General features: G+C 40.5%; 3 protein-coding genes and 1 long non-coding RNA gene across 8 annotated transcripts in view; 2 read left to right on the plus strand and 2 right to left on the minus strand.

Moving 5' to 3' along the window:
- ephb2b (eph receptor B2b) overlaps positions 1-15,129 on the minus strand; it is a 168,672-nt gene extending 153,543 nt beyond the window's left edge. For all 4 annotated transcript variants that reach the window (XM_054732884.2, XM_054732876.2, XM_054732879.2 and 1 more), the window contains exon 1: positions 14,790-15,129. In XM_054732884.2, the coding sequence (XP_054588859.1) occupies positions 14,790-14,841 (52 nt within the window). In that variant the 5' untranslated portion in view covers positions 14,842-15,129. The remainder of the gene's footprint in view (positions 1-14,789) is intronic.
- Positions 15,130-15,244: 115 nt separating this feature from the next.
- Positions 15,245-23,468, plus strand: LOC107374369 (uncharacterized). The gene is made up of 2 exons (XR_001571506.3): positions 15,245-15,416; positions 20,806-23,468. It is a non-coding gene; the product is annotated as an uncharacterized lncRNA (long non-coding RNA).
- A 37,532-nt stretch (positions 23,469-61,000) lies between these two features.
- Positions 61,001-100,366, plus strand: lactbl1b (lactamase, beta-like 1b). Of its 2 annotated transcripts, XM_015958402.3 has the most exons (9): positions 61,001-61,112; positions 67,735-67,782; positions 68,701-68,776; positions 72,298-72,475; positions 75,577-75,683; positions 76,093-76,250; positions 86,614-86,861; positions 92,171-92,276; positions 97,230-100,366. In XM_015958402.3, exons 3-9 carry the CDS (start codon positions 68,717-68,719, stop codon positions 98,206-98,208), a joined length of 1,836 nt encoding a protein of 611 aa, XP_015813888.3. In that variant the 5' UTR covers positions 61,001-61,112; positions 67,735-67,782; positions 68,701-68,716; the 3' UTR covers positions 98,209-100,366. The 2 variants fall into 2 exon arrangements, with proteins under 2 accessions (XP_015813888.3, XP_054588873.2); XM_054732898.2 differs by lacking the exons at positions 61,001-61,112; positions 67,735-67,782; positions 68,701-68,776 and adding an exon at positions 69,328-72,109 and having other exon boundaries at positions 97,230-100,365.
- Positions 100,367-104,619: 4,253 nt separating this feature from the next.
- Positions 104,620-121,692, minus strand: nmur3 (neuromedin U receptor 3). The gene is made up of 3 exons (XM_015958401.3): positions 121,606-121,692; positions 116,702-117,602; positions 104,620-109,088 (listed from the first exon to the last, which is right to left on the minus strand). The coding sequence occupies exons 2-3, from the start codon at positions 117,537-117,539 to the stop codon at positions 108,658-108,660; spliced, it is 1,269 nt and encodes a 422-aa protein (XP_015813887.3). The 5' UTR covers positions 117,540-117,602; positions 121,606-121,692; the 3' UTR covers positions 104,620-108,657.
- Between the last annotated feature and the right edge of the window lie 963 nt (positions 121,693-122,655).

The raw sequence follows: 122,655 nt of genomic DNA on the forward strand, positions 1-122,655 counted from the left end.
GGTTGTTCCGGAAAAGTATACTTCTAGTGAGTGTGCCATTACACAACAACGCACATGTAAGACTAGAAAGGTAATAGAGATAAATAAAAAGATTCCACCTCTTCTTAAGATGCCATTGTGTGGATTCCAATGCAGATTGCTCCATGGTACACGAGATAAGTACAAATATGTTGAAAAATATGCAGAATATAACATCCTAGAGGAATGTGCTGAATTTGCGATCCAAACAGACCAAAATGGTCCTCCAACGGACTACAAAATTGATTATAGTGCTGATTGTGAATGTTTTGCAAGCGGAGGTTTCGCTGACGATGGAGGAGTGGACGTAGGTAATACATCTGTCAACTGTAACGTCACTTGGGTATTATCCTGGTTCCCGCATGCAAATATGACGCCACTTCTCATTGATACCCCTGTTTGGTATGAAAACCCTGTAACTCTTAGTCAGGACTGTGATAACATATCGATGACGATCCCCACTCTGGATCTCATAGGTGAGCAAGACATTCCAGTGGCCGACAGCTACTGGATGTGTGGTGGTGATGTTCTAATGAATGTTTTGCCAAGTTTTTGGGTTGGGTTGTGTACGCTAGTACGTATGAAAGTTCCAGTGACTATCTTGCATGAAGGTGTGAGTGAATTACTTCAGTTGGAGATTACCAATAGACGTAGGACAAAGAGGTATGATGTGTTTGATCATAAAGTGCATTTAAACGCCATAGGACTGCCAACAGGAATTCCCATAGAATTTCAAGCAAGAGATGAGGTAGTAGCAGGTTTAGAGTCAATTCTTCCTTGGATAACAATAAATAAGAATGTGAAATGGATCAACTATGTTTATTTTAATCAGCAAAGAATCTTAAATTACACAGTAAATAACCTTGGCCTCTTGGGTGAACAACTTCATGCCACAGTCAAAATGACTTTGCAGCATGACCAGGCTTTGGACTGGTTGCTGGCCGAGAAAGGTGGGCTCTGTAAGTTTCTGAACTCCAGTGGGCAAGAATGTTGCACCTACATTCCAAGTAATACGGCCCCTGATGGTGCATTTACTGAAGGCATGAGGAAATTGAAAGATTTAAAGATAGAGCTGAAGGAGAATGCAGGCAGGGAAAGCTGGTCCTTAGACTCCTTAGCCCTCAAATTGGGTCAGTGGGGAGCTATTTTGGTAAAAGCAGGAATTAGTGCAATAGTAGTACTAATTCTGATTTCTCTATTGGCATGTTGCATCCTACCTGTTGTGAGGAGACTGTGGGAGCGAACTCTGGCTGCCCAAATGAACCTTGCTGCGTCGTCTCAATATGTGCAAATGGAAATGGCCGCAATGGACTCAGCACGACACCCAATGTGCCTGAAGAATGGGACGGCTGATGGGACAACGGCGGAGTAATCTTTGCGTCTCATCATAGATGTTGCTGTTGTGGTTACATGCACTCGACTAAGGAATCGGCCTCAAAGTCCTCTTCCAGCGGCAAGACCCCTGCAGCAGTCATCAATAAAACTGAACTTGACTCTTATGTTTTCTTCACTCCATTTCTTTTTCAGTTCTGCAGCTGGGACTCTGACTCTGTTCTCTATTTCAGTTGAGCAGTTGTGTTGTTACGTTGAGTATATTCATTACACCTCCTGTTGTGTTTAACTTTTATAGGTTTAGTCACAGCGACATCATCTAGTCGTTCATTAGTATCCACGTCAATCATTTATTTCACATGAGTTTGTATTTTTGATTGCATATTCACGTACAGTTACTGGTTGCAATATTGCTAAGGGTAATTAATGCTCGATCATGCTTATGATTTTGTTCTCTGTTGGAAGGTTTCATCAGTTTGTTTTCTCTTACGTGCGTTCTTTTGTTAATTCACTGTTACCTAATGTCTGCCATATACTTAGGCTAGGCTTGCATGCTCACTCTGTGCTTTATGTGACCGTCCTGTTTTGGGGCCAGGAGGTCAAGGGGGAATTTTTCCTGTTAAGAACAGCGGACAGGTTTTCGCCCCCTTACAGTTTGCGCATGCATTTTGATGTGACTGAGCTGGTTAAAGACGTCACATTCCATATTGTGTTTTGAAGCTGATACTTACTTTGTGTACTCATCCAAGTGTTGGTTTGCAGTTACTTCGTCGTTACATATATGCCTATATAGTTTGGTTGAAGTTTGTAGTGTATTTGTCATTTTGCCATTCGACACCCATTTACTGGTTTATGTTAACGTTCACTTATGTGTTAAGTTATATGTTATGTAGCCAGCTTATTAATGGGGGTGGACACCCCCATGGGGGGGATCTGTAGGAGCTAAAAGCAGTGTTTTGTGTACTGCATGTTGACATGTTGCTTATCAATGCCAGCCGGTTATCAGGCAGCCCAGCTGCTGAGTACATGCTCCAAAAACATGTTGATCTGCCCAGCTTATGTAAGTTTCAACTACTTTTGACCATATTAGGATGTGGAAGTAGCACCCCATCATTTCTCAGAATCAAAAGGGAGGTGGGGGTTGAATAGTATAACTGATGCTGCGTGGTGTAGGGGAGTGGGCTTTTGCAGAAGGATCTCCAGCCGAGGTGTTTAGATCGAAGCTGGACGCTGTCCCCTGTGAAGTGTTGGTGATGTATGGATGAGTTGTGTAAATAAATGCCCCCCGCTGAGTTTGGACAAAACCTGTCTCTTTCTTGTTTTTGATAAGGAAAAGGAACCACATGGACAACCCTGAGCATTCTCTTCATAAGACTGTCTGACAACGGAAGAGTGTCTTCAGTAGGGTTGGGCATAGTTTGATTTTGAACGATTCCTATTCCAATTCCTCGTTTCGATTCCGCTTCCTATCGATTCCCGATTCAGATTCTTTCAAGACATGACATGTTTTACATGGGCCAGCTAACCACAGGGCCTACTTGATGAAATTATCTTAACTTCAACATGAATTTTAATTCCATGAACATTAACATCACCTTAATTTAGACAAAAACATGTTTTGGAGGAAAAAAAGACTTGCAGCACAACCAGTGTCTCGGTGCTGCTCACAGACGGCTGGTGTGATCAACCCTGAAAAGCTTGATCACAATTTGCAGATCACGTTTATTTTTCAAGGGGATCGGCCGCGGATTCCTTTTCCGTCGGCATTCTAGGAATCGAAAAACAAAAATTAACTTTGACCGATTCCGGGAAAAACTAACAGTTGGCACTGGTTCCAATCCATGCTCGATGCCCAACCCTAGTCTTCAGTCAGAGGCTTCTTCAGTTTCGCTGCAACACTGACCGCTACTGGAGATCCTTCCTGCCAACAGCCATTGTGATATACAGTAACTCTCTGAAGACTTGATTATTATTCTGAGCTACTACAGCAATCAGTTTCCCTCTCGGGTTAATAAAGTATTTTTGAATTGAATTGAATCAACTGGTTTTGCAAATTTCCTCAAATAATTGAGATATGATCTGAACAAAACCTAGTCAAAAACTTCCAAAATGCTCATGAACGTGTGTTAGTTGTCAACGAACAACATTACCGCCGTATTTGTAATTTAACAAATGTGAATGAAAACCACAGCAGTTGTTTATCCTCACCTCTTGTAACCCAGAACTCGTCTTTTCCTTCATTGCAACTATTTAATTAAAAAATGAAAAACTCTAACAGTAAATGTCCGTAATGCAATAATAATGTTGAATTACTTATTTGACTAAATTAAATCAACTTCCAGGGTCTTGCATTTTAGGGCTTACAAGGATTGCAAATATGATAGCAATTGCCTAATTCATTTAGGAAACTACAGAAAATGAGCTCCAACGCTCCGAAACCAGACGACTCACAGCCAAAGGCCAAACCAGTTAATTGCTTTTGTGTTAATTTTCCATTCTCTGAGCTAATGCAATTACATGTGAATAGAATACCATCACATGCAATGGCAGAGAAAGTTGATCTCCTTTTTGAAGGCCCTCGTCTATTTCTTAAACGTTAGATTGTTTATTGTCATTGATTTATTCATTTGCTGAGGAAATACATGCAGGAAAACATGTTAAAACAAACGTGTAAGTTCAGGAAGGTAGGAAGATGATCCAAAAGATGGATCTTTATAAGCCTCTGTTGTCGGCTAGGTCAGACACGACAGCCAACAGTTATAGACGAGCCCAGCCTGTCTGCCAGGTATACTAATCAGATAAAAACATCTCGCCGTTGGCAGCACCGCTGCTGGGGTGTTTCCTTTATCTGAGTGAGGCTGATAGACCTGTTAGGGTCAGACAGAGCTTTTGTCTTAAGCATGCTGGCAGACCTGAGATCCAGCTAGCGAGCCAGACCCCGAGGGGAACGAGGAGAGAAGAGGAAAAATGTTTTATGGGCTTTTTTGTAGCGAGACGAGATGAGGCACACCGTGTTAAATACATAACCACTAGCCGAAACAGAAAGCAGCAGCAGCAGACTAAAACGCTAGCTTCCAGGGGTGGGGGAGGGTGGCTGTGCTGGTGGACAGACGATGTGGGCCAGAGAGGAGGGATGGAAGAGGGGGGCGACAGAGATGGACAAAAAACAAAAGGCAGATGTCACGTGGTCCAGAGTCGCCGATGGATGTAATGCATGGTTCTGCACACAGGCAGTGGCTCAGGTAGAGAGAAGGCTTCCCTTTGTGATGCAGATGACAACGTAATCAGCCTCGCTTTGTCTCTGACGATGGGCTCTGCCCCCGGGGACATTGAGCGACAGACACTAATCCAGCGGGCTTGTGTTCACCAGGCACACTCATAAAGGCAGCGTCACAGTACCTGGGGTGGATGAGGATCTCTGAAACGAGGTCTGACCTCTCTCAGGGTACAATCTCCCTCCTCCTCCTCCCGTCTCCCCTCACATCCTAGCTCTGAGTGGTTGCCTTTGGTCTGTTGACTATTTGAAGTACCACACTGTTAACATGCATGACTCACATTCACACAGAGGTTGTAAGGTAAGTAAGGGTTACACTGCTCAGGCAGGTTCTGGTTTTATAAGACGTGGTGATCGTTTTTTTTATTTATTGAAATATAAGAAACAATTTTTGATTTCTCTCAAATGAAGCAACTCGTGGTAAATTATAAATACATTTTCAGTTTTGCTACTGAATTCTCACACACGTGTTAAGACGATGTCTGAAAATACATTTCACTCTTCCCTAATAACTCTGAATCCCTGTGGGTCGGGACAAATCGGGCTCTCCCTGATAAATATGACTTACCCAGAGACTGCAGTGCCAATTAGTATGTGCTAATTAAGATAACAGGATATAGGAACACCCTTGATCTAGATTCCTATGTGAGGAATTGGAAAGGTTACAGAGAGGTAAAACCCAAAGTTTCCATCTGAACTATGCAAACTTGTCTCTAGTAGTGAGATTGAAATCAGTTTAAAAACTCAGTAGCTTATTCCATCAGTAAACCTTTGTGGTTCTTAAAGATAAATGTTAGTATCAGTTATATTAGAATGGTGCAAAAAACCTTCTTGATGCCTTCGTTTTTATAAAATTTGTAAAAAATAGTTTAACTTGGAGGTCGCCATTGTTTTTAGCATCGCAATGCACTCTGGGTAGTGACGTCACATGGTTTTACCTTGGTTGCACCGGCCGGCTTTGGCACCCTGTAGGGACTGTTCAGCGACATCAACATGTCATCTGTTCATCCTTTTCAATTAGAATCAGAGTGAAACATTAATGAGGACATCACTGACCCATGTTTGACAAAACAAGCATCAACATGAAGAGCAAGAAGGGCGGGATGAAGCGAGAGCTGAACGTGACAGGAGCTGCAGGAGCGGGTTGTCGGCTCAGAAGAGCGTCCAGCGTCTCTTGTCTCTCCGAGGGCGTTTAGGTTCCTTGTGTGGGAAAATGGTCGGTAAAGCATTTAGTTTCCCCCTTCTCTTATACCCAGCCGTGCTGGTGGGCTCTTTAAGTCGTTGTGGTCGACTATAAGCCTCAAACGAATCAGGAGAAAAATGTTGGGAACACAGCCGTGGATATTTGGGAAGTTGTGTCCGTCCACAGGCATCTTCCCACTGCTTTCTCCACTTCTTGCCAGTGGGAAAGCTGTAAACTCACATCGCTCCCCTTGTTGCCTCCAAAAAGCAGCACAATGTGGCATTTTACTTCATTATTAATACGGTGAGCACGTAAACAAACACTAGCGTCAATAGCTATTCTTCCAAGAGCAACCAATATATGTCATCGCCCCAGAGTGTGGAAAACATGGCATTCTACGTATGTCAAAATATGTACTAAATATTATAGATTTATAAATAAATGGCAATATTTTGGGTGTTTCTAACAACATAGTTTGGTACAACAGAAAAAGTGTGGCTTATTAGGGCATACACGTCCTCATAGCCGGAGTTCCTTTTAAGCCCTTTTACAAGTCACACCAAGCTGGCAAACCTGCGAAATGTTACCACAACGGTGTGTCTGCATGGCGTTGCACGAATTTGGCGGCATTTGTTTTCACCTTGCTTTGTAGTAAAATTGTGGTAATTGTCTGTCTTAAGTGGTGATTACGCCTTGGTGCAACAGATGGTGGTATGATGACGTAGGGAGTTAATGCCGAGCTCCGACCGGCAACTTGATCGAAGATGGAAATAAATATGGGCCATAAGTTTGACTTTTGGAACAAAATCAGCTGAGACGGCAAATTGGAGCTTCTCTCCGTTGGAGCAGGAGCTCAGATCACCACAGATTGCATGGGGACTGTGGAAGACATCTTAGGAGTGGCTTGTTAGAAAACGTAATGATCACAGCTTCAATTGCAATAAAAAGCAAGTTATGTCCAAGATAAACGGAAGTCCGTGGCAGCGCGGGAATCGCCCCCATACCCCCTTCATGCCGCCATCGCCTAATCTTTTATAAAAAGTACACGATTGCACCATTACCGCCATGGTCTGCCCATTTATAAATGACCTAAGGTTCCTTGATGCTGCTATGGCGTTGAGGCAAGTTGACAGCATTGTTTTGTAAATACGGCTTTTGAGATGTCATTTAGAGAATTATAGAGTGCTAATATGTTAACAGCGTCACACTCTTAATAATCCCTTTCTCTGCCTGCTCAACTGCTTGGTAGAGCACATTTTTGTCTTTGTTTTAATCAAAGACGCACTAAACCTAAGTGGAGGGAAAAGCTATTATACAAAAAAGAAATCACAAACATTTACATGTGTAGTTTTGCTTGTTGTTGATTTGGATGTTGAGTTAATATAAGAAGTGAGGATTTCTGTGTGTCATTTAGATGCATTTAAAATAAAATAAATGCTGTAAAGCATTAAAGTGACGAGCCTATTGGTGGTTCCCTGATCTAAAATGAAGTTGCGGGGATGAAAGCACTTTTTCAGTCGTGGCTCCAAGACTGTAGAACGGGTTTCCATTTGTCATCGTCAACAATTACCGTAACTCCGGACTATAGAGAGCACCTCAATAAAAGCCGCACCTACTAAGTTTTTAAAAAAACATGGAACTGTACTTATATGAGCCGCACCGGGCTAAAAGCCGCAGATATCTACCGGATATCTACTGAATTGAAAACGTAGTTTAACTGAACATAACTGAACTGATCAGTATCAAACAAAACAGAAAAGTTATTGATTAGTTCATTCATCCTCCTCCTGCGCACTGAAACCACTGAAGTCATCTTCTTCTTCAGTGTCGGAGCTGAACAGCCTCAGAAGAGCTTCGTCACATACCTTTTCTGTGGCGACGTCAGTGTCGCTGTCCGTGTTGCTGTCATCATCATGGGGTGAAGCTGGCTTGAATGAGTTCTTCCCGCTGCCGTCTCCAGCGCAGAACCATGGATTCATTCATGCCAAGCTTATGTGCGGCAGCACTGTTTCCCTCCATTACTGCCAGATCGATGGCCTTCAACTTAAATGCGGCATCATATGAACTCATACGTGTAGTTTCCATGATGAGGGGGTATGGATTTGGTCGTGCCGGCTGCTTGCATGTGCTACATTAAAATGAGCACTTTCTTCCATTTCCACTTTTGACTTCCACCTGTTTCACTTTCTGCTAAAGCGCCCTGGCAGGTGAAGGAAAATCTTCAGTAAAGCCGCACCTCATTATAAGCTGCATGGTTCAAAGCATGGGGAAAAGTAGCGGCTTATAGTCCGGAAAATACAGTAGACAGCACACTTTCATTTTTAGCTTTAATGCAAAATGTACAATGAAAGCAGTTTTTATTTAATCCAGTCTTTTTTCTGTATTATCAACTGCACCTTGTTTTTGCATTTATCTGGCAGCTTAATTGCTTGTTTTATTATATTTTGAAGTCTTACTTCACTGCTGTACGCTGCAGAAGCATACAGCTTCTGCAGCGTACAGCACGTTGGTCACGTTAGTGACTTAGTTAACGCTGATGTAACAAAGAACAAATCGTAAAAGCTGCTGTTTGGGTGTCTATAATCTCTCAAAGGCCAAGTTAACCAAAATCCCATTTTTAATCATTATTTCTGATTATAATCACTCTGGCGTCATTCTGAGTGTTTCATGCAGGCTGCACATGAAAATAGTCTCCTACACCTATCTCCTGCTTTAGCTTCAGATAGAAAACTGACGGTGAAACTCTAGGATTAGAAAAGCCTGACAAATCTACGTCGCACTGTCACTAACATTCATGTCATCAGCAGAGGCTATCTCGGCTAGCAGAAGCTAACATTAGCATTAGCAACTCCACCACACAGCAGAACTCCAGTCTTGTGTTATTTGTGGGGATTAAACATTGTTGCAGAGCAGAGTCAGTGGTAGTCATGTTGCTTTTAGGCCAGATGTCCAAATATCAGGAAATTAGACTCCAAATCTGTTTTCTGCCACTTTCTCCTCTAGCTACCTTTTACGTGCTCAAACGGGATCATCTGGGATGTTTCTCCAGAAAATTACATTCATTCCAACTAGAGACCACTGCAGTGTATTAAACGTTTGAGTGAAGTTGAACTTTAAAGTTATTTTAACAAGTAAACCAAGAAGCTTTTCTTTGAGTTTTCCGTTAACTGAAGCACTAATCTCAAACTGATCTGATTATCGCCCAGTTGGTTGGTATTTGGTTTCAGTTTTGTTATTTAGACTTGTGTAATGAAATGAGAAGGACACTGCCATGTTAGTGATAACTTCTCTTTTACTTCCTGCAGGGAACACGATGCCCCAGTTCAGATTTCCCATCAAAGTGTCTTTGTTGCAAGTTTTTCTACTTCTCAGACACCTTCAGCTACTTGAGTGTTTTTAATAATGCCTAATTAGAAATTTAAGATTTGAGTGCTTTTCACGCTATCAAGGTCGTCCCACCTTACTGAAAGAAAAGCTCTTTTTGTGTCTTTTATTTTCAGTAATTGCCAAAGAGAAATACTTGTGAGCAAGCTATTAGCTATTAGCTTGCATGTGTGTAGTTTGTAACCCAAACAGAAGCTGTGTGAGGCAAAATAAGAAAAGTCTCCAAACTAATTATTCTACATGTAAATAATGTGTGCTTAGATCAAAGAAATGTGATTTTAATTGAAAAAGTGACTCACTTGACCTGTGGTTTTTAGATCTAAGCTGAAGCATCTCCTGGTTCAGAGTCACGCACTTATATTCATAATAAACATATTATGCTAAGGATTAGCTTCTACTAGCCAAGGCATGCTCTGCTCTTTCCTGGATGCAAGCATCAACACACCATTCCCCAGTCACGAGCCAAGATAGGCGAGTCCATGAACGCTAATTCACAGTGTGACGTAGATCTGTGTGTTTTTTTTCTGAGCCAAGCTTTTCTATCAGCTACAATGCAGGAAATAGGGGTAGACGACCATTTTCACATTCTGCATGCATGTTAAACTCAGAGTTACTGATCATTTTCAAAAATAATTCAATTGGTTTCCCAGTGGGGGAAATTTATTTATTTATTTATTTATTCATTCATTCATTCATTCATTCATTCATTCATTTAACACATTCATTGAGCAGTTACATTTGTTGTATTCTTTCAAAATTCACAACATTACAACAACAATGCTCAAATGGAGTAGGCTGAAGCAAAGAAGCTTATGTGCACCTACTCCACATTACAATATTATACTTTTTGACAATAAATGTTTTGTTAATGAACCTTTCATGCATATTTTGTTATTCATTTTCTATTTTGTACAGTTCTTTTATATAACAACACAGAATAAAACCAAGAAGCTTTTCCATCACATATTCTCAACATATTTCTCAATAACAGTCATCTTATATTGTCTTTTAAATAGTAGTAGACTAGCAGCACTCTGTAAGTTGTCATCTAAACCATTCCAAAGCTTAACACCTCTTCTGGATATGCAGTGAGTTTTGAGGGTTGTGCGGGTACATACCACCTTGCAATTATGTGATCCCCACAAATCGTATCCACCCTCTATCGAAAAACAGCTGTGGAATATTGATTGGTAATTACATCACATTTAAATTTCCTTCAAGGTGTTCTAATTCAAAATTTTCAAATCACCTGTTGTTTCAAACCTGTGTGGTTATCTAAAAACCATTCCCAAGATTATCTTAATGTGTTTCCAAGGTTGTTAAATAGAATGAAGAGCAAAGCCTTCTGGGGATGCCCATATTACATTCTTATTGGTTTTAAAGGACTTTCCAGGGCCTTGTCACAACACGAAGCCCTTTCAACGCCAATCAAAAAAGTAGAATGCCATTTTAGCTTCACATCTCAAGGGTAAAAGGTCTGAAACCTTAACAGTAGTAGCAAATGGGATTTTGGGTCATGAAAGTTAACCAAAGCAGTTGGAGTCGAACAGCTGAAAGCATGGAAACGGTGTCGAGTCGTCCATCGCACGCTGGAGCCAAAGTTTAGTCAAATAGCTTAAAAAAGCTGATTCCAAGATCAACGTGAATAACTGTTCAGCTTGAAATGCCAGCAAGAGCAAAACCATCAGGAACTCTAACAGGAAAAGTTTCTACAGAGATAACAAACAAAACTCCCTCCTTTATGTGATCACAGTTGAATATATCCTCCAGTATTTTCATTTCTGCTGATGACAAGGTGTAATTCAGTAGCTAGAATAAAGCAGAACTGCTCATTCCTGTGGAGAAACACACTTTCTTAAGCAAATTGGTGATGCTTATGCCTTAATCTCACCCTAAAGGTAGCAATAGATGTCTCAGAAATGTGACACCCCCTTCAAGTGAAACAACTGGTACCAGCACTAATTGAAATTTTGCATGCAAAGTGACAATGCCTGGGCCCTCGGCAGCTTGGATTAGGGCTTGAATAGAGACAGATTCTTTGTGAAAGCCTACTGTGGTGGTTGGCGTGCAGGCCAGCCCCGTGCATCTGCTCACTGGGTGGACTGGGAAAACACTGGATTGTATATGGCCGCTCGTTTTACCTTTTAACTGACCCTGTTCCAGAAATCCCCCCCCATGTGGATGTTCTTCGGTTTTTCTAACAAACATAACTTATGCCAATCGACACTCGCACAACCACTCATAACAAAAAACTGTAGTCACAAGCAGCTAGGACATTTACATATGAAAACATCGTCACTGAACTTGGCAGTGTTTAAAAAAGGTTAGAATCATACAGAGATAGTGAGAAAGTGGTACTGAGAGTCGTTCATCAATTCGTTCAAAGATAAAAATGCAAGTTTCTTCCAATACAGAACAACGACTCGGCTGGTGTTTGCGAACGTTTGTCTGACTCGTCCGTTTCTGAATAGAGCGCTGAAGGAATCTCATTCTACCCCACTTCTCCATTTTACTGTGGTTTCACTCCCATCATGTTTCCTTCAGAGAAAGGAACTAAATTCTTTCTTAAAGTGATTTATCATTGTAGTCCAACAAGCAACAATCACTTGGATAAAAGTCTCTATGAGGTTGTTGTTGCATCCCAGCTACACAAACTGTCCCAGAAAAACATTTGAGCATTACAAACATCTCCCCGGAAGGCAGGAGGGGTGGGCCGGACCGAAGAAGCCAAACAACCACGTAGTAAAACTTATCTCCACAAAACAATCCAGACCTCAGCTATTTTATTGCCCGGGAATGAATCTGAAATTTTCCACTCAACAGAATTAGATGAGCGCCGCTGTTGTTGGTAGGACCGCCAGCTCATCACTGATGACAATGAATGGGTGAGCTAATGAAGGGATAAATCCTCTGTGTGTTTTCATTGCCATGTTTGATAGAGCTGGGCTAATTTTCCTGGCAGTACTACATCCATTAATTTTCCAAAAGAGCTTGCCTGTTACTGTTGCCTAAACCAATAAGACATGGCATCAGCTTATATTAACGCTAATCAACAATCTAAAGTTGGTTGGAATTCCTCAGCGGACAAGCCTTTTAAAAACAAGTAAACGGAATTGATGAATGAAGTTAGTTTGCAGGCTGGAGTGGGAGCACAAAAGGAGACACTGAGGAAAATGGATTTCACCCCGAGCATCAGCGCTTTGGTGCTATCTTACTTTTTTTGTTTCTGCATGTCGGTAAAGTTGACAAACCACATGTAAAAAAAATGGACACTTGGGGACACGGCTGGGGTTTTAAGTTCAGACACATTTTTTATCCCGTATTCCGCTCCAGCACGACCCTGCCTAAATCGTTAATTATTTGTATAACAAGTTGGCCTTTTAAATTTCCTCCACAGTAATTCGGCTTATTATAGATCCCAGTAATATGATTTCTAATGTGCTTCTTTTATTTTGCGTCGTGCTTTTTTATACCAAAGTTTTCCAAGAGTATTGAAAGCATGCTGTTTTATCAATGAATCTCTATTTATTGTTATTTACATAATGTTTGGGTAACCAGTAATAAAGTACACAAATGCATTTTTCACTGTTAAAATAACAACAAAAAAAAACATCTCTTTACAAAATGTGTCAAGGAAATCCACCGGAGGCCTCCTTTCTGTTGCATGCTGGGATAGTTTTTTTTTCTTCGTTCGTTTTTTGTGTGGATTAGAGCTGCGGTGACCTCTTTTTCAACTCTTTTTTTGTTTTTTATTTTTCTACGTAACGCGTCCCGGCAATTTCATTGGACAGTCGAGTAGGGTGAGATACTGCGTAGAACGAGGCTGAACCGTATTCAGTGGGCGACCAGATTGGCCAGTTTTCCAGTCATCATTTGAGGTAGCGGCACTCAAAAAAATGCGTGCAATGTTTCTGCTGAGCATCAACATTATAGCAGGAAAAATTACTACAATCTCTTTTTGGGACACGTTTAAAAATGGATGATCAAAGTAAAAAATAATAGAAAAAAGTAGCAGAGCAGCAATAAAAAGTGGTCAATTCGAGCTTTTTTAACAGACGGAGTGGAAGTGGAAGTGGAATGGTGCTTAGTGTGAAATTGCTGTTATTCTTGGCAGATATCATATCCTGGGCTTTCCTTAAACTGGGACAGAATGCAAGGAAAATACTGAGCAGAAAAAAACAATTATTCCAACAGCAATGAAGCTGTAGTGTGGTGAGAACGTGAGTGAAAATAAACAATTATGATCAGATTAAAGATGGAGCTGCATAATAATCTCAATTTTCTTTGTGTGTGTGTGTGTGTGTGTGTGTGTGTGTGTGTGTGTGTGTGTGTGTGTGTGTGTGTGTGTGTGTGTGTGTGTGTGTGTGTGTGTGTGTGTCCCTGTATTTATAGAAATTATTAGGCTAGACCTGTTTGCTGGTGAAGCCTTAAGAAAATTTCTAAATTGCACTTTGTAAATATAAAAGCTGGCCTTCCCTGCTGCTTTAGATGTTATCTGAAGCTGCAGAGATGTAACTGAAACATAAACTGGAGCAGTCCGTTGTAGGCTACATAAATACGGATGATGCTGATGCTTGTCAAAGTCTGTGCCAGTTCTAAAGTATACAAATCCTGCCAGGTCCATAACTTCCTAAACAGATCTGGAATGCCATACGCACCAAAGATGTGACTGTAAACTTTTCTGTACTTTATTTGAAACTAAACCAGCGGGATGAAGGATAGCGCCGTTGCTCCACCTGTAATTAGGAGGTTTGGTGACTGACCAGAGGAAGAGGACACATTTGTTTCCTGTTTGAATCCCCAAAATAGGCTGAATAAATTACTAGGGTGATCCTTCCACACTGCTGTGTGGTGTCTCCTGACCTGTCAGTGAGTGCAGCTTCAGAATTACCTGCAAATCACACCTTAAACACAAGACTGAAATAAGTGAAAATAAAATGTGCACCTTCTTAGTTTTTGTTGGGGATAACAGAAATGAAACTTAGAATAAATGTAGACTGTGCGTTAGGTGACATGTCCTATAGTATTGTGTTGGGACGCTTTATCACAGTTACTTTAAATGTAATTTTAATAGAGTCCAATGAGGCTGTTACGTTGTGCGTTAGGCCACGCTGATTGGTGACCTTTGAATTTAAATCTCTGCACATGAATAAAACTCGCTCTGGAGGATATAGCTCAGGTTATATATTCAGAAATAAAATTGACCATTTCAGTAAAAATATACATATTTCTCACTGTGTGACTACGGCGCGCGACACACCTCCCTGCCCACCGGTGCTCTTGTCGTTTTTCTCACATCTTTTTATTCCAACAAAGCTAAAAACAGCCCGTTTTATTTACAGCCGGCCGTTTAATTCCGTCCTGAATCCCGTTTTTTAGAGACCGCCAGGACCCAGGAGAGCGTCATGTTGTTGTGACCCACATCCATCCCAGGCTGAGCGGACGCGGTGATGAACGTCAGAACCGTCACCGGGTCAGCTAAACCCAGAGAATAAAACACCCGAATAGATTATTGTACCGGTTTTACAATGAAATCCACGCGCTTTGTCTCGCGCCGGTGTGAGGATGCGTCTGACCGGGATGGAGACACAAGCTTACCTTCCACAGCTATTACGGCCGGTATGGTCCATAATATCCATAGAATATCCATTATTGGTGCTTCAGAGTCCCAGACACTCAGATAAAACAGGTCCCGAGAGCCATTGGCAGCAGCAGCAAAGAGGGGACTGGCGGTCCTTCTCCTCCTATGCAGCGCTCCCGGATAGCACAGCTAACGAACTCAAATCTGAACCAAGTTTGGACGAAACCAAGAGGGCTCAGACGGGGGGGAGGACCGGGGAGACCGGCAGGACAGCTCCGTTATTCACCGCAGTTACATCCGCCTGTCTCACTTAAAACAGACACAACACAACTGTATGTAGGTTACAGATAAACAAAGGCTCTTAAATGTTTACACCGGCAGCGGAGCGGTGCGTTTAGAGCCACGTCCATCCCCTCAAATCCGCTTTAATTGACCCCGCTGTCAATCATCGACGGACGCACGCGCCGCAGCGCCTCTCCTAGTCTCGATTAAGCGTTGAGGGAGCGCGTATAAAAGATGGAGCGTCTTATTCTCAGTCCCACTCTGCTCTAAATGGATTTACGGCCCTTTTTATCTATTTGTTACAACTTCACACGTTTAATCTGTTTACTGAGAAGCTGCAGCGGGTCGTCGCTGGTTAACAGGTGAGCAGATCCAGAGAAGCTAAAGTAAGTTTGATGGTTTCCTTTCGGTGTTTGGACTCCAACATTTACCATCTATTAGTTCACATTCACAGATTAACTCTAAATTAACCCCTCTTTCTGCTTTTCAAGAGAATATTCTAGTTTAGTTATGTATTTATTTTTAATTTATTTATTGGCTCAAGACCTAGCTGGGTACTCATTTATAGAAGGTCGTTTATAATATGCTTACTGTTTAGCTGCCTGAGCAGATAGATAGATAGATAGATAGATAGATAGATAGATAGATAGATAGATAGATGATAGATAGATTGATAGATTGATAGATTGATAGATAGATAGATAGATAGATAGATAGATAGATAGATAGATAGATAACTACTGTCCATATGTGATGATTATATTATTGATTTTGTCATTATTAATTATCATAATTACAGAAAACGTTTTACAAACATTACCTTATATTTTACAAGCATGTAGTCTAGAGATTTTTCAAGAGATCAAAGGATAAATTAGAAATTTGTGAATATTTAATATTATTGTATTATTGCACGTCATTTACTGGACTTCATTAGCATCCTTCCTGGGGTGCTAAGTGTCACTTTTAAAGTTTGATTAAATCATTTACACCTGAAACTTAAACTGTATGTTTCATGAACAAACTAGAAGGAATCGTGTAATTTAACATGACTCATAATCAGTGAGTGGAGCTTAACAGAAGTTTGTTTTTTATTTCAGCCACAAAGAGTCCCAGAAAGTAAATTGGAGCTAAAAGCTAAACCCCTCTAACGAAAGTATCATCATATAAAGTTTTATGTTTTGGTTTAATCTTTTAGTCATAAATTTACAGAAATAGATTTTAGTCTATTTGGCTTTTTGTTGAACTCTAATAAAATGCATTTAGCTTTTATGCATTTTTTACCTTTTCAATAATTCATTTTAATCATCTTTGGCTTTATCTGAGCATCCTTTAAGTTGAAGAAGTCATTTCTTATTTTCACATTATAAAATAATTCACAGTGTCATTTACAGCGTAATTGTTTACACATCGTGAAACCCAAAGAGAATCTCTGATTTGAAACAGAAATTCACTCTGCTGAACAAAGTCAGGTTGTGAAGAAGAAAGAAGACCTGAAAACAAAAGCTGGCTCAAATACAGCAACCCAATGTGTGCAAGAAGAGAGATGCCTGCTGGACATGAAGTATAGAGTTACCGAGGCTGACTAAAAATTTGCCATCAAACATGCCTTTGGTTTTACAGGCCGAAGCGCTGCACAGCAGACCTCTCATTGGTTAAATGAACCAGGCTGATTTATTTGCCTCCACTGGACTGGACTGTATTGATTCCAGGTCACTTGACTGGCTGGCTTCAGATCATGTTCAGGTGACTTCTGAACAGATGGAACAAAATGGCAAGGCACTGAGAAAGCTGCTTCACTCACTTTAATGAGTCCCATACAAGCTCAGTATTGACTTGAGTCAGAAGTAAAATGAAAGATGTTGGAAAAATATTATATTAATACTTCTTAAGTTTTGCCGGCAGAGAGATTTCTGCCACGCTGTGCTGCCATGTCTTCTCAGACTGCAATGCAATGGTTCAAATGCAAAGCAGGAGCTTCTAAATATGCCAGAAATCCTCTCATGTTCCCCTGCAAGCCTGTAATCCAGTAAAAGCAAGGCATGCACGCCGCTAATGTCCCGTAACTCAGCAGCTTTAAAGGCCAACAGACTACCGCCATAAACAAAAACACACGGCAGAATCGACGCTACAGATTACCAGCAAATTATGTTCCAGTCATGTAAAAGGTGCACAAAGTAGATTTTCTCCGAACGGTCAGCTGAGTAGAATAACCGGTGTGTAAAGCCGTGAGAGCAGACTTTATCAACAAAGAAACAAGGACAAAAAAATTAAGAAAAAGAAAATGAAATAAATAAAGAAATTAGAAAAAAAATATTAAAGCAAAAATGCCTAAAAATGTTCATATAAATATTTTAAAAGTTTCTTTTTACATTAAGAAATGGTAAAATTATAACTTTGATAATTTACCATACTAAAAATTCAGATGAATTGTATTTAGGAATAAATGCATTTTAAATTATGAGGGAAAATAACCATAAGTATGATTTAAAAAAACACGCTGCACATTTTTTACGCAAAATAAACATTGTTCAAAAATTCTTAAAATTAAGCATCTATACTTGTGTTTAAAGGTGCATTTCTACATTCTTCAGTACAATTTAAGCGATTTTGGAATATTTGTATTTGTGTTATTATATCAGTTAATTAAACTCCATTAGGTGTGTGTGTGTGTGTGTGTGTGTGTGTGTGTGTGTGTGTGTGTGTGTGTGTGTGTGTGTGTGTATTAGGCAAATTACAATGAAAGTGTGTGCATTTCTGAGAGGAGATCTCACAATTAGGAACTAAAGTCTGCTAAAAGATCAAATTAAAATAGAATAGTAAATAATCTAAAATGCAATGCTTTTAAAATATATATATAAACAAATAATAAAACTCGTGTTGTTGGGGGGGGGGGGAGTCCTAGACTGTTTTAAAGTTGTAATTAAACAACAAAATTTACTCAGTCTGTTAAAACTGAACAATAAACATATAACAAAACAAAATGAAACATATAAACAACAATTTGAAGAATAAACACATGAACTTGGGATTATTGTGTTTTCTATGAAACTGTGATTGCATCGACACTGCCCTCCAGAGGCTGGACAGCGTGAAAAGGATGGAGAGTTTATATACTTTCCTATTTTTTCTTTCTGTCTCTAGAAAATGATGTGATTCTGTTGTGAATGAGTTTCCTACTTTTTTAACGTGTTAAATTCAAATAAAAGTTAGATGAAAAGAGATTACCAAGGATCGTTTTCTTTAGGGGGGAAAAAAAGGAAATAAATGTGTTTATTAGTTACCTGGGTGTGTCTTTTAATACGCTGGGTTTTCATGGATTAAGTAGTCGTTAAAAAGGAATTGTGTCCGTGTCGGATATTTAGCCCAAAGTTACGCATTAAGTTCATTTGGGAGAATAAACGCTGAGTATCAGTTATTAAACAAGCTTTTCATTCCTGGTGCATTCCTGAGGAGATTCCCAATGACCTGTGGAGGTTTAGACTCTAAAGAGATTCTGATGATTCATCATCACTGAAGACAGAAAATAAAAGGATCTTCTACAGATGGTCCTACCGCCGGTGCTGCAGAAAAGTCTTTTTTTGTGGATGAACCTTCGCTCAAACCACATCCTCAGAATAAAGTTCAGATCTCGGTAAAAGTCCTGATCGATAATTTTCTTCAGGATCTGGATTTTTTTAATCTGCTCATTTCAACATCAAGGCAGATTTTTGTGCCTAAAACTGGTTATTCCTGCTTCCCAACGGGAGATGGAGTACGTCTGAAACCAAAGAGGGATGGGCCCACCGCTCATGAAAACCTTTCCTCACCACACTGCGCTCCACCCGGCCACCCCACCTTCCCAGCACACTGGTTTGCCCTTGCCAAAACTTTAATTTAATCCCACTAAATTGCTTGAGCTTTAATTAAAAAGACCATAGATCTTGGCAGGATTTAATTTCCTTTCTTGTTAAGAGAAGTTCTCAGAGATCGTAGATTCTTTACTAGTAAACTGTTGGGAGTCCTACAGGAGCTCTAACTCTTGACTTGTTTGGTTTTCTTCAACCAAACTAAACAAGTAGACCGTGCTTTCTTCAGCTTATGAGCCACTGGAGCACAGTAATGTTTTAAATGCCCGTCACAGGGCAGACAACGCTTTTTACCATCTTAATAAATCTAAGCACTGCTGCTATTAAAGACATTTCCAGTAAAATATCCTTCAGCTGACAGTCATGATGGAATAAATGCCTTGATTAAATGGCGGACATTAATCATGGCTTTTGGTTGTGAACGCTGTCGCGTCTCGTCTGAATTATATGAACCGATCACATAAATCTGCTGCTGTTTTGATGACACAGCATGTTGTTGATGTTGTGGTTTGCATCTCCAGACCAGAGGAATCTTTTTTCAGGAACACAAATCAAGCCGTAGCCAACGAGTGCTGCAGTCTTCATCTGATGATGATGATTGTGATGATGGTGGTGATGATGATAGTGTTGTCGTTTGAGCAGACTGAAAAACTGACATTAAAAGTTAGAAATGATGCCGTTAAAAAAGAAATTTCATAAAAGCAACAAACTATCACCGGTCCTGTGATGTTTTTGCTCTAAAGACCTTTTTTTTTCTCCTCTTGGCCCTCATTTACCAAACGTTCATATTGTCCGTCCTACATTCTGTTCTACGAAGGAAAACTACGATGGTCACATGAACGGCCAAAATCTGGATTTATAAACCACGCAGTGGCCACGACTGTACGACTGTTGATAAATCCCACGTGTGCATACCCAGGTGCTTGTGGCCATTCAGTAACTCGCATACAGAAACACTCTCAAGTAACCATATTTGAAAACGCCACATCCCAAAGGCAGGAATGAAGTTCCTGCATTCCTTCAAAATAAGAAAACTAACAGCGAGATATTTAGGAACATTTCTACGGACACGTACAAAATACGTCAAATAATTCCTATGCACCAAATAGATCTGTGCATAAGAATGGTTGATAAATAAGGGTCCTGGTGGCAAATCTTTTTTTTTATATTGTTTTTACCCCAAGATTCATCAGTTAAATTTGATTAATTGCACATAAAACAAGCAATGTTTAAGCACTTCTTTACATATGGAACAACCTAATCAATCGTTATATCAGTTTCATAGAGGCCTGTATGGTGAAGCTCAATTGGAATATGGTGCAAAAGTTATTCTATTTATTCCAGTAATTCAACCCAAAAGGAGAAACTGATATACCAGATAAGATCCATTACATGCAAAGGGTTCATGAACATTTAAATGGTCTTTCAGTTGAAGTTAAATTACTGGAATAAACAGGGTTTTGCAACATATTCTGATTTTCACCCGTACAGAATTCAGCTTCATTCTTCTGCAAAACATGTTTGTGTCTCTGGTTGTGAGTGAATTACGGAGATGGAGACGAGAAACAAGCGAGGGCCGTTCATAGGGAGTCATAAAAAGAGCTGAATGAGGCGTTGTTCGCCGTAACAAAACACAGCAAATGTTCTGTTTGCAATGAAAATGAAAATCATTATTTGCTTTTGGCTCATTATGACCATATGAATTAGACTGAGTAGTTTGTGGTGAAACTGAGTAGATATTATGAAATAAATAATTGTAATTTAACCATCTTTTAAAGTGCAAAACACATAATATGAGCACCAGCATCAGATGCATAAAAACACTGAGCGTAGGTCTTTTTTTAGAAGGAAGTACCAAACATGATGCTCCCTCCTTATCTCCTCCTCTCCTCTCTTCACTTAGATTGTCGGCCATCACAAAGCAACAGATGGAGGTGCACAACAGGATATTACCACTAAGAGGATTCCCGTTTCTTTGCATGTCACAATGGACTTTTTGCAGGGACAGAGTCTTTCATCACGACCCAGCTCCACAGGCTTACTGGAACTGATGCAGAGTTGTCGGTTAAGCTCTGGGAAACCTACCGTGCTGCTCGCTGACCTCCTTGGCATACAGACAACCCCGGTGGAGTTTGTTGGGAATAACATTAAATGGATTCACTAGGTGGGATTAGAAAGTCCCACTAGTACCTTTTAGGTCTTTAACCCTGGACTTTCACTCGGCGCTCTGAGGTACGGGCCAGGCTGAGTCGAGCGTGTGCTCGCCACAGCAGCAGGCTGTTAAAACGATGATGCGGTGATTAAATTATAATAAAGCGTTAAAATGCAAAAACATTTTACTGTGACCTAAATCACCACAATTAAATTTTACTTTAAAAATCTAACAAAGATCTAATTAGGCTTTGTTCACTGTTAGGGAAAAATACCAGTTTCTTGTTTTTCATTCAGTATTACCCAGCGCTCACTGAGAGCCGTTTCTAGCCTCACTACAGAAACAGCAGCCTTGTAAACCACCTAGAAACTACTTTATTATTAGCTAAGTCATAAATCTCAAAAGTGTGGTTAAAAATCCACGTGGAAACAGGAGGAACTGGTGTTTTTGTTGGGAAAAGAATCCGTGTTGGGGAGAAACACAAATCAGCATCCCTTTAAAGCGGCAGTGTGTAGTTTCCTGGCACTGGGGGGCAGTACTCACACTTCAGGGTAGTTGTACACCATATCGCCGGGACCATGGTACCTGTGGAGCAGAAAGCATGCAACCCCGTCTTGACTCCTCAGACTTTGATGGTCCTTCAGTTAATCCAATGAGAGAATGCAATGCTGGTTGTAGTTTCCGTGGTTTTCTACCAGGCGCGTTGCAAGCTTTTCAAAAGTGTGAGTGCTGAAACCCCCATGGGTGCAACGCCCATGTTTTCTACCCTTTCTCAGTTTTACTTTATTGTATATTTTAAATTTCCAGTTTATAAGTAAAAATGTAAGGGTGTTTTTACCCAAAGATGAGCCTTCACTAGTGGACTTAAAGGTTTTTCACAATTCAGTAAAAGCCAAGTAGTACGTTCTATTTGATGATTTCATGGTGTGCAGAAGCTGTTAGGGAAAATGAGGGCTTTGTTTTTTCTCTGAGGAGACTTCACCTCCTTTGTGGTATTATTTAAACTCAACCTTGAGAGGAAGCAGGTCAGAAACTGTGAATCTCCAAAGGGAACCTGTATATTCTCCTGTGTGCAACATGGGCTGTCTCAGCCCTTAAGAGTTGTTCTTTTCTCTGTAAGTTTAAGAAATTGGTTTATTTTTCACAGAGACCACTCAGCGGACCTCTTCTTTTCATAACACTTAAACATTTCACACATTTAACCCGCTGATTAATGGAGCACAGAAGTACTTTTCCTGTGTGTGAGTTAGCAGCTCTGATGGAAGAAAATCTGATGGTTTTACAAGCTGTTATACGCTTCATGCTTTACTCATATGGTCACCCTGTGCTGAGGTTTGCCTGGTGCAACTTCAAAAGTGAAGTCAGCATTCACCCTGCAGATAATCGTGTTGAACTCAGCCATGAAGCTGTATTCAGTCAGACATGAGGTTTTACCATGAAGACACGGTAACTTTCCAAACCAAATAGCTTGTGGCAACGATTCTTCTTGAACACATTTATCAGCACAAACCAGATTTGGTCTGTCGACTTAAGAAATCCTCCAACATTTAGCCGGGTTGACTCACCGGGCATAAAAAGTTAGGTATTAAAAATGTTGTGCAAAGATGAAACAAGTCTGGCGACTTGAAGTGAATGTCTTTGTTGACGTGTGGTTAGCGAAATTACGTTTTGTGTTTGCGTCCGTGTAAGCGTTAACGTGCATGTAAACGCCAATGCAAATGAACGTCTGCGTGGCGAGAGGAAGCAGGCGGAACCACAACCGTAGAACAGAGCAGGGAAATAGAGCAGAAGAGCACACGCCCGCATAAAAGAAACGTTGAATAATTCTGCCTTGAGACGTGTGAGGGCTGTAAAGAGCAGGGGAAAGCATCCAGAGGTCGTTCCCATGGCAACCTGGGCCCAGGGAGATCACTGACCCTCCCGCCACGCGGTACAAGCAGGGCACAGATTGTAGGTCACATATGGCACCAGCGATCCAATCAAACCTAATCTGGCTTGACTTGTGGGTTATAAATTATACTGGAAAGCTGGTTTACACTCTGGCTTAGCTCATCAGCAGGCTCATGTGTGAAGATGTCTGTGTTAATGGCAAACTGATGCACTGACCCAATAAATGTGTGTCAACCAATGTAAGTTTAGTCGTCTGGTTGGTTGGGAAAACAAGCAAACATTGTGGTGAATTGGCCGTCACGTAGGTATGAATGGGCAAACGCGTGTGGTCGATTATAACCTATCCGTCACATCGGTCCTCCTGGTAACAAGGTATTATTAGTTAGTTAAAACGCTGTTTTCATGCTTTCCTGTTGGGGTTTTGTTTTTGTATTCTTGTGTAACTGTTAAAGTTTTGGATGTTGAATATTCAGTTTCAGTGGAACTATTTCATTTAAGTAATAAAGTTATCCTGAAATCCAGAATGTGGCGTGATCATTACCAGTTTACTGTGAAGTTCGCTAATCTCACACCAACTTAAGTTTCCATTCCTTAAACATTTCAGTAAATCTTTGTTTAGATTTTGTAAGCAAAGTCACATACTCAATAAATCCCACTTTATCATCATAATGGTAATATATCTGAGAAGTAAAAGAGAAAAGTGGATGCTATCGAGGTGATTCTTCATACACAGAGCATAACAAGCTTGTTTTTACCTTTGCTAACATGTTTTTACTTCTGCTGCTGCCTTCATCAGAGCAATTGTTTATGTGAACAGTGAATGTAATCATCTCAGAACCATAAATGTATGTGTGGTGTGTGTACATAGCTGTTTTTGAATTAAAATTGTATCATCATTTAGTCAAACTACACTTTTTATCCCAAATTTATCTGCGTTGTGTATTAGATGTCTCTCTACCATTCAGTTGCATCGTGTGTCATGTTTTTATGTAAATGTACATTTGTTCACACAATATTTTCTATTTGATTAGCCAACTAATTTGTTTTTTTTTATTTTGTTTTGTTTTTGTTTATCTATTATATTTGCATCTTTGTTTCCAGGAGGACCCATTTGTAAATGAGATGCTTCATCTCAAGTGTTTTTTTTTATCCTCCTTAAATTTAAGTCAATAAATAAATAAATAACGTAAATTCAACTTTACTAATTTAATTCCTTACAAAATCTGCTGATTGTAGAAGCATTAATGTCAGTATATCGGCATCGGCAAATATCGGTTTATCAGCTATAACAGTGATCTTAATATCGGATATCGGTATTGGCCCCAAAATTTCATATCGGTGCATCGCTAATCAATAGCTTTATAGATATAGATAGAGAGTTTACTTCCTTCTCAGTGGCCTAGTGGCAGTGTCTGCCCTGGGACTGGGAGATTAGGGTTCAAATCCCAGTTGGGCACACCAAAGACTTTATAAAACTGGGATCCCTGTTTGACACTCAGCTATGAGAGGTTGAATTGGGGGTGTTAAACCACCAAATAGTTCCTGAGCTGCCGCTGACCGCCCCCCAGGGGATGGGTCAGATGTGTAGATGACTTTCACCGGTGTGTGACGACTAACGGGGCTTTCACTAAAATATCTATAGATATATGGAGATAGATAAAGAGTGGGTTTCCAGTTCTCAGTGGATTTTTCACAATATTATATATATATATATATATATATATATATATATATATATATATATATATATATATATATATATATATATACATATATATATATATTTTTTTTTAATATTTTAATATTTTAAACCAGTTCTTTGTTCACTCCAGTCAGACGGATTTGTCCATTAATTCCTGTATTTGTCCCTGTGGTGTGTAAAGAGGGTTAGGATAAAAGGCAAATTTAGATTTTTGAAAGTCAAAATACACTTTTTACCATATTTTTGTAATTATTTTGAGTTAAATTACATTTTAAAAAATTGTAACCAAAGTATGAAATTGTTTCAAATAAAATGATTTTTCTTCTTGTGTGTTTGCTTAAGTGGTTATTTGTTTGTCCTTTCGCACAACAATAAATTAAACATTCAAGTTAAACCTTATTTTAACTGATCAAACACATGAAAAAGGTCATTGATTGAATTTATAGCAAGATTATTAACCCCCCACCACCACCACCCCCCCCACCCCCTCCAGAAAAAAAAATGGTGTGGCACTTTTAAATATATTTTTAAAATGATGATATTATAACATCATGATGGCTTTGGTTGATAAATATTTATTCTAAATTATTATGATAATTATAGTGTATTTATCGCCATTTCTTTTTTAATAAAATTGGAAAACTTCAAGCAAATGTTTTGGTATTTAGTTTAAAAAAATGTGGTACAGGTTAAAAATCTTCCAACATGGATGATATGCATATTTCCAAACTCATGCAAAGTTACTGGTGCAAAAAATTCTATGGAGGCGCCCTAAGGAGGTGTGAGACTTGGAGAGCTGCCGGCGCTGCAGAAACACCGATATGAAGGATTTATGCAGCTGGAGGATCGGGACACCAGAGCAGATCTGAAATAAGTTGGTTAGAAACAAGAGACTCAGCCTAGAGATGTACCGGAACACCAGGACAAATAATCCGACCCTTCTCCAGATGAGGATGAAAATCCATTGACATCCTCAACATTCACTCATGCAGTCATAAAAGTGACATTTGTTTTCAGAATATTTTTCATGGTGCTGAAAAATACTTGTGATGCACTGCCAGTGTCTGAAATGATCATAATTCAGGTGTTTTGCAGCTGAAGTTGCATAATAAAAACTCTGATCTGTGTTTAATAAATGCTGATGGAAAAATGGAAGTGTCTCAGAAAAGCTTTTGTATTGAGTAATAAATATTTCAAATGTGTGAATTATGTTAGTTTTGGACGTCGGTTGGAAAACTGATGCAGTTCGTGTTTTTTCTCTTCAGACGTGTATTTATAATAAAAAAAAACAAGGATGTGCATTTAGCAGGTTTTTTAGGGTGAGATGCATCGCTGTGAGCGAAGGGCACCCTGAGCCTGATGGAAAATGGCTCCTGATCGCCGCCTCTCCCCGCTCCATCACCACCCCGTGGTTCCTGATTTCATGAGTGAGCTGGTAATAATCATGGGTGACTGGATTTTCACCTTTTTGATGAGATCTATAAGTGAGGGCACATATGGGAATGCTTGAAGTTTGCAGCCGAGGAAGTCTTTGCATCTGCTTCTCATTCCTTGTACCTGCATGTGATATTCTTCCAAGCTGAGGGACTTATAGTAGGCAGTGATGTTGTAACCATTTTTCTAATTTTAAATTATGGGATAGGAAAAGCTGGTTCGCCCTTAAAAGTAAAAATAGATTTTTCACATAATGTTTAAGGAAAGTAAACGCAGCATTAATAACACTGAAGAAAACTTGGTTTTCACTTAAAGATCTTGAGGACCGTAAACTAACATCATATTAAATGTGAGTGATCAAATGTAGTTTGGTGTCTCGGAGTGATTTGAAAAAGTCTTTGAGGCAAAGTGGTGACGCTGGCTGGGCCTTCTGTTCTGATCGTGTTTCCGAGCTGAAGCAGCGATCGCCAGTCTGGACGTCTGCCTACGCCGCTGTGAGTCACGCCTCATCCAGTCTGGGTCAGCACAGAAAAAAGAAAACATCAATTTCTTTTCGCTCAAAGTCTTCCTCCATGGTTTCAGTTTGCTCCATGAGAATATGTTGCTGTTGACTCACAATAAACGTTTAGCTCAATGAGTTAACGGTAAATAAGGACTAGCAAGCAACTTAAATGGGCTCATTTTGATTTTTTAGACATTCAATATTTATTTAAATTTATTTAGAAATGTAGTTTTTTGGCTAACTTGTACTTATACCACTATTCCCTGAAAGCTGCATCTTCAACCCATTTGCTCATTTAATATGCCAATAACAAAATGTATCTAATTAAGAATTATACACTTAAATAAATAAATTATAAATGTACTTGGGATTTCTTGTCTTTCTTTCATACTTTACCTATAGTGTGGCACACTGAAAAACTGCTTTTTAATGAGCATTTAATGCAGGCTGAACATGAAATAGTCTCCTACACCTATCTCCGGCATTAGCTTCTGATAGAGACGGTGAAACTCTAGGATTAGAAAATCCTAACAGATCTACGTCACACTGTCACTAACATTCATGGACTCATCCATCTGGACTCACGACGGGGAAGGCTGTTGTTGGTTTAGCATCCAGGAAACAGCAGAGAACGTCTCAGCTAGTAGAAGCTAACTGTTAGCATTAGCAACATTTAGCAAGGCTTGTGTTATTTGTGTAGGTAAAACATCAGTGTTGTAGAGCAAATGGAATCTGTGATAGAGTCGCGTTGCTATTAGCCAGTCAGAGGCCAGATGTCCAAATATCAGGAAATAAGTGTCCAAATCCTGTCGTCTGAAGCTACGTTCTCCTCCAGCTGACTTCTCTGTGCTGATACAGGTGCCTCTGGGCTCCTCCCCCTCGAGTATGACCTACAAGGCATTCCTTCCTACTAGAGACCACTGGCGGATTAAACGAGTGTTCCACACCTTTAAAAAAAACTTTAAAAAACACAAATCATAAACAATTAAAATACATTTAATAACAGACATTTTGGAAATGTTCTGATAAATAAAAAAATCTATTAAAATAGTAATTAGAAACAATTACAGGCTAATTAAGACAATCAGAAAACATAAAAATCCCACTGAGGATCCACTCTGATCGGTGGTTTGATCTGGAGTCAGGAAATGAATTCCCACATAAATGAATGAATGTTAAAGATTTGACAGTCACACAATATTGTACACGTTGTTCAGATTCACCCTACTTTTTTGCATGCAAGCTATCAACACGCTTCTTGCCAGGTTGCAGATCAATAGCTGATTTTAATCTGTGCTATAACAGATTAAAAAAGAGAGCTTTGTGGCATTAACCTTAAGAACCGTCGCTGTCAGGTTCTGTCACATAAAATCAACCCAGGCGGCTTCTCGTTCTGATGCCGGCCCTCTGAACTCTGCAGCTGTATCTTTAAAATGTCCTCAAGGTTCAGCGAGCCTGATGGAACGTTGTGGTACAGTCAAGTGCATCCAGCGTGAGTGATGGAGGCTTTTCTTGTTCCTGAGTCATGCAGGGTTCTACCTTTCAGATGGCTTGTTTTAGGAAAGCCGTCTACAAGCCTGGATGCATGTATGATAGGGATGATGGGGAAGAGGAAGTAAAGGTGGCAAGAGCAGAGCTCTGACACTAATGCCATTTGAAAATGTCTGTAACGCCTTGTTTCTAGATTGGAAAAATTGACCTTCCTCATGAAGGTGATACAAGCCTTCACTTCGAGATGTTTCACAAGCTAAGTGGAGGAGGTTTGGGAGCAGGCTGCGGCTCAGCCCGAAGGCCGAGCAAATATTTCATGAGTAATTTAATATCTGGAACATGAAAGCGTGCTCCGCGCGAGTTCCTGGCCCGAATATAGACAGTGGTCTGGTAGCAAGGAGGGGGAGAAAAGAGTCAAAAGGGCAGATAAAGGAGTAGTTAATGCTGAGCATCAACTTTCTTCCAAGGCTGCTAAAAAGTGCAGAAGTTAGAAATAATCGCTATTGCTTCAGTCTCCACAACACATCTCTTTAAGCTACCTTCATAAATTAGCTCACTATTTTTAGAGTTGGAGAATTTTTTAGCATGTCGTGCAAAATTCACCTTTTGCCTCTTTAAACACTCCAGACATGAAAACACACAGCTCAAAGCTGAATTATTTTATTTCTCTATCTATGTATTCTCTCTCTCTCTCTCTCTCTCTCTCTCTCTCTCTCTCTCTCTCTCTCTCTCTCTCTCTCTCTCTCTCTCTCTCTCTCTCTCTCTCTCTCTCTCTCTCTCTCTCTCTCTCTCTCTCTCTCTCTCTCTCTCTCTCTCTCTCTCTCTCTCTCTCTCTCTCTCTCTCTCTCTCTCTCTCTCTCTCTCTCTCATACACATACACATACACATACACATACACACACACACACACACTTCTCTGGTTGTCTATTTTGGGTGAGTAAGTGAATGGAAAGATTCCTGATAAAGCCCTAGAAAGAAGTTCAGGTCCTCTGCTGGAGGTCTGGAACTTGAAGGTTCCTCTCAGCATCTTAGCTGTTCCTAGACCTGCTCTGTTCTAGACGGAGAACCCAGGGGTTGTTCCTGGGATTTGTTGGAGAGACTCTGTTTCAGGGTCTCATCCCGAGTGCTCGAGTGACCACTGGCTTCAGAGGCCTTGATTTTCTAAAACCTCTTGGTTAGAACTTCCAGAGCTCCTCATGTCCCTCCCTCTCTATGCATCCCCACTTTGTTATCATCACCTGTTTGTCGGTCTGGATGTGGAGGTCACTCTTTCTTTCTTTCTTTCTTTCTTTCTTTCTTTCTTTCTTTCTTTCTTTCTTTCTTTCTTTCTTTCTTTCTTTCTTTCTTTCTTTCTTTCTTTCTTTCTTTCGGTCTTTATTTTGGTTTATAGCATTAATATAAAATTTTTCTTTTCAAACAAAACAACAATATTAACAACTTGAATTTAAACCAAAAAAGGAATAGGCAGAAGCAATGCTTATTTTAGCCTACCCTATTTTCCACCTAAGATACATAACCAATATACATTTCTTTTATTTTCCCCAATAAAAAATAACCACAATGAAAATTCATTAATGTCTATACATACTTTTCATACCCTGTAAATATGTGACACTTTACACCTGCTTCAAACTTTAGTAAAGAAGTAAATTTCTTCAAATCATCATCTAACTCACTCCATAATTTCACACCAACAACGGAGACACATCTCGATTTCACATTAGTTCTGGCTTTTACACATTCAAACATAAATACACCTCTGAGATTATAATGATCATCTCTTGGTTTGAAATAAACTTTTATGCAATTTGGGATATTATTATTAACTACTTTATGAAGAATCTCTACGATTTTTACTTTAATAATATCTCCTAATTTTAGCGTTTTAGTTTGACTAAATAGATTATGGGTTGGTTCGAGGTATCCCAATTTATTAACTGTTCTAATCGCCTTTTTTTGTAATTTAAATACAGTCTCAACACACGTTTTACCTGCATTTCCCCAAACCTCTGCACAGTAAGACAAATAAGGCATAACTAAAGAGCAATAAATCAAAAACAAGGCTTTTTTATTTAGTACATCACTAGTTTTATGAAGTATAGCAATAGATTTAGACACTTGCCATTTGATATATTCAATATGAGGTTTCCAAATGAGTTTACTACCAATGACCACACCTAGGAATTTAGTTTCATGTACTTGTTCAATTGGGTCTCCATTTAAATACAGCTTAGCACCGTCATTGTCCCTGTTCCCTGAAAATATCATAAATTTGGTTTTATTTTCATTTAGTGATAGCTTGTTGTAATCAAACCATTTTTAATTGAACCCAATTCGTTTTCAACCTCTTGTAATAATTTACTCATATCTTTTCCCATACAAATGAAATTAGTATCATCTGCAAACATAATACATTTTAACCGAGATGATACAGAAAAGATGTCGTTCAGGTGTAGGTTGAATAATTTTGGTCCTAGCACAGAGCCTTGCGGTACACCACATATTACTCTTTCAAGCTGTGAATCTATATCATTAATATTTACATATTGAAATCTACTGCTTAAATAACTTTCAAGCCATTGATTGGTTTTACCACGAAGACTATAGTATTCACATTTCTTGAGCAGGTATGTGTGATCAATTGTATCAAATGCCTTTCTCAAGTCAATTAAGACAGCCACTACATGAAGTTTTTGATCCACTGCTGTTGCAATCTGCTCTACCAATTCCATAACTGCTAATGAGGTTGAACGATTCTTCCTAAACCCATACTGATGGTCGTTCAAAAGATCAAACTTGTTGATAAATGCTTCAAATCTAATTACAAAAAGTTTCTCAAGTATCTTTGAAAACTGTGGCAGTAAAGAGATAGGTCTATAGTTACAAGCTAATAATTTCTCACCACTTTTATAAATAGGAATAACTCTGGCTATTTTCATTTGTTCAGGGACTGTGCCACTTGAAAAGGATTTACTACAAATATAAGTAAAATGTTCAATAATGCAATGGATAACCTCCTTGATGAGAGACATATCTATCCCATGGCTAAGGACTTTTTACTTTTGAAATTATGTGCCGCTTGGATCACATTGTATTATTGTTATTATTTATTTCATGGTTAATGTCAACTTCTGGCAGCTTTTTTGCTAGATTAGGGCCAACATTCACAAAATATTTATTAAACTCATTTGCAATGATCTTTCCATTTTTATTGTGAATATCTATACCTGCTTCTTTTGTATTTCTTATTAATTTATTTAACATATTCCATGTACCCTTGATATTATTTTTGTGTTTTAGGAAAAGCTTATCATAATATTCCTTTTTTTTTTGCTTCCTTATTATTGTAGTTAATTTGTTTTTATATTCCTTATACCTTTTTTCTTTTTCCTTTGTTGGATTTTTTATTAAATCCAGATACAGTGATTTCTTTTTCTGGCAAGCCCTTTCCAATCCCCTAACAATCCAGGGTGGGGACCTTTTTTTAAAGTTTTGCTTATGATATTTTAGAGGACAATGTTTATCATAAGCTCCCAAAAATATTTCTAGAAATGCATTATAAGAATTATTAACATCATCAACATAAACATCAGTCCAATCAGAACAAAACTGTTCATATTTCAGAGCTTCAATTGCAACAGGAGTTGTTTTTTCTAGTTGTGGTGTAATTTACATTTTCCAGAGATGTTTCATCACTTCTCATCATTTCCACCACAGTAAACACCGGTAAATGATCAGTAATGTCAGTTTAAAAAAAGGCCATTCTTTGTCTTGATGTCAGATTGATTTATGAATATATTGTCAATCAGTGTAATACTGTTATCCTGCTTGGTCTCACTATCAACGGAAAGAAACATAAACTAAACAATAAATTGATAAATTCAGCTATTTTAGTATTATCATCTGATTTAAACATATCAATATTAAAATCACCACAAATTAAAGTCATTTTGTTCCTACATTGCCCAAATAATGTTTCAATACGTTCATTAAACTGATCTATAGAAGAACCAGGACTACGATACATACAACTTATAATGATGTTTCTGGATTTTTTACACTTAATTTCAATTGTCAAACACTCCATAAAATTCTCAACAATGAAGGTCATATTCGTTAGTATCGAACAATCAAAACCAGTCCTAACAAAAAGTGCTACCCCACCCCCTCTTTTGTTTTGTCTGCTCTGAGTAAACCTTTCATAGCCATCCAGTTTAGTCAATAACTCGTTTCCATCTTTGATCCAGGTTTCTGAAATTGCAACTACTGTAAATTTCTCCTTCAACTCATTTAGGTAATCTGAGATCTCAGATGAATTGTTGTAAAGACTTCTGCTGTTAAAGGGTATTAATGAAAATCCACACATACTCACTTTGAAGTCCTCTACAATATAATAGTCACAGTCCAGGTGGGTGTTGCTGCAACCATTAATTTCTGAGTCAACTCCATTATCTATCAGATTTGATTTATGATCTACATCACTGACAAACCTAAAAAATCTATTATTTCCTGATTTCTTGTAGTCTGCTTTGTCCATGAACTACGTAAATACCATCTTCTTCTCATCATTTAAGTTTTTCCAGTCCAGAGAGGCTCCTGATGCTCACCACCTTAGCCTGTTCTGGTGGTCCATTAAGCCTGATCATTACTTTACAGTTCCTTATCCAGGTATCCTGTATTTTCCTCTCCTTCTTCAGAATTCTTGCTTGCCAGGCAATCTCTGCATTCTTCTTTGTCAGGTGCTCATTTACATACACTCCTGTGCCCTTAAGCTTCTTTACGACCTTTAACACGTCAACTTTATGTTTCCTGCTCACGAACTGAATTATTGTTTTTTTTGCTTTTTTTCCTGTTTTTTAGGAATTGTGTAGCATTCAGCTATAGTGGTGCTGTCAATAGAAATGCCCTTACTTCCAAAGAACTGAATAACTTGTTTCTCCAGTGACGACAGTTCTTCTGCTGGCGCATCCTCTCCAGCATTTCCTCCAGAAGCTGCCCGTGCATATACGATGTGTAGTCTCCAGGCCTGAAATCACCACCTCCTCCATTCTTACATGTTGCTCCAGCTGCTCTACTCTGTTTTCAAGCTCTTCAAACTTCTTATCTTTCTCTTTAATCATTTCCCTCAGATTTTGTACTTCAACTATAAGTTTCATCAAATCACTTTGTTGTGTCACCACTTTAGTTCGTTCCCCTGACATAAAGTTTAGTGACTTCTTGACTTCATCCAAATCTTTTTCCATTTTCTCAGCCATTGACAGATTAGCAGGAATGGATTTCCTTACCATCCAGTAGGCCTCAGAAGGCAAAAGGTGCTCCACAGTACAAGTATAACAAAAATAGTCCTAAAGTCTTAAACATCACTTCAAGATGTATCCAATAAAATTCAACAAGTGGTTTGATGTCCAAAATATTTGGTTATATTTGTTTGGATTGTCAGAAGCTGGTCGGCTGGTCATCACAACCACCTCTATTTGAACCAGCTGCTTCTATTTTACACTCTGATTTGAAATCATCTTTAATTTGTTTTATGATCATTTAATGACTTAGTTTTTCTAATTTTCATTCATTTCTCTTTAGCTTGAGATCATTGTGTTTTTCTGATTTGTGTTGATTAATATGAAGCATTTTGTGATTCTCTTTCTGTGATGATGGTGATGATGCGATGTGATGATAAATCACATTTTCTTACTTACTTCAACTCCTTTAATTTGTTCTTCTTTTGTCAACTTTGTGCTGGAGCTTCTCCCTTTGACTGTGAGACCTTCAGCCACAGTGTTCCACGTACGTTCTCCTTGCCTTCATTGCTCATCCTGCCGTTCAGAGCTGGAATGTTTCCTTTGAACCTAAAACTCGTTCCAAATGTTGCTCATCTTTGTGAGATTTAAAAAAATGTCACTCAATAAATGCTTTTAGAGTGATGTCTCAGGGCCGCAGATGGGCACTCTGCTCTCAAGCTCCTTTACTGCAGAGCTGTGTGCAAAATGTGGCTTTGCAATACTTACAGGGTTCAGGTACTTACTCAGGGTTCATTTCATATCCTGGTTCTGGTCTATAGGGTCTTACATGGACAAGCACCATCTTACATTAGTGATCTTCTTAGTTCCTACACCCCCAGCAGGTCCCTGAGGTCCAGTGATCAAAGCCTACTGGTTGTGCAGCACCAGGCTAAAGACCAAAGGTGACAGATCATTTGCTGCTGTGGCCCCAGACTCTGGAACTCTCTCCCCCTGAGCCTGAGATCAGTGGACTCAGTGGACTTCTTTAAAAAGCAGCTGAAGACTCACTTGTTCAAGCTGGTTTTTGTATGACCTTCTTCACCACTCTCTCTTTATTCTGCTCTCCCCACCTATTCCACCTTTCTCAGGGATTTCCCTCTTTCCTATTCACTCTCTCTCTTTCTTAACATTTTTTCTTTTAAATCCCAATTGCCTATTTTTGCTCATTTTAAATATATTTTTAAACATTTTCTAAATGCTTTTTTATATTTTAACATTTTTTTGTTTTTGTGAAGCGCCTCGTGATTTTTATCTTGAGAGGCGCTATAGAAATGATATTTTCTTCTTCTTCTTACATTAAATTAACAAGTTCCTTCTCAGAGAAAGACACTATCTTTCATGTCAGCATCTTCTGCTCCAAATCTGTGATCTACTGTTGAGCACTGGAGTTGCCTTCACAGATGTGCAGCTTATTTATACCATATGTATTAATTCTTGGCCGTACGTGCTCTGATAACAAGACAGATGGTCTTTCTTCTCTTTAGCCTGGAGAATGAAACGGACAAGATCTCTAGAAAGAATTTCAGATGATTTGTGAGACCACGAGTGCGCTTCTCTATTCATCTCGAGCCGGCATAAAAGTGTTCAGACCCAGAAAGGCAAAGATAATGCTTTTATTGTCCTGTGTTCAGGATTTCAGTTGAAACGTGCACGCATGGATGTAGAGAAGAAGTCTTCGGTAACAACACAAACACTTCTTTTAGAGGTAATCCAGCCCAGGGAAGCTCCGACATTTCTCCAGATTATCTTATGTTTTTGCTTAATAGCTTTTTTTGCCTGTATTCATATCAAGGGGCAAACTCCACCTCTCAACAGTGAAGCCAACACAAAAGTGACAAAGATTGCAGTTTCCTCCACCAGGGTTGGATCCAGAAAGCAGCTCTACATAAACCTCTAGGGTTATGGTGCAGAGCGTTCGTCCACCTTCTAATATATTCCGTTCCTCCGGTTGAAGTATTTCTAATTTTTTTACAAGTTTTTTCTATAATCTAAGAAATTAGCTTTGATAGAAATTATTGCTGCACACATTTTATAATCAAGAATAACAGAAATTTGTTAAAGAATTTGTATTTGACATTTTTTGGAGAATTGGAAATGCTCAGCTCTGATTATTTACACGTTCTACATCCATAGGTTGAAGAGTCATTCTCTACTGAAAAGCCTCCCAGAAGGTGACATTAAACGATTTTGCTAAAACTAATTAAAATGTCCGACAAGGGAGAGCTCCACGACACCACGGGGATCCTGAGATAAGCGCTCCTCTCTCTTCTCTCAAGTGGCTCTTGGTGTGAAACTGCTGACATCAGAATCAATCTCTGTCAACGCGTTGTCATTTCTCGTACCACAAAGGACACTAACAGCAGTGGCTGCTGGGCGGAGCTAAGAAGATGAACACATCCCTGGTGAAGGAGAGACGAGTGGACGGGAATTTGCAGGTCGTCCTTCGCTCAAAGGTACCTGGCACTTTTTGAGTCACAGGTGTGTCCTGATGTGACTTCGCAGTTGGTTGCATCAGTTACAGACCTTTTATGTATTTTTTCAAATGTTTTTTATGAGAACATAAAACAGTCTCTTACAGTTTCAGTACCTTCCAGAATGAGCCGTTTCAGACTCTGGCACTTTAAAAAAACGAGCCGTAGCCGGCCATGCCCACCCATCCCCCATTCAAGCTGCGATGAGCTGAGAAGCTCTGATCTCTGGGGGGATCTTGGAGTAGAGCCGTTGCTTCTCCAGAAGCATCTTGCTATTTCAGGAGCCGTGTCAACAGATCCCCGTTTGTGACATCACACAAACGCTGGCTTATTTTAGGTACATAAGTCATAAAACCAATCACTGACAGAAAAGAGATAGACTGGGTTTTTGTCCTCGTTTGGAGCGTTTATAGAGGCAGTAGAGACCCTCATGGAAGAATAAAAAAAATGCAAAAGGTGAGTTGTGCATTTGTCCTCTTTAAAAATGATGAAAGAAAAAAAATGCTTGAATAAACATAACTAAACCTAACCTAGTTTGATGTTTTATTATGAACTTTTATGATGAAAAATACATTTTTACTTTTCACTGTGCAGATGTCTCTTGTCACAAATGTTGAACTTCTCCAACCGTAATTAAGTTTGATTTCTTTTTGCTCTAAGTTATGAGACAAGCTTGAGTTCATGCTTTGTGTCTTGTGGTTAAGAGAAGCGTTGACAGCCAACGCAGGATAGCAGAGAACCTGCGTTTCCGCCACTCCGAGCCTTACCATAAGCCATGGCTGGCTGGATCTGGAGTGTCACCCAGGGGTCATAAAGAGTTTGGCCCCTCTGAACCCTCCGATGTCAGCTGAAGCATGAAGGCTTCAATGCTTGCACCCCTCGAGGCACCACTCGCTGCAGAATCAGTGTCAGACAACAGGAACCCATTGCATCTCCTATGCCGTGCTAAATTGTGAGAGACATCAGTTGTTTGCCTCTGATGGCTGATGCTGATCAATGGGCCACCCACGGTCATTAAGCTGGGTAAATGACAATTGACGGTCTGGATTTGTGAGTATGAAACCGCGGGGCTGAACTGGGACGGGATAAACACAAAACATGGGAGTGACCTCTTTTTGTCGTTGGATCAAATATTTAAACTTCAGTTGACCCCATGTTGTTTACTATTAAGCTAATTTAAGAGCCTTCAATGCCAAGAAATGACAATCTTAGCAATTTGGTTTATAACGGGGTGCCCAATCCTGGTCCCGAAGAGCCGCTATCCAGCATGTTTTACCGTTAACCCTGCTTCAACACCTGATTTCAATCAGCATGTGTATAACAGGTTTCTGCAGAGCCTAATGAGCTGCTGCACAGGTGTTTCAACCACTGAATCAAGTGTGTTGGAGCAGAAAAATGACAAAACCTGCAGGATACCGGCCCTCCAGGACCAGGATTGGGCACCCCTGGTTTATTTTTTCACAATAGTCATCAGTTTATATGTTGGATATTTAAAAAATTACCTTTCTGTGTCTGTTTTAACCAAATGTGATGTTCTGTTTAGAATGTATTTAGAATTTTCAAAACATTTTTTATTCTAGTTTTTTTCAATTTATTTGTAAGAGTTGAGAAGCTGTCGTTTTGCTTGTGAATTTCACACGTCTGAACTGAAAACTTTTAATCTTTTAAATAAAAAAGCATAACAGACAGAACATGCATAAATGGTTTAAATATAATTTCATCTAAACACAGATTGTCCCTGTATCATTAGACATTTTGGACGTAAGCTCACATGAAGTGCCACGCAGCAAACAGCAGTGGCCTAGATTCTCTTCATAGGCTGATGACACTTTGATGGCGCCCTACTATTTGCTGCTCCTACAAACCACCAAAAAAATCTAAGAAGTCAAAGCTTGCTGCGTATTAAAAACAGGCACAGGGTGAGAGTGTCACAAAGTTCAAATCCGGATTGTAAATATTTTTTTTCATCTCACCCTAATATGGAAAAAAGTACTACTCAGGATGATAAATACATATTCCTCTGATTTAGAAAGCTCAAACCAGAACATTTATTTATTTATCTATCCCCAGTGTCCTGTCTCGCTGTGAAACAAACAAAATTGATGTCTGAATGCTGGTGACAAACCTTGCAATTTACTCTCAGGTGGAGCATCAAAGCTTCTGCTTTAATGTCACGCCTGATACTTAAAACTTTATTATTATTGTTTTTTGATGCTTTATAATTCTGACCAGACACGGAGACAGAGGTGAAAGAGAAAGGAAGAGACAAGAGTCTGCTTCTAGACTTGCAGAAAGAGAAAAACAACACAGAACAATAATTCAATTCAAGTTTATTTATAAACACACACACACACACACACACACACACACACACACACACACAAAGCATAAATACCAAGTAGTGTTTCTATGGTTGCACTGTGATTTCTTAGTAAATATTCTATTTGGTGAGAGATAAAATTCATTGTATTTATCCTAGTGATGTCATGTGAGGGTGGAGATGGCGGACCAAGTGTGGTGGAGGTTCAGGAGGCAGGAAAGCAGGCACGGATGAAAAAATAAAAAATGGTTTAATGGTGGAACGGGAGAGATGGGACAAAACACGCATGAACAAACAATGATCCGACGAAGACAGCAACAAGGAGGGAGGTATAAATACACAGGGAAATCAGGAACACATGGGCAGAGTAATGAGGGACAGGTGAGAACAATAAGGTTAATCAAGGCAGGAGAGACACAGTCAGGGAGGCCGGGGCGGATCATGACAAGTGAATCTATAATTTATTTACTTACTTTATTTAAAGAGAGGACAATGCATATTTATGAAATTTATGAACAGCAATACAACTGTAAATATGCCAGATTGTAGCCTTAGGCTAATTTCCATCTGCAGTCCTCTGGCAGGTTAGTGTTAAAAGAGATAAGACAGACAACAATTTACATTTAGGAAAAAAAACAGGAACATATTTTACAAAAAAAGACAAGAGTAAAAACAAATAAAAGTGTCATCTATGATTGCATCTTTGAATTTTATGTACCCACAGTTTCAATTGTCTTTTGAAAGTAACAAAACTTGAGCTTTCTAAACGGGTAAACTCAGTGGCGGTTCTACATCGAATTACTCCCCGGGCGAGGCCCCCTTTGAGCGCCCCCCCCCCCCCCCCCCCAACCGCCCACCACCCCACCACCACCACCACACCACACCACCCCACCTGCATGAACACACGCATGTTTTCTACAAACAGGCATGTTTTATTAGAATGACTATTGAACATTCATTTTTCTAAGTTGCACATATTTACATTAATTACTATGAAGTTGTCAGAATGTAAAGCACTATACATTATATACTGTATCAAAATATATAGAATCAAATATACAAAAACAAACAATAACTAAATATTAAGAATATATGAACATAATAGATAATAAATATTCTAAATAGCAAAAATATTTCACACATAACAAACTAAAGATAATCACTACAGCATTGCACTTAGAACAGAAAACACAAACTAAAATTAAAACATAACCTTGATGCAACGTCATCAATAATGTCGTCATATGAAATCTGCTCCCCTACTGAGTGATTGATACTAATCAGAGCCAGGTTAGTGAGCCGCCCCTGAAACAAAGTTGACCTCAGGTATGACTTGATCAAGTTTTGAAAAGCTCCTCTCAGCTTGAGCCACAGTGACTGGCAGAGCAGTCCAAAAGTTGGGGTAGATCTCCAATAGATCTCATGATCCATAATATTTTAGAATTGCCTCTGAAATTGTAATTTAAACTGACATAAAAAACTGTAGACTACCAAAAATGCCAACTTTTACAGAACAAATCATGTAAAAAATAATCAGTGCAGCCATCTGCAATAAATAAACAGGATAGTGGGGTGTTTTCTTCTGCTTGTAGAGTTGTTTTATTTATTAGTATGTGAACATGATCAACATGTGTTTGTTGTTGTTCAGGCAGGCCACAGGCTGCAGTGAGCATTTAACAAATCCTAGTTTGAATCAGTAAAAAACGATTCAAGGACTTTTTTCGAACCATTTGAATATTCGTTTCAATATTTCAGCCCTATTAGGTCTGTTAGCAATTAGTTGACCGAATTTAACCATTAAAATCCCAGTTAACTGGTTCAAAAAATTGAAAACATGCATCATGAGAGCTACATACCTTTATCTTTCTGCTCTTTTTTTCTTTTTTTCCCCCTGAATGGGGCACCTGGTGGTTTTAGCCTTTTTATGTTCATCTCTTCTGTTTGGCTCCTGACTCAGTAAGTTTCCTTTAGTCAGGACTAAACTATTTGACCTTGATGGGGGGGTGACCACAAAATCGTTTTGTTTTTCCTTTTTTTATTCAGCCATTTCACACAATTCAGAGAAACCTGAAAGAATGATAGGCCTGTGTTTATGATATTATGAATGAAATATGGAAGAACGTTAAGATGTGATTGACTTTAGCCATGTTAATACAGTTGATTCAGCCCCTGCACGCTCATTTCATTTGGGAAAGACGCAGAGGTGAATTCCCCCACCGCACCCCTCCCCTTCCTGTTCTTCATAGACACACGGAGCACGTGAACGTTCTCAGTCAGCAGGAGCGCCTGCAGCTGCAGGGGGCGCCAACTTGCTGTTTCCAATCCAGACACTGTCATATGACAGATAATAGTAAACCTTGGTGCAGCGCAGATTTCCTTTTTTTTTTTTTTTACTCCGCGCTTGTGCGCCCCTTTTGTGTCATGAAAAAATGCCGCCCCGGGCAACTGCCCTGTCTGCCCGTGCCTAAAACCGCTACTGGGTAAACTAGTTGTTGCACATTCATTGTCAAAGAGAGTAAAATGTTATTATCAGGAGAGGGAGAATGCTTAAGTGGTTAGCAACAGTGTGCTAGCCGATGGCCCCCTCCATGAGGCCACCACACCTCAGCAGAACATGAACATCATTGTAGCTTCTTCTGGGGAGAAAAACACTTAGAGAAAAAATAAAGTTAACAGCGTAAATAGCTGGAAATAATGCCGTTAAAGAGCAAATTGTAGAAGAAAGTAGTAGAGTGTGGAAAGTGGTCAGTATGTCCTCCAGCAGTCTAAGCCTATAGCAGCATAACTACAGAGATAACTCTGGATAACCTAGCCTTTTAGATGGAGGCATGTTGGAGGCAGGGCAAGGGAGAGCCATCTTTACCGACTGTACACGCCACCTCCCTCTACTCCCCCACTTGTCCAGATCTAAGCTAACATCAGATTTTAGCCATAGGCCCTATCAAATAAAAATGTTTTAAGCCTAGTCTTTAAAGTAGACAAGGTGTCTGCCTCACGGACTAAAGATGGGAGCTGGTTTCACAAGAGAGGAGCCTGATAGCTAAAAGATCTGCCTCCCATCCTATTTTTTAGGATGGGAGGCAGATCTCCGCTCCGCAGCAGCGAAACGCATCAGGCACAAATAAAAGACAAAAGCATAAAAGATTATGAGCCAACATAAACAATCGCGTGTTAAATTTGTTTTTGAGGTGACGACACTTTGAGAATGTTATTGTGACCGTGCTCAGGATGCATCTTTCTGGAGCGCATCATCGATCAGAGCTCTGTGCCTCTCAAGTCTAAATAATCCCTGGAGAGTCCACATAGATAAAGTAATATAAATAGAACCTGGATCGTTCTTGGGCTCCCCCTGGATGTAAGCAGAGAGCTTCCAGGGGAGCCTGTCATCCTTTGGATAGAGGTGTAGTTCTCAGTCATCCTGGACATGATCATCCTGAGAGTTTTAGCTGAAAACAGCTGGATGTTTCTGGATATGTTGGAGACATTTAGCCTCTCATCCCAGAGGCTTCTTCCACACTTTGGTTGTGGTCAGAAACAAACACACTGGTTGTGCTGCAAGTCTTTCTTTTTTTTCTCTAAGATATGTTTTGTCTAAATGAAGGCGATGTTGTTGTTCATAGAATTAAAATTCATGTTGAACTTAAGATTATTTCATCAAGTAGGACCTGTGGTTAGCTGGCTCATGTAAAACATGTCATGTCTTGAAAGAATTGGAATCGGGAATCGATAGGAAACGGAATTGAAACAAGGAATTGGAATCGGAATCGTTCAAAATCAAACGATAGCCAACCCTATAAGTGAATATTGTTTTTAAAATATATTTTATGTGCAGTTTTTTAGGGCTTTTATGTTTTCTGTAAAGATTGGTGTGCTGAAAATCATTTAATGTTTTGCATAAAGCATGAGGTTTTGGTTAGTAATTGATTGGGAGAATAACAAATGACTGACTTGGATAGTGTTGATCAGGCAGAGCTTTGGTGCCAGCGTTCCATTGCACAATGGCTTCAAACACGTATATAATAGTGTTAGTATTTTCGTAAACCTTGGATGAAATTACACAAACTGACTGAGCTCTAGTTAAGGCTCTTGCAATAGTTTGTGTATGTGTATGTGTGTGTGTGTGTATATGTGTTTGGGGGAGGGTACATTGGAAATTTGTCCCCCCAGTTTTAAAATCTTATCTGTGGCCCTGCACTCAATACCAGATGTAAACATGTAGCTTTTTGAAGGGATGCAATAAAACGAAGCCCTAATTTGTAACAGCAGCTTGTAATACATGTCAAAAACAAATACAAACCATATGAACGGTTGAGGAAGCATGAAGAAGCTTTGGCAACAGACGGATTTTCCCCCACTGCAGGGACATCCCATGCAAAGCACATCAACCCTGCAATTAGGTGTGCTCTTCTGCAGCAGACAGACACAAACAAGCGCATGTGGAACTTTGTGCATTCTCAAACGGTTTAGACTATGCAGGCTGCATCAAGAGGCAATGGATGACAATTCACAGAGTGGGAAAGCTGCACTTAGACACTCCTCGCTGTTGCTCATAGTCAAAGGTCAAGAGATGGCTAACAAATAACAAGAGTGATGAGCACAGTGGAGGAAAACACAAAGGTCTGTGTCTGCTGCGGACTCGGAAGCGGGAGCGAAAATGATCCTGCAGGTAAACGCCTCCAGATCTGTCTGAATCAACAGGGTTGTGTCTTAAAACTTTATTATTATTACCGTACATGTTTAAAACATAACATGTTTTCTTTCTGAAGTGCCTTAAATCTCTACACTGGTTACCAGTAAACCACAGAATCTGTCTCAAAGTGCTTCTACCAGTTTATAAATCACTCAGTGGCATGGGGCCAGAATACACGTCAAATCTCCTTCTGGCTATTACATCCAGCAGGGCTCTGAGATAGGAAGCCGGCAGCTGGTAGATCCCGGGTCAGAACCAAACAGGGTGAAGCTGCTTTAGCTACTATGCTGCTCACAGCTTCCTCATGACCTCAAATGTGCCCCAACTCCAGTACCCTTTAAATCAAAATGAAAAACCTTCATGTATTCATCTTCCTCTGGATAAACCCTTCTTATGCTGTACCTTCTGCACTGTAACTGCTCATACTTTAACTTTATTTGATTTTAAAATCTGTTGTTTTCTGTAGCCACATTGATTTAATGCTCTTGCTACTAGAAAGCACACTGAATTGCTTCTGTGTACGAAATGTGCTGTACCAAAAAGTATTTCTGTGAATTATAAACAAATTTTTGCAGAGAGGTAGCAAATTCTTGTCCTCAAACATTTTTATTAACAAATATTTTCATGCCCTGGTTAACAACCAAGTCAACACATGGAAAAAATATATTTTTGCTCATTCACACAAAACAGTGGGATTCTTGTTAGCATATACTCACTGCTAAATGACTTCATCCTTTAACCTCTACACTATGACAAAAAAAATAAATAACTTGTTGCATTTCTTTATTTACGTAGAAAACAAACAATGATGTTGGAGCATTAAAGAGACAATGTGTAGTTTTTATTATTAATGTCTGGAAATATCCATCGAAATGTTGCTGAAAATGAATGAAATGATGCCCAGTTGTTGAAAAATATTGGCAACTTTGTAACATATAACCATGAAAATCAGGTCTAAAATACAGGGGAGTGGGTCAAAGTCTCTGGGCGCCATATTATGTTTATTTATGTTTATGTTTATTTATTTGGCGGATGCTTTTATCCAAAGCAACTTACAATTTATAACCTATAGGGCATGTTGTGATCTGTGGGGGAAACCGGAGTACCCGGAGGAAACCCACGCATTCATGGGGAGAACACGCAACTCCACGCAGAAAGGCCGCAACGGAGTTTCGAACCTGCGACCTTCGTGCTGCGAGGCAACAGTGCTAACAACTGCGCCACCATGCAGCCCCATATTAGATGCCATGTTTCCTTCTACGGGAGCTTGTGAGGACAAAATGCATTTACTGATTTATAACAAATGATTACAAAACTTTCACCATTCATTAACATTGTTGTTTAATACATCTACCTCTTCACTCGTTGCCAGTGATGACAGGAGGTGTGGTGTGGTTGTCATTATGCTGAAGTTTGCACACCCCAGGGCTTTTTGACCCTAATGGGCATCCGCTGGTAAGGTCTTACGCCAATACAAAAACACTGCTTGCTTGCAATGATTTAGGTATCTGCTTCCCCCTATTGCCAGTAAAAAATACACACTGTCACTTTAATATCAATACTAGGGTATTAATATTATTATAAAGTAATATTGTTAGATTTTTTTTAGTAGTTTAGTATTTTTCTGTGAAATGTATTTTCATACTTTGTCATGTGGACTAAAAGGTGTTCTACCAGGTAGTTGACCTGATGGTTAGAGGGTCAAATATTTTAATGAACAGTGGAAGTAGAACTTTTAAATGGAGATGGGAGAAAGGTTGAGGATGACAAGACATTTTAAAAATGACTGTTTATGACAGGGGTGTCAAATATGCGGCCCGCGGGCCATATCCGGCCCGCAAGCGGGTTAAATCCGGCCCGCGAGATGATTGTGTAAACTTTATCGTTGACGTCGTTAGGTCCGTTTTAGGGGGGCTTCAGCCCCCCTAAAATAATCACAAGCCCCCCTATCATTTTGGTTTATTTTATTTTTTCTGTTAACTTTTTTTATTTGTTCACATCTACATGCTCAACACAATCACGACACGTGTAGTTGGTACATGAGTTTTTTTTTTTAGTCTGAAACAGAAATAATAATTAATGAATATAGAACTACACCGTCGCACACAGGAAGTATCAAGAAAGGACTTCCTCCCCTTAAGCCCGGCAGCTTTGTTGACAAGTCAGGGGCAGGGGTTATACAGCAAAACCTTTATATCGATGAGCAAACCCTGCTCAGCGCTCTTGTAAGTCACTCAACATCACATTAGGGTAAGACAGCAACAGCAGCACACCGTTAATATTTCAAGGTTATAGTTCAGACGAGAGAGGAAAATGTTACCGCACCGACATGCTAATGCTAACTCCGCTAGCATGTTTACATGCCGCAAACCATAATGAAAAGCCGCGCCATAGTTAAATGGTCGGAAAACTCCCCTGAAGTGACGTGATTAACGAGCCAGCCAGTTCATTGAGTGACTTAGTGCCACCAACTTGAGCGTACAGTAATGAGTCTGCACAAACAGAACCTGTTCTGCGCTTGTGTGCAGGAGCTGCAGCCCTCTGTAGGCTCAACTCTGTCTCTGCGATGCAAATCTCTCCCTGCTCTCCTCAACAAGTAGCCTCTCCAACAGTCAATCACAGACAGCTCTGTTTTATCCAATCAAAGCATGTCCAGGAAATACTGCTTTACAGAAAAACACCCATTTAACAGCTTATTGAACTGCTTTCTGCTGCTGGTTAGCTACCAGTCACCATCCACTGCCTGCAAGATACTTTGTTGTAATTCATGTGTCATGATTAGGGTGACCATATTTGACTTCCAGAAAAGACACATTGCCCATTCCTAAAACTGTTAAATTGCACTATTTTCAGTTAAAGAGGACTTTTAATTTCAACATATAAAGTGTTTCTTCTCTGTTTGGTTAGACATAAATGATCCCTTGATGTGTAAAAGAAAGTGAACAGTGGAAATGTCCCAGGAAAAGAAGAGGGTTAATCAACCTAATTAAATATAATTATATAAAGTCCTCTTTATCTGAAAAAAGTGCAATTTTCCTGGCAGTATTTCCTGGACATGCTTTGATTGCATAATGGAAAACTGTCTGATTGGCTGACGGAGAGGCTACATTGCTTTGTAAATTGCAAATTGAGCAACAACAGGGAGATTTGTGCAGGCAGAGACGGAGTTGAGCATGCAGAGAGAGGGCTGCATATGACTGCAGAGCAGGTTGTGCTCTTGCTGATTGATCACTGCACGCTCCAGTTGGTGGCACAAAAATCACTCCACACTATAAACCTGTATCAGAATATGGCCGAATGTGTATATTATTGACCATTTTTCTATATTATATATTTTTTCTATAATATATATATTATATTATAGGTACATATATGTATCTATAATATAGTAAACAGCCAGTTTTATATATGTCACATATATTCAAAAGCTATATCAAAACATATATTAAAACCTATATGTTTATATGAATTCTTTCCATGTGGGTTGCCAATTGCTTAATATTTCCTATGTTTACCTATGGGAAAGAAAGGAAGATATTGTACTCGTCTAACTTTAGCATAAATTTTGACAGCTCGATGTGATGTTATGGAAAATGCCATCATCATGAGCAACCAAACATAGGCTATATTAGGCTAACAGTTGTCCATATTCTGTACCATCTATCCACCAATGGCTGTTTCAGTTATTGTGAGTGAAAACTAAATGGCATAGTAGCATTTTTTTTGGCATTAGAAATTGAAAATGTTTTTCAATGTGTTGGCTAGATGGATATACGAAGATTTTTTTAAGAGAGTGAGTGAGGAACAGGAGAGAGACCAGGTGGTTGATGCTGAGGAGATCTGCATGGTCAAGGTCAGTGATCTACAGCGAAAACAGGGGCGAGCGCACCGTTATGAGCATTTACCTGAGCACAAAGTTCCCAAGCAAAATTGAACTGTTTTCTATTTAGGAGTGAACAGGTAAGAGAACTTGAGAAGAAAAAAAACTATAATTATCATGTGACCTGCAACCTTATGTCAAGTTGTATCTGTATAGTTGACTTTCTGTATTATAAGTTCTACTACTTGCTGGATATTTTCATATATACTGTTATTTTGTCTTGTAATTGTTAATTACACACTCCTTTATTCCATATCATAGCAGGGTTATTCATATATTAAAACTGTCAACTGCACACTCATTTGGCAGAATAAAAGTTTGACAATTATTCATTTGTTCTTTATTGTCACATTTCAGTAACATTTATAATTAAACAAGTTGTAATTAAACAAATTAAATAAATGACTACAACATTTCCCCCTGTTAAGTGCAGTAGACTGAAATGAATAGCTTTATTTGGAAATATAACATCTAATTTTTAATGGACTTACATAAAATCTTTCTTCAACATAGACCCCACTAATGAACTGATTAAGTGTTATTTTTTATAAAAAGAAGAGAGAAAATGCACAAAAGTAGGAAAGGAAAGGAAAGGAAAGGAAAGTGATAAAATAATAGGTTTTGTTAGATTTTCTTCAGATAATGAATTAATTGACAACGTTTTTGCAGGGTGTGACAAAAAACGTTCGAGGTCAAGCTCCTGGGGCTAAGCCCCCCCTATATCTCAATCCTAGTGACGTCCATGAACTTTATTTTCATACTTTAGAATGTAGAGTGAAAATGAACGTATCTTTGTGAGCAAGTTTCCTCTGTAATGAGTATAAATAAAACCAAGCTGCGCTCAAGGCCCACACAAGAACTTGAATCACATCCTGAAGATGGCTGCCACTCAGGATGTGACTTCTGATATTGATGTGCTGGTGAAAGCTAAAAGATGTTAGGTAAAATTAGTCAAATATACTTTAAGTGCTGCATGAAACTGATCTAGCCATGTGATCTGTAAGCTCTTTGAATCACTAAGGAATGTTTTATTTATTTATTGATTTTTTATTTTATTTTTTCAAATTTTCAAGTACACTTCAGGTGTTGTACTTGTACTATTTTGGATACACTGTCCTCATGCTCCAGCCTTGTTTTATATTGATTGTATTAAAACAAAGAAAACAATCTGAAGTTGTTTTTAATTTACCGGTCTGGCCCACTTGGGACTAGATTTCTCGCAATGTGGCCCCTGGGCTAAAATGAGTTTGACACCCCTGGTTTATGATATATAAGATTATGAACAAAAACATCAGTTTGCATGATATGATTCTTATTTCTAAAAAAAAAAAAAAAAAAGACTGTCTGCTTGCAGCATAAATCAAAGTACAGACATGAAATAGCATTTTACTTTTAGAAAATCTTCTTAATCTATTGAAAGTCTAAAACTTTTCTTAATGAAATGTTGATGCTTCAATGTTAATATTTAGTACAAATCTTTATGTGAAGGAAAACCTACAGAAATCCCTGTCAGAGCTGCCTAATGTACACTTGGTAACGTCAAAACAGATCAGATCATCAAGCTTCCCCTATTTTTTAAACTTTCACTAGATCTGGTTAGTTTTTCATATATTTTTAATTAGCTGGATAAAATAAAAATGATCACTTAAAAGCTGCATGTGGTCCTAACTTGTTTCTGGCACGCAGGGCATGAAAAACGAATGCCGAACGTGAATCAGAAACTATTAGCATAAAAATGGTGGAAATGGCAAATCCACAAAAGTGCATTTTTATCTGATTTAAAAGCTGCTGCAAGGAAAATTGGATTTCTGTGACTTCTTTGTGGAGAATTTCTCATCTGACAGCTAATCATCGGTTCAGAAATAAGAAACAGGTTGTTCATAAGATTTCTACTTCTGTTCATCCCAGTCTTGAATCTAACTGTAATTATTGGATTATCATGGCTCGCCTTCCGCGTGCTGACTGGGTTAAATGCATATTTTGTGTTTATAAGAAATGTAGCACACAGAAAATGTGTGTGGGACTGTAACCGAGCCTCACATTTCAGTGAGTTTGTTAAAACGTGCTCCTCGTGTAAAAATGCCTCCATCGGCTCACATGTGTTGCACTTTTTCAGCGCCGAGCCAACTGGCAGCAGTTAACTTTCCAATGTTCCCACTCTAATGCTTCTTGGCCTGACATTCTGCCAGATGACACAATCTTCCTTTCCACACACCATCACAAACCGAAACAGAGCATCCTGACGTTTCCCCAGGCTACTAACCTGATTGCAATTTTGCATCGAATCTGGAAAATCCAGCATTCTTTGTTTTTGGGAAACAGTCGTATAAATTAAAGCTGTAATGCAAAATGACAGCGTTGTCCTCCTCTGCATTGACTCAGAGGAGGAGATTACCAGCATTTTTGTAAAATCTCGAAGTAATGTGTTTTCTGCTGTATACTCTATAAGAATGTGATTATTTTCTCTTAATAGTGTGAAAGTGACGGGCATGAGCAGAATATTAGAACTTTTAAGTAAATAAGAACTGTGAATATGTTATTCACCCCTTGTTTAAAGATGCCCGGATTCAACATTGTGATGTGGAGCACTTCTGCCATCTAGTGGTGAGAGTTTATCATCGCAAATTCTGCTTGCACACATTCTGGAGGAACGTCCAAATCCAGATCTTCCACACAAATTATTACTTTCTTTGCTATTTTTATGAAAACAGCTAAAGAAGGAGGGATGGGGCCTCCTTGGATGCTGACTGGAGGACGCAGCTTGATAAATGTCCCGCTTCTGGTTATAATGTGTTTTATTCCTACCAACTGGTATTTCTTTGTTATTATTTTTACAGGAATCTACAACCCATCCTCTAACTTTGACATAATTGGTGTGAAAGAAGACTACAGGATCGTCTTCCTGACCTTTTCCTCTCAGCTGGCACTATGACACACACACACACACACACACACACACACACACACACACACACACACACACTACACCTGGAAGTCGCCGTCTACTGTTTCCATGTCTCTATGGCCGAGGGTCACAAAGTCCCTTATCAAACTTGAGAAAATTAAATGTTCATTTAGGAAAATTGTGTGATTAAAAACTGTGGAAACCTTTGCCTGCTGAGGCATGGCCCACTCTCTAAGGTTAAGTTTAATCCGGATTTGTGCTCTTCTGTGTCACGTTTTTACTTTATTCATAAGTTCATTTACTTTCCTTTCCTATGATAAACATTTTTTAAACATCTAACCAAATTAAGATTCATGGATCCCTTTTTCTAAGAGGAAAGACAACTTTCTCTTTCAAAATAAGATTTTATAAGTGGTTGCTTATTCACTATGATGTAAGCTCCTGTTGGGACAAATGTTGTGATGGAGAGGCCTCTGTAATGGACATGCGTGGGTTATGTCCAACTCTTAAATAAAGCATGGCCAATATTTTTAAACACCATCCTCGGTCCTTAGTATCAAAGAGAACTGAACCTTCTGTTTGCTCTCGACTCCATCAGAAAGGCTGACTCTCCGTTCACCTCTGTCTTCTGGCCAGAATTCTACAAAACAAACAAATAAACTCATTCTCAGTGGTTGCATAAAACCAAAAAATATTAAAAGAGGATGACTCGGCAATTAATGCACTGTCAGTTATTACCGTTTGATTGTTCAGTAAAACAATGTTGATTTCATATTTCCTCATCAGGTTGACGCAGTGATAGCTTGCTCCTGTTGTAATGTTTTGTGTCCCTTTTCTGCAGGTCTAGAAGCAGACTCTTGTTCATCATTGATTGTTTATTTTTGTGGAACCCCCCTTCTCTTGACAGATTTTAGAGACCTTTCCTGCAACAATCTTCCCGTTCTCAGACTCAGAACTCTATTTCTTTTCCTAAAATGATTATGGTCCTATATATATATATATATATATATATATATATATATATGTATATATATATATGTATATATATATAACCGGTGTATATATACTACTCCTTGTTTTACAACGCCCCATTTTTTTCCAGTTATTCATTGCAGTTTAAGTCATTCAAGTCCAATGAATAGCTTGAAATGGTACAAAGTTAAGAGGTTTAAAAAAGGTAAGGTTACTCAAAACTGAAAAATAATGTACGTTTCAGAATTATACAAAAAGGCCTTTTTCAGGGAACACAGCTGTTCTGCAGCAATGGAGGTTGATCGAGGAGGAGGAAGTGTGATGGTCTAGGGCTGTTTTGCTGGATCCAAGGTTGGTGACTTGTACAGGGTTAAAGGCACGCTGAACCAAAACGGCTACCACAGCATTCTGCAGCACCATGCAGTACCGTCTGGTATGTGCCTAGTTGGTCAGTGGTTCATCCCACAGCAAGATAATGACCCAAAACATAAGTCCAAGCTATGCCAGAACTACCTCAGGAAAAAAGAACAAGATGGTGAGCTTGAAAAAATGGAGTGGCTAGCACAGTCTCCAACCCCATGGAGCTGGTTTGGGATGAACTGGACAGAAGAGTGAAGGCAAAGCAACCTACAAGTGCCACACATTTATGGGAACTTCTGCAACAGATATGGAAGAACTTTCTGAAGAATATTTCATTCTATGGTAGAAAGAATGCCACGAGTGTGTTCAACTGTTGTATCTGCCAAAGGCGGCTACTTTGATGAGTCAAAAGATTAGAATACATTTTGGTCTATAAATCAATTAAATGATTTCTTTTTAACTCCAAATGCGTATTTGTTCTATGCTTTCATTTCAGAGTACAATGTGTCATTAAACTGCATCATTTCCAACAAAAAACTGGAAACATTGGGGAGTTCTAAAACTTTTGACCGGTAGGGTGTGTTATGTTCTACTTTCTTACAACCTAAAAACTCAAGAAGAAAACCATGTGTTACAGTACTCAGTTTCCCCACAAGAGGGCAGTACAGTCCAGCTGTGGTCCATATACTATTAAAGACTAAAATAATTTACACGATTAAAATTTTCACATTTTTAAGTACAGAAGAAAAAGATTGAAATTATAGGAAATCATAAAGAAAAACTGTATTAAAACAGATTTATTGCCGTTACCAACTAAATAACTGATTCCAATCAAATGAAAACTGCTTTTAGACACAAGAATCATTTCATTCCAGCATCACTGGGTAAAACATTCAGGGTCTCAAACAACTGAAGGCATAAATCATTCAAATATCTCCTCACATCACTCTCGCTTTGCAGCTTTTTTTCTGTAGAAAACTGAGTCCACATTTCAAGCCCACTTGTGAAAATCACACTGTTTTGTAAATTGTCTGCATCTTTCAACAGCTCCTAATGATTTTATGATTGTTTAAATCCTGTATGGCACCCATATATGAAGGTCAATCTGTTTCAAAAAGCACAAACTTGTAGATCTGTTGTGTGTATTTGTCCATATTATATATGTTTGTATTGCATGTTTGTATGTTTATGTATATTTATTTATATCCATATGATATAAATATCCATATTTCTTTTATCATTCATGTTGGCAGTGAACAAAAAAAAACACATTGCTGTATGAATTGATTCAGTCACCTTTTCCTAAAGTGTAAATCTAAGCAAACAAGTAGACGTGAGCAAAGTCATTTTCGACTTGTAAAAATAATTTTTATTTCATCACTATTCAACTGTTTTGTTATAAATAACGTTTCTGGCTGAATAATTTATTCACAAAAACAGGTTATTGGGGTTGTTGACGTAAAAATCTCTGAGCTGCTTGTTCCTTGGTCAGTTGTGTCGTAGCTGCAGATGAAACCTGCAAACCATCTCCCTGTTTCACTCGTTTCACCAATCTTCTGTAACCATAACTGTCCCCGAAAGCACGTCCCTATCTCATGAGTCATAATGGGAAGAGTTGTACGCCACCTATCTGTGGAGAACAATTTATCGCCTTTATATGGGGTTTAACAATGCTTTTTTATGTAGCAGACAATTTTATACACATTGTGGATGTAGTGGTGCAGTCAGTTAAACTAACACACAGCCATAAGTCATCGTCACACACTGGTGAAATTACATCTCTGCCTTTGACACATCCCCGGGGGAGTGGTGAGCTGCAGCAGTGGCTGTGCTCGGGAACTATTTGGTGGTTTAACCCCAAAGTCTGGGCCTTTGTGCTTAGGCTACTGCCCCGCGACCCGACCCCGGATAAGTGGCCAAAAACGGATGGATGGATGGATGCAGGGCCGCAGATAATATTTTCAAACTGGGGGGGACAAAGTTCCAATGTACCCTCCCCCAAACACACACACACACACACACACACACACACACACACACACGTATGCATACACAAACTATTGCTCAGTCAGTTTGTGTAATTTCCTCCAATGGTTTACGTAAAAACTAACTTTTATATACGTGTTTGAAGCCATTATGCAGTGGAACGCTGGCAACAAAGCTCTACCTGATCAACACTATAAATGATAAATGATCCGCACTTGTTTTGCGCCTCTCAGAGTAAGGACTCCAAAGCGCTTTACACTACAGTGTATCATTCATCCATTCAACACACACATTCACACACTGATGGTGATGAGCTACGGTGTAGCCACAGCTGCCCTGGGGCACACTGACAGAGGCGCCCCACTATTTCATTCAGTCATTTGTTATTCTCCCAATCAATTACTAACCAAAACCTCATGCTTTATGCAAAACATTAAATGATTTTCAGCACACCAATCTTTACAGAAAACATAAAAAAGCTAAAAAAAAAACTGCACATAAAATGTATTTAAAAAACGATATTCACTTATCACTTAGAGCAGTGGTTCCCAAACGTTTCAGCCTCTGACCAACAGATGTTCCTTCGTATTTTTACGTTATTTTGACATTTACATTATATTTGGAAAGTTTTAATTTATATATACATAAATAAAGCTCTTTTTAAATTTTATATTTGACTTTTTTTATGATTATGTGCCACATGGACGTCACTAGGATTGAGATAGGGGGGGGGGGGGGGGGGCTTAGCCCCAGGAGCTTGACCTTGAACGTTTTTTTGTCACACCCTGCAAAAACTTTGTCAATTAATTCATTATATGAAGAACATTTAACAAAACCTATTATTTTATTTTTTTTCTTTTCCTTTCCTACCTTTGTGCATTTTCTCTCTTCTTTTTATAAGAAATAACACTTGATCAGTTCATTAGTGGGGTCTATGTTAAAGAAAGATTTTATGTAAGTGCATTAAAAATTAGATATGTTATATTTCCAAATAAAGCTATTCATTTCAGTCTACTGCACTTAACAGGGGGAAATGTTGTAGTCGTTTATTTAATTTGTTTAATTACAACTTGTTTAATTATAAATGTTACTGAAATGTGACAATAAAGAACAAATGAATAATTGTCAAACTTTTATTCTGCCAAATGAGTGTGCAGTTGACAGTTTTAATATATGAATAACCCTGCTATGATATGGAATAAAGGAGTGTGTAATTAACAATTACAAGACAAAATAACAGTATATATGAAAATATCCAGCAAGTAGTAGAACTTATAATACAGAAAGTCAACTATACAGATACAACTTGACATAAGGTTGCAGGTCACATGATAATTATAGTTTTTTTTTCTCAAGGTCTCTTACCTGTTCACTCCTAAATAGAAAACTGTTCAATTTTGCTTGGGAACTTTGTGCTCAGGTAAATGCTCATAACGGTGCGCTTGCCCCTGTTTTTGCTGTAGATCACTGACCTTGACCATGCAGATCTCCTCAGCATCAACCACCTGGTCTCTCTCCTGTTCCTCACTCACTCTCTTAAAAAAATCTTCGTATATCCATCTGTTTAGTTTAGTTTAGTTTATTTCAAACAAAGAAAACATACATAATTTTTTAAAAAGTACCACAAACAGAAAAAATACATATCATCCCATCTGTGTTTGAAAAGGAGTAGGCTGAAGTGGAAACTTATTTATCCCTACCCCTTTATACAAGTCATTTTTACTTGTTTACTTAAATCTAACACAAAACCTACATTAAAACAAACAAAATGGTACAAGTCACCAAAAAACCACCAAATTATATGGAAAAAAACAAAAAAAGAAAAAAAAAACATCTTTTTACAATTGATACAATTTACTTTTCCTTGGAATAAAGGACACCCACATAAATCATCTATTTTCCACTATATACTTGTTCAGAATATGTTTTTTATAATTCATTTTAAACACATTTATATTTGTACTTACTTTGATTTCTTCTTCTAAATTGTTCCATAATTTAACCCCCTATTATTGTGATACACATCTGTTTTAATGTTGTTCTAAACTTATGTATCTTTAAGTTTAGTGTCCCTCTCAGGTTATATCCTCCTTCTCTCTCTGTGAACAGTTTCTGTATTTTATCAGGCATTAATTTATTTCTTACTTTAAACATTATTTGTGCTGTTTTGTATTTAACCAAGTCCTGGAACTTCATTGTCCGTGTTTTAATAAAAAGTTCATTTGTGTGATCTAAATATCCTGCATTTGTTATTAATCTGATAGCCCTTTTCTGCATTGTCATTATTGTTTGTAAATTACTTTTGTACGTGTTTCCCCAGACCTCTACACAATAGCTCAAATATGGCAGTAGCATTGTATTGTATAATATATAAAGTGCTTTCTGATTAAAAATATACTTAGCTTTCCCCAATATAGCAATGCCCCGTGCAAGCTTCCCCCTAACATATTTGATGTGTGGCTTCCAACAGATCCTGCTGTCTATGACCACCCCAAGAAATTTTATTTCATATACTCTCTCAATTTTTACATTATTAATTACTATATCTAATTCATTGTATCTACTTTCATTACCAAACAACATAAATTTTGTTTTCTCTAAATTTAGTGACAGTTTATTTGCATCAAACCATTTTTTAAATGTATTTATTTCCTGTGTGACCACATCCAGGACCTGTTGCAATTCCACACCCGAGCAAAAAACATTTGTGTCATCTGCAAACAATACAAACTTCAATACTTGTGAAACCCTACAAATGTCATTTATGTACATTATGAATAGTTTAGGTCCTAAGACTGATCCTTGAGGTACCCCACATTGTATCTCTCTTAGTCCTGATTTATGTTGATTTATTTGCACATATTGTTGTCTATTTGATAAATAACTTTTTATCCAGTCCAATACTATACCCCTGAAACCATATTTTTCCATTTTTCTCATCAATACATCATGGTTTACTGTATCGAAAGCTTTCTTCAGATCTAAAAACAACCCTATTGCATGCTTCTTTTTGTCAATGCATTCTGTTATTTCCTCATTAAGATCAATCAGTGCCTGGACTGTCGACCTGTTATTCCTGAAGCCATACTGGCATTCCGTCAGCAACTCACATTGATCAACAAAATTATCGAATCTTTTAACAAACAGCTTTTCTAATATTTTGGAAAATTGTGATAGTATTGACACAGGTCTATAATTTGTAAATTGATGCTTATCTCCTGTCTTGTAAATAGGAATTACCCTTGCTACTTTCATGTTATTCGGAAAAAACCCCTTTTGAAAAGAAAGATTACAAATGTGTGTTAATGGTTTTACAATGCCCTCAATCACACATTTCAGTGTTTTCATATCAATATCGTTCCAGTCTGTACTGGTTTTATTCTTCATATTTCTAACTATCTCATAAATCTCCTTCTCATCAACTGCTCTTAAGAAACAGAATTTTTATTTCTTTCAACATACTCTGTGGCATCCGTTTGTATCTCATCAACTATTATTTTTTCCTCCAATTTGCATCCTATGCTTACAAAATATTTGTTGAATTCATCCACTGCTTCATTCATGTTTGTAATATTATTTTTTCTCTCTATAAAATGTTGTGGATAGTTATTATTCCCTGTCTCTTTCCTAATTACGCCATTTAATACTTTCCAGATGCCTTTTATGTTGTTTCTATTGTGCTCTAACTTTTTAATAAAATATTCACGTTTACACCTTCTCATTATATTTATGAGTTTGTTTTTATATCTTTTGTACTTTTGTTCTGCTTCTGTCGTTCTGTTTTTTATAAATTCTCGGTAAAGTGTGTTTTTTTTATTGCATGCATTTTGTAGTCCTTTTGTCATCCACGGTTTTTCTTTATACTTATTCCTCTGAATATTTTTGATAACTGGACAGTTTCTGTCAAATTGACTTTTAAATATATTTAAAAAGGTATCATATGCTTGGTCTACTTCATTTTTTTCATAAACAATATTCCAATCTTGTTCTAATAAATAATTTTTAAGACTATTTAACCTCTGGTCAGTTTTCATTCTTTTATACATATAGTTAGTTTCTTCTGTTTCATTTTTATAATGACAGTCATAAGAAGCAAAAACTGGTAGATCATCTAGCCAACACATTGAAAAACATTTTCAATTTCCAATGCCAAGACAAATGCTACTATGCCATTTAGTTTTCACTCACAATAATTGAAACAGCCATTGGTGGATAAATGGTACATGGACAACTGTTAGCCTAATATAGCCTATGTTTGGTTGCTCATGATGATGGCATTTTCCATAATGTCACATCAAGCTGCCAAAATGTATGTTAAAGTTAGATGAGTACAATATCTCCTTTCTTTACCATAGGTAAACATAGGAAATATTAAGCAACTGACAACCAACATGGAAAGAAGTCATATAAACATATAGGTTTTAATATATGTTTTGATATAGCTTTTGAATATATGTGACATACATAAAACTAGCTATATTATAGATACATATATGTACCTATAATATAATATATGCATTATAGAAAAAATATATAATATAGAAAAATGGTCAATAATATACACATTCGGCCATATTCTGATACAGGTTTATAGTGTGGAGTGATTTTTGTGCCACCAACTGGAGCGTGCAGTGATCAATCAGCAAGAGCACAACCTGCTCTGCAGTCATATGCAGCCCTCTCTCTGCATGCTCAACTCCGTCTCTGCCTGCACAAATCTCCCTGCTGTTGCTCAATTTGCAATTTACAAAGCAATGTAGCCTCTCCGTCAGCCAATCAGACAGCTTTCCATTATGCAATCAAAGCATGTCCAGGAAATACTGCCAGGAAAATTGCACTTTTTTCAGATAAAGAGGACTTCAAATAATTATATTTAATTAGGTTGATCAACCCTCCTCTTTTCCTGGGACATTTCCACTGTTCACTTCCTTTTACACATCAAGGGATCATTTACTGTATGTCTAACCAAACAGAGAAGAAACACTTTATATGTTGAAATTAAAAGTGCTCTTTAACTGAAAATAGTGCAATTTAACAGTTTTAGGAATGGGCAATGTGTCTTTTCGGGAAGTCAAATATGGTCACCATAATCATGACACATGAATTACAACAAAGTATTATGCAGGCAGTGGATGGTGACTGGTAGCTAACCAGCAGCAGAAAGCAGTTCAATAAGCTGTTAAATGGGTGTTTTTCTGTAAAGCAGTGTTTCCTGGACATGCTTTGATTGGATAAAACAGAGCTGTCTGTGATTGACTGTTGGAGAGGCTACTTGTTGAGGAGAGCAGGGAGAGCTTTGCATGCGCAGAGACAGAGTTGAGCCTACAGAGGGCTGCAGCTCCTGCACACAAGCGCAGAGCAGGTTCTGTTTGTGCAGACTCATTACTGTACGCTCAAGTTGGTGGCACTAAGTCACTCAATGAACTGGCTGGCTCGTTAATCAAGTCACTTCAGGGGAGTTTTCTGACCATTTTACTTGACATCAAAGCTCTTCATTATGGTTTGCGGCATGTAAACATGCTAGCGGAGTTAGCATTAGCATGTCGGTGCGGTAACATTTTCCTCTCTCGTCTGAACTATAACCTTGAAATCTTAACGGTGTGCTGCTGTTGCTGTCTTACCCTAATGTGATGTTGAGTGACTTACATGAGCGCTGAGCAGGGTTTGCTCATCGATATATAGGTTTTGCTGTATCGCCCTTGCCCCCTGACTTGTCAACAAAGCTGTCGGGGTTAAGGAAGTGGAGGAAGTCCTTTCTTGATACTTCCTGTGTGCGACGGTGTAGTTCTATATTCATTAATTATTATTTCTGTTTCAGACTAAAAAAAACTCCTGTACCAACTACACGTGTCGTGATTAGGTTGAGCATATAGATGTCAACAAATTAAAAAAAGTTAACTGAAAAAATAAAATAAAAAGAAACCCAAAATGATAGGGGGGGCTTGTGACGGACCTAACGACGTCAGCGTAAACATGTTTACAGCCTGGTTCCAAAACATGTTTTAGGTTTAATAGATCTAGTTTACACTCATGACAATTCTGAGGGGGGGGCGAATTTTTTTCTCACTCTTCTGTTTAAGTGTGTTAAAAGCCTAAAATTCTGTATAATTTATGAGCATCCAACCCACGTGACCACAGAGCTAGCTCCGTGGAAAGGCCTCAGTAGAGCCTCGGTCTGGCCTGGAAACTGTTCCAGGATTTTGAGTCTCTGTGTTTGTGTATTCTTTTTTGGATGTTATTTGTGCAATTGTTGGACAAAATGACTTGCGCTAATAGAGCGTCCAAGGAGTCTCCACTTCATTTTTTTCGGTAAGTAAAATTATATTTATGTATTTTAGGTCACTGCCGAGCTGAGCTTAGATTTTAACATGTACTGTTTAACCATGAAATTTAAATGTAATAGGGTAAAACCCAGTGCATTTAACATAATGCTGCACTTTAGAAAATGGGTTGAAATCTAACATGTTGGTGGAGCTGGGTTCCGACTATCGGCTTGTGGAGCTCTCGGGAGACTGATGTTTTCCACCCGTTTCTCCCCTCCCCGCAGCTTGGCGCATCTCTGTCTGATCGCGGCTTCTGTCTGCTGCGCAAGCTGCCGGCTTGTGGTTCTCCCCTCCCCGCAGCTCGGCGCATCTCTGTCTGATCGCGGCTTCTGTCTGCTGCGCAAGCTGCCGGCTTGTGGTTCTCCCCTCCCCGCAGCTCGGCGCATCTCTGTCTGATCGCGGCTTCTGTCTGCTGCGCAAGCTGCCGGCTTGTGGTTCTCCCCTCCCGGCAGCTCGGCGTATCTCTGTCTAATCGTGGCTTCTGTCTGCTGCGCGGGCTGCCGGCGGGCTTGTGGTTCTCCCCTCCCCGCAGCTCGGCGCATCTCTGTCTGATCGCAGCTTCTGTCTGCTGCGCAAGCTGCTGCCCGGCTTGTGGTTCTCCCCTCCCCGCAGCTTGGCGCATTTCTGTCTGATCGCGGCTTCTGTCTGCTGCGCGGGCTGCTGGCTTTCAGCAGCTTTCGGGAGACCTCTGTGTTCCACCCGGTTTTACCCAGTGGTCAGCCCGGCGTATCTCTGACTCAGAAGCTCTGGTGTTGTGCACAGTTAACTCCGGTTGTAGCTAGGTTGCTACCTCCGTTAGCTTAGCTCCCACCTCCGCGTTAGCTTTGGGTTAGCTTCAGGTTAGCTTGACCGGGTGTCGTCAGTTGATCCCAGCCTTACAGCCACACTCTCAGCTCCACCTCTCTTCCCTTTTGTGGAATTGTCTGGGCTTGACGGAACCTGTGACACGGTCAAAATGGCGGTGGTGGCCAGTGTTATTGGAGTTTATGGAAACCCCTTGTCCAATATTTATATGTCGATGAAACAAATACTCAAAATGTGGATTTAAACAAAGAAAAAAAGACAATGAATACATGGTGGCCTCAGATTAATGAGTGTATTTTTTACTTTCTTTACAGGAAGAAACTTTAGACGACTACTAAATATTGTGATTATGATCAGAGTCGCTTGACTCTTGGAGTAAGGCTGCAACTCTGTCCAAAATACTTTAGATATTATTCCTAAAACATCTCCTGCAAGAATTGCATCATTTCATTTGAACTCAATGCACACGTCTTTGTGTGAATTTATGCATCTTTCTGTATTTTAGTATTCAAGAACAGCAGGCTGGTTGGAGCCGTGTTTCTGTGTTCCACCAACACTACAAAATGGTTTTCAATTTCCATCTCCATGAAAGAAGAGCCTCGCAGATAATTAGGTCAGACCTTATCTATACAAGACTTGGACATCAAAGTTAACTTAGCCTACTTTTAAGTGCTTTTCAGATAAACAACAACAAATAACCTAAAACTTGCTTGAGCTGAGTTTTAGGGGGATAAAAACTTGTAGCTAACAGCTTCAGCTGAAGTTTTACTGCAAACTGACATTTTAAAATAAAGAAAAGTTGGTAAATCCATTGCAACATTCACTTGTGCAGCTTCTGTGTTTGTTACATAGCAGATGTAGCCATTGGCTGACACTGTTAATCCCAAACACTGGGTTTGATACAAGCAGGATTTAGCCATAGCCATGATACTAACATCTGCCAGGACTTCCTGTCAGGCTCCCGACCCAGACAAGACACAAGCAAAATCACTCTGATCTCACCATTGTGATAGAGGCGAGGCAAAAGCAGTTTGTTTTCAGAACCTGAGGTAAGTGCACAAGGAGTTAATGGACGTAGAAGCCTTTATGGCCCAGAAAAGAGCTTGATTCATTACAGCTTATGTAACATGTTTTTCCAGACTGAACTGCCTGCTCCAGGCTGATGGTGCATCGGTTCTTTATTTCTTACAAGCTGTTATTGTTATAAATGAAGTTCTAAACAGGTTCTCATCTAGATTGATGTTTTATGCTTTATAAATTCATGTAGACATGTTTAATGTGTTGCTGCAAATGATAGAGATAAGTGGTAAATTTATGCAGATTTAAGGTGAAGTTTATTATTACTGTGGGTACTTGTATTGACACACCTGCCAGATTGTTATGCAACCATCAGCCGTTTTGGATATTACTCCTAAAGCCGTGTTTAGGTCACATGTCCAGCTGCAGAAAAAATACACAATATAAACCTCCATATAACTTCGGCATCATGTGATTTAAACTGTCTGTCATAATTTCAAATGGCTGATATTTGAGTGACGTTTTTGTGCTTTGCAGTAGGAGAGCTTCACACAGCTTTATGCCCTTTAATGCCTGCAGTGCATATATTGTCCCAGCAGGTTACAACGTGACTGGCATATAGCACGTAAAAGTGGGAATACCACAGGTCATTAAGTTTGTAAGTGAGTGATGAAATGAAATTTTAATGATTAATAAGAAACTGAGTCAATGCAGATGGAACAAAGGAAGATCCTGGGCTTAACTGAGGAGCAAAAGCCAATTAACCACTTTGTTATTACAGCATTAAACCATGAATCATGCTAATAAATAGTTTTTATTAAAGTATATTGGATTTTAAAATCACAGAAAACTACAAGTGAAGCATGTAATATTATAACAGCATGTTGTTAAATGCCCCATGAGGTTTATTCTTCCATCTGTCATCAACATGCGAGAGCATGTGATGATTGCCAGCTGTTATAACTGTAGCTGTAGTATAACAGGCTTATTCATGAAAACATTTATTTTATGTGCATTTTCTAAGAGAGAGCATAACGTCAAACTAAAGCTGAAAAAAGTCAAATAAAACCACTTTAATTAAGGAAAAGATAAAAGTGTAAAGTACAAATATGTAATAGAGTTGCTTTCTTTTTTTCTTTTTTTTTTTACACCAAAACTAATCTACACGGTTGTCATTACACCAGTTCTGTAAACATTGGTCCATAATCTCTAAAGCAGGAGTAGGGAACCCTGGTCCTGGAGAGCCACCATCCAGCACGTTTTAGAGGTTACCCAACACACCTGCTTTATTCTACAGAGCCTGCTGAGCTGCTGAATCAGGAAAAATAAAACATGCTGGATGGTGGTTCTTCAGGATCAAGGTTGCCTACCTCTGCTCTAAAGCAAGCTAACAAATGTAATAAAATAACTTTAAAAATAATGAAGTTCATGTTAAAGATTTATTGTTAAATACACCGATTCCAGTTTTGTGGACGGACACAATTTCTGGTTCTTATACCGTTCTGGAATTAATACAAGGAAGATTTGTAGTGATAAAGTTCCTCATTGAAACTAGAGCGACACGTTTCCTCTTAGACAATCCGCTTAGCAAGTATTCTGCTTTTTGCTGAGTTACTTGCCTGTTTAAGAAGAAACGTGGCAGTCTAATGGAAGATTTGTTATTAAAACAAGAATTAACGCTCACCTACTTCACACAGGAAGCATCAGCCGAGTGGAATGGTCAGCTAGCAACCTTTGCTGCGTCCCAGTGCACACCGGGAGAATATCAGCTGCGGAGCAGCTTCTCTGCCGTGCTGCTTGCTTACCTCGCGAGATCCCTCAAGACTTCCGCCATCCTCCACACTTAACTATCTTTAGCAGCGCGGTGCGTCAAGCTGCTTCTGGGACGCGCCTGAAAACTTCAATGTCGCGGCTTGAATTCCCCCCATTAGATTAAAATGGCTTCTATTTGAAATGGCGATGCTCCACTGGCACCCCGTGCCGATGATGCTTCATGTGTGAAATAGGGTTTAGCATTGGTGTATTCACGGAAAACAAAACCGTTTCAAAGGAACCGATCGGGATGATTTGGGCCAATTCCAATCGTCAACTGATTTTATGTATTTTTCCTAACTTGTTACCATTCTGGCAGTTTTATTTATTTATTTACATACAGTTATTACAGAGGATAAGCCCTAGAGATAAATCACCTCATTTTCCACGGCGTCCTTTATTACAGTTTTACAAAAGGGAGAATGAAGACAGTCGAGCGGTTTGTAAAAAGGAACAACGCCTCAAAAAAGACTAAAACAGCAGACTAACACACACTCTAACATTCACACATCACTTGTTTTTATATCAAACTCAAATATTAGTTTGGCTCAAACCAACTGTGAAGTAAACTTTCCAAATTACCATGGTTGGCTTGTTACTATGTTGTTTCTGCTTTGTCTAACCTGTGTCAGACCAGTAACAAGGTTATTACACAGTAAGTTGTTTTTAATGTCAAAGCTTGAAAACTGAGAAGAAAAAACATTGTGGAAACCGTTATGGCATCATAGGGCTGTTTAATTAGAACAGTTTCCCACAACGTGTCTAAAAGTTTCATTTTCAAAGAAAGAAGATATAAAACGATGATGCAGTGCGATCAGCACTTTCACCTGCTTTGTAAGCAGTATGATTCAGATCCCCCACCCTATCCCCCTGCGCTCTCATGGCTATGCTTTGTTCAAAGAAGCCAGTCTTTTATGTTTATTGTTTATGTTTATTTACTTAGCAGACACTTTTATCCAAAGCGACTTACAATTTATAACCTATAGGGCATGTTGTGATCTGTGGGGGAAATCGGAGTACCCGGAGGAAACCCACGCATGCATGGGGAGAAAACGCAACTCCACTCAGACTTTTGAACGGCTCTTTGCGGTAAACGAATGGCTAATTAACGGCTCCCATGAAAAGGCCATGAATCCCATCACTACAGGGGTGGAAAAGCGGCTGAAAGTTTTTAAACTAGCGTACGCTAAGAGAGTGTGTCCAAATTTGCTGGCTGCATCCTTTGTCGACCGGATTTTAAGGTGGATTACGCCACAGCGCCGTGACAAAGGCTGTCCAAATTCAAAGACTCCTGCAAATTCTCTTTTCCTTCGATTTGAAGGACAGGGCCGATGTTTCCTTCAACTCGCCATATCCCAAGATGCACCATGGACCAAACGGGAGATTTGTGCAGCTATACAGTCATACATTTATACGCTTAAAAGGGTTAGAAGTTCTTTTAAACAATAGTAACTTTTAAACTTCCAAATTATTTGAATCAAGCTCTCATTTTAAGTACAGTTGCTGTAACTCTTGCAGCTTTTAAAAAAGACTTTAACCCTCTGGAGGAAGGTGTTGCAGATTTGCAACGTTAAAACCTACCTACCTGGTTACTCCACCAACGTATTTCATGAGCATTTCTTAACTCAGAAGTACCCCTGAAGGACTTAGTTGTTTGTCCTTTTATCAAAACTTATTTTGAGCGAGAGGGTTAAAAAGCTATAGGCATCATTTTGAGCTTCATAATCTGTAGCTTCGGTTCAGGGTCATCACGGTTGCTAGGTGGCAGGACATTCGCCAAGGTAGGGGTGGGAATACATTTAAAATCTAGATGTCAAAACTCACTTGCTTCTACTAGATCGTATCCTTGGAGGGAGCAGCGCCTGAATCTGGACCATAGACATAAATATACTGGACATCTCCTTTCCATAGACTCCAATAACACGTTTTTGAGGCCAAATTGGAGGTGGCCACCACCACCATTTTGACCGTGTCACAGGTTCCGCCAAGCCCAGACAATTCCACAAAAGGGAACAGAGGAGGAGCTGAGGGTGGGGCTGTAAGGCTGGGATCAACTGACGACACCCGGTCGAACTAGCTACAAGCTAACCCTGGCTAACCCAAAGCTAACGTGGAGGTGGGAGCTAAGCTAACAAAGGTAGCAACCTAGCTACAACCGGAGTTAACTGTGCACAACACCAGAGCTTCTGAGTCAGAGATACGCCGGGCTGACCGCTGGGTAAAACCGGGTGGAACACAGAGGTCTCCAAGAGCTCCACAAGCCGGCAGCTGCACAGCAGACAAGCGCCGCTGCGATCTGAGATGCGCAGAGCTGCCGCTGGGGAGAACCGGGTGGAAAGGTTTACACAAGCCGGCAGCCCGCGCAGCAGACAGAAGCCGCGAAGCCAGGGGAGAAACGGGTGGAAAACAGAGGTCTCCCCAGAGCTCCACAAACTGATAGTCGGAATCCAGCTCCACCAACATGTTATATTTCGACCCATTTTCTAAAGTGCAGCATTATGTTAAATGCACTGGGTTTTACCCTATGACATTTAAATTTCATGGTTAAACAGTACATGTTAAAATCTAAGCTCAGCTCGGCGGTGACCTAAAATACATAAATATAATTTTACTTACCGAAAAAAATGAAGTGGAGACTCCTTGGTCGCTCTATTAGTGCAATTAATGCCACAGCAAGTCATTTTGTCCAACAATTGCACAAATAATATCCAAACAAGAATACACAAACACAGAGACTCAAAATCCCGGAGCAGTTTCCAGGCCAGACCGAGGCTCTACTGAGGCCTTTCCACGGAGCTAGTTCTGTGGTCACGTGGGTCTGATGCTCATTAATTATACAGAATTTTAGGCTTTTAATACACTTAAACAGAAGAGTGAGAAAAAATTCACCCCCCTCAGAGTTGTCATGAGTGTAAACTAGATCATTTAAACCAAAAACATGTTTTGGTGCCAGGAGTCAATGAGGATTTGCTCGCTTCTGACACCAGCCCCCAGCGGATGAGGGTGGAACTGCAATTTTTGGTACTTCCGGGTTGGCCTCAATTTTAGAGCTCCATTGTGGGGGCTTGATCTGGACACACCCTAAGAGTGTTAGACTAGCTTAGGCTCCGGCAGTCCCGCCCCCAGACAATCTGAACAATCACCAGAGCGAGTGACTCCCCAGGAAAATGCTGTGTGGAGCCAAAATCTGCTTTCAGGGATGTTTTTCATGAGGAAATAATAATAACACATGGTCAAAAAAATCTAAAGGGGGGACTTTGCATGATATAAGACCTTTAACATTTGGGCAGATTTAAATCTCTACTTAAGACTTATTTTGAAAAGCATGTTAGGTGTGATTGCTTCAAGAACACCAGCTTAGTTACACCAGGTATCACAAGGATCAATGTTTTGGAGAATGAGACCAGAAAGTCAGATCCAAGAGTTTTGTCAGCTGTCGGAGTAACAGAATGATGATGTGGAGGAAAATAAAACTTAGTAAAACAGGTACTCAGCACTAGCTATCCACTTGAGAGGCTGCACCAGAGAAGTGGACCAGAGGAACAAACAAGCTTGGTATTTTTTGTTGTATTTTTAGTAGACAGAGATGTATTTTCATTGGTATAAATAGTTTTCCATGAAAAATTTCCTTCTCTGCAAAAGGAGACTTGAGACTTTTGGTCTTCTGTTGTTGTTGTTGTTGCCTTAGACCCAAAAAACTCCTGAGATTTTAGGGAAGTGACAACAATTCAGACTTTGTGAAACAAAAATAAAATGTGTCTGTGGTGTTGTGAGTGTGTCATCAGATTACTAAAAATCACATTTTGTATACCATAAAAACTGAAAGGTTCGTGAACTTGCTATCTTTTCCCTGCCTGCTACCAAAGGCATGGTTGATTTGAGTGTGCATCTGAGATAATTACCTCATGAACCATAGCACAGACCACAGTCTGGAAAAAAATTCTTATGAAATAATAATTTGCAATCATATTATTTAGTCAACTCAAATGAAGTTTTATAAAGAAAACGGTTTTACGGAGATTGTGCCACAATATGATGCCATGGTTGAGAGTGCCTCCTACCACATACTCCAAGCAGTATGCAACACGTTGGCTTAAAATTGGCATTGCTTACGATGAATTAGAAGCAAATAGTTGGCTCTAAAATATCTCAAGCTACTCTTTCAATTACCAACTCAGGGCTGCCAACTCTCATGCATTGAGACACACACATCTGACCCTCTTCACACGGTTGAGGAAGGCGAGATGAGTGTGACTACACACACACACCCACATTATTTCCCACATTGTCAGCTTTAAGAAAAATTGAACTGTTTTTATGTTGAAGCCAATTTTCTTTTTCATCTGAGAAACTTTCTAAATTCCCTCAGAAATGGCTTTGAGTACCAAGTCTTTTATTAGTATAGAAAGCTTTCTAGTGCCATGTTGGTTTGAAAATCCCTGCCCGAGTTCTCCCTTCAGGAGGTCATTAGGGAGTTTGTAGTCTGAAATATGATTATTCTTTAAGGTGTGCATTGTTTTGAAGTTGGTTCAGAGCCGTAACCTCAGACCTGACCTTAGACAATGATAGCCTTTATTCACCTCTTTATCAGTATCAAGTCGATGGACAGCAGAATCTTGGTTCTGTGTGCCATATGTTTGAGTCGTTGTTGTTTGGTTTCTCTTTCATGCAAAACAATCACACTTACTTAGGTTGTCAGTCCTGTGGATATATCAGTGTTTGTGGTTGTTTAGACATTTAGCAGAATGTTACGTTTGGAGAAAATTCTGAAGTTTTAAAGACCATCCTGCCTCGTTAGGGATGACCGTCACATTGTTTTGTCCTTTTCTTCTTTGTTTGCAGTGGATCGTTTCTTCTCCCCAGACTTCTTCTATCAAAGGCCCATTTGGGGTAACTAGGCTTGCTTTTTTCAAATGTCTGAAAAAAACACAAACTCCAATACAATTCAACTGACCTAAAAAATCTGCCATTTGTTGATTACAGCTGATTTATGGTTTTCTTATTGCATTATTCAGCAGCAGCTTTGAATCAGTTATTTATTATGTTTTTCCTTTTTAAGCCAGCCTATTTTCTCTAGCGCTGTCTTGGACTGAATCTTTAGGATTGTTAAAGTTTGACAAAAAATCTAACAAAACTGTCCCTGTTGCACTAAAAAACACAGTTTCACAAACTACAAACTTCACACGCACACATAAAACTTTGACCATTACCAGCGCATTCACCCCGTGAGTCTCTGCCCATGTAGAGAAGTTCAGGTGAAAGATAAACAGATGTATTATTCACCACAGCTCCCAGCCTTTCCTGCTGTTTTTCTGCAGAAGCGTTATTCATCAGTAGCCTAATTTTCCTCTGACTTATACTAAACTAAAACGTTTTCATACACTGATCAAATAGAATTAAAACAATTCAGTTCCACAGCTTTGAAATTCTACTGATCGTTGCATTGTTGCTTTTGACGGCTTTCCTTTGAGAAGAATTTGGACAAAATTGTATTTTCATGTTTACAGTATTTGTCCCCTGATCCCCAAACACTTGTGTTGGTCTCTGCAGAGTGTAAAATGTGCTCAAATAATGGTGGTTTTATGTCAGATGTGCATCATTTTTTATTGTACCAACCTTCATGAGCAAAATTATAAAAACCTATTACTAGCGTGAAAATATAAACAGCTCTTTCAAACATGAATTCAAAAGTAGAAAGAGCTCCTGAGCTGCACACGGGTCATTTTATGAAAATAATATTGTAAAAAGTCAGTTTATTCATTTTGTACTGATGCAATAAACATTTGTTCCTTGCTTTTCACATAACAGGATTTCCTGTAAAGCCATGGGCAAGGTGGGGAGTAAAGTTCTGCAGGAAACCTCGATGGATGGGGTTCAACCACAGGTAAAAGAATACATCAAACATATTTTACAAATGCTGCAACATCTCCATACGAACAGAAATGATGCACACCGTCTTCCAGGGGTAAAAGCACTAGCCCTGTATTTAAGTAGAGGCGCATTAACCCTCCCTGGATTGTGCTCTGGTGGTTGGAGATGTGCTTGTGCTGGTAAAATGGGCCAGCTGCCGTGCTCTCACAGCAGAGATTATGCAACCAGGATCAGCTGCTGCTTGCTTTCACACTTTCCTTTCTCTCGTTTACTGCTGCATTACAACATATAATCAACAAAATACATTAGTGAGCTCTCTACCAAATATTTCAGCCATTTGGGTTCAGCGGTGTAGAGGATGAAGAGAACAGAACGGCCAGTGGTTGAAACCAGTTGGGTTTAAATGATTTTGGACTATCAAGATATTTATTTATTTTCTAATAACTCATCAGTGGAAAAAAGTTATATTTTTCAAATAAGTTTAAAAACATTTCACTTACTTTGTCAAATATAACAACACAAGTCACACAAAGTCAACATTTTTTCCACAATAATAAAAAGAAAACAGTTTTAAAGAATACATTTTTTTTAAAAGCATCATAATTTTTTTTGTACGCTTAATTAGTTTACAGAGGAAAATTGATGAACTGACTGAGCTTAAATGTGGGGTTCAATGAATACTTTCAAATTTAAAGCATTTAAAACTAAAACAAGCTTTTATCTTGTTATAAAAGTGTCTATGAAGGGAAACTAGTGTGTGTGTGTGTGTGAGACTCCTGCAAAGACAAGCATAAAGTTTACAGAACTAGATTTAAATATTACTGACATCTGGGGGTGAAATTATGGAAAATTCAAATCAAATCAAATTCAAAGATACTTTATTAATCCCAGAGGGAAGTTAGGGTTTCAGTACACACAATTCTGAGATCAGACATACATTCATAGACATAGACACATGACAAGAATTGGTGACTGTGGTCATTTGCAACCTGAGTCACGCTACCTTAATAGAGATCAGAGGGTTTATTTGAGGATTGAGTCAGGTGGAGGAAAAAAAGGCACTTCAGAGTTACCCTCCACAGAGAGGGCAGCTTTGCTATGCAAAAAACACCTCAGAAAGAAACGCAAAAGACTTCAGACATTACACAACATAAGTGTCCACTAGGTGGGGAGGTAGGGTTGGGGACTCTCCGCACATCAGTGCATGCAGCCACGATAAGCAGCGCTCGTCACCTCCGTTTGGACAGGGGAGGGAGGTAATTGGGTTAGAAAGCACAGTGACTCCTGGAAACGGTTCCACAGCCTTCACCGGTCGCAGTCCCGCCCAGGCTGGGATAGGAGACAGAGTTGCCATGGCGACAGCAGCATTCCACATTTCATCTGAGGGGGAGTAATCACTTCAGCCTCACAGGCTCAAGAGCACCAGATTTTGGGGCCAGACAGAGATAATTTCCTCTCTGTCTTAAAGTTCTGTTGGTCTCCAACCCCTCTAAATCCAATAATGGCATAAATTAATCTTTTCCCAACAGTGCTGTCCCGTCAACTCGCTCCTTGATCGAATCAACCTTCTGTGCCAGAGCCTGAATCTCAGCCAACTATCCTTAAAGGTGCAAGAAGTAAAATTGACATTCTGTGGTCAAATGTGGGTACTGCAGTCCAGGTTTCAAGACAAACGAGTCCGCTCTGAGTGGCTGACAGCGGTGGATCAGTGCCAGAATATTCAGAAGGGCCATCATCTGACACAACCTTTCTGATATAAACATTTTACTTCCTTTAACACAGAAAGTACTACTACTAGTAGTTTATTTATTTATGTATTTATTTATTTGTTTGTTTGTTTGTTTGTTCTGTCTTCTAAAACCCACAGTGAGTTATGGCGGATGGCTGCTTATACTGAGCCAGGATCCTCTGGAGGTTTCTTCCTGTTAAAAGGGAGTTTTCCTCTCCACTGTTGCTGCATGCTTGCGTAGTATAAGGATTGCTGTAAAGTCTGACACAACAAGTCAGTGACTCGATGCAACCTGCTGGATTTCCTCAGATGGAAAACTTCACTAATTGGTATAATGAATGGAACTGACTGAGTGGGTTCAGATAACCCTTGTTGTGGTTTGGCGCTATATAAGTAAACTGATTTGAATTGAAACCAGATTCTAGATGACTAGTGATGAGGAGTCACACACTGTAGGTAGATAAATATATATCACAACTATTGAATAATTGGAAAAAAGTCTCTTGAATTTAGCAGGGACCATTTTTGTTCTAGTTCACTGTTAGCATTATTTGCTCAAGGTTACCCCGTAGACTTTTTTTACCAGATTTAGAGGGAAACAAAAAGGATGTTGTAGCATCTTAGCAGTACAATAAAGACCTTCAGGTCAGCTCCTTTTCTTACTAAAATTCTGTCCACAGCGCTGCTGAGTTTTGCAGCTCGGTGTCGAATTACAAATGCCGGCGCATCAAGTGTTTGTGTTGAAGACTTGGCAAACATTGTGAGCTTTGCTGGAACCAGGAAGTAATACTTACTAACTTCTTACCTATTGCACCTCTAATATTCTGGCATCTTAAAAATATCCAATCAGTAAAAACTCACAAAGTATTCATTGTTTACCTTTGTTGTCTCCAAATGCTTTTGCTTCTTCTGTGTTTACTCAAGAATTATTCCCACGTTGAATAAGAAGTATAATCTTCAGGGATTTTATTTATAATATCACAATCCATATTGTTGCATGTAGTAATTTGTGTGGTATTAAAGCTGTCTGTGACTGCATTTAAAAAGCTTGAGTGCTCGTTTCCCTTTGTCATTGAATTCTCTACTTTCCTAAATTGTGTAATCCAGTTGGCATGGCTGGGATTGTACTTCTTTAATAATACTTGGCAAACATCCTCAACCTGACACCCCATCTCAATTTGTGTTGGTCAGAATGGACACCATATCAGCTGATGTGACCCTGTTGCAGCGCTCCACGAGGCAAAGTTTGACTAGAATGAATTGATTCACTGGGATTAGGGATTAAGATTTCCCTGGCCGCTTTGGTGGAGTAAATCTGGGGATTATGATGTCAACAGCCTGTGGCTGCTAGAGAGGAAATTGAATTGAGAGGAACAGGAGTGCCGATGGTGCAGGATTACAGCACAGTTAGTGAAAAAGCAGAGATGAGCGTCCGTGTCTGTGCCTTTCTCCTGCTCGGGAAAACCTCCATGGGAAACCATTTACTGCCTTTGGGAAGCAGAAAGTGCTTACATGTCAGAACATGATGGGCGAATGTTCATGATGTTGATTGAGGGATAAGGAGATTTCAGTGTCTCTTGTAATCCTGCTCTGATCTGGCCTGTGAAGCATCAGGTGGTGAGTACTTTTAAGTGCACCGGGAAATGCTTTAGCATGGATGTCTGACTAGCTTGGAATTTAAAATGGAGGAAAGCATCAAGTCAAAGTTAGTGACCACAAATATAGAAAAAATACTGTTAAACTGGTGAAACTGAGCAAACTCACCCTGTTTTCTTCTTGTCTCGATTTTCTGTCTGTTACTTAAGTCGCCAACGACTCCTCCTTCTCCTGTGGTTGCTGCTACGGTTACGTTTGAAAAACCCACTGAGACGAGCAGGATGAAGGTGAAAATCACCCACGTGGGTTTGGTCTTCTTCCTCGCTCTGTCACTGGTGATGACAGGCTGCTTCCTCTGGCAGTATCGGCTGCCAAAAGTTCTGCCAGGTGAGATCATCACTGATGTAAGGTGATTCATTTCTCCCTCATACCTTCACCTTGGCTGATATCGAGACATTCTGGGTAACTTCTAAGGACTGATGTGAAGTTGGACTTAAGTTGCTTTGATAATGATTTTTTTATTATTGTGTGAAAGTATTTTGTCCTTAAATTGCGTTGGAAGTGTGTTGCTCATTAGGGGTTCACACATGGAGTGGCTTGATTCGACTTAGAGGATTAGCCTAGCTTAGTTAGAGTTGAATGGTAATTGTGAAATAGTGACACTACGATGCAAAAATTTATTAGAAACAAACAAGCTGACCTCAACACAAATGTTGAAATTTTGAGTTACACAATTTTTCCCAACTAAAACTAACGACATCGGCATCAACTTGTGATAGTAGCTGAATTATATATGTGCATGTTTGCTTTAATTTAAATCAGCAAGGAAAAGTCTTATTAAGATGATTAAGTTTTAGTCAGTAAACGCTTTCATGTGTAAAAACTAAAACGGATTCAGCTTATTTTAGTGCATTCCTTTGTTTTTTGAACCCACAAACCTCTGAACACGCAGGCTTTGGTACAACTTGTGTATTCAGTAGAAAAGCATTTTCTACTGAAGTAGAATAGCTATAAATATGCTGATTGTACTGGTTTGGTTTCCTATTCTGTCTGCTTCTCAGCTGCTGGAGAACTAAATCAGCAGACAGGGTCATCTCTCTCAGGAGGGGAGTGATTTGTGTCTTTCTCAAGCCCAGGGAACGGTTTAAAGGGGTGGTTCGAGTCCAAGGCTGCACTTTGCATCTTTTAAAAGAGGAATTACTTTCCTGCCGGGAATCAGAATTTAAAACAATCATTTATGACTACAAGCTAAGCATTTGGCTTGTCACCGTGAACGTGACATTCTTCAGTAATGGTCAGACTCTCAGTCTCCTTCTATATTTTGTTCATTATTGTTTAAGTTAGAATAAAAATTACTTTTGAAGCTGCTGTCAATCCTTCAGGATGGTGGGGGAAAAACCTGTGGTGTAGCATCAACTATGACTGCAAAATATGAAGGAGAAACACGGTGACCTTATATATATATATATGTATATATATATATATATATATATATATATATATATATATATATATATATATATATATATGTGTGTGTGTGTGTGTGTGTGTGTGTGTGTGTGTGTGTGTGTGTGTGTGTGTGTGTGTGTGTGTGTGTGTGTTTGTATGACAAGCTCTTAAGTTGTGTTTAAATTTGAATGCTATTGTCTGAGTTTCAGATGATATAAATTTATACAGAGCTTTCACTGACAAACCATATTTTATCTCTTATTTCTGATTATAATCGTCAATCTGAGTGTTTCATGCAGGCTGAACATGAAGATAGTCTCCTACACCCATCTCCTGCATTAGCTTCTGACAGAAGATAGACAGTGAAACTCTAGGATTAGAAAAGTCTGATAGATCGACGTCAAGCTGTTGCTTGGACTCGCCTATATTGACTCACGACGGGGAAGGTTGTCCAGGAAACTGCAGAAGATTAAACAATTTTTATTTGAGATAAAAACCATGAGCCGCTTCACAAGAACAAAAAATAATCAAAGAAGTAAAATTAAATAGTATAAAAATTCGTTATTAAAAATGGGGAAAATGGGAATCTTTACATTGAAAATGCAGAGGACGCCTTGGCTAGCACAAGCTAACTGTTAGCATTAGCAACTCCCCCACACGGCAAAACTCCTCCAGGCTTGTGTTACTTGTGGAGACAAAAGATGAAAGTTGCAGAGCAAACCAAGTCAGTGGCAGAATTGCATTGCTGTTAGCCAATCAGATGAGAGATGTCCAAATATCAGGAAATAAAATTTGTCATCTGAAGCTACTTTCTCCTCCAACGGAATTCTCCATGCAGAAACAGGAACATCGGAGCTTTTTCTGTTATATTTACATCGGCTACGGGGTTCACAGAAAATGATGTTTGTCTATCTGACTTTCATTCTAAAGGTTTCCAAATGTTTTACACTGCTTTCGTGTTTGACTTCCTGTCTGACCCAACCTAAACTGTGGAGGTTGACAAGTTTTGGAAGTGCATAAAAATTAGACTCAAACTTAATGATAGCGCCAAAACGTTACAGTCTGCTGCCGGTGGAAAGGATCCTGTCCACAAAAACAGCAATTAAAGGGACTATTTGCAACTTTTTCATATTTTTAAATAATTTTCTTTCGCTAGTATGTGCTAAAATGACCCTTTACCGGGTTAATGAAAGACCACCCAGCCCCATCGCCTCCTGCGGCCACAATAACGCACTTGCAACTTCACAGTTCAAAAAAATTGAGCTGAGGTACTTGACGCTGCTGTTTGGCTTCAGCATGTTTCCTGCATGTTTTAGATCATCAGCCCAGCTGATTTGTTAAATTTAATGATGAATCACTCCTCTAGGCACTTAGGAACACTGGAAGACGTTTCGACTGGTAGGTTAAGGTGTTGAAAAGACAAACGCACAGAGAGGAGATGGTTTCATGTCTACAAATGGACACTAGGGGGTGCTAAAGGAAAGATAAACCGCTTAGTATCCCTTTAATTGATGCAAAGTACATTTCACAACCGTTTTGCAACACTTTCAGGTCCCGTGGACAGTCGGCTAGACTTGAAGGCCTAAAGAGAACAATAACTAGCCCAACCAGCCATGCCAATGCTTCCTTAAGGCCACAGGGCCTGGTAACCAAGAAATCTTTTTTTTTCCATCTGTTATTTGCTTATAATGAAAGGTGTAGCGGTGCCCTGATGCTAATGAGATTTACCAACTGATCTGTGTTCAGAACTGGAGCAGGACACATCTATTTTCATCAGGGAGTTGTTCGCTCAACACTGTCTATTTGTTTTCTGTAAGATCAATGTTCAATCAATGATTGATCAATGATCAATCTATGTTCATCGTGAAGAGAGAGAACTGATAAACCCCGCAGGATGCTTTCACACCGCATTATCCTGCCTTTGTGCTCTAGATAAAAAATATTCAGCCAAACATCAAGAAAGATGTTTACAAAAGCATCTCCACAAAACTTCACTTGCCTTTAACTTCCTTTTTCTCTCTTTCTTTTCAAACGCCAAGATGAAGTGATGGGTCGCAATGCCAAATTAGAGATAAATTGTCCCCGCTTCCCCGAGCCTCTCCCATTGGAGCATCCTATTCCCAGTCTCAAAGAAGCCCTGGAAAAGGTAAGAAACGTTAATCACAGGCGGGCGATCTGTAGGCATTTTCCATCACACCCACTCAAGAGCCGGTAAATTTAGAGGCCGGGCTGTTAATCCTTCACAGCAAATGTTGCTTCGATTGACAGGAGATTAAAGACACGGAGGATGAAAGTAAACAGTCCATCTGAGCAAAAGGTTGTAGTTTTACACCCAGGGAGAAGCATTTTAGTAAAAGCATCTGAGCATTAGAAGAACATCAAATGTGAAATCAGAGCCTGCTTTAAACGCCAGATGGGATTTGCAATTTGACCTTCATTGGCACATTCCATTTTCTCACAATGGAGGCAAATTGTTGCTTTTTAAGTTGTGGCAGAAACCTTGGTCAGCCTTAAACTGTAAACATCTTGAAGCTGATCCGGTGTTTTTCTTGCAGGTGGATGTTTTACTACGACAGAGCATCAACACTATCAGCCTCCCCACTCTGTCTGCCATCGTTATCCTCAACGACACCGTTTTGTGGACCGGCAGCTTCGGAAAGAGGAATGCTAGCGACCCTTTCTCCGGACCTCCTAATGAGTACACAGTCTACAGGTTGGCTAAATTTGACTAAAAGGGAAATAGGTTTTCAGGTTTTGTGGTGACCAATTTAATGTAAACTAGCAAAAAACAAAAATAAGTCTCTGATCTTTAACCCTCTGGAGGCAGGCGTTGCAGATTTGCAACGTTAAAACCTACCCACCTGGTTTCTCCACATACGTGTTTCATGAGCATTTTTAACTCAGAAGTACCCCTGAAGGACTTAGTTGTTCGTCCTTTTATCAAAACTTGTCTTGAGCCTGAGAGGGTTAAAGATATTAGTTGAGTATTCATTGTGCTGTGGGAATATTTACATTTAATTCAATGTTTAGTAACTAAGAATTAGAAGATATTTAGATAAATTAACAAAAAACAAGATAGTCTCACAACCTGGACGCATTTAGCTGCTGACATTTATTCTATTTATCTTATGAAGAAAAATTCTAATTTTTCTCAATAATACTGGACATTGAATATTTCAGATACTAAATGACATGATGTTTCATATTAAAAACAAGTAAAATAAACCTTCTCCAAATGTGTTGAAGTGTGTCAGCTTTTAAAGGTTGTGTGACGTTTAAACCCTCCCTGTTCTGCTATTTGCTGTGGGCAAGGGCTTCTGCCTCACATCAGATATGAACAATAATCAGTAAACAAACAGAACAGTGATGAGCAGCTCACAAATGCCCCAACACATATATTTAAAGGAGCAATATGTAAGACTTTACAGTAAAACAGTTTCATTTCTCAGTCGTCTTGGAAGGATGTTACACTGAAACGGATTTCCTTCTCAGCCGGCTGGCGGGTTGTCAATTTTTCTCCTTTCAACAAAACAAGAGGGACGTAGTTACTGTTTACAATCTGTGAGCCCACGAGGTAGCAGATTTTGCAGTGAGCTGATGCTGCAGCGCTGGCATTTGTAATTCAACACCTGCCGGCAGAAAAAGCTCCAGAGTTACTAAAAGAAGTTGCCCAGAGTTGAGCATCCGCTCAGATCCTTTCACTCTGACGGTTTAATCAGAGTCTCACATGTCAAACTCTACTCTGATTTATAAGTATGTTATTTTAAAAACTCCCACACAACCCCGTAGAACGTAAAGGTTCTCAGAACAAGTCCGTAATCCAGTTCTCAGAGCCAGATTTCAAACTAATAACTGACTTTTCCCACAAAGGTTTGTTGAAAATCAAGTTTGGTGAACGCCTTTGTTAAATGGTGGGGCCGTTTAATGAAATCATTGACCTTCCTCTAAGGAGCTAGGATTGGGACAATATTCAATGTAACTTGTACCAAGTTTTGTAACTTGGAACATGTTTCATGACACGTAACTTTGCATTCGTAACTTGCAACTTTAGTTTTCTAACTTGTAATTCTCAATTTGTACTTGAATTTCTTGTTTTGTCACAGGAAATTTTCATTTTGTACATTTACTACTCATTTTGTAACATCAAACATTAATTCAGAAACATGAAACTTTCGGTTTTTACCTAGCAGACTTCCAAAATAAAAAAAATCAATGCACAAGTTTGAAATCAAAACTCTCAAAACACACATTTCCTTCTACAGGTACAAACCTCAAATCTACAGTGTTACAAATAATTTTGTCTCAATTCTAGCTTCGGTCGGAGGAACTTGGGTGGAACCAATGAGAGCACGAGTCTTAGCTACCAATCATGTTTTTCAAATTCCTGTCCAATCATTGGGAGAAGAGGGCAGGGTTCTGTCAGAGCTGTAGAAAGAGAGAGTTACAACACTCTGAACTCGCCGACTCACGGTCACGTGGTTCATGGAGCTCTCAATAGTTCCAAACATCCCAGCGCCGTAAGTCAGTTTGAACGGCGTATGGCGGGACAAATCACAAAAAATTAATATTGTCACATTTCCCCTGGCGATTTGTGGTAATTATTGAATAATATTATATTATATATTATGTCCTAACTCCTTTACAAAGTAGCCTATTTATATTTTTCCGAGCATTTGTAGGAAGACAAACACCCGTGACTGTTCTACATTACAGGAACATGACAGTCCTAACACACTGTAGAACACGTTTAGACCACATACATTACTATAATATACTATAGCAATACATTTGATGTTGCAACACACTCTTCTAATATAAGCATACTTAATAACTTTAAGTCCTACAAGAAGCCCTAAACTCGAGTTGTAATATCCATTTTAAAGTGGTTTATTGAAAGCTAGAATTCTGCTCCAGCTTATCTTGAAGAAAACATGTAGCTGTTTATGCTTTGAATGATGATCCATTATGTTCAGTAGAATACATTTTACAGTCATTACTTTATATTTTTATGTGAAGACAGTGCATGCATCTATAACCCAGTTTATTTGGCTTCTATAGCAACTAATTAAAAAGAAAAGAAAACAAGAAAACAATCAGCCAAAAAGAGCACACGTCACCCCTCTGTTCATTGAGCTCCACTGGCTACCGCTGGCAGCACGCATCAAATTCAAATTGCTAACACTAGCATACAAAGTCCGAGATGGTACGGCTCCCATATTTTTAAATTTTTTTTAATGCAAAGGCTTACGTCTCGGCCCGGCCGCTCCGGTCATCACAGGATCGTCGGCTAGCAGTGCCTACACCACGCTCAGGACAATCCAGACTCTTCTCATGCATCGTTCCACAAATGTGGAATGACCTTCCAAGCACTACCAGAACTGCGGCTTCCTTTTCAATTTTCAAGAAACTCCTGAAGACCCTGCTCTTCAGAGAGCGTCTTCTAAACTAGCACCCTCCCTGCACCCGTCCCCCTCTCCACCGTCCACTCCTTTGTTCCCTCCTCTCCATGACTGATGTCAAGTTGTTGTTATTGTTGTTGTTAGCCTCAAGGGCAGCATGCCGATTATCACTTGTAAGTCGCTTTGGACTAAAGCGTCTGTTAAATGCATAAACATAAACATAAATAAATTTTCAATAAAATGGTATGGTCCATCACAGTAGATTAAAAAGTGTGTTATTTGTGAAAAAATGAATACCAAACTTGTACAACATGTATATTAGCAAAGCATTTTACCAACATTATGTTTAGTCATTACATATGCGCAAATAAGCTGAATCAATAAATTTGAGCAGTGTACTCAAGACCTAATGAAACTCTTTTGAGTAACTTTATTTTGATTATTATTAAAACAAAATGTGTCCATGGGTTAAAATTTGAAATGACTAATTTTAGGGTTGGATAAAATTGTAAAATCTAATTTTACATCTCTACATTTTTGGTTCAGTTCAATATTTCTATATGTACAGAAATAGTATTTTAATAATCTCTGTATAGGTTGATTATCTTACCATGGTTGGCTGCGCTGCATACAGCAATCAGTCTGAGGGAGGAATCAGAATTATGGCTTATCCAAAGACGCAGAGAGAAGAAGAAAATGGTTGGCTCAAGTCAGCAGGAGCAACCTCACCATGACCAGAGATCACAATAACAAAAAGCTGTGTGCAGTGAGTTTAATGTGCACTCTCACATGTTTTCTATCAAGGCTCTACATGTTTTGCTCTCAACTGCACAAGGCTGCACTTAAACTGTTAAATGCGGCAGGAAATAAACTAATACACCACTCTACTGGCACATTTTGAGGAGGGACAGTTTACTAAGCTTAGGCAAGGCAAGGTGAGACTCAGGGCTGATGCTGTGTTTGCTCATCGCCCTGAACCAAGGAGGAGGAAGGACCCCGCAGTGAAGTACAGCAGAACCACTGCATGTTGATCCGCTGACCAGTGACCACACATATTGTACTCAAGTAAACTGTGGTACCAATCTTTTGAAACTTTAGACATTTGTATTTCTTTTATTTAAAAATTATTCTTTATTCTAACAGTGCCATTATAATTTCAGAGAATGAGGAAAGCAGCAGCAGCAGCAGCAGTGAGGCAAATGAGATGAGGGAAGGTGAGGAGGACATGAGATGGTATCAGGAGAGAGGGACATCCCAGGAAGCCATGAGGAGCTGGCGTCAGGGCCAGGACGAGAAAGGAACAGGCTATGCAACCAGGGAACCCAGCTGGAAAACCAAAGGGAGGAAATAAAAAATCAAAAAGGCATGAAAAACACAAGAGGCATTAAATTGAGTAAATAGACAATCAAAAAAGCCGTACAGCTCTGTTTTTCAGTGGGTTGCAGGTTTCTTCAGGACACGAGTATCCCTCTACCTGATATTAGAACCCTGCAAAGACAAATGTAGCCCATTAAACTGGAACCAGGTGTGTTAGGAGAGGTGTGTGATATGCTCAGTTTGAAGGTTAAAAATCTGACAGAGATGGAAAGAAAGTGTGTGCTTACTGTGGATGAGATGGCGATCACACCAGATGTGCATCACTCCATCACAGACCCAACTGGGATTTGCCAGTTCTGGAGGGATCAATTCACATCAAAGCAGAGCGAGCTTTCATCCCAGTTGTCTACCACATTGGTGATGAGGACACGATCACAAGCCCTGTTAGGGTTGGAACAGTACCACGAAAAAAGAAGGAAAACCATATTTTTCTTGATGTTCCGGTTTACTTCTGCTAATCCCATATGTGGTAGAACCACTAAGATGGTGCAGGGTGTGGCAGGAGTAGCAACTGCCCTCTTGGCATTTGCTCTATTGTACAAATTTTCTGGGCTGACTTCTTTTTTTAATGATTCAAAAAGCAAAATTGCACTTGCCCAGAACCATACTAGCACCCTACAAATTCGGGAGGGGGGTGTTATGAAATTACACCCTAATTGTGGCTTTCATCTATCCAACGTTATACGGAAGGGAGATGAGTCGAACTAGAATTCAGTACCCAACGCAACAAAGGAATGCCCTGATGATTTTCATTTGCTTATTGGTGTGTGATGACATCCATCCATGCCCTGGACCTGCTAACATTAACATGGAGGGAAGGAGAAACTCTGTCCCAGTTGATATGCACTGTGCGGGGGCTCTGCAGATGGAGGCCTGGAGTGCAGGCACACGGTTCAAGGCTGGGGTGGAGGCGGGTTGGCAGAGGAGAATATGCTGGGGACTTCTGCTCAGGCGGTGGCAGTGCAGTGCGGACCAGTGGTGAAGAGTTCGGTGGGATCGGTGAAGGCTGGAGCGCCGGCGAGGAAGAGAGGAGTTCCTCCGGCACTGCAGGCAGCACGGGCTCCAGCTTGGCAGCTGGATCGTGCCCTGGTGTCTGAGCCTGCAGGTGGGCCTGCTCGGCTCAGTACGGTCAGCAAGAAGTGGCGTTCTGTGGATAATTTACATCCTGAAAGTCACACTCAGCCTGCAAACTTGTCCAGATCAGATCTTCGAGAAGTGCGGCGCAGGGAAGAGCAATCGATGTTCGACAAAGCAACGAAGGAGCCTGTAACATGTGGAACAAATCATATATCAACCAACTCCATTACATCGGTCTTGGATGCTTCCACTCACATCAAGGTATAATCTAGAAATCCTGTTGTAAAATATCATAGGAAAAGGAAGCTGTTTGGAACACTAAATCAGTCTAAACTAATTTGGGATCCAGAAACCAAGCCCAAAGGATTACTATGTGGACATCTGAACATTAGAAGCAATGGAAATAAAGGGAACATTTGGAGCATCTACTCTGTAATTCTAACATCGACTGCTTTGGACTTTCGGGATCTTGGTTAAAACCATCATCAGCTGAAGCTTTAGTAAATATACCTGGTTTAAGACTTTTAGGAAAGATAGGGTGGGGTCAAAAGGAGGGGGAGTATTGCTGTACATTAAAGATACACTAACTTGCCAGCAGTAATCCTGGCATCATAAGACTACACTGGAAATAGTTGGAGCACAAATTACCTTGATAAAAGGAAATGTCATTTACTCTTATTTGTGTCTATCGCAGCCCATCCTCTAAAGTAGGTTTCAATGAGCAGTTAAAAGAGTTACTGAAATCTTGTGATCATGACAAAGAGATCATCATCATGGGTGGTTTTTATTATAAACTAGGATGACAAAAAGGAAAGAAGAAGCCTAAAGCAAATAATGGATTTCTATAACTTTAAGCAGCTAATAGATCAACCCACTAGACCAGTGGTCCACAAATGGCGGCCCGCGAGCCCTCTCTTTGTGGCCCCCAAACCCCGCGCACACCCCCCACCCTCACCCCTGATGGCCAACCGGGAGGTGTAGGATAAATAGAGCTGAGGAAAATAATCAAGTAATCAATGCATGAGATGCGGGCTTAAACGATTCTGCTTCATAGAAGAGTACCATAATCAATTATAGTGGAATGTGGTTTTGTTATTTTAATGGTGGCACCAGCAGAGCCGGATTAAATAAATGGACTACACTAGGCAGGCTGCATTTTTAGCTCCCCCCCCCCCACCACCCCCCCACCACCACCACCCCCTCCATCGATGTTATGTAATGAATTGAAATCTGAAACTTACAAAATGTACTTATAAAAGTTCATTCACATTTTACATAGCCTAGTTTTTGGTTACAAATTGGTTGTTTGTATGCCAAAATAAGTCATGTGTTGTAGGCTGTTGCCTCTGCTGAATCAGAAATTCTGTCAATTTTCTGAGTGTGAACTTATTGTTTTGCTATTTGAATATTAATAAAATTATTTGACAAATAATTAATAAAACCAGCAACACTTACCAAGGAAATCATTTAGCATTTTCTACTCTGGGATAATCTTCAGCCTTCCAGCATCACATGCCTCAATCACAGCAGAAACACGTCTAAAGAAATGTTCCTTGGTTAAGCTTCAGTCTATGTCTCCAGATTTCCTCTGTGATGCAGAAGAATATCCAATATTTTGAGAGGGATAGTTTAGTGCAAAGTACTCATCAGTTTGGTACCACTTTGCAGGATCAGATGGGTAGCTAGTTGTTAATACCCTGTCTGGGTCTAGAGGCTCCTGTAAGACTATATTGGACTCACTTCTGGCTGGCTACTGTTCTTCCAGTTTGTCCTTCTGTGAAGGCGCTGATGTTGACGGCGTTGGCGCTACAGCGTCTTCCGCCGCATCTTCCACCGCGTCTTCGGGTTGTGTCTCCTCCGGGTCTGACTTGAGCCCGGCCTCTGGCTCTGCTTACTCGAGTAGGTTCACAGCTGTCGGCAGGCAGGGATCCAACAGCACCCCCCCCCCTCCCCCCACCACACACACACACCCCTCCCGGCCCTCTTGCTTCTGGGTCTTTTTTGTGTGTGGCCCTCGGACCATTATAATTGAGGATCTCTGCACAAGACTAACTGAGAAATCACAGACAACCATAGACCTATTATTTACCAATGAGCCTGATAGGATAGCTAAAACACATAACTTTGTGACTGGCCTCTCAGATCATAACAGCATTTTTTCTCCAGGAAGCTATTAAAACAGAGATATGCAAGATCGCACGTCACCTTCACCTCACATATCGCCATACCAACAACTATACATAATCAGAAAGAGAATATTAGTAAAGAACTAGGAAAAATAAACAGGGTCGACATTTTCTCTAATTCAAACATTTAAGCAAACCGCAAGGCTTTCGCTGAAAAACTTAAAGAGGTGATCTCATCTTTAAACGCGACAGCTAAATATAGGCAAAAAAGGAAAGCAAATTCATTACCTTGGCTAGACGACAATTGCTATAGCCTGCTAAAGTCCAGGGATCTGCTGCTCAGACAATATTTACGCTCTAGATTATTAACTGACCGACTGAAATTCACACAGGCAAGGAGTAATGCTACCCAATCTATACGAAAAGCTAAGGCAAAGTTTTTATTACCATTAGGCACAATGCAAAAGGAAATAGTAAGATAATGTGGCAGACTATTCAGAAAGTTCTAGGTAAGAATAATAAGTGGACCTACTGAGCTAACCACTAACACTTAAGTTATTAAGTGTTTGTGGTTGCAAATTATTTCAATAATTTTTTATAGAAAGCGTAACCAGCCTTACAAATCTTTTCCCGTCCCCTTCTATTATTCCATGCCCAGTTAATAAAGATTTGCCTACCTTTCATCCAGTTAATGCAACTAAGGAGGATATATTCTAAATCATTACAAAATTTTAATGTTCAAAGGCAAAGGATACAATTGAAATTGACTCTCATTTTCTTAAGACACACATTGAAGCATTAGTCCCACCAGTTATATTAATGGTTAACCAATCTATCAGCCAGTGTAGAGTTCCCTCCTCTTGGAAGGAGGCAATTGTTACACCAATATTTAAGAACGGGCTAAAGACTGACTTGGCCAATTATTGACCTATCAGTATTCTACCCATCATGTCCAAACTGTAGAAAAATGGATTGCTGTTCAGTTAACTAGCCATCTAGATGAGGGTCATTTTCCATTGGCCCAATGCCAGTTTGGGTTTAGGGCTAGACACTCCACTGAAACAGCTCTTTGTTTCTTCATAGAACAGGTCAAGGGTCTGTCAGATACAAATCCATATGTGGGAGCAGTATTTTTGGATTTAAAGAAAGCCTTTGATACTGTAAACCATGAAATTTTATTGAACAAGCTCACTTATTTCAACTTCTCAAGTGATTGCATTCAGTGGTTTAGATCATATCTCAACAACAGAACACAATGTGTAACTGTGAACGGTGTCAGATTTGCCTCTGTTACTTGTAAGGTCAGAGATCCACAAGGATCAATTTTGGGACCAATACTGTTTTCTATTTACATAAATAACTTACCGACTGTATGCCCTGAACTTAACACAGTTATGTACGCTGATGATGCGGTGATCTTTGTTCAGGGTAAGGACAAGAAAATTGTTGCACAAATGCTTACAAACGCCATGTCCAAAATCCAAACCTGGCTGAAGGAACACTGTCTGTCCCTGAAAACAAAGAAAACAGTGTGCATGATGTTTACAAGAAAACCTGTAAAATCTGCTCTGGTTAAGAAAAGAAAAGTATGTATGGTCTGGGTCTTCAGTAGCCTGGCAAGCCAGACTAAATAAAAGCAAGAATTTGGCCTAGTTCACTAGGCTAGGTCTTCAGTGTTCCTGGAAGCTGAGGAATTGGAGTTGGTCACAAATTACAAATATCTGGGTGTCACCTTGGACTGCAACCTTACATACCAAAAACATATCAAACAAATAATTAAACCTCTAAATTGTAATCTGCATAATTTTAAAGAAATAAGACCGTTGATGTCAGAGGAAGCAGCTAAACTGTATCCTAACTGCATGATTTTATCCCACATTGAATATTGTTCCACAACATGGTCATTTACCAGTGACTCTGCATTAAAACCAATTAAAAAAATATATAAAAAAGCAATAAAGACTTTAGACCAAAAACTACCATCCTATCACATTTGCAAGATTTTAGAAAAACATAACCTTTAATAATTTTATGACTTTTAAAAACTTCTGTCTCATTTACAACTCGCTGACAGGCAACACACCGGCACCCCCACTGGAATACTTTAAAAAGCAAAAAAGTACCAGAAATACCCGATCGTCCTCACGGGGGGATTGCCAGGTTAAATATAGGAAAACTACATTTGCACAGAATACTTTATCAATTAAGGGATGCAGTGAGAGGAATAAGTTACCAGTTAATATAAGAGACAGTCCTTCCCTCCATATTTTTAAAAGTCAGTTGAAAACATGGCTACTCGGAATTCGCCAATGCAAGCATTAATCATCTGGTCTTATTGATACGTGTTTTTCTTGTCGTTTTGTCCAAGTAATCTAATGCTTTGCCTCATGTCTCAATTTGATTCTTTGCACATATGGAGAATATAAGGAGCTATGTTATTTACATATTTCAGCTATCTTTGTTTTTAATTCTTTGTATGTTTTCTTTTTTAATTACCTTGTTTTAAATTGTAATGTCTTTGCCTTATGTACATGGGACTACGGATGGAAACTAGCTTTGCTAAATCTGGTATATTTACGTCTTGTACGTTCATTAATATGCATTGTCCCATTCAAACAATTAAATTCAAATTCTAATTCTAATTCTACAATAACACACATTTAGACCTAAAAACCCACGGCATTCAAGAAAACAAACTGAAAACCTGCTATGTGTCAGTGCTCATTCCTGCAGAACTGATGATTAAAAGTTTAAAATTCAAAATTGAGTGGCACCTGCAAACTTTGAGTCTGAAATCTTCTTATAAGAATAAGAATACCTTTACTAGTCCCTCAGTGGGGAAATTGCAATATTGTAATGGCTCAGGTACAGCAGGATAGCATGTACTCTTTTTGGAAACACCCCCTGCTGCTTGGAGTTCTGTTATTTATAAATGAGGCTGCTTTGGGCTGTCATGTAAACCAGAATATAATCGGATAAAAAGTTCGCTGGGGGGACTGTACTGATAAAAAAGCTTCTTAAAATAAGAAAGTAAAAACATGTGCTCTTCGCATTAAAATATGCAACAAATAACCATGCCCTATTATCTGTTTTGCAGGATTGCAAGCTTATCCAAGATTTTCCCAACCCTGATGCTGTACAGACTTTGGGAGGATGGAAAGATTGGTTCATTAGATGACCCTCTGGAAAAATATGTGGACAACTTCACTATAAAAAATCCTCTGGGAAAGGCACGAGATTCTCAGTTAAAGTACGTAACTGATGGCCTGATATTTCTAGACAGCGGCGAAGTCCAGATTCGCTCCTCCTCAGTCACTCTGCGCAGGATGGCTAGCCAGCTTTCAGGTGTGTGGATTTGACCCAAAAAAAGCATAATTTTGGCGTATAGCCAGAAATGTATGCTTCAACTTGAAACATTTTTAAAGGTGCAATATGTAGGAAAGATAATAATAACAAAACAGTCTAATGTCTCAGTCATGTTGGAAGGAAGGTTATATTGAAACAGATTTCCTTCTCAGCTGACTGGGAAATTGTCAGTTTTTCTCCTTTAAAAAAACACAGGAGGAATGTTTCTGTTTAATATATGTGAGCCTGTAATCATGCCGAGTCTGCGGTGAGGTAAACTGAAGCGCTGGTATTTGTAATTCGACACCAGCCACCAAAAAGCTCCAGAATTGTTTAAAAAAACCAAAGCCGGCAAACAGGAGCGACCTAGAAATTATTTCTTGTACCCCTAAGAAGCCACGACATCCTTTTGTTTTACTCTAAAATCAGGTGAAGAAGGCTAGAGGCTAATGCTGAGCTAACAATGGTAACCGTGGTTTAGAAGCAAATATTCAGCTTTAACATGCAGGCTGGACATGAAAATAGTCTCCTACACCTATCACCTGCATTAGCTTCTAATGAACAGTGAAACTCTAGGATTAGAAATGCCTGGCAGATCTACGTCCATCATGGACTCATCCATCTTGACTCACGATGGGGAAGGCTGTTGTTGGTTTAGAGTCCAGGAAACAGCAGAGAATGTCTCAGCAAGTAGAGGCTAACCATTAGCGTTAGCAACTCCACCACACAGTAGAACCCCTGCAGGCTGGTCTTATTTGTGAAGAAAATTCATCAATGTTGCAAGTCAGTGGTTAGTCTCGTTGCTGTTATCCAATCCATGGATAGATGTCCAAATATCTGGAAATAAGACTTGAAATCCTGCCATCTGAAGCTCAGCTGTGATGTGGCTCACTTCTAGTTCCTGAAAATGGTGCACCGGTGTTTTTCTTCCCCAAAGTACAAACTACAAGGCATTAAATCCTACTCGATACCAATGGAAAAATATTGAATAAACAAGTGTTCAACCTCTTTAATTAAATTTACAGCTAAATCCTCCTTGAACCGTCACCTTATCGTGGTGGAAGAGTTTGAGTGCCCTAATGATCCTAGGAGCTACTGTATGTTGTCTGGGGCACTTTGTGCCCCTGGTAGGGTCTCTCATGACAGTGAAAGGTGAGACAAAGAACGGTTCATAGGATCTTTCATGGATGTAAATTCAAAGAGTTGGAGTACCCGGCCCAGAGGGTTACCGGGGTCCCACCCTGGAGCCAGGCCTGGGGTTGGGGCCTGTGAGCGAGTGCCTGGCGGCCGGGCTTTCACCCATGGGGCCCGGCCGGGCCCAGCCCGAACCAGATACATGGGCTCAACCAACTGTGGACCCACCACCCGCAGGAGGAACATGAAGGGTCCGGTGCAGTGTGGATCGGGTGGCAGACCGAGGCGGGAGCCTTGGCGGTCGGATCCCAGGACAAGGAAACTGGTTTTTGGGACAATAAACGTCACCTCGCTGGCATGGAAGGAGCAGGAGCTTGTGGCAGAGGTTGAGCGGTACCGGCTGGATATAGTCGGACTCACCTCAACACATAGCATTGGCTCTGGAACCCAAGTCCTTGAGAGGGGGTGGGCACTCTCTTTTGCTGGAGTTGCTCCGGTTGAGAGGCGGAGGGCTGGGGATGGCTTTTTGTTAGCCCCAAGACTCTCTGCCTGTGTGTTGGGGTTTACCCCGTGGGACGAGAGGGTAGCTTCCCTGCGCCTTCAGTTCGGGGAACGGGTCCTGACAGTTGTTTGCGCTTATGGGCCAAATATCAGTTCAGAGTAACCACCCTTTTTGGAGTCCCCGGGATGAGTGATAGAGGTGTGCTCCATCAGGGGACTCCATTGTTTTGCTGGGGGACTTCAATGCTCATGTGGGCAAAGACAGCCTGACCTGGAGGGGTGTGATTGGGAGGAACGGCCCACTTGATCTGAACTTGAGTGGTGTTTCGTTATTGGACTTCTGTGCAAGCCGCATTTTGGCCATAACGAACACCATGTTCAAACATAAGGATGCCCATCAGTACACTTGGTACCAGGGCAGCCTAGGTCGCAGGTCGATGACAGACTTTGTAGTCGTATCATCTGACCTGCGGCCATATGTTTTGGACACCCGAGTGAAGAGAGGAGCGGAGCTGTCAACTGATCACCACCTGGTGGTGAGTTGGATCAGATGGCAGGGGAAGATGCCGCGTAGAACTGGCAGACCCAAACGCATAGTGAGGGTCTGCTGGGAACGCCTGGCAGAAGAACCTGTCAAGACGGTCTTCAACTACCACCTCCGGCAGAGCTTTGACCACGTCCCGAGAGCAGTGGGAGACATTGACTCTGAGTGGGCCTTGTTCCACTCTGCGATTGTTGATGCGGCTGTTGCTAGCTGTGGTCACAAGGTGGCCGGTGCCAGTCGTGGTGGCAACCCCCGTACCCGTTGGTGGACACCAGAGGTGAAGAAGGAGGCTTACAGGGCGTGGCTGGTCTGTGGGTCTCCGGAGGCAGCAGACAGGTACCGGATAGCCAAGCGGGGTGCAGCAGTGGCAGTTGCCGAGGCAAAATCTCGGGCGTGGGAGGAGTTTGGTGAGGCCATAGAGAAAGACTATCGATCGGCTCCAAAGAGGTTCTGGCAAACTGTCCGGCACCTCAGGAGAGGAAGGCAGCAACTCGCTCACACTGTTTACAGTGGGGATGGGGAGCTGCTGAGGTCAACTGGGGCTATAGTCGGACGGTGGAAGGAATGCTTTGAGGAGCTCCTCTATCTCACCTATGCGCATTCCGAGGAGGAACCAGAGCCGGGAGACCTGGGGATGGACTGTCCAATCTCGGGGGCAGAAGTTGCTGAGGTAGTCAAACAACTACACAGCGGCTGAGCCCCAGGGGCGGATGAGATTCATCCTGGGTATCTCAAGGCTATGGATGTTGTAGGGCTGTCGTGGTTGACACGTCTCTGCAACATTGCGTGGTCATCTGGGGCAGTTCCTGTGGAGTGGCAGACCAGGGTGGTGGTCCCCATCTTTAAGAAGGGTGACCTGAGGGTGTGTTCCAACTATAAGGGGATCACACTCCTCAGCCTCCCTGGAAAGGTCTACGCCAAGGTACTGGAAAGGAGGGTCCGATCGATAGTTGAATCTCAGATTGAGGAGGAGCATTGTGGTTTTCGTCCTGGCCGTGGAACTGTGGACCAGCTCTATACCCTTGCAAGGGTGATGGAAGGGGCATGGGAGTTTGCCCAACCAATCCACATGTGTTTTGTGGATTTGGAGAAGGCTTATGACCGTGTCCCAGGACGCTCCAGGAGTATGGGATGGGTGGCTTTCTGTTAAGGGCCATTCAGTCCCTTTACCAGAGGAGCGTGAGTTTGGTCCGCATAGCCGATAGTAAGTCGGACCTGTTCCCGGTGAGAGTTGGACTCCGCCAGGGCTGCCCTTTGTCACCGGTTCTGTTCATTACCTTTATGGACAGAATTTCTAGGCGCAGCCATAGTGTGGAGTGTGTCGAGTTTGGTGGCAGGAGAATCTCGTCTCTGCTTTTTTGCAGATGGTGTGGTCCTCCTAGCTTCATCCAACTCTGACCTTCAGCTCTTGCTGGGTAGGTTCACGGCCGAGTGTGAAGCGGCTGGGATGAGGATCAGCACCTCCAAATCGGAGACCATGGTTCTCCGGAAAAGGGTGGCTTGCCAACTCCGGGTCGGGGGAGACGCCCTACCTCAAGTGGAAAAGTTTAAGTATCTCTGGGTCTTGTTCACGAGTGAGGGTAGGAGGGATTGGGAGATCGACAGATGGATTGGTTCAGCGTCTGCAGTGATGCGGACGCTAAGCCGATCTGTCGTGGTGAAGAGGAAGCTGAGCCAGAAAGCCGGGCTCTTGTTTTACCGGTCGATCTACGTCCCAATCCTCACCTATGGTCATGAGCTTTGGTTAATGACCGAAAGAACGAGATCGCGGATACAAGCGGCCGAAATGAGTTTCCTTCGTAGGGTGGCCGGGCTCAGCCTTAGAGATAGGGTGAGGAGCTCGGACATTCGGGAGGGACTCGGAGTAGAACCGCTGCTCCTCCGGATTGAAAGGAGTCAGTTAAGGTGGTTTGGGCATGTGGTCAAGATGCCTCCTGGACGCCTCCCTGGGGAGGTGTTTCGGGCATGTCCTGCCAGCAGGAGGCCCCCGAGTCAACCCAGGACACGTTGGAGAGGTTACATCTCCAATCTGGTCCGGGAACGCCTTGGGGTCCTGCCGGAGGAGCTGGTGGAGGTGGCTGGGGAGAGGACGGTCTGGAGCTCCCTAGTTGGGATGCTGCCCCCACGACCCGGACCCGGATAAGCGGAGGAAGACGATGATGAACTAAATCTAAGGCCTTGTCCACACATAGCCATTTTTTAAAGAATATCAACCCTTCCAAAAAATAGCGTCCATACCACCTCGTTTTTAGAAAAAACTCCATCCACACGTAATCACAGATGTCTATTCTTAAGCACATTCACAGGCATGCCAGACCTGTAGGCGGCAGAAGTTCCCCCGAATTCTATACATTCCTTCTTCTTGCTCAACTTCAACAAAACGGTAAACATGGCGCCTAGCTCGTTTGTGTGGACCAATAAGGAGGTAGAATCGCTGTTAAATGTAATTTTGAAGTATAAAGTCAAAAAGCTCTGAGGGCATCCATGTTCATGTGTAAACACAGGTCGCACATGGGCCGTGAGCATTTTTGTTGCAGACGTTGTGAAACCTTAAACGCCGGTTATTTCTGTCCACACAAATGCTTAAAACAGAGAAAATGCAAAACTTCACTTTTGCACAGTTTTTACAAAGATTAATTTTTGTTGCGTAAATCTGAATTTTTGTGTGGATGACAGGCCGAATCGTAGAAAAATATCTTCATCAGTAGAAAGTTCCATTTAAACAGCAGTTTTCAGCTTTAATGGGACACATATTTAAATTGTTTAATAATTTGCTCGTTTAATGCTTCACTTCGTTCAGTTGTTGAAATGAAAACATATTTGAAAATATAAAAGAGTGGAGAAAAATAAGACCTGCAGCAGGAAAAATGTCTGAGGTTAGATACTTTTAAGGATCCTTCCGTGCTTCAGTTCACCACACAGATATCAAGGCTGAACACAGTAATCATGTTCAGAGACGGGTGAAATAAACACTGCACCAAAAATGAAAGTGGAAGAGACACTTCTAAAAAAACAAAAAAGAGCAGGAAAGACATGTCTAATGCATATAAATACGTTTTTTGTTTTTCTTTGCCATTGTCACAATAATTTGATTTTTTTCCCAATACTGTCTCACTGTTGGCTGACCCAGGTCTGCCCAGAAGACTCCGGGCCACAAATCTGCTCTGGAAAGGCAAAACACAATCTGCAATCAATCTCCTACAAGATGACGTTCTTGTTGCAGATCCAGGGACCAAGTAAGATTTTTTCTTTGTAGGCAGAAACAAAAATTTTTATCCCTCCATCCATCCTTTTAAATATTGATCATAAACAGATTAAACCTCCCATGGGATACAGTCCGTGGCGGCTGGTGAAAACTATTCTTGGTGGGTAGGGTTGGGCATTGAGCATCTAGCACGGATCGGAACTGGTTACAACTGTTAGTTGTTCCCGGAATCGTTCAAAGTTGCTTTTTTCGATTCCTAGTTTCGATTCCTAGAATGCCGACGGAAGATGAGTCCGTGGCCAATCTCCGTGAAAAATAAACATGATCTGCAAATTGTGATCAACACTTTTCAGAGCTGATCACACCAGCTGTCTTGTGTGCAGCACCGAGTCCCTTGAAGATTGCTCTCCTTGAAAAACTGGAAGAGAGTCAGTGCACCACTGCAAGCCCTGAACTCATGGTTCTCATAGATGAGCGATAGCTGTTCTGAGCTTAGCTTTGTTCAACATGGGGTAGGCCTCTACATGGTTGCCAGTGCTGCATCTGGGAACTGCGCTGTGTGTTGCACAAACAAGTCACTTTGTAGCAGAGTGGCAATAACGAGGTGCTTGGTGAAAGAGAATCGCTCTTTTGCATGGCTCAGGATGGTGTCACATACCTGTCAAATGATCAATAAAAAAACTACAGATAAGAACATATAGTAAACACTTTCATAGGAAATAATGCCATCAGTATCCTCTTACAAATTTCATCTTTACAGTTTTTGGGACAATAAAACATTTTTGATTCTCAATGAGATGTTTTTACTTCAAATGTAAAAATGTCTAATTGAGAATCAGAAATGTTTTATTGTCCCAAAAACTGGGAAACGTGTTTGTTGCTGCAGAAGTGTAGCAAGTAAAATGGAATCAGATTGATGTATGTACATATTTACATGTAATACACATTTACATGATTAAATATGTATAATAAGTATGTGTGTTGAAATGAGTTTGTACAGTTATTGCACAGTTATTAAACAAATGTCCCCGTTTGTGGGACAACCAAGGATTTCTGATTCTAATTGTCTTGTTCACAGAAATGTAATGTACAGCTTACCTCTGCACCCAGCTGCTGCTGTTCTCCCTGTCCAAACGTCCTCCGTTTCTTTGTTGGCTGCTGCTGCACATATGCGCTGCAATCCTCAGTCAGAGAACGAATGGAGTCCCTAATGAGACACAAGTTACCATCCACATTACTGTTTCAGAAACTAACATACTGGAGAATTTCATCACAATAATATTAAATAAACAGTTATGTACCTGATCTTCTTGAATGACCGGGAAAAGAATGCAGCAAATCCACCAAGGACTGAAAAGAAACTTCTGATCCTGTTAATGTGTGAAGTTGCCTGTTGCATGATGAGGTTCAGCTGATGGGCATAGCAGTGGATGTAGTGTGCACTTGTGTACACATCATTCACCTCACATTGCACTCCACCTGTGGCTCCTCTCATCACTGCAATCCCATCATAGGCCTGAGCAATTAGTTTTCCCTCTTTTCCAGCAGGGATGATCTTGCTCAGCCTCTCCAACAGTGCTGTGGAAATAGTGTCAGAGATTGCATTCTGAAGAGGAATGAACTCGAGAAAACGCTCTTGAATGCTTTTCTGACTGTCGAGATACTGTAACACAAGCACCAACTGGCAGCGGGTGGAAATGTCTGTAGTCTCATCTTCCTGAATAGTAAGACTATCTGGAATGCTCACCTCTCCATGTGGGTTTTAATCACTGACAACATACAGTCCTACAACTCGTTCTGCATGTCTTTGAGGTGCCTTTAAAAACTGTTGCCGTCTTCAGATGATCCTCCCAACACATTATCGAGTGAAGCAACCAGATCCACTAGGCCCCTGAAGACGCCCGGGTTGTCTGAGAATTCAGTCTCATGGTGGCCACACAAAGCCAGCTCAAATGCTCCACAAAATTTAACACAGTCAATTATCTTGGACAAAATGTGCCGGTTCCAATCCACTTCATTGTGTTTCTGCACTGCAAGCCTGTGCCCCTCGTCGGGATGCATGGCAATGTTAGCTCTGCCTAGCATGGCTAGCTTCACCGTGTTGTCCATGTGTACCTGGGATGACTCATTTTTCTTCACCTTTTCAGAAAAATGTTTCATGTCTGTAACACCTGACACAATCCATGCCTTATCTGTCCCAGTCGTTTTGAATAGCAAACAAGGAAAGCAAAATGAAGCATTAGCATGATTGCATCCAGCTAGCCAAGCCTTCCTGGTGTACCAATTTCGGGAGAAGCCTCGCATGTACAGTTTACCTTTCTCCTTGTCCTGCTGGCTTACCTTTATGTCAGGCTGATCTGGTCCAAGCTCTTTGACATTAACATCTTAGGTGTGTTCTTGCTGTGTCGTGGTTCTAATTCCATGCTTTCGTTCTTTTTAAACGCAGAAACAGTTTTGTTTACCTGTTTTGTAGCTACAGTTTCGCCGGCGGCTGCCGGCTTCTTCAGGCTGATGCTGATGGTGGTGCGTCACTTCCTTCTCCATTTATCTGCGGGCAGCAGAGGACGTTGTCGCCCTCTACTGCCCGCTCTCCCCTCTCCGATGATGCAGTCCCATGCGTGGTCCAGCGTGTAAACTCCGTCTTTGATATTAAGTTTTCCAACCATTGTTCTCTTCTCGAACGGATACTGGAGAAGAGACCAAACTGAATTCAGCGGCTGCTGAGATCCGGTATTCATGCTTGTTGTAGGTGCACTCATGTCCATAACTGTGTCTGTGTCACCACCAAATACCTTGCTCGAGTCGAGCTCGACCGGAACACCAACAACCAGCCTTGGGTGGTAGCTCTATCACCCTTCGGGCTTCCGAATCGACGACACTGATTGGATGCATTCCCGTTGCTATACGTTTGAATTTCTTGTCAGCAATTGGCTGGCTGCTGCACTGCCGCAAAAAGGGTAGAATGCCTTCTCCGGGTCTGGGATGAGGTCCTGCCCCAAGTGGAGGAGTTTAAGTATCTCGGGGTCTTGTTCACGAGTGAGGGAAAACTGGAGCGTGAGATCGATAAGTGGATTGGTGCTGCATCTGCAGTGATGCAGGCGTTGTACCGGTCTGTCGTGGTGAAGAGAGAGATGAGTCGGAAGGCAAAGCTCTCAATTAACTGGTCAATCTACGTTCCTACCCTCACCTATGGTCATGAGCTTTGGGTGGTGACCGAAAGAACGAGATCGCGGATACAAGTTGCCGAAATTAGTTTTCTCTGAAGAGTGGCTGGGCTCTCCCTTAGAGAAAGGGTGAGAAGATTGGTCATCCGGGAGGGGCTCGGAGTAGACCCACTGCTCCTCCACATGAAGAGGAGCCAGTTGAGGTGGCTCGGGCATCTGGTCAGAATGCCTCCTGGATGCCTCCCTGGTGAGGTTTTCCGGGCACGTCCAACCGGGAAGAGGCCTAAAGGTAGACCCAGGACACGTTGGAGGGACTATGTCTCTCACCTGGCCAGGGAACGCCTTGGGATTCCCCTGGAGCAGCTAGCCCAAGTGGCTGGGGAGAGGGAAGTCTGGGCCTCTCGACTTCTGGGCCTCTCGACTTAGGCTACTGCCCCCGTGACCCGACTCCGGATAAGCGGCGGATGAAAATGGATGGATGGATATATATATATATATATATATATATATATATATATATTCGTGTTCTCACTACTCTGTAAACAATCACAAACAACGTGTCTTAAAGTTGAAAACAGAAGGTTAAATTAAAACAGAAACACTCTAAAACTTTTCTGATGATTTTCTAAACAATTCTGTCGGGGAGTTATATGTTTCTGAGACGAGTCACTGTCTAAACATCACATGCATTAAGGGACGGATGCTTAAGTGTATCAGGGGCAGCGAGGAATGAGAAAGTTGTGATCAGGCTGGAGATCACACCAGATTCGCTGCTGCAGGTGCGAATCTGCGGGTCTGCAGCATCCCCTTCTTAACGTGACAGCAGGACTTCTCATGTAAGGAAGGTCCGCTCACCTATTTGTCAGATCATTATTTCCTCGCCATGATCTTTTATCTTCCCATCATCCTCCAGTCATCCAACTGGAATCAGTTAGTGTTACTGATCATTCTCAGAATATGTTACGCCTGCTCTGGTGATAAAATTTAGTACATTTAAGTCCTAGATCATATTTGTGCCTGTTCTAGTGTCATTTTGAAGGATTATTATTTATGTGTTTTTACTACATTATGAGTAGAAATGCTAATAAAAACTCCCAATTATACAAACAAGTGAAACTGGAAAAATTAGAATCTGGTGCAAAGTCAAATTTATTTCAGCAATTCAATAGACAGAGAGACTATTTAAAGGCTCAGGAACCCTTTGCAGGTGTTTTCTATTTGTAATAATAAATTTTTGTTTATTTGGGTCTTGTTTCATATCACACAGTGACATTTGAATAATTAAAATACATTTTTTTTAATAAAAGCTTTAGTTTACAGTAATAACCATGTCTAATGTTTGATTCTCTGTCTCATAGTTTTGCTTTGAGAGCACATTTTCCTGAACGATCAAAATGTGATTCATTCAGATTTATATGTGTGTGTGTGTGTGTGTGTGTGTGTGTGTGTGTGTGTGTGTGTGTGTGTGTGTGTGTGTGTGTGTGTGTGTGTGTGTGTGTGATTATGAGATGTTTTTGTTACAAAACACACACATTAACTTATAATATGTGATTATTGTTAATTTGATTTATTTATTTAAATAAATAAAAATTAAAAACACTGGGGAAAAACTGTGTGTGTGTGGGGGGCGGGGCAGCCACCACTGGATACAACGTCATTTTTATCAAGGGTTGTGACTAACTGTCAAGTACAACTTGCATTCGTCTTCCACACCACACCATCTCCTGTTGTTCAGATAATTGATGTGATTCAGTTTTCTTTACCTCTTTTTTGTCATTGTTTTCTAAACCATCCCCCTTTTTTGATGTGCTTCCTCCCAGGTGTCACTACAGCAACCTTGCCTTTTCTCTGCTCGCTCACATCATGGCAGAGCGAATTGTCGGGGTGGACTACCAGCGGTGGGTAACAGAAAACATCCTGGACCGCCTAGGAATGGAAGACACTGGCTTTGATCTAACTCCTGGGTTGCAAAGTCAAGTGGCCGTTGGAGTGTACTCGAATGGGAAACCTGCTCCGCTTTATGACCTCGGTTGGTACCGACCTTCTGGTCAGATGTTTTCCACAGCTGCAGACATGGCCAAGCTTGCCATGATGCTGCTGGGTGCCTATCACCGTAAACTGCTGGAGCCAGATTCCCTGAAGATCATGCTGACTCCACTCTTTAGGTGCGATAAGGACTACTTTGCAAACCGCACCGGGACGCCTTGGGAGGTGAATGACCTCATGGGCTATGAGATGGTTCGAAAAGATGGTGATCTGGATGGCTTCTCTGCTACCTTCTCCCTGGTTCCCAGACTCAAGCTTGGCTTGGTGATCCTCATGGCAGGCAGCAGGTCTCAGAAAGAGGATGTGGTCACCAAGGCCTACAGCTTCATCATCCCAGCTATAGAAAAGGCCTTCAGAGAAGCCCAGAAGGTCCTCATTGCTCCTCCAAGCCCAGATCCTTACATTGGTTTTTACACTTACAGCAACATAACCTTCTATGAGATTAAAGTAGGACCAGATGGAGTTCTCATAATGCAACAGTTTGGTCCTCAGATTGAAGAGCTGATCCCAGAGAAGTACAGGACAATAAAGCTCAACTACCTGGTTGAAAGGGTGTTCAGAGTTGTGTTTGAAAACGAGTACCCTTGTGTTTTACGAGTGGGCACTGCCTCTGTGTCACTGGAAGCCCAAGATGGCCAACTTTTTAACTTTTATCTGTTTAACAAGCAGGGGTTGTCCCCTGGCTTTGACGCCCCAGGACTCAACACCTACAATGTCGTGAGAATACCCCGCAGGCCATCCTTCTCCGCCTGAACTGCTGCTGTGCCGTGGCCAAAAGACTGATGGCGCAGCCTTGGGCTGTGAGAAAGACCGTAAACAGTCAAGGGAACAATTTTGAGCAGTTGGATATATTTGGATTAGAAGCTTTTCAAGAAAAGCAACATTTATTTTGCGCAAACAGGAAACACATTTGTTCCTTGTTACGATGCCCGGTAACAGACTCTGAGCTCAACTTTCACATTTTGGCAACACAGTACCATTATTCTTTCTGCCTTCAGTTAACTCTCTTTTTCTCTGTGTTGAGATTCATTTTGTCGACTCGTCTTTGTCCCACAAGAAAAAGAGAACAGCTCTCTTGCATGAAAATGTACATAAACTTGCTAATTTATTCCAACACTCACTGAACAGATCTGTTGCAGGCAACGAAACAAGCAACAACAATCTAAACTGATCTCAGCTTAGCCTCGCTTCAACGTAAACAACGCAGTCCTGACTGACAAAGCTAATATGTGGTAAATCTGACGTTTGTTGTTTTGAATTAGAAACCTTTGATGATGATAGAACAAAATATATTGAATTTGTCAATCCTCTTGTGAGGTATCTGAGTGTCATCACAGCTGGAAGATCAAAGCTCATTAGTAATGAAAAGTGGTGAACCACAATAGAACAAAACTATACCAACATGCTAATTACTGCACTGATTCCCCGCTATTGTTCCAGTAGGTTATTTTGAGCAAGGTCTGTGCAGCAGTGCGGAAAAACGAAGCCTTGCACGCTGCAATCATGAGGCTGAATGATGTCTTCATGTTTGCCGATTTTAGGCTAAAAAAGCTTTAATCAAAAGGTCACGGTATTAACTGAAGAGCATACAATAGTGTGGACTTTCAAGGTGATGATTGCACAATAGCCATAATCAGTTTTCATCATGACGATCACAGACAAATGGCTTAGCAGTCATTCAAATCACGTAGATGATTGCTGGCCATGCAACAAGAGACATAACAAGATTAATAGCATGACATCCTCTATCTTCCACTCAAATACAAAGGCTTCTTTTGGCTGCTCAGCAACACATTGTTTTTGTTTTTTATATTTCCAAATGAGTACAGAAATAATCAAGTTCAGCGTGTAGTCCATTGGATAACACTTGATTTTTCCACTCGCCTACTGGATTCCCTTCCAAAGCAAAAAGAAATTACAAAATAAAACCACAGGAGCATTGTCCTGATGTTGATGCTGGTAGCATCAGGCCTAACCATCGACATATACATATACAAAGTCGGCACAGATTAAAATTTAAGATCTTATTCACTTTTTTGTCTGAGTTACATGAGAATATCGATGCTTATGAGTCACACTGGAACCAGGAAGCAGCCGCTGCAGCCTCAGTATAGAGACTGTATACCTCACTTTTTAAACTACTGTACAATAAAATTTTAATGAACATTTTTTGTATTTATTGTAAAATAATGCATATTAAATTTTTGTTTTACACTTTTGGGCTTTTTTATTGGTAAGCATTTTAGAAAATAAGTGCCATGTCTGCCCCGCTGGATAACAGGTGGTTTTTTTTATGATGAACCGCAATAAACTGTGTTGTTATATTAATTAGCATTAAGACTAGGTCAGAGATATCAAGAGGAATGTTATATTATTATTTTTTTGTTATTATTTTCCTCCTTTGGGCAGAATCTCAAGAGAAAAATAGATTTTTTTTGGGCTGTTGTTTTGCAAAAGCATGTTCCTGCTGTGCCTCAGACTTTATTCTTACAACCATTGTAGATTTCTGACATGCTTGAAAGCAGATGGTGGGGTAAAGAGGGATTAAATACCTGGAAACCAAAATATAAAAAACCTTGCTCCTAATCAGAATGTCAGTTTGAAGGGGACAGGGTGAAATAACCCTTTTATCACTGGTATGGTTCTCTCTATTCTTGTCAGGAATAAGCATCCATCAGCTTTGTTGGTGCGTTTCATTAGTAAGTCAATTTTATATATACAGCATTTATCACAGACACAGAATCACAAAGTGCTTCACATAGACAAAATCTAAATAAAATACAGTCACAAAATCATAATGATCTCTAAACAGAAATAGATTAACATTAAAAAAAAGTCATACAATTAAGAATATTTCATAAACAGATGAAATTTTTTTTATTTGAGTTCAAAATAAGAAAATAAAAGGTTTAGGTAAAAGCAGCTTTAAATACAAGGGTCCAGACTGTCGATACTACATAAGAATAAAGGAAAATCATTCCAAAGTTGGGGTGCAACAGTCTAGAAGGAGAGTTCACCTCGACTTTTACATCTGGTCTTTGGAACTTCTAGAACAAACCTGGGCATTTTACGGCCCGCGGGCCACATACGGCCCTTTGGTTGACTTTGACCGGCCCGCGTAAGGTTAATTGGAAATTACAAAATATATGTATTTTCTCATTTTACCTCATGCATGGACTAAGGCTGCATTGCTTTTATTTTGAAGTTGTTTTTTACATGCACAATGACACAATACGTATAGCAACAAGTGCCCGCGGTTGACATGGTGATTGCAGCCCCAGAAATGTCCGCTCATGCAAAAGAAAAAGAAAGATAGATGCCGAATGCAGGATTTTCAACAAAAATTGGACTGCTAAGTATTTTTTTCACTAAAGTCGGAGGTGAAGCCGTGTGTTTGGTTTGTGGGGAGGAGATTGCCGTGTTTAAGGACTACAATTTGAGTCGGCATTACGACAAGAAACACTCGGAAAAATACAAGAACTTGTCTGATGCTGAGAGGGCACGGACATCCGAAGCTTTGCTAGCAAAGTTGCAAAAGCAGCAAGGCTGTTTTACTAAGCTTCACACATCCAGGGATGCAGCAACCAGGACCAGCTTTGTGATATCCCACAAAATAGCTAAAAACAGCAAGCCGTTTTCGGAGGGAGAGTTTGTCAAAGAGTGCATGGTGGACTCTGCCGCACTAATATGCCCTGAAAAAAAGGCGCATTTGAGCAAATCCCGCTGTCCAGGCGAACCGTGGCCAGGAGGATCGAGGACATTGCGGGGAACCTGGAGCTTCAGCTGCAACGTGAAGTGGCAAGTTTTGACTTTTTCTCATTGGCCTTAGATGAGAGCTGTGATGTCCGCGACACAGCCCAGCTGCTCGTATTTGTCCGGGGATAACGGACTTCAAGCTCACAGAGGAGCTGGCAGCAATGTGGTCGATGAAAGGGACAACGACAGGGAGTGATCTTTTTACAGAGGTAAATGCGTGCATGGACACTCTGGGATTGAAATGGGAGAGACTGTCAGGTGTCACAACAGACGGTTGTCCAAATCTTACAGGGAAAAATGTCGGACTTTTCAAACGCATGCAAGATAAAATGACAGAAATCGATGCAGATCAAAAATAGGTGTTTTTGCATTGTATTATACACCAACATGTGTTGTGCAAGTCAGTGCTAAAAATCAACCATGTTACTGATGTTGTTACTAAAATAATAAACTTCATCAGGGCGCGGGCAATGAATCACAGACAGTTTGTCGCTCTTTTGGAGGACTCCACACAGCTGTCAGATGGCTCAGCCTGGGGAAAGTGCTGAAGAGGGTTTGGGACTTGACAGCAGAGATTCGAGAGTTTTGCTAGAGGAAAGACAAAGACATTCCAGAGCTCTCAGATTAGGTGGCAGATTTTGCATTTGCTGTTGATGTGACTGCACTGATGAATGAACTGAACACCAGACTGCAAGGCAATGGTCTTTTTGTTCATGAAATGCACAGCCTCGTGAAGGCCTTCATGAGAAAGCTGCAGTTTCCTTCAAGTCAACTGGAGAGCAACACTCTCACTCACATGCAAACCCTGAACGAAGTCACACCATCAGCTGATCACCTCAGCAGGTACTCATCCATGTTAGGAGCATTACATGGCGAGTTTTCAAAGCGTTTTGAAGATCTCAGAACAATCGAGGATGAACTGCAGTTGATTTCCTCTCCCTTTACCTGCAGTGTGGATAATGCACCCAGTGATGTGCAGCTGGAACTCATTGACCTGCAGTCTGATGCAGTACTGGCAGAGCACTTTAAGTCAGGATCTCCGCTGGATTTCTACTCTTCTCTTAAGGAGGAGAACTTTCCAAACCTGAGGAGACATGCTCAGAAGATGTTGGTTCTCTTCGGCTCTACCTACATTTGTGAACAAACATTTTCAATGATGAAGTTTACAAAATCCAGGTATAGATCCTCTCTCACTGATGATCATTTGTCAGCTGTGCTTCGCATCTCCACCTCAGACATTCAACCTGACTTTGATGCACTCCTTAAAGCCCAGCAGAGACTAGATTTCTCTCACTGAATAAGAAAAAAATTGCTTAAAAACACAAAATAAGGTGTTTGGACCACAAATGTAGGCAACTAGCAGTGAACTGGGACACTTTTTTTTAAACCTCTTTCTCAAGATCACAGTTCAGTGATTTTATTTTACAGACAATACTGTGTGTCTGTAGAATGCTAAGAATCTCTTTCCAACAATATTTGAAACTCAAAATGTGTTTTGGAGTGAATGTGACTGAAACAGTTAACTAATATAAGTCACAAATGTTTAACAAAAACCAAATGTTAATTTTATGTTTCCTCATTAGGTTGACACACTGATAGCTTGCTCTTGTTGTATTTTTGTGTGTTGTTTTTCTTTTTTCTGCAGTTCTAGAAGCAGATTCTCTTTCATCATTGATTGATTATTTTTGTGGAACACATCAAGAGGAGCCAGTTGAGGTGGCTCGGGCATCTGGTTGGAATGCCTCCTGGACCCTTCCCTGGGAATGCCTTGGGATTACCCCAGAGGAGCTGGCCCAAGTGGCTGGGGAGAGGGAAGTCTGGGCTTTTCTGTTTAGGCTGCTGCCCCTGTGACCCAACTCCAGATATAGTTCCACTAGTCATCATCACACACTGGTGAAATTACATCTCTGCTTTTGACCCATCGCAGTGGGGAGTGGTGAGCTGCAGCTGTGGCTGCACTCGGGAACTATTTAACCCCCAATACAACCTTAGAGCTGAGTGTTAAGCAGGGAAGAAGAAGAAGAAGAAGGAGAAGGAAGAAGAAGGAGAAGAAGAAGAAGAAATCTTTTCTATAGCTCCTCTCAAGATAAAAATCACGAGGCGCTTCACAAAAACAAGGGAGGCATTGATCCGATTTTTAAAGATATAATCAGTAGTTTTTACCTTTAATCTCTGAAATATCCATCAAGACATTGTTGAAAATGAATGAAATGACATCCAGTTGTTGAAAAATATTGGCGGCTTCGTACCACTTAACCATAAAAATCGGGTCTATAGTAAGTAGGGCGCAGGTCTAGCATCTTTGGGGGATGCTGTTTCCTTCTGGTCAGCTTGGGGTTGTGAGCCTGTCAATGACATCGCACTTGCTAAATGGCTCTTTGCTGTGTAATTAGGACACAATTGAGTTTATCTTCCTCACCAGTGATGTGTGGTGAGGTTCATGACTGGGGAGGCACTGACTGCTCTGGAGTCAGACTTTAAATTATATGATCCCACAATAAAAGCTTCTAAAAACTAGCCGTGCTTAGCATACTTCCATATCTGTTTGAAATAGCTAATGAGCTTTGGGATGGCAGTCCTTGTTCAGTACAGGGATGATTGACAGGCCTGGACTTTACACAGCTGAAGCAATGAAGGTGTAACCCCGGTTTCACACTGAAAGCATCGGCGGCGCGGAACGGCAGCAGAACGTCACCGCTTCAAATAGAATCCATTACAGTCTATGGAGTGTTTCAAACCAGCAGTGGCATGGGAATTTCCAGGTGCATCCCAAGCGGCACGCCGCACCTCTAAAGATGGCATCAGTTTCTATTTTTGCCGTGAGCTGCTTCTGGGATGCATCAATATCTGCAGTTAACATTGGATTAGACAGGAAATCACACACGGTTTCAGTGTAAAATCACCTCTAAATTTCTAAATAAAAGTACTGCAGCGATGCTGATTCAGATATATGAAGCTTACATGTGACCCAATGGCTCATTTACTCTCAGCATCATTCCAGAAGTACAGCGGTGTGTTTTTCATAGCTTTATTCCCGGCTGTGGAGAAGAGCATCATATATGACATCAAACAGCAATATTAAACGTGATTTCCTTCTCTTTGGTTTAATGGCAGACTGCATAAACAAACCGTGACCTGAAGTCTCAAGGGATCGTGTATTCTTGTGGGTCCAGCGAAGAGCACAGCGAGGAAGTTGTACTGCAGCCAATTCCCTCGGTGTGAAAAGGAAGTTCACGAGTAAACCGTTCCGCTGCCGTTTCACGCCGCTGATGCTTCCAGTCTGAAACAGGCGTAACCGGATCTCTACTGCAAGTTGATGCTGAAAGATTGCCTTGGCACAGTTTGACTTTGGAGATTCTCTGTTTATTCTCACGACCAACAGAAACAGAAACACAAAACATTAGAGGCTGGGCAGATCTCAGGTGGGCCAAACGGTTAATAAATACATAACTTTTATACATACCTGACAAGCTCAGTAAACACAAAACCAATCACATTAAAGGCTGCTCGCTCCAAACACACAACACATTTCGTGTCATTATATATAAAAGGAGTCTAACCTGGTTAGGCATACAATTCATTAGATGTGTTGAGGGTCTGACCTCATGAGGAAATTACTATGCAGTGATTTTCTCCAAAATGACTGTGCTTAAATTGCTCTGGAAAGCAAATAATCACATCAGCGCCAAGAAACTTCATTTCCCATGATGCTTTGCACACGGAAGCATTGGGTGATGTTACCGCCTAGTACCAGAAACACGTTCTGCGCATGTGCGGGAAGCCGTGGAGCTTTTCCCGCGAACTAAGACCATAAATCTTCAGCAGAGACAAAGAAACCTCGTTCTTTTGCCCAGGATACCTGGCGGTAAGGACACGCTTGTCGAACGCTCCGACAACTTGAGCACGCGGAAGCTCTAAGTGCCCAAGTTGAGCCACAAAACCGCTACAAAGCCACTCGAACTCCATCAGGACCTGACTGGGAACGTTCGGAGCTCCATCCAGCTCTCAGAGACGCTGTAAGTTGTCAAACTCAGCACAAAAGAAACTTCGTTCTCTTTGTGTCCAGCCCGTGGAGAAACACTCGTGGAGCCAAACAACGGAGAAAGCATCAAACCGACGGATGACGCTGAAAACTGCGGGGAAACACGGAGAACCGTCAAATCAAACAGCTGGGGACGCCTTGATGCTCTGGTGATCAGAAAACTCATTTCTCTCTCTCCTTTTCTTCTCCCGTTTCCTCTATAGTCCAGAATAAGCAATAAAACCGCGCTATTGCTTAAAAGTAGCTTCGTGTCTTCCTCTTTCGCTCCCAATTCGTCCTTCGGGTCATTTTGAAATAATAAACTGCTTATTAATCATTGTTTGGTATCTTTAAATGTTTTGGCCATGGCCAGGCTGATAAACTAAAAGATATTAACTTGTGATTAATCTTTTGTGTTGTTTCATGATCCTTTGAAATGTTTTGAGTGATTTAAGGTTAAGTTACTACTGATTCTAAGTGCTTTGGAAGTTAAAGTGCAAGTTGCCACCCACACTTTAGCCAGACAAAGGGGTCAGCCATCTTGCATACAGACTCCATTTTAGAAACACACACACACATACATACACACAAAACACCTTGAACATTATTTTGAATATACATCCTTTTATTATATCACATGGTTATTATTCATTTATGCCACTGTTTATTCATTTGACAAACTGTTAATTAAACGTTATAAAATTCAGATTTTCGTCTCCAGTAGCTTTGTTGTGTCGAAGAGAAGTCTCTGCTCCAAGGATTCTACGAACTTCAAGAAAGACTGATAAGAGTTTTGGATTCAATTTTTCCCCGGTTAAAGGGGAATGGTGCCCCGTATATCTAAGAATATCTTAATTAATTAATAAATCAGTAAATATTTACATATTTACAGAATTTATTGAAGAATCCAAAAGTAAGTTGAAGCTTACTAATTGTTCGCTCCTAATAACCCCAACAGATGGCTATAACTTGTTTGTGTCTGGACATGTGGTGCACATACTTGACTTTTTTATTGACTTTAGCTGCCATGATGTGGATGATTCATCCACTAGAACTGTTAGCTATTTCCTTCAGTGTATTTTATCAGCCGGACACCAATGAAATGTGATATTATTGTCCTTCTTCTGTCTACTTGTGCAGGCTACAGGGCTTCACGTGTTCACCATGCTGATAGTTTTTATTTTGCCACTTTTCAATCTATAATGTCAACAGACAGCTGATAACAACGGTGGACAATGGGGATGTGCCATCTTGATATGCTTGGGCACATGACATAACGTATCAAGGATATAGGCCAGTCAGTGAACACATTGATTTTTATTATTAAACCATTATTAGCGTTTTACTTGTCACGATCACGGCTGAACTTGCTCAAAAATGCTGCTGCTGGATTCCTGACCGGCACCAGAAAACAGGAACACATCACGCCCATTTTGGCCAATCTGCACTGGTTCCAGTACCTTTCTGAGTCAGGTTCAAGATACTTGTTCCTAAGTCTCTGCAGGGCAGTGCTGCTAGCTATCTGTCTGAACCACTCACCCGCTGCAACCCATCACATGCACTTAGGTCATCACAGCAAGACTTACTAGTCGTTCCACGAGCAAAACGCTCGACTAGAGGAGGCAGGGCTTTCTCAGTTTTGGTCCCCAAGCTGTGGAATGACCTTCTACTGATGGTAACCCTAACCCTAACTCTCACTGCTGGTTTTTAAGAGTCGGATCAAGACTCACTTTTATAGAGTGGCGTTCCCTCAGCACACGAGTTAGCTATATCTTTAGACAATTTTAGACTACTTATCCAGTTGTATTTTCATTATTTTATCCTGCTTTTTACTGATATTCTTTGCTTTTGTTTGTTTTATGTATATTTTATCGTTGGTCATGTGTTGTTTAAAATGTTTTATATGTGTGCAACACTTTGGTTCGCCTCTTGGACGATGGAGGGTGCTATAGAAATAAAGATGATGATTACAGGGGAGGAAGTGTCCCCTCTGACCACACGTCAGTAACTACGTTTACATGCACTAAATGTCCCCTAAATCCCAAATCTCTGTTTACATGGATAGTAAATGATCCAATCATGCCATGAGTACACAGCGACTGAGCATTCAGTCAGAATAAACAGGTTGAGCATGCGCAGAGAAGTCTTTCCCAGAAAAACAAATGTCTACACGCCTTTCTCCTCACATTTTATTTTCTTATTCTCTAGCTTTGTTCGTGGAATTACATTTTTTTCTCCCATTATGAACCTTTTTTGCATTTTTGCCTGTATGCTTTTGTTTTTAACTGAAGGCTTGAACTAAGCTACAGGCTCAGCAGTAGGTAACGCTGCTGCTCCTCCGCCACAGAAGAGGAGGGCAGGATGGCGTACTAACGATCACCCGCTCACACCTTCCTCCAGCTCCTCAGACTTGTCCTGAGCGTCTGCAAAGGCGGAAAGACATCACATTGAAGTAGTGCACATGCACAGTGGGCATTACTTTACTCCAACAGTTCGAATGAGTGTGTACATGTACATCAATTGGAATGGTGATTGGACAAAAGCACCTTTCTCATTCAGAATGGAATTTCATTCCGAGCGGGCGGTATCGAATCAGAATGTTCAATTTCAAGTTTATTTATATTGCGCCAAATCACGACAAGAGTCGTCTCAGGGCCATGACTCAGTAAACATGTCAATAATCAGATTGGCGTGTTTACATGAAGAATTTCTGATCTGATAGGGCATTAATTCTGATTACTTGCAGCCATGTAAACATATACTGTGTATGGTTATGATTGATATTTACCGGAGTTTACCAAAAATCTAGTACTTTTGGTTGATGTTGCCTTTTTGCACCAATCTCCAATACATTAGTGATGAATGCATTGATCTGTTGTACTGCTGCTTAAAAATCAGCAGATGATCCAGACTTGTGCAACTTGTGTGGCACAACTCAGATATGCACAGATAGATTTTTTGCATGATTTCATTAAGAAAACTTGGTAAAAAGGTAACTGCACATTGTTACAGCTCATGCACATTTCCATCCTTGGTCCTCCTTATGAGGCATGGTGGATACCATTTACAAACAAACCTAAATGGTCCTTTACCACTGACCTTTCCCATGGTGGAAATGTGAATGGTTTAAAACATTTGCCTGTCAGACTGCACTTCATCAGCGTGAATCTATGGGGAATACCGGCACTTTTTATTCTTCTTTTTTTTTTGCTCGTATCAGTGCTCTGTACAGAGCCAGCATGTTCCCATCAATTTGAAAAAATAAAAACCTTTACGAAGCTGTGTTTACCGTTTCCTGTGAGAAAATTGATATTCATCGAGGCAATATATCTCTCTTTGCAAGAAAGCAAAATAATTCCCCAGAGTCCACTTGTAACTTCAAATTGACTCTGCTTCAGGTGCTGCTGTGTCAAAATCAACAAAACTCAGAACATGGATGTTTTGCAGGTGGTCTCTTTGCTTTCACATGGAAAGACTGCTGTCTCCATGCTGGATGCTATCTTAGGAGAAAGCAAAGGGATGAAAGAAATGGATTCCTTGACTTCTGCTTGGCATTGTGAACTAGAGATGGAGGCATTTAGTAAAATCTTTGGGAATGGTGGCGAGTCCTGGACTGAGCTTTTGTCCTCAGGATGAGAGCACATGAGTTCCCGGAAACACTCCCTGAACCTGGTGGATAGCAAGCTGTAGATGATGGGGTTGACTGCAGAGCTGAGGTAGAAGAAGATGCCTGACAGGATGTGGACATACTGGTATACGTTATGCATCACGTCAGTCCAATGGCTGACTGAACTCCACAGGAGCCGCTCAATGTGGAAAGGAGCCCAGCAGACTCCGAACACGGCCACCACGATTGCTGGAGGGGGAAAACAGAAAGAGCAGGATCAGAGGAATGCTCAACACTTCCGTTCGAGATTGTTCCAAAGTGTCCAGGCTCATAAAAAAGCTGCTTTGTCATATCGTCCATCTAAAACTAAAACAATACAATGCACACCTGCATAAATAACAACTGGGAACCCCAGACACCCAGAACTGCTGTTCCACCCTCATCCACTAGGGGCTGGCACCAGAAGCAAGCAAATCCTCATTGACTCCCATGTTAAAAATGCCAAATTCAGAGCAGAAATAAGCATGTTTGCAGCCTGGTTCATAAAAACGTTTTAGGTTTATTAGATCTAGTTTACAATCATGGCAACTCTAAGGGGGTGAATTTTTTGTAACCCTTCCATTTAGATGTAATTAATTGTTTGAAACTATGAATAATTAGATTTGATTGACAGGTAGCATGAGCGTCAGAGCTAGCGTTAGTGGCTAGTTCCGTTTTTAAATCTAATTACTGGTTAATCCTGAATTACAGCTTTTTATGAGCAAACGCTTGACCTTGACGGCAGCTACCATGCAGAAAGGACTCAATCATTTATTCAAAGACTGAAATTTTAAAAGTTGTAAAATAAATCAAGACGGGTGGTAATAGATTAACTAGAAAAACATCAAATTCTCGACAAATCTGAGAGGTTTCCTCCGACGAGTGCTCCCAGGTCACTCTCCTGGTTCTCTGAGCACGAGCTCCTACAGGTGGAGGTGGAGCAGGTGCAGTCTAAATTTGGCTCTCATCATAGATGACATATGGCATCAGACACAGCAGGAGATGCTGGTTGTAGATATCAGTCTTACACTTTAACTTGTTGCTACTGCAACTCTCTTATTTTGGAGGTTTATGCTCTGCTCTATAAATGAATCTACCCATCTAAAGATGTTTTATCAGATTTAATCTGTCATGTTTTGACTGAATTAAAATCTTCACTATTTTGCCTCCTAATTTAAGTTTAATTACAAAACTAAAAATGATTGAATATTAAAGGGTTTTGATGTAAAGCTTAAGATCTCTTTCTGTTCTTTGTCACGAAGCTGCTGTTAGGCACACCAACGTTCTTTAAACACTGGACAAACCCTTCACTGTTCATCAAAATTACATATTCTCTCAGCTCTCAAAGGTCTGCAAATACAAAAACCGAGTCCTGTTTCTGCTAAAGTACTAAACACGTAGCCCTGATTACTCCTAATGGGTTGCTGATGTCAGGCGGGTCTCTCCAATCTCTGGTCTTGATAAGGTTGATTCCTTTGGGTTGCTGCCTATAAATTATGATCTAAGTCTTTTTCGACTCTGTGTTTTATTTCTACTTTGGAAAAACTAAGTGCAATAAATACAGACACTGACAATGATTGTAGGTAAAGTTTTACATTTCCCCCTTTAAAAAATACACATTTATGAATGACAATTAAAAGAGTATAGTAAATACTGATTTGTAGATGACTTTAAATGTAGTCACCATTTAGTTTTGAGCTGTAAACTTTGACTGGAGAAGGGAAAGATGGGGCAGAAGACTATTTCCACGTTTAGCTTGCAAGTGAAGCTCAGAGTGATCGATAACCAGCAAAATGGTTTCCCTGTTAACTTGGCCTTTAAAAACTAAGAAGCTGCAGCTCTAATTTAGCCTTGCTCCCATATGAATGAATTGCATATAAGGTATGTGACCTTTTCACATTAGGGAGTGGTGCAATTATCAGACCCTGCAGGTGTTCTCGTCACCATGGTAACCAGGAAGAAAGAGAAGAAATGCCTTGATTTCTTGTGTTGTGCGGTCTTTTCACCAGTCTCCTTTAGAAGTTAGTGGTGTGCATGGGTTTTTCAGAATCAGAAGGTTTTATTGCCATATGTGTGCCAAGTCACAACATTAGGAAATTGCTGCGGTATTTGGTGCAGAAGGTAAGAAAGATAAAAAAAATAAGAGATAAGCAAATATAGGAAGTAATAAAACAGTCATGATAAAATTATTAATGTAAAAAGTGGCAAGAATTAGAGAAGCCGCTATCTACCCCGTGTAGGTACTAATCTGGATGTTTTTCAAGCACAGCATCGGGTCACGTGACTGGGACCAATCGACTTGAGTGGGCTGCCCTAGGATTTTCATTCAAAAGTCCAACTGCAGAGGGGAAGAAACTGTTTTTGTGGCAAGAGGTTCTGGTCCGAATGGATCTGAGCCTTCTGCCAGATGGGAGCGAGCTGAAGAGACTGTGTCCAGGGTGAGACGAGTCAGCTGTTATCCAACCTGCACGCCTCAATGTCCTAGAGGTGTACAGATCCTGTATGGAGGGGAGTTTGCAGCCAATGACCTTCTCTGCAGAGCGCACGACACGCTGCAGCCTCTTCTTGTCCCTGGTGGTAGCTCCAGCGTACCACACGGTGATGGAGGAGGTGAGGATGGACTCGATGATAGCGGTGTAGAACTGCCTCATCGACTGTGGTGATAGGTTGAATTTCTTCAGCTGCCTCAGGAAGTTCATTCCTCTGCTTGGCCTTTTTTCTGATGGTGGTGATCGTGGGCTCCCATTTGAGGTCCTGGGTGATGGTGGTGCCCAGGAAGCGACATGAATCCACCATCGTGATGGGAGTGTCGGACAGGTTTGGGGGGGGGGGGGGTGTTCCTAAAGTCCACAACAACCTCTGCTGTCTTCTGGGTGTTTAGCACCAGGTTGTTGTGGCTGCACCAGGACACCAGCCATTCAGCCTCCATTCTGTAAGCGGACGCATCCCCATCAGTGATGAGTCAGATGATGGTGGTGTCGTCAGCAAACTTAATTAGTTTGACAGACTCATGTTTGGAGGTGCAGCTGTTGGTGTACAGGGAGAAGAGCAGAGGGAAAAGAACACAGCCCTGTGGTGAGCCGGTGCTGACGGTCCGTAGGTCCGAGACATTCTTCCCCAGCCTGACTTGTTGTTTCCTGTCCGTCAGGAAGTCAGTGATCCACCTGCAGATGGGGTCAGGCATGTTCATCTGGGACATTTTGTCTTGGAGGAGGTCTGGCAGGATTGTGCTGAATGCAGAGCTGAAGTCCACGAACAATATCCTGGCGTAGGTACCTGGGGAGTCCAGATGCTGCAGGATGAATTGCAGAGCCATGTTGATTGTGTCATCTAGAGACCTGTTTGCTCTGTAGGCAAACTGCAGGGGGTCCGGGGGGGGGGGGGGGGGGGGGTGCTGTGAGGGTCTTGAGGTGGGAGAGAACTAGGTGCTCAAATGACTTCATGACCACAGATGTCAGAGCCACAGGTCAGTAGTCATTTAGTCCAGTGATTCTTGGTTTCTTGGGGACAGGGACTATGGTGGAGATCTTGAAGCAGGCAGGCACATGAGATGCCTCCAGTGAGGAGTGGAAGATGCTCGTAAACACTGGGGCCAGCTCTTCAGTGCTCCGGATCTTGGGGAATCCTGTAGATGGCTCATTCCTTATGTCGTCTGCGTCTGTTCTGCATCCTGGGGCACAACAGGAATCTGCCATATTTCCTGTCTGATTGAGTTTTCTGACAATAACAAATAGTCCAGCTGCTGGCTTCTACATGTCAATATGGCGCTGTTTCGATTTGAACTGTTGCATGCCGGGAGAAGTGACGTCAACTCCCGGAGCTCTATAGAAATTGTTTAGGTTGTTTGCCAAGAGCAGATTATCGATGGAGGTGGGGGTTCTGAGTTTGTAGTTGGTGATGTTCCTGAAACTTTTCCACACAGAGGTTGGGTCGTTTTCAGAGATTTGCTGCTGCATTTTGTCATGATGCTGGTGTTTTGCCAAAACAGAAGAGGCAGTCCGGTAAATTTAATCAAATAAAGAAATGTTTCTAAACAAAACACTGCAATTGATAAATGTAGTCATTTTTGTCTATCTAAACAGGCTAGACAGATGAAAATGAACAAACACACACACTCCTGTGGAGAAACAGTGTTTGCCTTAATTTTAAATGTAGTTTTTACAGAAAAAGATGGATTTGATAAATGTGAATAACAACAAATATGTTTAACTCAAAGGTAAATATACACGAGCATTTACACTAACACATACAAACAAACAAACAAACAAACACTAGTTATTTACTTAACCATTTAGAAAGGAATTGGTTTACAAAACAGCAGCAGGTTCAGCGCAGTTTCTGATATCAACAAACAGATTTTACACACACACACACACACACACACACACAGAGTTGTCAGATTTTCTCCTTTCATAACGGCCAAAGAGGGTCGTTGTCTTAAGCCTGATTTATGCTTCTCCGTCTGCGTCAGTGCGGAGACCCGCAACGCCATTATCCGTCCTTACGTAGGGCACGCAAGTACGTACGGAGTCGAGCCCACTTTTTTAAACATCCGTCGAACGGGACGGATTACGCAAGCTTGTGATTGGTCAGGATGTTGCTGTTGTTTACAGCGCCGCCATTGCAAAAAGAGCCGAGTTCAACGAGCGGCAGACACGGTGAAGCTTGAAGAATATCTCGCGATAAAACTCTAAAAATATGACCGTTTAATTCTCCCGTGACTGGAGGAGTGAAAAGATGCACAGCAAGCGTTTAATTTGTGGACAGAAATGGCAGGAAACGTGGGTTTAGAGGTGGGGAGCACATGAAGAGGTGGGAGAATGAGAGACAAATATGTCCGTGTTAAAAGTCTCTTATATACACAAAAAACACAATATAAACACACTATCTTGGACCGATACATGGCAGGATACCACAGAACAGCGCTACGCCCTCTGTTGTCCTGCCGGGCAATTGCTTTGCAACATTCTCCTGGAGACGGAGAAGTATGAGAGCAAAACGCTTCCGTCAATCCGTGCGTGTCTGTCCCTTGCGGAGCTGACAGAGAAGCGTAAACCAAGCTTTAGCTGAGCAATCGGTGAGCCTGCACATCTGCTGAGTCAGCGCTGCAGCTCCGTCATTTGTAATTCAACATGTTTGGTAAAAGTCCTAAGGCAATAACAGGAGCAGTGTTGGGAATGTTGCTTTAAAAAAGTAATTAGTTATAGTTACTGATTACTTTGTCAAAAAAGTAACTCAGTTACTAACTGAGTTACAAGATCATAAAAGTAACTAATTACCAACAAAAGTAACTACTTAGTTACTTTTTTCATTAAAGAATGCAAGAATTACTACAATAATAAAATATAAATGACTAATGACTGAACATAATAAAATGTATGTCCAAATGTTTTTATAAACCTGAATAATTTAAACAAATAAGCACTTAACAGGAGGAACTACTAATAGGAACATTACACTAATCAAGACTATTAAAAGGTCACTGTGTGATATTTAACAAGACCCCAATCAGCTAAAATTTAAAATTGCAAATAGAAACACCTGTAAAGGTTCCCGAGCCTTTAAATGGTCTCTCAGTCTAGTTAAATTACAGAAATAAATGTAATTTTGCACAGCATTCTAATTTTTCCAGCTTCACATAATTGTGTCTTTTTACTAGCATTTCTGTTGCTGCTGGTCTAGTAATGGTTAAATAAATAAATCCTTTAAAATGACACTAGAAGAGGCACAAATCTGATGGAGGACTTACATTTACTAACTTGGGTCAGGCCCAACCACAGAAGAGCTGAAGCTGGGTGGTAAACACACACAGGTAGTTCTAATAACACCTGAGCTCCATGACGTCTGAGACTGATGCATCAGTGTTACAGCGGGACTAAAGACATGATCAGAAACAGGTTACAGCTGGATGATCTAGGAAGGTAGAAGATCAGGACGTCTGAGCGGTGAACAGGTGAGCGGACCTTCGGGACGTCGCGCTGTCATGCTAAGGGCACGGTTGCAGACCCGCAGATTCGCTGCTGCAGCAACAAATCTGCGGGTCTGCAGCCGTAGACTATTCATCACGTCTTCCTCGTTCTTCACGGGCCGTGATGCTCTTAAACATCTACCTCTTTAGCTCCTGATCAGCTGATGAACGCTTCAACACACCGCGCTGCTTAACGCACGCATTTCCTTATCAGTAACATGAACAATATGGGGCCATTGGCCCATTAGAACAACGTTTTGATAAAAGAAGACGTAATTAATTAGTTTGCTCGTTACAGAAAGAAATATTTTTTATTAACGCGGTTATTTTAAACGGAGTTATTCCCGTCATTGCTTTGTTGTGTCTCCAGCAGCAGCGACTGAGACACTGAGAACACTGAGGGTCTCCGCCCACCCGGCCAATAATCATCGTGTTTGTAAGAGCGTTACCGACACCTCTCTCTCCCTGGCTGCAGCTGAAGTGTGGCGGTCAGAAAGCCTCACGCTGCTGCTCGACGTTCGACAAACACATAGTAACGCACAACCTTCCGTCCCCAGTAACGGTAACGGCGTTGTAACGGCGGGAAAAGTAATTAATTAGATTATTCCGTTACCTATAAAAGAACGCCGTTAGAAACGCCGTTATACTTAAACGGCGTTACTCCCAACACTGAACAGGAGTGACCCAGAAATTATTTCTTTGACCCCTACGAACCACGGCATCTTTTTGTTTTACTCTCATATCGGGTAAAGAAGGCTAGAGGCTAACGTTGAGCTAATTTTGAGCTAACATTGTGCTAACGCTGAGCTAACGTTAAGCTATTGTTGGACTAACTATGCTAACTGTGAATTAGAGGCAAATAGTCAGCTCGAAATAACTAAAGGTTCTTTTTCAATTACAAACATCTGGATGTCACAGTGAAATGTATTTTTCTATCAATCAGACGTACACTGTGTGGTTTTATTGGACCATTTTGAGACGATTTTCTTCTTGTTCGAGAATCTTTGATGTTGGGTTGATTTTTGCATTGTGTAGTATACAAGGGGTTACGAGAAGCAATGAACACCTCACGGCCAACTCCCGATCAAGCATTCATTCAGTCACATGAATATCAAACATTTTGCAAGTTGCTTGTGATAGGACTGCACTGTTGAAGCAGTGCTGTAACCTAAATGTACCAGAAATGCTCACACAACCCGGCTCCAACACACAAGGTTTCCTTTTATTTTTACACTTTACTCCACACACGATGATGAGGATTGGCAAGAAAGCGTGTTTTCCAGGTTCATGTCAAATAAAAAGGATCCCAAAACGTCCTTTCCTTTGTCTTCCTCCTCCAACCCCCATAAACCCATTTGTGTTGTCTTACGATAAGCCTGAAGGACAACAAGCTGTCAATAACAGCACAGCAGCCCAACGTGTTGTGTTAAATCTATTTTTAGCACATTTTCAGGTCCGACGTGTTGCTACCACACATACGTGTGGAAAAAGTCGCACAGTGTATGCCAAGCTTTACTGTGGATGAGTCATCTTCGATCGTCATCTAGAATCTTCAGGTGCTGAGCCGTAGCTGGCAACAGCCATGACACTCACAGAATGGTAGTGAGACAGTGACTTGTTTGGCCTAAAGTTACCAAATTTGACCACAGGGTGTCATTTTTACTTCTTTCTTACATATTGCACCTTTAACTGCCAAGTTGTCAGAGAGGCTTTTATGAAAGGAATTAATTAATAACCCCGATCTCACTTTTTAGGACAAGTGTGTGATCAGAATGAGCTAATGAGTAGAAATCCTGTCAGATTGGAACTAATCCAAAACTGATAACACTTTTCAACATGTTGTTGATCTACTCACAGAGCATCTTGATGACCTGTCTCCGGCGCCTGTTCTCAGCACTGATCTTACTTCTGGTGTTGCCGCAGTTCTTCCCCAGGTTCCTCCTGGCATGTTGCCTCTCTCTGCCCAGATGGATGCCCATCACCAAGTATAGCATGCTGATAATCATCATGGGCACAAAATAGAAACACACAGTTGTGATTTGCATCACTAAGTTATAGATCCACAGGGGCTTGATCACAGTACATATGGCTGACTCCTCCAGTTTCTCTGGCAAGTAGAAGATACCATGGAGGGAGGTGTTGGGGATGGCACAGACCATTGACGCCACCCACACCACCGTGATGATGCGTTTGGCATGCTGGTTGGTGGACAGGTATCGTGTTTTGAGGGGATGCACCACGGCGATGTACCTCTCCATGCTCAGCACGGTAACATTGAGAATAGATGCAAAGCAGACTGTCTCAAACAGGAAGATCTTGAAGTAGCAGCCGCCCTCACCAAAAGGGAAGGGGTAGTTCTCCCACAGGTCATAGATCTCTAAGGGCATGCCAAACATGAGCACGAGGAGGTCCGATACAGCCAGGCTCACGAGGTAAATGTTAGTGGGGTTTCTCATCTTCTTGTGCTTAGCTATCACTGCACATGTCAGCAGATTTCCAGACAAGCCAGTGAGGAAGATGAGAAGATAAATTGTGGTCACGGGGAAGAAAAGGGGAGATCGTTTTGGACCAAGGATATCAAACAGGTTGACTTCAGTAAACTGCTCAATGCTGTTGTTTGTTGAGGAGTTTAGGGGTATGCTACTGTTGAAGAGCAGGGAGGAAAAGGTGGAACTGTGAAAAGAGGGCTCCATCGTGGTTAAAAAAGCTGAATGAATGATTGGAGATGTCGTAGAGGTTTGTTCGAATCCAGAGAACTGTAGTTTAAAGACAAAAAGGAAGAAGAAACAGATGGCCATCATTAACAGTTTTTAAATTCTCAAAGTAGAAACCTGGAGTTTCTCCTTTTTTAGGAATTAAGTATGATTTTTTGAACTCTGTAACATTTATTCAGTTAAATAATCTAAGAAAAATATCTTTTGCTTTTGCCAAGCTCGCTCCTACCCCATCGTGAGACTAACTCACCCATCTTCTTCTGGACCATGGGTCTCCAGATATAAAAATAGAAAAATGAATGCAAGTCAGTGGGAGGATAAAAGCTATTTTCTAATATGAGCCATGGATTTCACATATGATGTCCGTGAACTTTAAAGACACATTTTGATGCCAAGAAAGCGCTTATTTTCACACAAAAGCAAGTTATTTTAGGTTTTGTGTGAAAATGCATGTAGGACTACAAGCGCCTCTCACCATACTGATGTCATTGAATGAGACACGGAGAAGAAAATGGCTGTAAGTTTAGCAAGTTTCTGATCTCTCTTCCAGGACGACAGAAGGAGCATTAAACCAAAGCAAACATTCTGCCCATGTGATAAGAGAGATTCTGCAGCGACATCACATACGCCAGTAGCATGGCCCGCCAGACTCGTCCTCTGTTTGATTCTGCACAGAGAAAGGGTCTGGTAACTCTCCCATGCAAATAGCCCCGCCCCCTGAGAATTCTAACCGAGCCAATCAGCACTGAGCAGAGTACGTCTGGTTACTTAAAGGCAGAGAGGCCCATGAGAGGCGGGACTTACAAGCTCAAAAATTACCAATCAGAAAAAAATGCTGAAATGCTGACTGTACCACGTGATGCTGTAGTTTTTTAGATGTAGAAGAAGAAGAAAATATCATTTCTATAGCAAGCCAAATTTAAATTCAAATTAAAATCAAATTTTCTATAGCATGTAGTCAAAAATGGAGCCTGGCGATGGCGCTAACATCTTTCTGTAGAAGAAAGGCTCAGTGGTTTTTTTGCTGTGGTTTTAAAGAGGTGTCCAAGAGGAAAGCGCCGCGGCGAACTCACCTTCAAACACCATCGTCGTTGTTCATGAGAAACTGTGTGACATACGCTGCTCAGTGCTGATTGGCTCGGTTAGGATTCTCAAGGGGCGAGGTTATTAGAGAGTTACCAAACCCTTTCTCTGTACAGAATTATGGGCTCGACACACGGGAGGCGACATCGCCTCTCCTCCATTCATTTTCAATGAGACATGCGCGACAAAGCGATAATCGCAGGTCTCCCTCCTACTAAGCGAAATGCGAAAAACGTGCGTGTGAAATTTTGCGCTCGTGCACGTGTCGTGCACAGGCGACCCAGGGACGCGATCCCAGAAAGTTAAAACATTTTCAACTTTTCATCGCTGTCGCTTGGACGAGGACCACTCAATGGAGGTTTCACTCACTGACCAATGAGCGGACAGGATGCTCCGTACATCTCCGAGCAAACATGGAGGAGAAGTTGATTGTTATTATGTTTTATATAGTAAAATCAGAAGTAAGATTTCACATAACTCTAGCAGCACCTTGTGAAACATCATATCTACCACTTTATTAACTCTGAACCACTTAAATAACCTTAATTCCCTCCAACCTGACACAGCCAAACAAAACAACGGAAGTTTCGATTTCGCCATGGAACAGAACGCGTAGACGACTTTGCCGCTGGCCGCTGCCGCGGATCGCCTCCCGTGTGTCAGGTAATAAAAGCGATGGCGACAAATTTCGCTGATCGCGGTCGTTTGTCGCCTCCCGTGTGTCGAGCCCATTAAACAGAGGACAAGTCTGGCGGGCCAGGCTAATACGCAAGGTCTGAATTGTAGCAATTTTATGTAAGAATTTTTACAAGCTAACAAATCTCAAATTATGTGACAGACAAAGTCAAAACTCACATCATTTCTTTTCATTTAAATTAAAATACAACATAGTGTGTGATTCAGGGCGTTAAGGCAAAGCGGATCAGAAAATAGCTTTAACAGCTCCGTTCACTTGCATTCTTTTTGTCGTTGTTTTGGGACTGATGAGCCAACCAGAAGGGGAGGAGACTTAGGCTCCTATAGCGTTTGTGGAAGTAAGCTGAGCGGCATTTTCCTGCTGTTTACAAAGCTGCAAGGACACGGCCAATCATGGAGCAGCTACAGCCACCTTCACAGCTACAAAAATACAGATTCCATGACTGCATGACTCTACTCCATAACCGGCAAATGTGAAGAAAGCCCACAGAATAAACTTGCCGAAAAGCACCTCAAAAATAGTCAAAAACTTACCTTGGACCTAATTTCAACAGTGGTGGATCTCTGCGTTCAAATCGAATGTGAAACATTTGCAACCTTGGTGAAATTTCTTATTGACAAGTCTGGAATATATATTGTTTATACTGTATTTACCACGCTAATTTTATTTATATGAGGCATTTAAAAAAAACAGCATGGGAGCTGACCAAAGCGCCTCCAAACATAAAAACAGACACATAAAAGTAACGATAAAAGCAGCAATTAAAACACACAATAAACAAGTAAAACATCTCTATCTAAAAGCCAAACCCTACGGTGCTTGAAGACACCAGTGGATGGTGACTGACAGATAGTGAGCGGCAGTGCATTCCAGAGAGCGGGAGCTACATATATAATGAATTAATAGCATAACGTGAGAAAACATTGTAATTGCAGACGTGTGCGTTCACAAATTAAAGGCATTACAGAAAGGGGCTTAAAGGTGAAATACATTTGCCCCTAAATCAAGAGTGGGCATTCCTGGTTCTTGAGGGCTGCTATCCTGCTTGTTTTAGTGTTTTCCCCTTTTTCAACATGCCTGATTTCAATCAGCAGGTGATTAACCGGTTTCTGCAGAGCCTGATGAGCTGCTGAATAGGTGAATTACCTGTGTTGGAACGGGGAAGCAACAAAAAGATGCAGGATACTGGCCCTCGAGGACTGAAGTTGCCCACCTGTAAATGTTCTGTTTTTGTATAGCACCTTCTTAGGGTTCTACAACCCCCCAAAGTGATTCACAACACAACCAGTCATCCACACATGCACACACACGAGTGATGATGAGCTAGCCACAGCTGACCTGGGGCACGCTGACAGAAGCGCCACCGGTCCCTCCGACCACCAGCAGCAGGCAAGGTGGGTTAAGCGTCTGGCCCAAGGACACTACAGCAGCATTCTCTGGCGGGAGCCGGGACAGAACCTACAACTTTCCAATTAATGAACAACCCGCTCTACCGCCTGAGCTGCTGCTGCTTCTAGGTGTTGTCCTCTGAGAAAAAACTCAGATTTCTGATTTAATGCAATATATATATATATATATATATATATATATATATATATATATATATATAAACATGCCATCAATGGAAAATGAAAAATACCCTGTTGCTGCAATTGAGCTCTGCATGAAAAGGTTTGTGTAATAATCAACCAAAAAATACATACATTTCTGTCCATCTCTATATTAATTTGTTTTTCATTTGCTTCCTGATATGAAACCGATATCTCTGGGATGGAAAACAGCAAGAAAAGCACATTTATGGTAAAATTATGTTCAAAATGATAGAAAATAAGTGAAACAGTTTCATCCAATTAAAGTCAAAGACTCACTGATCACGCTTCATGATGAAGAAGGAAGCTGTTCACATAAATAAAGAGGCAGATTCCCTTTAGACTGGAGAAAGTAGCTTCTGCTGCCTCATTAATGGGTTCGGATCATTCTCATCATCCTGGGCTTGCCCTTACAAACACAGCAATGACTCATGCTAATGGCTTCCCTGAAAGGTTAATTGTTTTTGTTCAAGGCAAGAAAATTCAGTGCTATTTGATAAAAATGTGAACTGAGCAGTATTTATGTAAAAGATAATAATACTCTTGTTTTATTGTGGGATATAATCTACCAGTAAATTATAATGCTTTTTAAATAGTAGATTTAGTTGTCTTTTTTGAGCTCGTTCAGAGCTGCGTTCATAATGAGACCACAAAGTCAGAAAATATCAATCCTCACCTGTCCGTAGGTCTCCTGAAAGCGCGCGCTGGAGACGAGGGGGCAAACGGAGAAGCTGGAGCGAATGATGGATGTCAAAGTTGAGAGAGAGAGAGAGAGAGAGAGAGAGAGAGAGAGAGAGAGAGAGAGAGAGAGAGAGAGAGAGAGAGAGAGAGAGAGAGAGAGAGAGAGAGAGAGAGAGAGAGAGAGAGAGAGAGAGAGAGAGAGAGAGAGAGAGAGAGAGAGAGAGAGAGAGAGAGAGAGAGAGAGAGAGAGAGAGAGAGAGAGAGAGAGAGAGAGAGAGAGAGAGAGAGAGAGAGAGAGAGAGAGAGAGAGAGAGAGAGAGAGAGAGAGAGAGAGTCCTGCTTCCTGTTTATTTGTTTATTTATTTGAGTTGGTCTCATAATCTAATGTGGCTGCAACATCACGTGTTCCTAAATCGGTCCTGGCTACTACAATAAAGCAACTTTAAATGGAGACTTTGAGAATAAGAACGAATGCGTGAAATGTGGCCCATTATTGGTAAGAAACACGTGACTATTCATAAGTTGTGCGTTTCTTAAAACAAGCCAAGAAAAAGAGATGATAATGAAAAAAAAAAAATATATATATATATATGTATATATATATATATATATATATATATATATATATATATATATATATATACCTCATCAGTTCATGTGATGAGGGTACCAGAGCACTCCCACCTGGCGGGAGTGTGTTACTACACATAAAACACACCAGGAAGCATACCAAATGTTTATAAGTATTATTTTTCTAAATCTAGTGACAACATGGTGTTTGAATTTAGTCGTTTATATATTGTTATTTAGTCTGACAGTCTAAAGCACTGATAAGCGTTTATTTTAGAAAACAAGTTGTTTACTAAACTCATGCTGATATGGTAAATATCCTGTTGATGTTCTGATTTGCTGTTATAGGATCTAAGAGACTATCTAACTGGCTCATTGTCTATGACGTAGCCATTAACATTAAAATAATGTCACACATTCTCATTAAATCATATCTGTCCTTAAAGTATCCAGATGGAGTATTACCTTCATCAAA

Source organism: Nothobranchius furzeri, chromosome 3 (genome assembly GCF_043380555.1).
Source record: "Nothobranchius furzeri strain GRZ-AD chromosome 3, NfurGRZ-RIMD1, whole genome shotgun sequence".
Classification (NCBI taxonomy): domain Eukaryota; kingdom Metazoa; phylum Chordata; class Actinopteri; order Cyprinodontiformes; family Nothobranchiidae; genus Nothobranchius; species Nothobranchius furzeri.

Excerpts from the sequence above, each read along its gene's own strand:
- nmur3 (XM_015958401.3), bottom strand. The coding sequence starts at position 117,539 with ATGGAGCCCTCTTTTCACAGTTCCACCTTTTCCTCCCTGCTCTTCAAC. Across the intron at positions 109,089-116,701 it reads ACAGGTCATCAAGATGCTCT|CAATCGTGGTGGCCGTGTTC; the intron begins GTGAGTAGATCA and ends TTCCCCCTCCAG.
- lactbl1b (XM_015958402.3), top strand. The coding sequence starts at position 68,717 with ATGGGCAAGGTGGGGAGTAAAGTTCTGCAGGAAACCTCGATGGATGGG. Across the intron at positions 72,476-75,576 it reads GCTGCCAAAAGTTCTGCCAG|ATGAAGTGATGGGTCGCAAT; the intron begins GTGAGATCATCA and ends TCAAACGCCAAG. Across the intron at positions 76,251-86,613 it reads AATGAGTACACAGTCTACAG|GATTGCAAGCTTATCCAAGA; the intron begins GTTGGCTAAATT and ends TCTGTTTTGCAG.